Raw genomic sequence first — 137,116 nt, 5'->3', positions numbered from 1 at the left:
CATACATTTTGACATTTTATCTGATATTACTTTTTTATGACAGTTTTTCATCATGGTTTTTGGAGTTCGTCACTGTCTTTGGTGAAATAAAGGAATTTCACAAGTTTATTGAAGGAGAAAATGGCGTTTTGGCTAAGGTAAGTGAAGGCACTGTATTTGTCTTTTTAGGTTTTAATAAAAGTAGTTAGTTAGAACCCATGGCTTGGCTCAATAAAACTGATAAAGCTGCTCTTCATAATGTTTTTGTTTTAAAAATTATCCCATTGGTGTCAACTTTCTTTGTCAAGCTGAATGGATACTTTGGAAAACTGATGTTTGCAAATTGAGGAGGAGTCCTTGGACAAAAAAATTAAACATCTCTTGGTGCCCATTACACAGGTATGAAAAACTACACTCAACAAAACCTTGAATTAAAGCGTTAGTTTACCCAAAAATTAAATTTCTGTCATTACTCACCCTCATGTCGTTCCACACCGGTAAGACCTTCATTCATTTTCAGAACACAAATTAAGATATTTTTGATGAAATCTGAGGGTATCTGATCTACTCATAGGCAGCAACATCATTACACCTTTTGACGTTCAGAAATGTAGTTAAAAACATGGTTAAAATAGTCAACGTGACTGCAGTGGTTTAACCTTAATGTTATTAAGGGACGGGAATACTATTTTTGCGCAAAAACAAAAATAATGACTTTATTCAACAATTTAAACTGTTGCCATACGTAGTGAACTCACTGCAGACTGACTTGTTTATATCCGAATAACAGCTCGTTATTGGCTGACTCCTGTGTCAGCATCAAATGCACGTGTAAAGCTTCAGCCTATACTAAGTTGGCATTCGGATGTAAACAAGGATGACAGTTCCAATTGTTGAATAAAGTCATAATGTTTTTGTTTTTGACCACAAAAAGTATTCTTATCGCTTCATAACATTAAAGTTGAACCACTGCAGTCACATGGGCTACTTTAACCATATTTTTAACTAACTTTTTGGACGTCAAAAGGTGCAATGACGTTGCTGCCTTTGAGTGGATCAGATACCCTGGGATATCAGCAAAAATATAATTTGTGTTCAGAAGATGAATGAAGATCTTACTGGTGTGGAACGACATGAGGGTGAGTAATAAATGACAGAAATTTAATTTTAGGGTGAACTAACCCTTTAAAACAATATTCTCTCACTGGGGTTATGGTCATGAGCATGCATAAACAGATATAATAAGATTGTTTATTACCATGATAAATACAATAAATGCAAAGTAACTGACAGATGTTACATGTATAACACTATTGTTAATGGACAATGTTCTACAGAGTTTAGCTCTAACTTACCCTAGCGCAACTTTTAACACTTTGTCCTTATTTGAAAATTCCAAAAAACATTGATGGTTCAGGTGCATTTAATTTGGGTCGAGCTAAACTCTGCAGAACAGTCCCTCTAGGAGCAAGCTTTCACACCCCTGATGTAAAGCATGAGGAGGATGGATAACTGAAAGTGGTTGAGTATGATGGGAGCAATGGCAGGGTAATCTTATGGAAAGGTGAATTATTTTAATTTTAAAGGGTAAAGGCTATATTTGGGTAATGTTGTTGTTGTTGTTTGCATCCAGAATGGTGACACTGAACTGAAGAGAGAGTGCATAATCAAATCTCTCTGTGTCTACATGAAAGAAGGCCCTAGCAGTCTGATCTGTATATGGTGAGTATATGTGCATTTTAAAATGTTGTTTATTTTCAAGGATGCTAAATGCTTTGTTAAAGTTAAAACACAGGAATTTAAGAGTGCTGTTTTTGTTTTGTTTTTTTGTTTGTTTGTTTTTAATATCCACACTAGGACAGGACAGGAGGCGATTCAGAAGATTTCGATGGGGATTTATTTCATAAGACTGGAAGGTGCAGATATAGAAGAGAGCCTAGCAGATGTTGGAGTGGTGTTAGAGGGGCAAAAGATTCTTCAGACCTTAGCAGTGTCCCATATGCCATATACAGACATGTTGATGGGACTAATATATGGACTGAATTTGAGCTACCATCCTGGATTCGTGTATACTTTCAAAGCACTGCAAAAGTTGATGGCAACAAGTTATCCAATAAAGTGCACTGAAGAGCAAACTACCATCTGGACATTTACCATCTTGTAAATTTGTAAAAAAAAAAAAAAAAAGGAAAAATATTTAATTGTATTTATCCTTTGTTTTGTTTTTTCCAGGTTAATTTTCACTTTCTGAGTTTGCAGAAGTCTCTTGATTCTAACATTATCTAAAATTACTTTTACATCAGACTGTTAAAAGCATTTGCACAAGTTTAAAGATTCTTGAATGTAATGACTGAACAGGCTGTTTAAAACACAGTTTATTGCAACTGACAAATACAGTTTGATAACTTGTTACATATCTTGTCCCTTTTTTTGTCTCTACAAGGTAATCACACACAAATAAATGCTGCTTTGAAGGGAGTTACTTTAAATAGAAATCACTGAGTTAAAGTAAGAAAACCTAATTGGATGGAACCACTGTCCATAATTTAATTGAGTTATTTGAAACAAATCTCCTTTTGTTGGTTGAATGAAACATATTTGGCTGGTTTTAAATAAACTAAAGCATGTACACTAAACTTAACAAGTTTAAGCTACAGGGAAGCAATTGCATTGATTTGATTTGACATCAAAAAATAGATTCGTCCTCATTCAGTTGTGTTGTCACAACACAAAAATTTTACATAGATTCAAAAAATTCTATTAATGTTAATAAAAAACAATTTGCTTGTGTGGAACCGCTGTCCATAATTAAATTAAGTAGGTTTAAAGGATAATTTTTTTCGAGTGTATATGGCATGTTAGGATGCTGCAGATGACGGATCCTTTTCTCACAGCAGCTGAAATAAAACTTATTTTGATTGCGGATTGTATGGTATGACAAATGGGCAATTAAAGATTAGACTACAGAAATTAAAATCTACAGGTAACTTACACACACTAAATACACGTAGTCATGCAGTGCTGATGTTTTTAACATTAACAATTTAAGAACAAAATATAACAATAATAATCATTTGCACGGTTTGATGTAAAATGAGCTAAGCAATCATTAGATTTAATCACCATTGGTAGCGCAATTTATTGAAATGCTTTTTTTCCTCAGTTGGTCAGAACAAAAGTGACAGATTTACAAGTTACTTACTTGTTCAGATGACATCCTCTGGTGAAAATTCTTATTTTAGTCATACTTCCAAGACTACAATCTGTGATTCATTGACAGCCACACATTTTCCTCATAACATTAGATTCATCCGCGCTGAGGAGCCATGCCAATGCACAACCCATGTAAAGAACCCATGAGAGAACCCATGTAACCCATGCGTTCTCTCCACTTGTTTCCGGTGGAGAGAACGCTGGCGCATGTTGGCTGCCGCTTCTCCGTCCGTGTTTTTACTAATTACCTCATTCGTCTGTTTTAAACATTTTATTATTTAGTGTTTTCATGCTGTTTTCTGACACTGGAGTTCTACTGTGAGTTTCTCTTAGCTTTTGGGCAAAACATCGTGGGATTGCGGATCCTGCTGATTGGAAACGCTGCGGCCTGTGTGATAGCTATTTACATGCTGCGGTGTGATAACGCGTCTGGACTCTACTTCAACTGACCCAATTTGGATATTGCTCCTCATATCATGCGGATTCCTTTGCTTTGCATTATCATCATCATCATTATTTTGACCCTGTCTGGGCTTCGTGGAGAGCGGGTCCTTCAACAGTTGGATTTCATCATGACAAGGTACTCTTTCGCTGAACTTCTCTCACTGGAACACTATTTACTTCCTGACGTCTGTGTTCTAAAGACCTTGAAATCATGTCGGCTTTTACGTCGGCCGAAATATTTACACCGAGGATCACGGCGGAATGTTCATACTACTGGGACTGGCAATAAAGTTTTGTGCTCTCGATCCAATGACTCTGATATACAAAAGCGTTCTCTACGTGGTGTCTGCCATGCAAACTTGTGTTATCCGCAACTGACTCATCAGAAAATACGACTTGAAACTGCTCGATTTGCACATCTAAATGTTCGTTCACTGAATAATAAGACTGCTGTACTTCATGATATCATATTGAACAATTCTCTGGACTTCTTTTGTATGTGTGAGACTTGGCACCAGCCAAATGATTTTATTAATTTAAATATGAGTGCTCCACCGGGATACACATATATTGAGAGGCCACGTCTAAGTGGTAAAGGCGGTGGTCTCGCTGTTATCTACAGAGTTGATATATCTGTCACGAAAATGACAATTCCCTGTGTAACATCATTTGAGTGCATTGCTTTTAAAGTGAACGGTGTCTCACCTGTCCTTATTGTACTCATATATCGACCTCCAAAACCAAATCCTTTATTTTTTACTGAACTCACAGAGCTACTTACATCTCTTAGTGCTGTTTGTCCAGCAATGATTGTGACTAGTGACATTAATATCCACGTGGATAACTCTAATAGTAATTTAACAGTTGATTTCATGGATGCATTAGAATGTTTTAACATGACTCAGCATGTGAAATTTCCCACTCATAATAAAGGTCACACACTTGATCTGATATGTTCTGTTGGGGTGGACATTGATCAGCTTGATAGTAGTGACTTGTGTATCAGTGATCATAAGCTTCTCACTTTTAATTTAAATTTTCCACTTCTAAGAGGTACTCAAAAAAGGGTCATTAGTTTTAGAAATGTCAAGAATCTTAACTTTGATAATTTCTCCTGCCTGATCTTAGAGCATTCAGATGTTGAAACTGTTGATCACTACAATTCTATTTTGTCATCTGCTTTGGATGAATTAGCTCCTAGGAGAGAACGTGTTGTTTCATTTAGTAAATCTTCTCCTTGGTACACCACTGAGTTAAGGGCCATGAAGATAAAAAATAGGCAGCTTGAACGCCAATATAAGAAATCTGGATTAACTGTTCATAAGCTTATGTATGACGATCACTTGAGTCAATACGCTGAAGCACTCAAAGCAGCAAGAACAAAGTACTATTCGTCTATCATTAGTGATGGTGCTGCAAATCCTAATAAGATTTTTAAGACGATCAACAGCCTTCTTGCACCTATCAAGTCACCAATTTGTTCCTCTGTGCAGGAGTGTAACAAGTTTCTTAGTTTCTTCATGGAAAAGATTGAAAATATCTATAAGTCCATCAGTTTGGTACAATGCTCTGAAGTTCCTGTGACCTTTCCACCTAGTTTTCCTGAAAGTGCATTTTCTAGTTTTAACATAGTCACCAATGATTGTATTCTTAAACTAGTGATGGCAATGAATACAACTACATGTACTCTTGACCCAATCCCTACATCTGTTTTAAAGGGGTGTCTCTCTTCAATTAGTCCCCTCATCTTGAACATTGTGAACACCTCTCTCACTACTGGCATAGTTCCAAAAGCCCTCAAAGTTGCAGCTATTACACCAGTCCTTAAAAAGCCTGGATGTGATAAGTTAGATCTATCTAATTACAGACCTATCTCAAACTTACCCTTTCTTGCTAAAGTTCTGGAACGTGTCGTTGTGGCTCAACTCCACTCACACTTGTCTTCCAACAAGCTTTTTGAACCTTTTCAGTCTGGGTTTAGAAAGGGACACAGTACAGAGACAGCCCTGGTTCGCGTTATGAATGATCTGCTTGTCTCAGCCGACTCTGCAGCCTCTACCATCCTGGTCTTGTTAGACCTTAGTGCTGCATTTGATACAGTGTGCCATTCTATCCTGATAAATAGGCTGGAGAGATGGCTTGGTATCACTGGTACGGTGCTTAACTGGTTTAAATCCTACCTCACTGATCGTACCCAGTTTGTTGTCTTGGGAAACAACAAATCTGAACTTGGACAGGTCTGTCATGGTGTTCCTCAGGGATCTGTTATGGGTCCTTTATTGTTTAGTGTGTATATGCTTCCTCTGGGACAAATTATTAGGAAATATGGTTTCGGGTATCACTTTTACGCTGATGACACCCAAATTTACATCAGCTCCAAATCTGATCCCACTCTCACTTCAACAATTCTTTCAGAGTGTGTGCAGGAAATAAAAACATGGATGCACCATAATTTTCTAAAATTGAATTGCTCTAAAACAGAGGTCCTACTCATTGGTACACCGGCGGTTATTCAAATGGGTAGCAATCTTAATTTAATTATGGATGACAGTGTAGTACTTCCATCTGCTCAGGCTCGTAACCTTGGAGTGATTTTTGACACTCATCTGACACTAGACTCTCACATTAAGAGTATCACAAAATCTGCTTTCCATCACCTCAGAAACATTGCAAGAATTAGGCCTTTCCTCACTCCACCTGACGCTGAAAGGCTTATTCATGCATTTGTTACTTCTAGGATTGACTACTGTAATACACTATTCATTGGTTTACCTGCTAAATCAATTAAACGTCTGCAGTATATCCAAAATTCAGCAGCTCGTGTTCTCACATATACTCCATCACGTCAGCATATCACAGGTGTGCTTCATAGTCTGCATTGGCTTCCAGTACAGTCACGTATTGTTTTTAAAACTCTCACATTAACATACAAAGCTATACATGGAACAGCCCCTTCTTATATTTGTGACCTAGTGACCCGCTACATGCCTTCTCGTTCCCTTCAGTCTGCTGACTCCCTTACTCTTCAACAGCCTCCCTCTAGATTAAAATCTATGGGGGAGAGAGCTTTCTCTGTTGCTGCACCCAGGTTATGGAATGCGCTTCCCGTTGCTGTTAGAGATGCTCACACATTAGCCAGTTTTAAGAAGCTGTTAAAAACTCATCTCTTTAAAATTGCTTTTATGGACTGTAAGTAATATTCTATTGTGTTTTACTGTTGATTATTTTAGGTTTTTAGTTTCTACCTTGTATTACATTTAATGTAGTTTTGTATTTCATTTGTTTGTAGCGCTTTGGGTTCCAGAAAAGCGCATTATAAATAAAATGTATTATTATTATTATATTATTATTAAAGATGATAATTCCACAAATAACTGCAATTGCAGGTTTCAAACAGAGATGGCGACAAAGAGGCAAAACTTACAGACTGCAGATTTAAGTTTTTTGCGTTGTTTAATTATGAAATGTCAATTTAATTTAAAACAAGCTCACATCAATTGCATTATATGCAAAAATGATATAATACGGAAAGTTATTAATGTATTATTAAAATTATTTACATCTTCAGTTCTTTTAATTTAAAAATATCAGAGTATATATAGTTTTTTTTTTGTACAATGGAGTGAAAATTACAGTGAGAATCACCTATGAGAATAATGAAAGTTTTCACTCACACACACACACACACACACACACACACACACAAAAAAAATGCATAAAATCAACAATAAAACATCTAGAGGCCGTAATGAGATTTTTAAGGTAAATGTGCTTAATTGGCATGAAAATTATGTTACAATGTCAATAACCTTTAAATTTTGCATTTAAAAAATATGTATTTTATCATATTTGATAATAGAAATGAAATAATAAATAATACTATTTATAATACTTTTTTTCATTTGGTTCTGAGTTGAAATGTTTGACAGTCACTCAGGCTTTATGTCTTAAATGCAATATGTTTTCACACCAGCTTTGACTTTTCAGTTGTTTTTTTTTTTTACTTCTGACTGTATTTAGTATTGATTCCTCTTAGTTATACAGATAAAAAATTAATGAGAGGCATTCCATCAAGAAGGTTAATGTGAACGAAGGTATTTGAGTGAGTATAGCATCCGTTCATTTACACAAGTCATAATAACGTCTCGTAAAACTGAAACACAGCGGGGTATTTAGTCTCTTGTAAGCAAGTTTTGATTGTTGCATAACTCTGGTATGTTACCAAAGTGGATTTTTTGTGGCATAATGGGTGTCATCATAAGTTGTGTCTATGAACATGTTGGGTCTCGTGTGTATGAATAAACAGGACAAGCGTGAGATTAACAGGATTACTGAAGATAAACAGGATGGGGTAAATTCACTCAAACTGGGCAGCTCACATGACAGGACTTAAATTTAACCAAAGGCCTTGTGACTGTGACACTGATGGGTAGCTAGTGCTGCTCAGACAGGCATGCTGGGTCTCTCCTGGTATAGTGGACATCCTAAAGTCCCTTGTGACCTCAGATTGTACCTGAAAAATGTCAATTTCTACACATACCTCATAAAATCAAATTGAGGTTATGTGGCTTTTAGTCCATGTTTGATTAGTCCATGCTTCATTATCCCAACTGTTTCCAAGAATATTTAAATCCAGAGAAATAAGCAATTTTAACCAAGACACGGACCAAGTACGTGGGTTGCCCATTGTTAACATCATACCCACATTACCCTCGATTTCCAGTTTTATTTTGTAGGAAACACCAAAGACGCTTTAATATATTATTTGTTTTAATAGACAGGTGAGAAACTGTTTGGATACATTCAGTGAAAAAAAAAAAAAAAAAATTAATTACTTGCTTCATTACTTTTTTATATTTTATTACTTTAGTTAGTATGTATTTTATTTCAAGCAATTTTTTTTTTTAATAAACTTAATAAAATTTACAAAACTCAAAAATGTACAACAAAATTACTAAAATTAACAGAAAATATAATTCAAAATATTAACAAAAACTATAATAGTGTATCAATAATACTAAAATAATACTAAACACTGTTGTGCTCCAGTTAAGTTGACAGATTTCATGAACAATGTCTAGAAAATGTCCAAGCCACATTTCACCACAAAAACAACTATTTTAGTTTATTTATTCATTTTAGAAAACATTATTATTAGATTATTAGATCTATTTTCGGTTTTTTAAATTATGACTATTTTTATGACAAATTAAATTTAACAAATCTCACCCAATTCTTAATACAGTAATATTTCTCAGATTATCTTTTTTTATGTTCCACAGAGGAAAGAAAGTCAAATAGGTTTGAAACGACATGAGGGAGAATAAATGATGACAGAATTTTCATTTTTGGATGAACTATCACTTTTATACTATATATTTAAAACCCATGAATCTTATGGCATTATTTATGCAATTGTAACTGCAGTGTAAATGCATTCATGCCACCTCTGAGCTGCAATAAACAGTCTGATTTACCAATTCAGATGCAGTTTCTGAAAAAATATCATGGCTGTTGTAGCCTAAAGTTTAATTCTGTTGAATCAAATAAAAGATTTATTTCTCAAATTACTTTTTAGAATGTCTATTAGATGCTTTTCTCATTTAACACAATAATGATTTTATCTTTTGGGGATAAGTTCTCAGCCAAATTTGATGTGCGATTAATATGCAATTGAGGATAACGAGGGGGTAAAACGTAAAATATCCATAGCCGTAATTGTGGGGAATATGTGCTTCAAAATTGTTCAAAAAATGTACTTTTGCTTGAAGTGACAGACTTTTTACCCAATCCACTACATATAGCCTACTGAAATAAAGTTCTTTGCATACAAGAGGGTTTTCCTGTAAATGCCCCATCATCAAAGAAACAAACAACCACAGACAGCTGTTTTACTTTCAGCTTACACCACGTGACTATTTACAGTTTGCAACTGACTGTTGCATATATGGCCCAAACAAGCAACTTTTTGAAATCCGTCGGTCAGATTGAGTAATGCGAGTGTGATGGAAAAAGACCAGATTATTTGTCTTGTTTTGGGTGCGTGCAAACCTCATTTGAATGCAAGTCTGTAAAATTTTTATGATTTCTACATTTTGACACCTCTTATATCAACCCACAATGTTCACTGACACCATAAACAAAAGACTTCCTCCTTCCCATTTGATTTGATTTGTGAATGACTTTGTATGATCTGTTAGGCCTGATTCACTTCCTCGTCGACGGGCTGGTCAGGAGGTATGCAGTTCATTTGACTGGGCTAGTCAAATGATGCCGTTTGCTTTTCTTACTCACCATTTTGGTTGCTTACACAGCACAACATTACCACATATTCCCAGCAGGGATGTGATGCCTTCATCCCAGTAACCATGCATGTAACAAACCGTCAGTGAAAAGGCAGGGCAGTGCATGAATGTATTTTCATGATTTTCCCCTGGGATTAATCAGGCTGGTATCAGTCATAGAGGTAGTGATCTCATTGTCTGTACCAACGCCACAGACTGTACACATTTCATATATCAGCAGAACACAGTGTAAGAGATGACAGTCCCACCCTCTCCAAGTATGTCATTAGGAATGGAGGATGTTTGTGCACTCATTTAACGTGTTGTACACCATTGTACACCAAAATCTATCCTCTATATGACACATATGACATGAGACAGATAACCCATCAAACTTATTAAAGGAACAGCTAACCTAAAAATAAAGTTTGTCTTTATTTACTCACCCTCATGTCAATCCAAACCCGTTTGACAGTCTTTCTTCCATTGAAAGTGAATTTCTAAGAATGTTCTGCCCACATTTTTAATATAATAAATATATATTTAAAGGATTAGCTCAATTTAAAATGAAAATTACTCCAAGATTTACTCACACTCAAGCCATCCTAGGTGTATATGGACCTTCTTTCTGATGAACACAATCGGAGATATATCAATAAATATCCTGATGCATCCGAGCTATCTAATGGAAGTGAACGGGATCAACGAGTAAGCTCAAGAAAGTGCATCCATCCATCATAAGGGGGGTTAATAAAGGCCTTCCGAAGTGAATCGATGTGTTTGTGTAAGAAACATTAATATTTAAACAAGTTATAAAGTAAAATATCTTTTTTATTCAACGCCTCTCGCAGTTCAAAATACTTATGGTACGTCCTACACTTTCCCTATTCAAATTACGAAAAAAAAACATGTCAGTACAGCTCATACTCGTTGGTCCCATTCGGTGCCATTATAAATCCTGGATGCGTCAGGATATTTATTAATATAATTCCGATTGTGTTCATCAGAAAGAAGAAAGTCATATACACCTTTAATACAATAAAAGTGTGACATTTTACTATAAGGAAAATATTGACTAGAATATTCTTAGGAAACAAAGTTGTATGGGCTTGGACTGTCATGTGGGTAAATTATGGCATATTCATTCGGTGACCTATAAATCGTATAAGTTTATTTTTATGACATGAATGTTCTATATTTTATGTTAATAATGTTTTTCTTTAATATTTTGTATTTCAGTCTACTAAACAATAGACATATATATATATCTATATATATATATCTATCTATATATATATATATATATATATATATATATATATATAGATATATAGATATACATGTGTATATAAATATATGTTAATTATGTTTTTCTTTATATATTTATGTATGTGTGTGTGTGTGTGTGTGTGTGTATATATATATATATATATATATATTAGTCAAAAATTATTCAGACATTTTTTATATTTTTGATATGTATTTTTTTACTAGTGGGTGCAGGACACTATAGTTCATTTATGTAAGTGAGGATAGCAAAATAAAGTAAACTGTGAAATATTATACCAAAAAAATCTTCATACAGTGGACTACCAGTAAAATTGATCAAAATTTGGAACCAAAAATTATTCAGACACTTTGACCATATTTTGCTTAAGCGTTATATGACATAATTAAGATTCATCTTTTCTGACAGTTTAACTCTGAGATCTTGTCATATTTTATTACCATTTTTTTCAACTATAGTGATTAAACTGTATTAATGAATGAAATGTTCAAGGTGTCTGAATAAATATATGTGTGTATATATATATATATATATATATATATATATATATATATATATATATATATATATATATATATATATATATGAAATGTATATATACATATGTATACATATATATATATATATATATATATATATATATATATATATATATATATATATATATATATATATATATATATATATATATATACACACACACACACACACACATTTTAGTTTAAAAAAATGCAGTATTAAAGTTGCAAAAATTGCTGGATCAAAAATTACCTAACAATACCAGAGGGTAATAAAAAAAATGATTCTACTAGAGCACTGTAGTCTATGACAGAATGAGACAGCAGATAAGAATCTCACTTCCCTTTAACTTGCTGACACAAAAGGTCATTTCATAAGTCTTTTTGTATCTGAGCACTGGTGCGTTTCAATGAAGGATTTTACCACTTGAATTTGGAAGTGTAAGAACAAACACTATCTCTGTTGGTTTTGGTCATCTGCTCCGCACTGCCTCGGCTCATTCTGATAAAATATGTTGTCACTAATGCGTTAGGAAAGATTACAAGCACAATAACAATGTTGTCAGAGGCGGGGGAGTGTTCATTTTTGTGACTGAGTCTTTGTTTAGAGTGCGGGTGGCCCCGCTTGCTTCAGCCTCCCAAGAAATCTTGCGCACTTAATGCGGAATGAGAGTGAACGGTCAGAAGTAGTCTCCCAGTTGAATAAATATCTAACTCAAATGACCAAATGTGGGCCTATTTATTTTCAGACTTTGCTGTTTAAGTCAAACAAATGTCGGATGGAGGGCTGTGAACTGCAACACAATGAGGGGAATTTAAAACGTTGTCATTTTGTGAGCATGTTCATGAGCATTGAGTGTCAAGCTCGATTACTTTCAAAACTATTCTAAATTATGACACATTTTGAGAATTCTCTTCCAATCTTCTCCAGACTAAAAATCTAATATCTTTTTGTTATTGTTTTGTTTTTTTTGTTTGTTTTTTTGTAATAGGTGCTGAGTACACAAGGGAACACAATAAACACCACTGCATTATTTTTCAACTATAAAATAAAGATCGATTTAAACCAAAAGTTTAAAATATGGTTTTTTTTTTTGTTTGTTTGTTTTTTGTCAGGTCGGGCAAGTTGTTATGTTTTTTGTTTATACAAATAATTAACTACAATTTATGTTGGCAAAAACAATGGCAATTTTTTTTTTTAGTTTCCTTTTGTATTTTTGTTTTATTTGTGGTTTAAAGAAGATTGCTGAAAAGCCATTTGAAAACCATGTAACATATTTTAAATCAATATATATTTACCAATATAGAAGACATTACCAAAACAATTTCCAAAAAAAAAAAAAAAAAGATTTTTCTGGAAACGGCTATTTTCCTGTATTTGATCTCTTATTCTTTAAAAAACAACAACAACAATAACATAAACATTTAGGTGAATTTCATGGGTTGCCCTTCCCCCCAAAATCAATTTTTATTCAGTTGAACTGGTTATATTATGAAAGCTTGTGAACCAGGACAGATGGCTCATCTTCAACAACAAAGAAGCCTTACAGAATGAATGTGTACAGAAAATGACAGTATGACATAAACCCTGTGTCCTCTATGGCAAGCTGTTTTAATATTTATTCTTTTACATTAGAGTAGTAGGCTATCTTTTTAAATTACTATGTATCCAATAGTGAATAATATGTTTTACAGTTTTATTTTTACTAGTTTAGTTTACTCTAAAAAAAAATGCTGGGTTAAAAACAACAATTATTGGCAACCCAGCATTGAGTTAAATGTTAAATGTTTGACCCAACATGCTGGGCTGTCTTATTTAAAGAGATAGTTCACCCAAAAATGAAAATTATCCCATGATTTACTCATTCCTTGCTGCAGACAGTTTTAAAGTTCTCTTTCTCTGCTTCAACTATAGTTTTCTTAAATTTTTACTCTCATATTCCCATGAACACAGATAGGCAAAGTGGTATCGGCACATAGGATTGCACGGTATATATCGGTATTGGACAAAATACATAAATATTATATTTCAAAATGTAATATTTCTTATGGAAATATGGTAATATTTTTTAATTTTATGGGGCTTCTAATCAAAAAATGACTTTCTGTTACATAACAGGGCATCGATTTCATACATGTCCTCTGCAGTGGACACCAGTGCCCGGTTGCATAAAGCACCTTAAGTGTAATTTTCCCTTAAGATCGCCCTTATGTTTCCCTTAAACTTAAGGGTGTTGCAGAAAATAACCGTTAAGTGTTACTTAAGGGTTTCTTTAGGCGAAACGTCATAAACCCTTAAGAATTTCCCTTAAGTATATATTTTTCACTTAAGTAATGCGTAAGTGTTGCATAAAGCCCCTTAACCTTCATTTCCCTAAGTATATCGTAAGGTTCGTAAAACTTCACCTTAAGTGTTACACAGAGTGAGCAGGTTCAATCCAAGTCATATAACGTGCCACGATCGGCCGCTTTATATGATAGACAAATTGTACTTTAGCGGTTTATTCACATAAACATTGATGAAATATAACATATCTTATAACATATCTTATATGGTCAACGGAAGCGCAAACGTGCGTGCATCACACGCAAAAACAAACCTCATTTGTTCTTGCGCGCACATTTGAGCTTCCGACACATCCGTAATCATATGGATGTCTTTCAATAAATGGACATAAATGATGAGAGAATATTAAAAATATCTTTATTTGTTGTCCAAAGATGAATGAAAGTCTTATGGGTTTGGAACGACATGAGGGTTGTCAGGGTGAGTGAATGACGGCAGAAATCTCAATTTTGAGTAAACAATCAATTTGAGTTTCTCGTCTCTTTCATATTTGGTTTTCTTTTTTGTTTTCCTTATCCATATTATGTTGTTTTCTGTGAAAACTTACCACGATACGTATTAACAAATAACGTGTCCATGGCAACAGTAGAATTTTTTAACGGCAAAACCTGGGATGCTGTCGTTAAACACTTAACGGTTTCCCTTACCTAAGAGAACAGTTTAAGAGATTATATGCAACACCCTTAAGTCATTCCCTTAGTTAAGGGGAAATCACGCCTTAAGTGTCATACTTAAGGGAAAAACTTAAGGTGCTTTATGCAACCGGGCACAGGACTTAAAGTATGTTTACCAGGCATTTTGGGAGACACAACAAGTGAATAGGAAAAGAAATTATATATCAATATTCATATGAAATATTAGATATAATTATGAAAATGTTGCCAATTATTACACCCATTATTACACTCATTTTTTATAACATGTTGCCCCAAGAACAGATTATTATGCAAATTAGATACATTGTATTGAATGGAAATACCCATTTATAGCCATTTTACCCACATATTGGGTAAATGTTTTTAGTACTTTAATGGATCTTGAAAAAGGAAATGTCATTGCTGGCTGGTAATCTGATTTCAACAAAAATATCTTAATATAAGTTCCGAAGATTAACAAAGGTCTTAGTGTGGAACAGCATAAGGGTGAGTAATAAATGCCATTATTTTCATTTTTGGGTGAACTAACCCTTTAAGATCCCCATAAAATTGCAAAGATTTGAAATTTGCGTACCAACAACAATAGTTTTTTATCACTGTTGGTATAGTCAGTAGTAGCACAAGGGAATAAGTACTACCATACAATAGGCTAAATAAATAAATAAATAAAATAATTGAGCCTATTGGAGTACTAGTAGGCCTATAATTAGTGGAACTGAAAAGGTAGGCTACCATTCATGATTGAATTGCATACTAGTAATTAAAGTATTTGCAACGTAAAAATCGATAGTAGTAAGTTTTAAGAAATATTGTTAAAACGGTTTGCCATATCCTCCCTTTTCTTTTCTCCATTTTGCGCGAGAGAGGGGAAGTGCGCGCTCCCTATCAAACAGAAACGCGCATCCGTTCGCCTCCCCATTGACGTCACTCCGGTATCACATGAACGAGCCCGGACCAATCCACACACAGCCCTATCGAAGCACTCGGTTCCTCCACCGAGATAGGGAGGAAAAAAAAGACAGAAAAGGGAACCATGACTCCGAGCATCTGAAGAACAAATAAAACACGGAGAATCGAACACATTGTGGATCTAGTACCTGGTTATTGTTTCATATTTGAAGCGGGGAGACTGGAATAATATGCAGTGGAGAGAGGCGGAATGGATACGGCAATGGCCCGAACATATTGAATAGCTTGCGACGCGCAAAGGAAAGACACTATACTTTATCGAACCTTCCTCATCTTGACGGGCTTATTTAATGGCTTCAATCCTCGCCGTCACCGACCCTTGTCTTTTCCGTACCACTGCCGAGGTCGAATCACGGTGGATCGCGTGAGCCTCTATATGCCAAACACAGGGAACGACCATTATTCGGCCTCGAAATCAAAAGACAGCCACCTGATCTGATCCAACGCCGTCGATTTTCGCTGAGGGGAAACATGGATTTTAACGGGAGCGGTGGGGGAAATGAACTGCACAACAATCAGTTTTATCCGTTCGAAGAGAGCAAACCTCTACTGGGGGAAATGTCCGCGCCGCAGCCGGAGGGGAATAATAATCACAAAGCGGGGCCCTGCAGCAAGAGGAGCCTTTTACACAGCAGCAGCGGTATGAGATACAAATTGCTCCAGGAGGGAGACATCCAGGTGTGCGTGGTCAAACATCCACGGACCTTCCTCAGTAAGATCCTCACCTCCAAATTTTTACGGAGGTGGGAACCGCACCACCTCACCTTGACGGACAGCAGCCTGGTCTCTGCCACGGTAAGAACCGCTCTGCAGGGGTCGCTTTTGAATGGCCATATTTGAAACAGTTTTGTGCTGCTCGATATTTGTGTACATTTTCTATATATATATAGCTATATAGCTAAAGTTTTGAGCGCACATCAAATATTGTACTTGTATAATGGCAATTCTGAGATGAGCAGAATGCAGTTTTATAGTACAGTTTGCTACCTCAGCACAACAATACAAAAATAAAAATTCATTAAAATAAAATAAATTCCTGAATAATCCTGATGGGTTTGCTGGATTGTTTTCCCCTTCATTTAGGGATGGAAGATGTCTTTAAAAAAGAAAAAACAAGTTTTTTTTGTCTTTTATTCATTTTTGTGAATAACATGTACCCGGAACCATTATGACATTAACAAATAATTTTACTATCCAACATCATGCCAAAACAACATAGTTTCTAGAAAATGTAGATAATTCAGGGAAACTTTTACTCGAATTAATAAAACATATCCTTTGAAAAATGTATATTATTCAGCGGATGTATGTCGAAATAGAGCTGGAAACACCGTGACGTCATAATAACAACAACTTCACAGCTTCCTCTTCGTTGTTTCCCGTTTTCCGGGTTTATATTGTGATTTGTCATTTAATTCCATGACATTTGTGCCTATTTAATTTGAAAATATTGTTGTTGTTTTTTTTTTTTTAAACTAAATATCTTTCAGAAAAGTAAGTTGTGTTGCGCCACCTCAAGCTAAAGTTTTAAAATAGCCATTAAAAAAAGGTCTTGCCACTTTGTTTTTAGAAATATAAGTGTTTAGAATGAGAATTTAATCCTCCTGATGTTTCTATAGATATCAATAATCTGCTGTTTACGGTACAAAATCAGATAAAGAGATAAAACAGCACTTGTCTTACGTCATGGGAAGGATGATAAAATTATGACTGTTTGTTTATTTTAGCAATTCTACATCATTTCTTGTTGGGATGTGTTGTTGGTATCATGGTTGATGCAACTTTTTATTTCCATTCTAAGCTAAACTCTCATGTTTGCTAATATACAGAAGAAGGTGGGTTGGCTATAAAAACAAACATTCATTGTTAAAGTCATGTAAGTTTTGATTTAAGTAATGAGTTGTCATTTCCAAATATCATGATTAGAGTCCAGTGTGTTGAAGAAAAAATCATAAATAAAGGTAATTCAGATGTTCACAGTAGGTTTTCATACTTTAAAGACATAGGGAACCCCAACCAGTATCTCAGCCACCCTGACTTTTATCAGGAATATAAACTTTAATACAATATTCATGGACCTTTGATTGAAAACTCTGGAACTAGAGGAGATTTTTGATTCTTGAAGGATTTGGAGCTACTATGTCCTGTATGCAGTCATGGAGGTCTCTTTTTTTCTTTTTCTTCTTTTTTAGGTCAGCAGAGATACTAAAATAATATGCAAGCCTTTTGCAGGTGCATGATCCTCATCTGCATCGCATGAGCTGTTCAGTTTTGTCAGATAAAGAGGTGTAGGGATACTTAGATATACAGTTAGATGTGTCAGAATTGAGTTATTGCCTGTGGAGATAATGAATTGAGTGTTTGACATTTAGCTAGTCACATTTTGACTATGTATCCTGTTATTCTTGTTATTTTTCTTGCTAGTTTAGCCTATTCGCTTCTTTGCAGATTTTAAGCCTCATGATTCGATGCTCAGATATTCGAAAACATAACTGCATACATCTTAATTGCTGCTCAAGAGGCCTGTCTATGGAAAAGTAGTGTCACGGATCGGTCACAATGGATTCACCCACTTGGGAGATTTCTGGGAATCCTCTTGATGGCAGTTATTTTATTTTATTTTTTTTTAAAAAAGCAAAAACCTAAGAAATTGCACAGATAGTGACCCGTTATTAATTGATGTTAGGTTGCATGTGGAGAGGACAGTCATTTTTTACCCTTTGCCTGTTTCAGACGAGTAAATCGTATCTCGGTTGTGCCGATGAAGTCTTGTAGAGTCTCTTAGTTCAGGACATCCTGCTCATGGAGCCATCATCAAATGGCTGATTAAATTAAAGGTTTAAATTTTACAGCTATATTTCATCGTTCTGATATGAATTGAATTAGCTGTTGACTTCTTCCTGAAATGAATGCTTCAGAATGAATTAGATTGCTTGTTTAACAACGGTCTGACTGTCGGATGAAGCTCAGCCGCTGACACTGAGAGGCCCTTGGGATTTCTGAGGCTAGCTGAGATTAACCCAAGCCAAACACGGACCGTATGTTTATGTTTGCATTTTTTGCAGCTATATCATTTTGCAGAGGCTTATGTCATTTGAAAGTGCAAAAAGTCAGGATACTTTTTGTACTTTGACAGTCCTGTCACTCAAGTATTGGTTTTCTCCTAGTTTCAAGGTCTCTAATAGATGTTTAGCTAGTGACCCGTGTTCAGTTGACCGAAGCTAATGGAGGTAGTTGTCTGTGGCTAATGTTCTCTTTTGGCAAAGACTAGCCTGTTTGTGATTCTAGTGTGCATCGAACCATTGTGCTTCAGAAAGAGGTCAGTATATCAACAGAAAGGCTTTATTGTTGATGTTAAGCATATAAGTTGTCCGATGTTGATGGTTTGGTTTCCTCACCTGGTGTTTATCCTGTGCCAGGGTGCCATTTAGGTTGAAACTACACTGTCTCACTCAGATGTTCTTAAAATATTTGACCTCGCTTGCTTTGTAGATGTAACACATGACGCATGTTTGATGATAAATGCATTATTTTCCCTGAAGATGCCGGCTTTTTTTCCACGATTTTCTCATGAACTCGTGTGTTAAGCAAAGACAAAACATTTGGCATTTGATAGCTCATTTTCGATAAGTGTAGCCAGCTCTGTGGAAAATGATCTCACTAGAAGATATGAAAGATGTGACTCACCCCGTCTCTAAGCTCTCAGAGTCTAAATCATATTTGCGTAACAGCAAGCCATTATAAATACTTCCTGTCACTCATTTGTTAAAAAAACATCAAAAGCCTTGCCTCTAAAGGCACATTTACACCAATGCCCTCCAGCACACCATTTTGTTTATGTTGCAGGGTATAGTTGCTTTTCAAGTTAGATCCTGTTAATTAGATGAAGTACCAGATGAGACAACAGCCCGTATAGACCGTAACATGTCCATTGTATAAACATTGCACAGCTAGGTGAGAGCGACATGAGTGTTTTTGGGTGCTGTGTTTTGCCACATTGTGATCGGGTTAGATGCTGAACTCCTGGGTAGTACAGTACATTTAATATGATATTCTGGTTGACTTAGTTTAGCTTGAGGACATGTTAACAAACGCAACTCCGTACAGTACGATTTGCGTCTGAAGAGTCACCGCGTTTTGAGCAATGCTGATGACTAAAGCTGAATAAGTCTGGTTGTGATGAGTTCAGCTAAATATGACCAGGTCAGGGGAAAAAAACAGGTTACACTTATAACAAACCATTTCAACGGTACTGTTGGGCTTTCTGCTGTAAACAAACAGAGCTACGGTGATGACTGGGCACATAAACTATTGTGGCTCCCTGAGATCCCCTCGGCTACCATCCAAATATGCTCTGTAATTGAGATGTAGGAGCTGGCTTTGTTTTTGTAGCACAGAAAAGCCATTAGGAGGACATTTTCAAACACTGGCAGGGTTTCAGATTAATTGTTTTGCATGTACTGGGTTGTTCGTGTCTTGATATTGCAGCGATCTTTCATTATTCTTGCTGTAAGGATGGATGGATGGAACCGGTTGATGTTGTAGCATTTCATAGAGATGATTTAAAGCTATAAAATATTCAAGCGAAATACACGGTGGAGCCATGTTGATGAAATATTTGAGATATTTTCATTTGAGAGTGCCAGACGCAATGTATAGGGCTTTGTCTGTGGCCGTCCACATGATTGGCTTCGGGGCAGTTTGAAGGCATCTTGGAATGGGATTCCCAACATTTTTTAACTGTTTTTAGCTAACAGTGTCAGATTGTTTTAGTGAGTACTTGAACAACTTTGATAAAGCTTGGGTTAGTTCACCCAAAAATGAAAATTATGTCATTTATTGCTTACCCTCATGCCGTTCCACACCCGCAAGACCTTTGTTAATCTTCGAAGCGCAAATTAAGATATTTCTGTTGAAATCCGATGGCTCAGTGAGGCCTGCATAGGGAGCAATGACATTTCCTCTCTCAAGATCCATTAATGTACTAAACACATGTGAGTACAGTGTTTTAATATTAATATTAAAAAGTGACAAGAATATTTTTGGTGCGCAAAAAACCCCAAAATAATGACTTGTTTAGTGATGGCCGATTTCAAAACACTGCTTCAGGAAGCTTCGGAGCATTATGAATCAGCGTGTCTTACTGGTGTGGAACGGCATGAGGGTGAGTAATAAATGACATAATTTTCATTTTTGGGTGAACTAACCCTTTAACATACCAGTTTGGGGTTTGTAAGATTTTTTTTTTTTTTTTTTATGTTTTTGAAAAGTCTGTTTTGCTCAACAAGGCTGCATTTATTTGATCGAAAATACAGAAAAAAAAAGTTATATTGTGAAATATTATTAGAATTTATTTATTAAAGGGTTAGTTCACCCAAAAAATTGAAATTTTGTCATCAGTTACTCACCCTCATGTCGCTCCAAAGACTTTCGTTCATCTTTGGAACACAAATGAAGATATTTTTACTGAAATCTGAGAGCTTTCTGTCCCTCCATTGACAGCCTACGCAACTACCACTTTAAGCCACAGAAAGGTAGTAAGGACATCATAAAAGTAATCCATGTGACTCCAGTGGTTTAACCTCAATTTTATGAAGTTACATATAATGTATGAGTGCTTTGTGCAAAATATTACAAAATATTAATCTCCGATGCGCATTCATGCAACAACGTCTGCTCTCGCGTCAACACAACACAAATGAACTAACCCTTTCATTTTTTGCAACGTAATATATTTTACAATGCAGTTTATTTCTGTGATTCAAAGCTGAATTTTCAGAAGCCATTACTCCAGTCTTCAGTGTCACATGATCCTTCGGAAATCATTCTAATATGCTGATTTTGTTCCCAAAAAATAATTATTTTATCAATGTTAAAAACAGTTGTGCAGCTTAATATCTATGTATATTGATATATTAAAATAGAAAGCTTTTGTAAGATCCGGAACATGAATGATTGATGAATGATGTCCTTGCGTTTTTTTTAAAAACGATAAAATCGATATATTATCTGTAATATAATCTTATTATATTTGTTATAATCAGTTTTTATAAGCTTACTCAACTGATTATGGCATGTAAATAAAATAAAAAGTCAGGCACTTAATGAGCTATAAAATATTTTTTTTTGGCCATGAATCTATTTTACTGCATGAAAACATTTTAAAATGGAGATTTCACTCTGACTTCATTGGGTTTATAGGTGCAGATCCCGCAGAGACCCTCAGAGTAAACAATGGGTTTGGCTATAACTCATGTAGTGTGTAATTAGATGTATCATATGATATCAGTTCTGCCGATTATGTGAGCTTTTTTATCTGCTCAGCTGCTGGCTGTTGAGGTTTTAAAGCAGAACTGATGTTGCCACATCCGTAATGTAGACACTCGCCGCCAAATTTCCTTTTGTCGCATAAACTATCTCAGATCATCAAATTTGTGGTTAAGCTGACGCATGAATGGATGACGGTATCCTAAAATTTAGCCCACCAAAAGTTAAACTAGTTTGTCTCTACTCCCTAGATAGTTGTATGTCTGAATTACAGCCACATGAAGAATGGCCACATCATCTGAAGTTTGCTAGTTTCACTGTCTCTGATTTAGCAGTGTAATAAATAAACTCTTTTAAAATAGATATTTCACTTTAACTTTACTTTGGCTGCATTGCACTTTGCATGCCACAGTCATTTGCATCATACTGAGAATTTCTTTGGACTAGATTTCACAAGAGATGTGCTTTTGTTTTTAACCAAATGCAAGTCCAAGCACCACATGTACATACCACATATCTGAACGCAAATGTGTGCTTTAGATTCAAATGACTTTTCTGCTTTTCTGCATGTACATGGATATTTTAACAGATATATGGAGTTAATTGAAGCCAGCTGTCTGAAGGCATGCAGTCGTACCCATCTGTACAGTAACTGAGTTTCTCTTTTGCTTTTGGTGCTTTTAAATGCAGAGGAACTAGATCAAGTAAACTATTGTACAGTTGGCTTTTGGTTTGAGATTTTTTTTTTTTATTTTATTTTTTTTTCCTGGCTTGCATTTGCTTCCTCCTCTTGGCCTGCTATGGTTTGCTGTTAATATATCATGGGTGAAGAGTTTAACTGGAAGAAGCCATGTTTACTTTGGGAGAGAGCACATTGCCACAGTTTTTACATGCCCATGCACTACATTTTTGCTCTATTTACAAAAAAATGTGCATGGGCTTGAACAGCTTTGCAAAAGCATGCCAAGCTTTTATGAGGAAGAAGTTTTTACTTCTGATTTCACCTTATGATAATTTGTATTCACTTACACTATCGTTCAAAAGTTTCGACGAATAGGTTACGCAAATAGGGAAGCACCGTGTGTGTTGCACCTAGCAAGTAGCAACACATTTGGCCGTGACTGTAGTCACAACATAGCATGGTGTATTGTATTATATTGCTTAAATATATACACCAACTATTATTGTGCTTTAAATGTCTGATGCTGGTATCAATAACCAGTGAGCGAGATGTTCAAAGTATGTGATTGTGATTATAAAATAAAACTAGTTTGTCTCTACTCCCTAGATAGTTGTATGTCTAAATTACAGCCACACAAAGAATAGCCACATCATCTGAAGTTTGCTAGTTTCACTTTCTCTGATTTAGCAGTGTTATAAATAAACTCTTAAAATAGATATTTGTGAGTGAGATGTTCAAAGTATGTGATTGTGATTATAGGCTAATGTAATTAAATTAAAGACTATAAAATATACTGAATATTGACTTCATAAATACATTAAATTCAATACTAATAATATTTGAATACAGGAACTTTGCATTATCCATTGACAACACTTGGCACTCCCTCATATCAGAATCTTCTAACGATTACACATTTAGCCATTAGGAACCATTATTTGTAAGAGTGTAACATACACTCATGTCACAATTTGGTACAAATCGCGATACTGAACTTATGATACGATACTATTGCGATAGTAGGGTTAGTTAACCCAAAAATGAAAATGTCATTTATTATTATGTTTTTTTACACCTGCAAGTCCTTCAGTCATCTTCGGAACACAAAATAAGATATTTTGATTAAATCTGATGGCTCAGTGAGGCCTCTATAGACAGCAATACCATTGTAGCTCTCAAGATCCATAAAGGTCTTAAAAAGCGACGAGAATACTTTTTGTGCGGCAAAAAAACTAAATAACAACTTTTCAACAATATAGTGATGGGCCGATTTCAAAACACTGCTTCGAAGCTTTACGAATCGAATCAGTGATTCGGATCTCCTATCAAAAGGCTAAACTGCTGAAATCACATGACTTTGGCGCTCTGAATCACTGATCTGATTCGTGAAGCTCCAAAATATCTTAATTTGTGTTCCGAAGATGAACGAAGTTCTTTCGGGTGTAGAAAGACATGAGGGTGAGAATAAATGACATTATTACACAGCTTATCTTGTACATGACTGCTGCAGATTCATTTCGGCGTTGATACTGTTGACATGGAAATGCATAATTCTGAGTCTGAGGATGTGAACCACTCCGGTTAGAACATCTCTTAATTACGGTAGTTAAGGCGTCAATAGAGTATAAGCTCGTTATTTTGGAGGAACTGTAAAATGTGGCTGTTGTTTGTTTGCGGTGCTCCGTTGCCGACGTCTGTCTGTACTCTGCATAGCATGAAACACGCTGATGACGTATGTTGTCTGAGCAAACATGGTGCATGAGGGTATGTAAAAGGTAGGACATCGTATTATTTCATTCGGACTGAATATAATGATTGGATGAACATTTTATGGTCCTAAACCTTCCTTAGATTATATATATTTATAAAAATACATTTAGACCTTTTAACGTAGTGATTGCTATCAGGATATGAGAAGACTTTCAACGCGTATAACAAAAAAAAATTCTGTAGAGAATCACCTATTGCAGCTTTCATTTAGTAATGTCACTGAAACTCCGTAAACTTTCTCCTTTTTTTTAAATTTCTGCATTTACTCATTCATTTTGTTTTTGCACATCACACAAGCATTTGAACATCTGTTTTTTACAGTATGCGTGTCATTGTAAATCTTATCATATAAAGCCATCGTGTCTCTTCGGAAGACGTGAATTTGAACTTCGGTATTTTACCGATGCCTTTTTGACATCTGGATCTTTTGACATTTTAGAGGAGTGGACTTTAAATGGAGGGACAGAAATCGCTCAGGCTTCATAAATTTCTTCATTTGTGTTTGGAAGTTGAAAATCTTATAGGTTTGAAACAACATGAGGTTGAGTACATGATGACATTTTTTTGGTGAATTATGCCTTATGAATGAATGATGTAAGCTGAGCCTTTGATAAAGCTAACACTATCGCGAATCATATAGTTTACAATTATACATATCGTCGCATTTTTATATTGCAATATCTCTATAACAATGTATAGTTACACCCCTAGTTGCTGATACAATCTGACACAATTGTCTGATTTGTCTATATTATTATATTGGCCACTCGGCTCTTTATATATCAATATCAGAAGCTGAGAAATCGGTGCTTTCTCTGTGCTTCCTCATGGTTTAGTAGGTGCAGCACTGATGGGAGCTCTCCAAAATCAGTTTGTCATTTATAGAGACGCCACCTGAACACACTGATGTTTTTCTCCACATCGTTTTCCATCTGGATCTCCCTGGTAACAAAAAAAAAAAAAAAAAACATATGTCTCTATTTCATCTCTTTGTTTCCATGGCAACATAGCAATGGTGAGAGGAGAGCTATTGAAGTCCTCCTTAAAGAAGAATTGCACCATTAAAAACAGGCTGAATGAGAAGAAGGAAGAAGAATCTGAGGACTTCTTGGAACTGAGATGTGGAAAGGAGGACAGATAGCGAGAGCGAGGAAAGGACAGTGAGTGACACAAAGATAAGCAGATAGAACGTCAAACTCACCGCAAGTTCCCGTCACATCGTCATACAGGATATTGTAGATATATGACAACCTTTTGTGTGTGTGTGTGTGCGTGTGTGTGTGTTTTTATATATATATATATATATATATAAGAGTCTTGTGATTGATTTCTTGAAAAATGAGATATCGTACAAAGGATTCTTATCACACCGACTCTTTAAAAGGAAGATAAATCAGCCATCTCGATTCTGCAGCAGAGGGAGCAGGACCTCCGTTGCAGAACAGCCAGTTGCTCTATCACCTAAGAGTGGGGGATGTAAATAAGACAGGCCTGTTTTATTCGGTTATACAGGGACGAGCTGCCTGTTTGTTTGAGCGAGTGAGAGACGCAGAGAAAATGAGTCAAAGAAAGGAACAGCTTGTTTGCTCTGCTGAACTGGGTGGCTGACACAAATACAGGAACTGTGGTTTGGTTTGAGTCTAGAGGGAGAGCAGCGCAAATAAAGCAATAGCCTGTTTGTGCAAAGAAGCCGAGGGAGGGCTGCACTAATAATGGAAGAGCCTGTTGCCGGGCTGCAATGGAGGGAGGGTGGCTAATAAAGGAACAGCCGCAGTGTGCTATTGTAGAAGGAAAGAGATTGGGAACAGCCTGTTGACATTTGAGGGTCATGTGATCACCGACACTTCAGTCAGGAGTGGAACTGAGAAATGAGCTTGGCCCGTGTGTGACAAATAATGAAAATGAAGAAGCTCCATTAAAGATTGTTAAGAAGGGGAACTTTAAATTCACTGTAAATTCATGGCCCAAATGGAGAACTAGATGTATGAAGAGTTATTTGTAATCCATTGTCCACAATCTATGTCCGCTGATATAGATAAGACCACTTCTTCGAAGTTGCATGATACTTTGCGGAAAACGTCCCAATGCATTTAACTTTAAGCAACGAAACCCCAAGTTCAAACAATTTCAACTTTCTAAAAAGATCTGGTGTATAACAAGTATAAAATATGCAGTTTTGTGTATTTCTCATTTGCTCTGATTAAAATAATAATAATATAATGTGTATAGTTCTGGTACTTCCAAGCAGAAATCCATAATGTAGACTTTGCATTGTGAATACCAACACGAAACTTCAACCATGTTTGCTTCTGACCTTTGAAACAATCATTCTGTGGGTGATGCTGGCTCAAAGATTTGTACGTCAAGAGTTGTACAACGCAACTTCGAAGGCGTATCATGACATTCAGAGAGCAATCATCATATTCACATTTGATATCCTGTGCAAATTAATAAATAATGCAACCACTCGTCTATGACGATATCCGCAGAGCTTTCATTAAGGTGGTCAATGTGGTATGTGACGCTCATCCTGAGAGGTGTTAAAGCACTGAATGTTTTCTGCAAACATGAACGTGTCTCTTCCTGTCTCTGTAGCCCACAGGATACATGGAGGCCCCTCTGTCTTACAGCACTATAGAGGACCTGCAGCTGTTGTCCTGGGACAATGCCCCCAAATACTGTGTTCAGCTAAGCTTTCCTGGAGGGACGGTCCTCCTGCAGGTATCTCCAGCCCCCTCACCTCGTTTCATGACGCTCATGTTGCGATTACGCTCTGACTCATTTTGTGAATGTTTGTGTGCACTCACAGGCTGCTAACAGCTATCTGCGGGACCAGTGGTTTCACTCTATACAGTGGAAGGTAAGGTCACATGTCTAGAAGATTAGATTTGCAAAAAGTGATGGTGTAATGACATTTTGCATGGTTTTAGTGTGAGTATAATTTTATTGGAGTATGTATGTGGGGCGTTTCTTCAACTATGGAAACTTTGATGTTCCAGGGGTTGATTAAATTCATTGAAGGAACAATAAAACAGTCATGATCAATTTGAACATTATTGTCAAATGATTTATACATTTATTTTTATTTTTTTTTACACTATTTACTTTCAGTACCTCAGTTGTGACATCAATTCCGCCATAAACAATTTTCCCCCAATAAAGATTTATCAGAAGTTAATACTTGGTTACCGAGGAATCGGCCTTGTCCATGAAGAAGAGCATGATTGATATGAAATATGAAACGTAATGTGTGAAGGAAATAACAAATATCACTTAGCCTTAGCAAGACAAAGAAATCACCACAATAATTTCCACACTGAATTGTTTTTGAAAGGAAAAATGAAATAGTTATAAACCATTTGAATGTTATTGTTAGAAATTATGTATTACACACATTTTGAGATATGGTGGAAATGTTCAAGAGGTTAATTGCCTAGCTATATTGCTAGAAACCTTTGGACATTACTAGTAGAGCAATTTAACTAGTAGTGAGTGTGAAAAGTGTTTTAGAATTTTTCTAAATGCTTGTGGTTGGAAAAACATCCATGCATGATGCTAATAAAATGGAACAAAATAAGAACTTCAAACCCTAAATCCCCAAACCTGATTACCACAACTCGTTTCTGAGTAAATTCACAACATACTTTACACTGTTATATATATAACCACTGTTGCATTATGGCGGTAAAACGTGCACCATTTTCATAACTCTTGGTTGCATTGGTAAAAGGTAGGTGTGTAATCTGGGTTATCTGATTCATACGCAGAAAAAGATCTACAAGTACCGCAAGGTTCTGAATAACCCGAGCCGCTGGGATGTGGTTCTGAAGGAGATCAGGGCCCTGGTGGACATGGCCCTCACTTCACCCCTGCAGGACGAATCCATCCATCAGGCACCACTGCACATTATCTCCACCCTGCTTGCTGAGGTAAGTCACACACATTTACATGCCTATCTAACTGGAGAGGTAAGATTAGTTATAAATGTAGTTCGATATGAGTGTTGATCTTAAAGGGATAGTTCACCCAAAAATTAAAATTTTGTCATCATTTACTCCCCCTCAAGTTGTTCCAAATCTATATAAATTTTTTTGTTCTGCTGAACACAAAGGTAGATATGTGGAAGAATGTTTTTCCTTGTCTTACTATGGTAATTAATGGGGGTGGCGAGATCTGCTTGGTTACAAAAATTCTTCCAAATATCTTCCTTATATATAAATTTATACAGGTTTGGAACAACTTCATGGTGAGTAAATGATGACAGAATTTTTGGGTGAACTATCCCTTTAAGTTAAGCTCATTAACTATGCTTGCTAAGGCATGCATCACTATTATTGCTCATACTTGTATGTCTGCCCAAAACTTTGGTATGTAATGCGTGTCATGGACAATAATGCTTCAAATAATGTGTCCTTATTGATAAGTGAGCTATTCCTTTTTTAAGTGATTGTATTTACAAATTTTGTCTGATGGACAACAAAACAGATTTATATTGACAGAGGTCCTCCAATCATATCTAGGGAGCAGAATATAATAAACTATGCAGTGGGCTCTTAATTTAAGTCAATAAGTCACAAGTTGGCAACCCTAAACTCTTTAAAAAATAATAATGATAATAATAAATTAAACAAAAAAGTGTATTTATGAGTCACTTTTCTTCTTGAGGACATCAGATTTGTCTGATATGATTTTTCCTGAAATAGAATTTTATTTTTTATACTATATATTAGCAAGTTGTTTTTTTGTTTTTAGATAAATTAACTTTTTTCCTGCAAGGATGCTTTAAATTAATCAAAAGTGACATTTTCACAAACAAACAAAAACTTGTTTGACAGAGGGCTTCCAAGTTACCATATCTAGAGAACAGAATACCATAAAACTTTGCAGTTGACTCTTAATACAGTGACTAGCTAGCGACCTTAAACCATGCAAGAACTTTTTGGTGCATTAAAGTGTCACTTTTCTCTTTGAGAACATCAGATTTGTTAAATATATGATTATTCAGCCAGTTTCTCCTTAAAGTATAGCTGGCATCTTTCTTTTAGAACTCGAGCAGCATTCTGTTTTCCTTTCTGGTTATGAGTGTCATTTGTGAATTAAGGTGTGTGTGTTGTCTCATTTTGAGTTTTCAGAATGTTCAAGTTTAGAGTTACCTGTGGTTGCCCTTGTAGCTGTGGTTTAATGAGACTTTTTTTTTTCACATGGAACAAAGATCTTGCAGAAATGAAAACACTGGTTGCATCTTTACTTTGATTTGCAGATAAATATTATATCTTTTAATCTCACCTATAACAAGCTTTGGTATAAACATTTTAAAAGTTCTAAAAAACAGTTTCTCACTGGCTGTATCCCTGAGTCACACAGGCTTTCCCTAGAAGGGTTTTAACATTTTAAAAAGAAGGTTTGCTGGTTTTTGAGTCACTTAGCTGTGGCATCGCTGGCCAATGAGTTCTCAACAGTGCATTCATGTCATTTCCTTCCCAGAACACTAACCTCAGCGCTCAGGACCATGAGAACATCATTGTGGTGAGTGGGGCTGCTTCTTTACCAAGAAAATATGAAGTCACATGTTGCCTTCACACAAGAGTGTGTTAAACTCCATTGCTAACAAATGCAGGGTTACGTAATGTGTCTTAAGGCTCAGTGAAACATGCTCTAGAATAAAATTAATTTGAAAATGTAGTGTACTGCCATAGAAACAGCACATGCATGCACAGATGTGCTGGTTATACAGTTCCTGAAAATGTGGATGAAAAGCAACAAGACTCTACATGTCTGTGGGGAAGGTGACTAATGGTTAGAATCTGTCTGTAGGCCATCGCACCCCTGCTGGAGAATAACCACCCTCCTCCTGACCTGTGTGAATTCTTCTGCAAGGTAAATGTGATGATTCTGGCTATTCTTCAGGGGAACAGATGAGTTCAGTATTGTAAATTGTTTTTAATCTTTCATTTTTTTTTTTTTTAACTGTTAAAAATATTTTGGCTTGTGTTCATTGAATTTTAAATAAATGAGAAAATGGTCATTTCAGAAGTACTAGTAGTTTGAAAATTAAAAAAAATATATAAAATATTTTTATTCAGCAAGAACACATGAAAATTGATCAGAAGTGACTGTAAATACATTTAGAATATTATTAAGCAGCACAACTGTTTTCAACATTGATAGTAATAAGAAATGTTTCTTGAGCAGCAAATCAGCCAATTAGAATGATTTCTGAAGGATCATGTGACACTGAAGACTGGAGTAATGATGCTGAAAATTCAGCTTTTCTGTCACGTTAATAAATTACATTGTCAAAATAGTTATTTTTAATTGTAAATTCACAATTTTACTGTTTTACTGTATGCTTGAAAAACATAAAAAATTCTAACAACCTCAAACTTTTGAACTTATTACCTGACATCAACGCTTTACCAAGTGCCTTTTTTTTAATAAGGGGATTAATGATTCTGATGATTAATAATATATGTAATAATCAAGATTGTTTTTTGTTTTTTATTGTGTTCCTCTATGCAGCACTGTAGGGAGCGTCCTCGGTCGATGGTGGTGATTGAAGTGTTCACTCCTGTGGTTCAGAGAATCCTCAAACACAACATGGTGGGTGTGCGCACTACGCCAGATGTGCTCTCGAATTCATACGTCAACGCACCATCATTTACTGACTCTCCTGGTCTTGTCTTCTCGATCCAGGACTTTGGGAAATGCCCCAGACTCCGTCTCTTTACTCAGGAGTATATTTTGGCTCTGAATGAACTTAACGCTGGCATGGAAGTGGTCAAGAAGTTCATTCACAGGTGAGTGACGTGTTTTTCTCTTATACAAACACACATCAGTTTTCCTGTAAGCGAAACCGTAGTAATGAAAACAACGCTGTGACCTTACCCGATGCAATGCGGTAAGCGATAAAAGCTTGGAATCTCGTTTGCATCGCGTCTGGTTGGGACACAATGCTACCTCATCCTGACTCCACCTCACATACAAAGAACAGACCTTCATCTGTACACAAACTGTAACATCCTTTTATCTGTAAGACTGTGTCATTTTAATGGTCTGTTTAGGACCAAGCCCTGCCCTTACTTCCTGTTACAGCTTTGTTTTCTTTTAGCTGTCATTTTGTGTGCGTTTGGACGCAGGAGCTGTGGTAACCTGACCTTTTCTTACATGTATTGATTACAGCATGCACGGTCCCACCGGACAGTGCCCTCATCCTCGGGTTCTCCCCAATCTCGTGGCGGTGTGCCTTGCTGCCATCTACTCTTGCTACGAAGAGTTCATCAACAGGTGCGTTCGATTCACTGGTTTTCCAACCCATGAGATGTGATGTACCCCTGAGACCTGAGCTCAAAACATTTCTCTGAATCATATTTTCCATCTCCACAGCACCGTATCGTATGTGCCGGTTCTTAAATAATCTTAAAATACTGACGCTTTTATTTCCAACTGCTTTTATTGGTCTGTAATTTTTGTGACAAACAACAACGACGTGGCTGTAGTGACATTTTTGGTCTCAACTGTCCTGTTTGTGTCATCACTTTGAGCCTCTGTGCCGTGGTGCACCCACCTGAGAGGAATGAGGAACTATTTTCAAAAGTTTCCATGATTCACAACTACTCAAGGGAGTGAGACGTGTCAAGGCTCATTCCCAAGGCTTCTTTGCACTGCCTTTTTTTTTTTTTTTTTTTTGCTTTTTCTCTCATTCGTTCTCCACTGGCCTTTCAACAAATTTCCGTAACTACTGAACAGTTCATGGATGTTTTAAAGGTGCACACATTTACATGTTTTCATCCTGTTTTCCATTTATCCTCCTACTAGAATCAGATGTCCGATAGTTACTTGTTAGTCAAATAAGGTCTTCCAAATACTGTGGCTGTGTAGCAAATCAAACAGCTGGTGTTTTGTGTATGACTAAATGCAAATATGGCAATTTCCATGGAAAGAGCCTAAAACTCTATAATAATATTACATTCAAATTTATTTAAAAGTCAGGTTTTTCAACAAATGCACTCTGAAAGTGGGTGAAAATGTTGACTGTCAACCAGAGTTTTTTTAGGGAGAATTAAAGCCGCCTTTCAGAAAAATTAAAAATCTTACAAACCCCACACTTTTTAACAGGAGTGTATATAATATAATTAATATTTTCCCTAACCAAAAAAAAACTAAATAAATAACAGAATAGCACAGTGTCTTTAATTCAGGGAAAGTGGCATATGTCTTATCTTTTTCCTTCTTTTTCTGTTAGTCGCGACAACTCTCCCAGTCTCAAGGAAATCCGAAACGGTTGTCAGCAGCAAAGCGAGAGGAAACCGCCCATGCCTTTGCGGCTGCTGCGGCCCGAGCCGCCCACGCCACCCCTGACCACCACCCTGTCTCCGCCTCCGGCCCTGCCCCTCTCACCCCCACCTTCCATCGTCAATTCCAGCGAGATCCTGGTGGAGCTGGAGCGCAACAACAACACCGCTAACACACTGCGCAAGGCCCCTGCGGAGGGCGATAGCGAGCCCAACCTGATCGACTGTCTACTGGTCAGCCCCGCGCTCAACGCCCTGTCCATTCAGCTGCCTGCCCACGCCGACAGAGTGCTGGGCTGTTTCGCCCTCATCCTCAAGATGCTGTAAGTGCCGTCACTGCATCTTTGTTTTATTGTTCTGCTGGAATTGTAAATGTTTCTGTTCAGTTTTAAGATGTTCTTCTGGCTGCCAGACCTGCCAACGTTGTAGAGGTAAAAGCTGGCATCATCACAGGACCTCAAATAAATAGTGCTAAATTAATTTGATGGTATTTGATGAGCTTGCTAAAGTGCTTTCTACTGGTAATTTTATGAAGTTAAACTACCATTTTAAAAAAACCTAACAAAAAGTTACTAACAAGTAACTGACTTCATTGAAGCTTTTTGGGGCATGATCACTTTTAGATAATGATTGGATTATGTAATAGACAGATAGATATACTCACAGCAAAGTTCTTTTTCGTTTCTTTGCTCAGCAGGATACTGTTTCAACATCCCGATGCTGCCAACGCTGCTGAGAGCCCTGTTTAGATGAATCTGTAAATATGTGCTCCGCGTTTTACTCTCAATAACAAAATAAACACGCAACAAAAATGACAGCTGTGAGAAAACAGCAGTTAAGAAAGCACCAATGTGGATATGTTTGCACAAACTCTGCAATTCAACATTCCAGTCAAGACAATGTCATGTTTATTTATATACCACTTTATAAAATATATTAAATGATGAACCGCAGAGCTTTTCCACATCAAAGAAGGCGGAGCTTCTGTGCACACTACCTATTGTGTAATTGACACAAACCAATTTTAGTTCGAAGGTCTTTACCAGGCAGAGTGAACTTTTCTGGAAAGTTCGCTTTGGCAAGCTGTTTCAAACTCCAAACAAATTTCGATTTGGCCTGATTTTATTCGAAATGACATCACACCAGTTTGTTCTTTGGTTTCATTTGAAGTATATCGGGACCTTTAACTAAATCTTTATTTCACTACCAAAAAGAAAAACCACATACAGGGAATTCTGATGATGAGTCAAATTAATTGCCAGATCAAAGTGATTCGCTACAACAAACTGTACGAACCACCTGATTTGCTAAAATTAATTGGACATCCCTGCTCTATTTAAAGGTGCCATCAAACATTTTTTTTACAAGATGTAATATAAGTCTAAGGTTTCCCCTGAATGTGTCTGTGAAGTTTCAGCTCAAAATACCCCATAGATTTTTTTTTTTTTTTTTTAATGATTTTTTTAAACTGCCTATTTTGGGGCATCATTAGAATGAAGTTGTGTTTATGCATTATACAGACTGCAAGTGTTTAAAAATGAAAATAGCGACGGCTCTTGTCTCCGTGAATACAGTAAGAAACGATGGTAACTTTAACCACATTTAACAGTAGATTAGCAACATGCTAACGAAACATTTAGAAAGGCAGTTTACAAATATCACTAAAAATATCATGATATCATGGATCATGTCAGTTATTATTGCTCCATCTGCCATTTTTCGCTGTTGTTCTTGCTTGCTTAACTAGTCTGATGATTCAGCTGTGCACATCCAGACGTTAATACTGGTTGCCCTTGTGTAATGCCTTTCATAATGTTGGGAACATGGGCTGGCATATGCAAATATTGGGGGCGTAGAGATTCGCCTGTTTTTCGGAGGTCTTTTAAACAAATGAGATTTATATAAGAAGGAGGAAACCATGAAGTTTGAGACTCACTGTATGTCATTTCCATGTACTGAACTCTTGTTATTCAACTATGCTGAGGTAAATTCAATTTTCAGTTCGATGGCACCTTTAAGCAATAGAAAGAGAGGAGCATTTTAGTAGAAAGAGTAAATGCAATACAACGCTTTGTTGTGCAACACTGCTGCTTGTCTGGATAATTAGCTTACGGGAAAACCTACGCTGTTTTAAAAACAGCAGAGCTGCTTGAACTGAATAATGTAGTGTAGCAATGCTACTTTTAGCTAGTTACTCTGTAACACTGCTGATCGTCCCACATTGTGTGTAAATGATCATTTTGGTATATAAAAAAGCAGACTCAACTGTAATCACATTGAGGAGTGACCTTAAAACCTGTCTGCATATTTATAACAGATTCATTGAACTGAATCCATTTTTAGCCTTTACCACCTCCATCTGATCTTATTGTGAACCATCCGGTTGCAGATCACAGCAGAGCCAAAGAGGTTTCAGCTTTCACTGGCCAATCTTACATAAGGTTCTTATTTTCTCCAGTTCTCCCTCTTCCTGCCCCTGAATCTCTAATTCCTCCTCTGGCCTTTTCTCTCTGCAGATCGGACTACGATGACTGGAGACCAGCACTGGCCAGCCTGCTTCAACCCATCCCCTTCCCGAAAGAGTAAGGGCATTTACTCCCTTCTCATTCTGCTCACAGTTGCTTTCTTTGTAACTGCATGACGTCTGTTTTAACTCTTAACTAGGGCCACACAATTTGAATCTGAAAGTGAATTAATAATCAATTAGGATTATAGCTGCTGCAATTCAGATTAGCTCCACTCCCACTACTGAATTCGTGAATCAGATCAGAATTTGCATGTATAACCAGTCTGATGAGCAGATAATTGTTTTAGGTTTCATTTCTGCATCATCATGACACAAAAAGATGGAAAAAAAGAGATGTAGTTTGAGTCACTGGATGTCACAGCACACTCGATGCTTGATTTAGTGAATAATTTATTTGGAATTTGAATAAGATTTTTGTTTTTATTTTGCATAGCGCCTGTGCAAAATTTAAAATGCATATTACACGTCTGGTCAAAAGTTTGGTGTCAGTAAGATTTGTTTTATTATTCAACAAGGACGCATTAAATTGATCAAAAGTGACTGTAAAGACATTTGTTACAAAAAGATTTCTATCTAAATAAATGCTGTTCTTCTGAGCTTTCTATCCATCAAAGAACAAAAAATGATGAGTTCCGCAATAAGAAATCCTTCTTGAGTACCAAATCAGCATATCAGAATGATTTCTGACCGATCATGTGACACTGAAGACTGAAGTAATGGCTACTGAAAATTCAGCTTTGCCAACACAGGAATAAATATTTTAAAATGGAAAAACATTTATTTTAAATTGTAACAAAATTTCACAAAATTACTGTTTTTAATAATATAATAAAATTGATATAATACTGTTATATAATTTAAATACAAAACAGTTTGTACTGTACTGTTAGTACTGTTTGTGACTTCAAAAACAAACAAAAAAAGCCATCGTTGTAGCCTACATAACGATACCAGGGGCTCTCTGTGTACGTGCGGTGGGCTGGTCTCTCAAGGAACGGCGTGCAGGGGAGAATACTGACGTGGGCGAGCCACAGCGGGGCTCTGCAGTGGGATTGTGGGTATTGGGTGAGGCGTTTCGGGTCCTTTGTGGCTCCTGTAATTGGCCCTGCAGGACAGAACACATCATTACAGGTCTTCTGCAGAGCCCTGCGGTTGCCACAGGTGGGGGGCTCACCTGCGCTCGTACGCCACGCCGAGCTTCCAGCCTTCATTAGAAAAAGTTAACAACAGCCAGGCGCATCCCAGAGCACACATGCAAAACATTTGATGAAGTCCTCCCAGACACACATACACAACACTTTAGATGACTTGAAATTGTATCATCGTGCATGTCAAGGCAAGCACGCCTACGTATAGACTCAGAAAGCAACTTGTGTAATTATATGGAATGACGACACTCTTTTTTTTTTGTGTGTGTGTGTGTGTGTACCTGATTCAAGTCTGTTTTCTCTGTTTGCTCTCTCCTCTCCAGGGCCCTTGCACATGCCAAATTTACAAAGTAAGTTACATTATGCTACTGTACACAGAACTGTTTAGAGAGATGCTCAAATAAGGCGTCAAGATATAAAAAGTCAGTGACTAACAACCTGACTTGCGGTTGTTAAATGTTAAAGGGTGAAAAATGAATTTACTCGCCACTTATGTCGTTTCAGACCTGTATGACTTTTCTGTGGAACATAAGTTCTTCAGAATATTTTCTTTTATGTTCCACAGAAAAAAGTCATACAAGTTTGGAACGTCTTGAGGGTGAGTATATGATAAGAGAATTTTCTTTTTTGAGTGAACTATCCCTTTAAGAGTTTTAGCAAAGTTAGGCTATGTCATTATGATACTTAAAGGGATAGTTTATACAAAAATAAAAATTCATTTATCATTTTCTTAGCCTCATGTCATTTCAAACCAGTATGACTTTCTTTGTTCTGTGGATCGAGAAAGAAGATATTTTGAAGTGTTGAAAGAAGTGTCCAGTCATGTTATTAAAATGAAAGCAAATGAGGACAAGTTGTTGAGTTGTTGTCAAGCCCTAAAGACAAAAATGCACCATAAAAGTATCACAAAAGTAGTCTATACATATTGTGTGCCATATTCTCAAGTCTTCTGAATCCATACTATAGCTTTTGAGGACCACACTTTGTCAATATTTTGACATTCTCACTAGCTCTTTTTAAAATTAACCCATATTATACATTTATGGTGCTTCTGCGTCTTTTTGAAGCTTCCAGTCCTTTTTCATTGTAAGTGCATTGGGAAAGAGTAACTTATTGTTTAGAAAAAGTAATGGAAGTAAATGATGACGGGGGGGTGAATTATTACTTAAAGTGTTTAAGTCCACATGTTTTATGTCATCTAACAAATCTGTTTTTTTTTTTTTTTTTTTTTTTTTTTTTTTTTTAACAGAGAGCTGAAATATGTCATTCAGAGGTTTGCTGAAGATCCCAGACAAGAGGTGAGACAGGAAACTGTTGTTTGCAGAAAGGGAGTTGTTTAGTTTAGTTTCAGCTGAATGCTTACTTAATATTGCCTCTATAGGCTTAGTAATGGTTTGTATATGCATATGTGTGTGTCTCTCACAGGTCCACTCCTGTTTGCTCAGCGTGCGCTCTGGAAAAGACGGGTGGTTCCAGCTGTACAGTCCAGGAGGCGTAGCTTGTGATGATGACGGAGAGTTGTTTGCTAGCATGGTATGAAACTGTTTGTATGAAATACGAAATGTCTCATTTAGTTTAGTCTTTTGTCCTGCCACTATATCTACTTTTATGGTCTGATGTCGTTCGTCCTCTCAGGTCCACATCCTCATGGGCTCCTGCTACAAGACGAAGAAATTTCTACTGTCGCTGGCTGAAAATAAACTGGGACCCTGTATGCTCTTGGCCCTGCGGGGGAACCAGACCATGGTGGAGGTACAAATGACTGACTGTCTAGCATTTTTTGGCATCATTGACGGTTCAGCCCAAAGGCTTTTCAAAACGGTAGACTGCTAGCTTCTGAGACCTAAGCTGTGTTTGAAATCGCCCCCGATACCCTCATTCACTATTTCCTACATTACTCCGCTAATATAGTCCACTTGAAGGAGTGAATGAAAACGAGTGAGTGAATTCAGACACTGAGTGTGCTTGAAGGGCTGCCACTTTTGCATAGTTTGTGCTTGCTGTTTAATAATTATTTGAAACTTGGCAGCTCCAGCAGTAATGAAAATATTTATCTTGAACTCTGTCATGAAACTAGCATGTATAAATCTTAATTATACAGTTTAATAATCAATTAAAAAGGCACATTTTTACCTGTATGATTACGCTGTAGCCACTTTGGGCCAGCAGTTTGGAAAACAGATCGATGGATGATTCAACTGCAGGCGCCATCTTCTGACGAGATGCGGGAATTCATTCGGCATGACCCTCACAGTGCATTATGGGCATTCTATAGCTGTTGAGTGTAGTTGTACACTTGTTAAATGAGTGCACTCGATAACATCCACTATGGTTTTGGACACCACTCAGGCTGTCCCTTCAAATAGTGCTCTATTTAAGGGCATGTGGGCGATTTCAGACACAACCCTAGTTTTGCTAGTCTCCGCTTTTAAAGGGCATGACCAAAGATCGCCCACAGTCTGTTTACTGACCGCCTGATGAATATTTCACACACAAATGGCTAGAGCAGACTGAAAATTAGCAGGTTTTATCTGATTGGCAAACATTATGCAACTTCCTGAGAAACAAAGTTGTGTTTACAAGGTACTAATGAATGCTTCTGCGGAAGAAATAACAGCTAGGCTTAGTAAACAAGATGTCCATTTGCTGAACTGTATATTCCGCTTTAAATAATCTGTATTTTGATGCAGACAGAAATTTTTGCTTTTTTTTTTTCTCCCATTTTCTGTGGAAACTGCTCCCACAGCCATCTGTTGTTATAGTATGATAAATTTTAGTTAATTCAAATTTAGTTAAACTTGCCCCTAACAAAAAACTAAATAAATGGTAGTTGATCACTTAAGTCTTAAGTTGGCAGTTCTAGATCAGAATAAACAGCAAAGTGGACTTGATAGTCGACACTCTGACTACGTTGTGGCCAACGATGTATCCAGGAACGCAATATTGCGTGCATCATTTGTCAATTTGGCAATCCCAGAATGCACCGCAAATCTAATTTAATTGTCTGCCGATATTTTACGATTTCATCGGAAATGTGTAAGCGGTATGTTTTTGTTTATTAGAGTATCCACTTGTTAGTTTAACATTCTGACATTCGCATGTCAAATTTTGCATGAGATTTTCCGCAATAGATTTTCTTGTGTCGATTTTGCACAGCAAGTTCGCACAAATTCGTTGTGTTGTGACTTTACAACACGGTGATTCATACATTGCTACAATATTGACAATAGACAAAATACCTTTTATGCCTGCAAAAGTTTTGCTAATGCGAAAGCACCTTTTAAGGCCCCTATATACTTCAAACAAACTCATGTGACATCATTTCGAATAAAATCAGGCCAAAACGAAGTTCGTTTTGTGTTTGTTTTGGGAATTCGAAATGGCTTTCCAAAGAGAACTCTCAGGAAAAGTTTGCTCCAGCTGCAGAACACCTTCGTACTACCATTGGTCCGTGGCGATAACGTAATAGGAAGTGTGTGCGCTGAGGCTCCGCCTTCTTTCACGTGGAACTCTTCTGACTCATTTCATCCGTTTGAGTCCTTCAAGGTACAATCTCCGTGGGTGAAAACATGAACACACTGGATAGCCGCTACATTTCATTTCTGATGAAATGAGGCATATGTCAAATGTTCGATAATAGTATATCGCTGGTCACATATTTCGAACTTAGTTTTAGTTCGAACTTTGCCATGAGTATATCGGGGCATTTAGTCAAGTGCCGTTAAGGGTTGTTGCCCCTTAAAAGGATCAAATCAGTTACCCATGAGGTTCCAATTCTATGTGGATGCTGCCTAAGTAGTCAGCAAGGCAGCTCACTAAGTTATGTGTGAAGAGTTAAAGAAACTCCATTGAAACTTGTATATAGGACAAAACATTCATCCCTCTGTTTCTGCCGTGCAGATCCTGTGTTTGATGCTGGAGTATAACATCATAGAGAATAAGGACACTCAGCTACAAATCATCTCCACCCTGGAGAGCACCCAGGTTGGCCTGCGCATGTATGAGCAGCTGTGCGACAGGCAGAGAGAACTTAAAGAACTGGTGAGTGCACTAACCAGCTTAACAAATCAATTTTCACTGCCACGTGCAATTTCGATAACACAGTCGACTGGTCATTGCTGCCGTCACAGGCCGAGCTCTGACTGTTGGTTTAACGCAGTGCTCCCATTAACACAAAAAGACAGAAGTGACCCATTTACAGACTTCCTACGTATACAGAGCTGACTCTCAAGCGCCACCTGTTGTTTGGAATGAAAACTAATAACATCTTTCTCTCTGTTTAGCAAAGAAAAGGAGGACCTACTCGACTCACTCTGCCCTCTAAATCTACGGTGAGTGTGTGTTTGTGTAAATTACAATGTGTATATGTGCTTGCATCCATGCTGTTGTTTTCTTAGTGAAAGACAGAACCAAAAATTCCTTCCTCAAGCCTTTTTCCCTTCATATTTTTTGCTCTAGGATGCTGACTTGGCTCGTCTACTGAGCTCCGGTTCCTTCGGCAATCTGGAGAACCTCAGCCTGGCGTTTACCAACGTCACCAGTGCCTGCGCCGAACAGCTCATCAAACTGCCATCCCTCAAACAGCTCAACCTGTGGTCCACCCAGGTCTCCATTTACTTCTGCTTCTTCCACAGTCCCATAACTTCAATATGTATATATATATATATATATTTTTCTGATATATGCACGTGAATTTAAAAGTTGCCGAGTCATAAGCTGTGTCAGTTCAGAGGCTGCATCCTTTAAAGGTCACGCCTTCGAAGGACGTGAAGGTCAGACCGAGTATTGTTAAATGGGACGGACTTGCCTACGGAAGATTGTTCTTGTCGCCTAGCAACTAACTGTCTGAAAACAAAACCGGGTTCACAAACTGCCTAAATATATTCACCTTGGTCCATTTCTGTTTATAATAAAGAGTCTAAACTATATCAAATCACATCATAGTAAGATACAAGAATGCTTTAAGTTTTTAATATTATTATATATATATATATATATATATATATATATTATATTTTATATTATATTTTATATTATATTTTATTATATAAAATGATTAATATTATAATAATTTTTTGTATTTGTATCAGTAGATATTTGAGTAAGTTGGAACCCAATACTTGCATTTAAAAGTGTAATCCAGCAATTTCTCTAAAAAAAAAAAGAAAAAAAAAAGCAATGAATTCTGGGTTCAGCTAAGATGCTAAGGATCCATCTGTTGTATCCTTCATTGCCCGGGAAATGAAGAACACATTTCGAGGCCGCATTTGAAGGAGCCTTCAAATTAGGACAGCCTTTATCGTGGCTGTTACTGTGTCCCAATCGGCCTTCGAATAATGCAGCCTCTGAATTGAGATGTCTTAATATGGGATGTCTCTGAATTGTACTTAAATAGCCTGTGAGAAGCACTTTGTCTTTAATAACATGAGATTTTGGCCAGATTCTAGAAAACACTGAGCTACCACATAGCTATAGTAAACTTTATAACCTGTAAGTTGATGTATGGATGTGATGCATTATATGTCACAATATGAGGTAAATCCGAACCCGACTGTTATTATGTTTCAAATTATAAATATTATAATCAGTATTATAATACTGTATCCTTTGTTCCATTTATTGCATCCTTGCTGAATTATTTATTTATTTTTAACTTTCTCAATCTTTATTTTTATTGACTTGGTTTGTGTTTTCTCTTTTTCAGTTTGGAGATGCAGGGCTCCGTCTGCTATCAGAGCATCTGGCCTGTCTGCAGGTTTTGAACTTGTGTGAGACTCCAGTCACAGATGCTGGTCTGCTCTCCCTCAGCTGTAAGAGCGCATTACACACATATTACAGACAGCTACCTTCATTCTGAACTGTTAAAAACAGCTGCTGCTGAATTTAAGAGTCCAAAAGTCATTGTTAAGGTGTCCAAAATCCAAAATCATCCAAAAATGAAAATTCTGTCATGATTTACTCATCCTCATGTCATTCCAGACCAGTATGACTTATTTCTTCTGTGGAGCACAAAAGAACACATTGTCCAAGCTTCTGTTTTTCATTTACAGATACAAAAGTGGATGGTGATTTATACCTTCAAGCTTCAAAGTATCATAAAATGTGACTCATGCACTATAAACCAAGTCTTCTGAAAACCACAGTCATCGTTCGCAGATAATTTTCGTCGCTGTCGTAGATCTCAAATATCATTTGCAGTTGTGTTTTTAATCTTGCCACGTCACAATAACACGTCACGTAACACACAAAAACCAGTGGGTTTTGCCATCAGTGAAATCAGATGTGCTGTTATGCATTGCCACAATTTTTTTTATTGAACGCAACAAGTACAAATGAGATTTAGTAGCTTTCAAATTTCAGTCGGGTCCTTACACTTTACCCAAACTTTTATGATGCTTTGTTTTTGGAGCTTAGACCCATACAACAAGAATAGATGATGGCTAAGCAGCCGAGTAAATGATGACAGAATTTACATTATTTTTGCCGAACTATCCATTTAACAAATGAGTTTAACAAAAAAAAGTTATTTATTTTGCTTGTAAAGAGCCTTTTAGTGTATGCCCTGACTCCTGACACATTTGTGGGTTTTTTTTTAGTTAACATATAGGACAACTAACTTGTTGCAACTTATCCTTGCAGCTATGAAAAGCCTGTGCAGCCTGAATATGAACAGTACTAAACTCACAGCGGACACCTATGAGGACCTGAAGGTAAGAGAATGATCACACCAGCAGACTCTCAGACTGTGCAAGAATTGAAACTTAAATTTAAAGGTGAAATGTGTCAGTTTTTTAGATGTTAAAGCTCCTATCCCAGTTTAAAGGCACAATATGTAATTCTTCACCGCTAGAGGTCACTTATTCAAAACAAAGGCATAGTGTTGTCTTCACCTCTACATCCCGTGGAAAAGAATTCGACGGGACTTGGGCGGAAATCCTGTTCACGGATGAGCTAATGTGTTAAAGATTTATTAACATTACTGTAGTATGGAGCAGGGTGTGGGTATAAGCCGTTGGAGCTGATCGAGGCCGATTGAGCGATTGCTAATGAGAGACGAGCGCGACACGCGGCTCGAGAGCAGTGGAGTTTTTTTTTATTATGCCGCATACGAGTGTTTCCACTTCTTCCGGTCAAGCGTATGTGGGGTAACACAGTGTGTTTTATCATATTAGATATATTGTTGAAAGTTGTTATATTTGTTGCACACTGCAGTAAGCTAGATCAATATTAGTCATGGTAAAACTTGGTACTCACGGAAATCAAGAAAACGAGATTTAAACGATAAGACTTAATGTGCTGAGCTATATAACATGATTAGTTTTCTGTCAATGAATGTATCAAAATAGTTTCTCACCTGTCTAGTAAAACGTAATATATTATAGCATCTTTGGTGTTTCCATGGTTTCTACATATCCGGAAATCGAGGGTAACACGGGTATGATGTCAATGATAGGCAAAAATTGCTTATTTCTCTAGATTAAACATTCTTGGAAACATTTGGGATAATGTAAGTACACAAGTCAACAAAATATAAAACACTGTTCTAGTGTTTTTTGGATATTTTCATCCAAAATTCTTACAAATTGTGCCTTTTAATATACAGTAGCTACTAAAAGTACATAATTTAAAAGACCTTTTAATTGTTCCAAATTAGATTTTAACTTTCTATTCATAAAAAAAAGCTGTTTTCAAAATTGATTTATTTTTTTATTTTTTAAAAGAGAGAGAATGTTTCTTAAGCAGCAAATCAGGGCTGTGTTCAGCCCCGACAAAACGTTGCAAAACGTTTTTTAAACGGAAACGGTAGTGCGTTGAACACCCTGTTCTGATGACGCAAGAGTTGCAACTATGGCAGCTGAGAAGGACATTCTTTGTGTTCTTTTTGAAGAATTTTCGGAGCCTGATGAAGTTGGTATAGGTGTTTAATGCTGCAAAATACACTCAATGTTACAGTCACTTTCCTTGCCGTTCACAATAAAATAGAACATCCCAATGTTCTCCTAATTATTGTGATACAACACTTGCCTTGCATTTCAGGATGAAAAGACAAAAATTTCAGGTGAAGGATAATCCACTTCTTACCTTTTAAGACTGTGTTATGATCTATATTATTTTCATTGTTTGTATTAATTAGTCTTATCATTATTACTGATCACTGTTGTTGTGCTTTGATATTGTAATATTTACCATTATATAATCAGAGGAGTATAGAAAAGTTTAAAGTGTCACTTCTCAATACAACAGCGAAATATATAAGTATAGTATTTTTATATTACATTAATACTCATTGTGCGAGCTGTTTCTTTAATACCGCGTGGTTTATATACATCTTGCTGCTGATTGGGCTGACATTTCTGACACGCCCACCAAACAAGAGAAAACGTATCTCAAACCCATTGCACACCGTTTCCAGGAAACATGTCGTTCAACCCGGAAAACGTAGCAAAATGTTGGGCACCGGTTTGAGCTTGAACGTGCCCCAGCATATTAGAATGATTTCTGAAGGATCATGTGACACCGAAGACTGAGTAATGATGCTGAAAATTCAGCTTTGCCATCACAGGAATAAACTACATTTTAAAATGTAATAATTTTTCACAAAATAACTTTTTACTGTGTTTTTGATCAAATAAATGCAGCCTTGGTGAGCATTAGAGTCTTCTTTCAAATATGTTATAAAATCTTTCCGATCCTAAAATTTTAATCAGTAGTGTTCATGGGTTTATTTCCTCCCCCAAAAATAAAAATACTTATCTGGTATTTTATATTCAAAACCTCAGTGTGTTGAATCAGTCTGAGCATTACAACCGGCACAAAACAGCAATTTTGACTTGGTATGAATTTGGGGCCGTTGTTATGCATTTGGTTGGCCAATAGCAAATGGGGGAGTGTTGAGAAAACAAGTTTGAACAGTCACTACTTTCCCAATTCCATTTGGTGACTAATGGTGCAGAAATGACACATTCACCTTTAAATCTTATCATGCAGATTTTATTGCATATGTGATTTACACAAGTAGGACATGTTCCTGGTTCAACAATAGATCAATCATTCGTACCCTTGACCCTAAAATCTGAGAATGAAGGGCCATTAAGAACGTTGAACCAGGAACATGTCGCATTTAAGCATCTCAATATCTAAACCTCTCTCTCCGTTCCTACCCACAGGCCAAACTACCCAATCTAAAGGAAGTAGACGTTCGCTACACGGAGGCGTGGTGAACGCAATGCTCGAGGAGATTTATAGACGCAGGAAATGGCTGACACATCATCCGAACACAACATAATCAAGAAACGAGGACTGTATTTATAGGAACTGTCATTCAAACGACAAGGACCTTCTGAAAATATCATAAACGTTTAAGAATCGTCTAGTGTCTCATCTGAATACAAGGACGCTCTTTGCAGCGGCATCAAAATGCAAGAATATGTCCCATGACATCATCAGACAGCACAGGAACCTTTCTAATGACATCACCTGGGGACTTTTTCTCTTTCTCGCCTTTATCTGAAACCCCCTCAGAGGAACCGTGTCCCTCGTTTTAACCTGTAACTGGCGTCCCTTTTTTGTTTTTTTTGTCCCCATAGAAGACAAAGACAGTTGATTTCTCCCTTTCTCCTTGAACCACCTGGAGCCAATTCCCATGTGGTACCAGCGTCTGGTGAAGGCCTGAATATTCAGAGCCACATTCCAGTACAGTTTTGATATCACCTCCTGTGTGGAAAGCCATTTTCCACATCGTTTTTGTTTTTTCTGTTCTTGTTACATGTGTGCTTGGTCCTCTCGGTTCAGAGTCTGTCATTTTTTCATCCTCACAGAGATTTCTTGTGTAAAATGTGTCTGTTAACAATGTTCACTTCTTGACATGTTCATCTCTATATCTCTATCGCTCTGAAAATCATTTTTTATCAACTTGAATAAGCATATTTTTCCATACACTGCTTTCATATATATGTGTGTTTGTAAAGAAAATCGACGTATCCCCATTTTTAATGCAAACATTTCAGGGGCTTCGCTCAAAAAAAGACAAAAAGAAAAAGACATTTTCGTTTGTCATTTCCTTTTTCTTCTCTCTTCTTTTTTAGCCACATTGTGTACAGTGTAATTTTAATTTCACACCCATATTTAAGAGAACGTCGTCCAGGAAGTAGTCTGGGACTACTTTGTATTTATGAGCCCCCCTTTCTGGTCCTTTTTCTTTTATTAAGTACTTTTGTCAAACATACTGAACCAAGATGGTGCCTAAAACATTTTCTGTAAAAGATTGCGTCACCTAGCAACTCTGAGGAAAGTCAGCTAAGTTGTACATAGATACATTATGGACTTTTAAACTGATTAATAGGCTTTATTATTCTCTGTAAACTTTGCCTCTATTGGTCGATAGGAGTCTACCAAGAGTGTCCTGCCACAACGGTTGACCATGTTCCTCATATTTATATCAAATCGAGCCAAGATTTGTGCGACGTTATGCAGTTTAACCTTTTTATATTTCGTTTTCTCGCTTTTTTTTTAATCGTCTCTCTGAACGTATAGTTTATGACCACTGTAATGTTACAGTCAATATCTTGACTTGTAGAGAAATGAGACAGATCTTGTAGAAAAAAAAAATCTCATTAAGACGGTCAGAAATAAAACAATCAATTTGCCGTCTTATCTTAAATCGAGTTTTTCTTATGTTTACAAAGGTGTATCTGTCTCTACTCCCACTTTAAACTACAATTAGATAGAATCGCTGCCCCGTCCATGTGGCCGGTCTTGAAAGTAGCAGTTTTTTATAGGTCCAGCTTGTGTGTGTGCATTCGATTTCACACAGATGTAGATGCCGTCCAGATGGGGGGCGTTCAGTACTGGGTGCCATAACTGGGCACCTGCCATCTTGCATAGTTGCATACTGTATAATGTACATATGAGTGTATATAATTTCCCATTTCTCTTTCTCTCATGTTTTTGGGAGACTCTTTGTTGCCTTCACTTTTTGAGATGCGTGCATACGGTCACCCAATTTTGTTCCCCTCCCCCCCAGACCAAATGCACTGTCATTGTGTTCAGGTCTTCTTTTGTTTGTTTGTTTTTTGACTGTATAAGTTTAATCCATTTTTGTTGCCTGTTTTGTATCTTTTTTGTTTAATTCTCTTTTTGCATGTTGCATTTTGATCATACAGATTTAAATATAAAGGGTAAAAGCACTAGCCCCCTTCAACCACTTACCATATGGATCAATACTTGTTTCTAAAAGTGAAAGATGGACAGAGTTTTCGTGCATGGAGTAAACCGATGGATTATATTGGGAATGTGTGTTATTAAGGTGCGTTCGTGAGTGGCTAGAAACTGTGCCATTCTGTACACTGGTGAAACTCAAGCCGTGGTAATGTGACTGACACTTTGTAATGGTCTTCAGTCCTAACCATTTTTCTCTGTGCGGGGAAGGATTTAAGGGGGCTGGGTTTCCCCCAGCCTTCATTTTGTTAAAAAATTATTTAAAAAGAAAAAAAAGCCATCACTTCGAAACGATGGCTCATCTATTGGGGTGGAAATCCAGTTTATACTTCAGTCAACTGTTTCCTGATTAATTTGTAATATCCTGTGGAGCTCACTGTGCTATTTGTGTTTCCAATGTCTCCTTATCAACATATAATGTAATTAATTTCAGCTTTTTTTTTCTTTTCGTTTTCTTTGAAAAGCGCTTTTTGCTATGTTGAATTGAGACTGAGTCTTAATATGATGTGGGTGGGGTCCCTGCAGCACAGGCGTGTACATACAGAATGAACTACATTACCCATGACTCCTGGAGTTTTTGCAGATAGAACTGCTGCCCTTATTTCTTTCTTCTGTGTTTTTCTGCTTCTATCTACAGCTGGGTTGCTGCTGCTGCTGCTGCTGCTGCTCTGTGGCTGTTGTAATGAAAACACACAATCTTCAACAGGAAAATAAGCCTAATATGTGAACCAGTTTCAATCAAAATAAACTGTCTGTGAATATGTTTCAAATAGAAAGCTTTCAAAGCTTTTTTTTATTAATGCATTTCTAGTACATTCACTAGTTTAGCCATTTGTTATAAAACATATGCACTCATTTGATGCTTTTTTTGAGATTTAATGATGTACAATAATTGGTATTGGCAGATTAAAAGCAAATTTTCACACTATCGGTCGACAGTTTAAATACAGCCGATATATCCTGTCAATTAAAAGAGGGCAGGAAAATACACTGCATTTAGGCTTTGTACAAAAAAAAAAAATAGCTAAGAAACTAGTTTGATGTTCAATATTAATAGTAAATATGAATTAATATTCAAAAAATTAAGAAATATTAATTTAATCTTCAGAATTTAGTTATTGTGTGTTAATATTAATTTGAGTAATGCGTTTGTTTATAAATGATACCAGATACTCTGAATCAAGTTGATAAAGAGTTATTTGCATTTCTTTCAAAATATAATTAAAAACAATGATTAAATATGAATTATATTGAAATTATCATTAATTAAAAACCACGTATAAAAAGCCGAACCCCCAAACTATCTATCACAGCAGAATAATCGGTATCGGTGCATCTCTAATATATACTGTTTATTTAGATTTTATCACCACAGTAAAATGTATTTCTGCAATGATCCAGGATCTGGAACATATCCTCCAAAGCAGAAGTCCATATTCACATTGACAGGTCTGCTAGTTCCTGGTGGTTAAGACTTGCTGTTTACCTCACACCTGTTGACAAAACAGACTTTTCATTACTGACTGGAACGAGAAAGTTGTAATATTGTAGGTTGGACTGGTGTTACTGCTTTCAGCAGTCTCAATGTTCATTAATCAAAAAAAAAAAAAAACCTTCTTCCAAAATCCAAAATGTCTTTACTGAATCCAAGGTTCTAGTAATAAAGCTCATTCCAAAAATATTTTGATTTTTAACATAATCGTAAATACTTTAACACGACTGCTCACATTTATATGGTCATCCTGTAATGCAGTAAATGTATTCCAGGTCTTATATAACTGATGGTAAAAGTAGGCAGAGTGACTTCTGCTCTATTTTCTAAGTCATGGAAGCTGTATCTTTGTCTTTTTGGAGTCATTTTTGGTGCAGTACACGTCGCTGTTCACATACACTAAATGGAAAACTGACATTATTCAAAATCTTATGTGTTCAACACAAGGCAGCCATGTAGGTTTGGAACAACATGAGGGTGAGTATAAGATTTATTATCCATTAACATGTTGTTAGTGACATCTTTAGGACTAAGATATCAGATTGTGTTGTTTCTCACCTCTAACTGCTCTGTATGCACCAGAAGAGATGCAAGTTCCAGGTTTTCACTAAATATGTTCTTCAGCGGGACAGACCGATACCCTAATAAAAAAAAATACCAGATGAGAAATGCAACAGCTCAGAGACTTTTTTAGACTTTAAATAAAGATTGACTAAATCAATATTATGAAAGAAAGGTAATAAAATGAATGCTCCTAGTTCAGTGTTCCCAAAACTGGGGTTTACAATCTCCTGAAGGGTCATAAACCATGTACAATTAAAATAATAAAGAAAGATCAAAATAAAACACAAAAAATATTTATTTGTTTACCTGCATGAGTGACCAATAAGTAACTTTTTTTAAATGATATTAAAATCTCAAAAGATTTTTTTCCATGTACAGTAAATAAGTTTCATCTGACCAAACGTTTGGGAATCCCTGTTCTAGTTGATTTTGAAGCCTGGAAATTAAATGCTTGAGTATATACACCGATCAGGCATAACATTATGACCACTGACAGTTGAAGTGAATAACACGGATTATCTCTTCATCACGGCACCTGTTTGTTAGTGGGTGGGATATATTAGGCAGCAAGTGAACATTTTGTCCTCAAAGTTGATGTGTTGGAAGCAGGAAAAATGGGCAAGCGTAAGGATTTGAGTGAGTTTGACAAAGGGCCAAATTGTGATGGCTTGACGACTGGGTCAGAGCATCTCCAAAACTGCAGCTCTTGTGGGGTGTTCCCGGTCTGAAGTGGTCAGTATCTATTAAAAGTGGTCCAAGGAAGGAACAGTGGTGAACCGGCGACAGGGTCATGGGCGGCCAACGCTCATCGATGCACGTGAGGAGTGAAGGCTGGCCTGTGTGGTCCGATCCAACAGCTGTAGCTCAAATTGATCAAGAAGTTAATGCTGGTTCTGATAGAAAGGTGTCAGAATACACTGTGCATCACAGTTTGTTGCATCACAGACCAGTCAGGGTGTCCATGCTATCCACCAGAACTGGACCACAGAGCAATGGAATGGTCCTTCCTTCAGTGTGGATGTTACTTTGACACGTACCACCTACCTAAGCATTGTTGCAGACCATGTACACCCTTTCGTGGAAACAGTATTCCCTGGTGGCTGTGGCCTCTTTCAGCAGGATAAAGCACCCTGCCACAAAGCAAAAATGGTTCAGGAGTGGTTTGAGGAGCCCAACAATGAGTTTGAGGTGTTGACTTGGCCTCCAAATTCCCCAGATCTCAATCCAATCGAGCATCTGTGGGATGTGCTGAACAAACAAGTCCGATCCATAGAGGCTCCACCTCGTAACTTACAGGACTTAAAGGATCTGCTGCTAACATCTTGATGCCAGATACCACAGCACACCTTCAGGGGTGTAGTGGAGTCCATGCCTCGAGGGGTCAGGGCTGTTTTGGCAGCAAAAGGGGGACCAACACAATATTAGGAAGGTGGTCATAATGTTACGCCTGATCAGTGTATATAGTCAGTTCACTAAAAGAATTAAATATTTACAAGGCATATTGGTAGCTCAAATCCAATGGATGGATTTACCTGAGCGAATACCCCTGACAGGAAAAGTGGCCTGTGCAAGAAGCTTAGCATCAGAAAATGTGTCCTCCTCAGAAACCTCAAAGCGCAGGAAGGCCAGGTCTGGTTCGTCTACTTCAAAGCATTTTGGTTGATTCCCTTGGCCCAGCCACACTGGATTTAGTCCATTATCATCTGTGAAGGTACAGTACCAACATTGAACACTACTGTAATCTAAAACAAATTTTTCTCTCTTAATAACTCTCTTTCCACTTTCTTACTTAAGAGAGTAGTCTTGAAACTGTAGTCATCTACTTCATCTCCTGTGTAGGGCAACAGCTCAACCTTCACAAAAGGACTGACGATGTGGTCTGGATTGGGCAGATGCCTGGCTGCTATCACCTGAAGGGAACCATAGAAAATTGCTCACCCTGATGTCATTCAAAACCCTTAGAAATATTACTTTCTTCCGTGGAACACAAAAGGAAATCTTTCCCATTAAATCAAATTGAATGTGGACAGTCGGGCTACAAAATGACAGTTTCTCCTATGAGAGTCTACAAAAGAAAGTCATTTGGAAAGGTTTGGAACGACATGAAGGTGAGCAAATTATGACGTCATTACTATTACTTTAAAGCAGAGGTCTCCATACTCGGTCCTGGAGGGCTGCTGTCCTGCTAAGTTTAGCTCTAACTCCAATTAAACACACCTAAAGCAGCTAATCATGGTCTCACTAGGCCAGGCCTGGGCAAACTCGGTCCTGGAGGGCCACTGTCCTGCAGAGTTTAGCTCCAATCCTAATCAAACACACCAGAACCAGCTAATCAATGCCTTTGGGATTACTAGAAGGCTACAGACAGGTGAGTTTAATCTGGGTTGGAGCTAAACTCTGCAGGGCAGTGGCCCTCCAGGACCAAGTTTTGGAGACCTATGCTTCAAAGCAGGGGTTCCCAAACACATTCCTGCAGCCCCCACAACACCACACATTTTGTATGTCTCTTTGGTTTAACACATCCATTACAAGTCTTGGAGCAGGGGTGTCCAACCCTGCTCCTGGAGAGCTACCGTCTGCTTATCAAGCAACCCTGAACACCTTAATTAGCTAGGTCAGGTGTGTTTGATTGGGGTCGGAGTTGAAATCTGCAGGATGGTAGCTCTCCAGGAGCAGGGATGGACACTCCTGTCTTGGGCTGCGTTCCAGTTTTTTTCTTAAATGCCCTTCCCTCGCTAACTTCCCTCAGTCTCGTTGACTCGGATGTACGTCATTGCTTACGTTGCATGAGTGCCCACTGGCGGAACCTTTGCAATGGGCTGAACTAGAACGTCCTAAGCGCTTGATCACTTGGAATCTGCTATGGAGTTGATTTATTATTTATTTTTTCCCCTTACAAAAATTGTTTAATGCAGCATTCTACATGTATATATGTGTTTTAAATATTTAAAAAAAATAATTGATATATCATAGAGGTGTTTGTGTGGGTAAGTTATACACTATATGCGGTGACGTCATGATCGTGTTGCATTGTGGGTTATGGAGCTGCCTGAAGTGTACATATGAAGTAGACTTGCTCCATCTGTCCATATAAACTTCCCTCATCCACTTCACAAAGTGGAACGCACTTCAAAATGGTGGCAGGGATTCCCCCAAAGGGAAAAGCTTAGGGAAGTTTGCGAGTGCTTGTCTAAAACTGGATTGGAACGCAGCCCCGGAGTCTTGACTAATGAGCTGATGATCTGAATCAAGTGTGATTAAGGAGACATAGAAAACATGAAGTGTTGGGAATGCTCCAGGAATGTGTTTGGGAATCCCTGCTTTAAAGGGTTAGTTCAACCAAAAATGAAAATTCTGTCACCAATTACTCACCCAAATGTTGTTCCAAAACCATTTTTGTTCATCATCGAAACACAAATGAAGATATGATTGAATATGAACCAAAGTCTTATGGGTTTGGAAGAATTTTCTTTTTTGTTGTAACTAACATTGCATGGTATCAGTCATCATTCTAGAAAACATCAAACTGAATTAACATTATTATTTACCCTGATTCGGATGTTTTGTTTAGAAGGCTTCTTCTTGGTTGGATCTCGCATCCACTCTGGTTTAAGCACGTAACCTGTGCCTCCATTCAGACTGAAGAGCGCATTGTTCAGCTGCATAAACTTATCTGAAGAGAGATGCCATTGAGGTCAATATTTATTAGATGCATTTAGAGGAGACCGTTCTAAAGATCAACAATCATGCAATAGGGATACTATACAGCAGACATTAGTGTAAGCTATTCTTCTAATGTCAAGTACATGGTGGAGCAATAACTTAACAAGAATCTTACAGGAAAGTCAAGATGTTTATAGCTAGCTGAATATTGAGTAATAATAGTACATGTGGGTTAATGGCACAGAGATCTGAATGTATTGAGGGTATTTATCCTTCATGTGTTTTTTTTTTTTTGATCGGATGGCTATATCTGGCCATGAAAATGTCCTCTAGGACGCATTCAAAATGGAGAGCTATCCTGTCATTGATGCATACTTGACACAAAGGCCAAAAGCATCTAGTTTTCAAGGCCACATGCACAAACTTCTTTCCTTCCAAACAGAACTGTTAACAAAGCCCTCTATCGCCCCCTTGAGTACTGAGGTTTGTTACTCCAACAGTGTATGAACTTTAGAATACTGTGCAGGATTCATTTGAACTACTTGAATTACTTTAATTGTTTTTGTATTTTTGGAGATTGAGAGCTTCTATACCCATAAACTTTCATTGTATCCAGCTTATTTTTTTGTGTTTAGTAACTTCTGATTCATTTGCCACTATGGGTAATAAATGGAAGAAAACAACAAAATGCTGTAGAGGTTAAAATAATTTGCGCTACAAACCAGTGTGTTTATGATTATTATAATACATTAAAATAATATCATAACAAGTAGCTGTTTGCAGTATCAAGCAGCTTAACTTTTTTGTACAGCTAAAATAATTGGAAGCAGATGAGACAAACCACACACACACATATATATATATATATATTAAATAAATGCTGTGCTTTCTATTCAAAGAATCCTGAAAAAATACACATACATCACAGTTTCAAATATTAGCAGCACAACTGTTTTCAACCTTGATAATAATTTCTTCAGCACCAAATCAGCATATTAGAATGATTTCTGAAGGATCACGTGACACTGAAAACTGAAGAAAGGGCAGCTAAAAATTTAGCTTTGCCATCACAGGAATAAATTACTTTTTTAAAAAATACATTAAAATAGAACAGTTATTATAAACGGTAATAATTATTTCACAATATTACTGTTTTACTGTATTTTTTGTTAAATAAGAGACTTCTTTTAAAAACAGTAAAAGAAATCAACGTTTTTTTTTTCACTCTCTTCTTTCACGTACCAGCAGTTTGGAAGTTGAGAGCCACCATTTGGCAGCCTAATTTCCATGAAGGACAAGGGTCAAAGTTGGAAGAATCAACTCGCCCTCCGCTGGGAAACACACGGCTGAGAGCTGTGCAGTTATACTCCAGAAAGCAGTCTGGTTTCACCACGGTTTCATTCCCCTTTTTTGTAATCTCGTCATCCTTAAAGGAGCGAACCTCTTTGTAGTTGTAATTTTCTGAGAGGTCATAAAAGTGCAGAATGGAATAATAAATGAAATGAAATGTCCGGTTCAGTCACCTCAAAACATGTCTGGAATGTTTTAAACGAGGCCTTAAAATTGTTTTGCTTAATGTTGATGTGTTTGATACAGAACAGCTGCTTTTCATTTTTGTTTTTTTGTTTTTTTGCAATGTTCTGGAAATTACATACCAAAAGTCTTTTTCAAAGTCTTTTTGATAGATTGGCAGTACACCACCATGTTTGACATCTCAACAGCTATTTTGGTTTTGGACTCCATTTTTTCTATTCTCTATTTTGAGAAGCGAGGGAGATATTGTCAATGCACAGATATTCACAGGAATTATCAGTCATCAAAAATATATATAGAAAGGTAAAGTACAATATATATTCATAATCAAGCACAGTATCAGAAATTGAATGTGAGTTTGTGTAGCATCTATTGGGAAAGAGAGATATACTCCACACTTTGGATGATGTTGAGAACTGCCTTGTACCATTCCTCCACCTGCTCCAAGATCTCACTCGTGAACTCAATTAGTTTCAAATTCTCCTTATTCAACAGGGTCACCACGAGGGGTCTGCCATGTTTGGCATTGCGTGCTGAGGAGAGCCCATTAAAATCAACAAAGAATAGGGTATTAAAGTCTTATATTTTATTAACCATGAGGAGCTTTTTGAATGAAATAAAAAAGTTTTTTTTGTTTTTTAATGCAAGTCACAACTCTTTCTCTAAGCATAATGTGTATGTATGCAATAAGAAGAACTTACCAACAGTACACTTCAAGATATCCACCACACCTTTACATTGGTGACCTAAGGGATTGTCTTTAGGGACCTGAAACAATCACTGAGTTCAATTCACTCTCTGTATACAGAGTACATATGCATACATTTGCATTTGTATACGTTTTTAAATAAATATAATATTTTATACAAGTATATAAGTATACTAGTATATAATATTAGATAGATAACTTTATATTCTGTATATATATTGACTTTATTAAATATATGCAATGACTTTTAATCCATTATTTGAATTAATTATTTTTAGTAAACACATGTCAGATGCCTAATAAAATTTAAAAAATATATATTATTTAAATAATTGATTAAGTATTTAATATTTCACACACACACACACACACACACACACACACACACACACACACACACACACACACACACATGTTTGTTTTTGTGAATTGTGGGGACTTTCCATAGACTTCAATGCATTTTACACTGAACAAACTGTACATTCTATCCCCCTACCCTGCCCCTACCCCTAAACCTAACCCTCACAGGAAACTGTGCAAACTTTTACTTTTTCACAAAAACTCATTCTATATGATTTATAAACCCATTTACATTGTGGGGACCGCTGGCTGGTCCCCACGATGTAGGTGAACTCAGGTTTATATTACATCATGGGGACATTTGGTCCCCACAATGTAATATAAACAAAAGCACACACACACACACACACACACACACACACACACACACACACACACACACACACGCACACACACACACACACACACACACACACATATATATAAAACATTTGGAAACATTACAATTTTTTATTGTTTTGGAAAGAAGTCCCTTTTGCTCACCTTGGCTGTATTTATTTAATCAAAAATATGGTAAAAAACAGTAATATTACAAGTTAAAAGAACTGTTTTAAAATGTAATTTTATTTCTGTGATGGTAAAGCTGAATTTTCAGCATCATTACTCCAGTCTTCAGTGTCACATGATCCTTCAGAAATCATTCTAATATGCTGATTTGATCATTTCTTATTATTATCAATGTTAAAAACTGCTTCATTTCTTTTTTGTGTAAATGTTGATACTTTTTTCAGGCATCTTTGATAAATAGGAAGCTCAACGAACAGCATTTATTTGCATTTATTACATTTATTTATTACATATATTAAAGCATTTACTAAATAGAAATCTTTTTTAACATATAAACATCTTCACTCTTCATTGTCACTTTCGATCAATTTAATGTATCTCTGATGAATAAAAGTATTCATTTCTCTTTTTTTAATCTTACCACAAATGTTTGAATGGTATCATTGTTTCCACAAAAATGTTAAGCAGCAAAAACTGTTTTCAACATTGATAATTATAATAATAATAATAATAATAATAATAAATGCTTGAGCACAAATCAGCATATTAGAATGATTTCTGAAGGATCGTGCGTGTCTGAAGACTGCTGAAATGATGTTGAAATTCAGTTTTGTCATCACAGGAAAAAATTACATTTTTAAATCTATTAAAAACAATTATTTTAGATTGTAATAATATTTCACAATATTGCTGTTTTTACTGTATTTTTTTATTAAATAAATGCAGCCTTGGTGAGCATAAGAGACTTCTTTCAAAAACATTAAAAAACTAATGTTTCTTATATATATTATTATGTGTATGTGTGTCTATTATGTGTATATATACACAGCGTGCTGTTATACAGCCATATCGCACGGCCACTCGTGTGATATTGCGTTTATACAACAGTTCGACGGCACAAGTGTATAAACAAATAAAAACAACAACGGAGTGTCTTTAAAACCCTCTTTTGTGCAGCACTACTTCCTTCCGCCAAGATTATATTATTATCATGTAACTGTTCAGGACAAACAAGGGACTCATGATCATCTAGGTAACCACACACAGTATTAAGAATCAGTGGTTCACAAACTTTTGAACGGGGCCAATTTTAATAAATTCAGCTATTTTTTTTTTTTCTTGTGGACTTTATATAAACATCTTTTATGTAAAATATCTTACTCAGGACAGTACTAAACAAAAAATAACATGCTTTTTGTATGATCTCTCTTATTTTATTAAAATTATTCAACATTTTTTCAAAAACAGATTCTCCAAGTGGTTCATATACTTTTTCTTGCAACTGTACATAAATGTATGTAAAAAACTTTAGTATAAGTTTATACTACCCTACATTTTAAGACACTCTTAAAAGGATATTATAAACATAGTAATTTTCCAAATACTTTTTAGGGCCATTATATATATAAAACAAGTCCCACCACACATACCTCACTGTACAGCTCACTATCACATGTTGAAAGATCCTCCTGCAAAGGAAAAAGTTATCAACTACAGTTTGTATAGTCACAATTGTTGTATCTCCTTTAGGAATAATTGAAGTGGCTCTATGGCTAATTTCTTGCAATCTTTCACTCTCTCTTCTCTCACCATACAGAAGCGTTCCAATAATTGTGGTGTTACAGGGTAGCGCAGTTTTATCTTGCCGTTGAAAAGCTGCTCACGGAAACAGCTGACCATGTCTTCAAGGCTAAAAAACTCGTAGATGTCTGGCAGCACATACTTGCTGTTGTATCGGCATATCAGATAATGCTCAACAACCCCTTCAACTCTGTGTAACAAATAAGCAAATAAAGATACATGCAGAGATGAAACTGACTGTGAGGACAGTAAGGAAATGAAATGGGAAAAAAGCTAAGCAACCTGACTGAAAGTGCAAAGGTGTAAGGCTCTTCTTTCTGTCTGATGAGGAACGCTCCATCTCGAGGGATCCTTAGAAGATACTCTTCTGCTTTGGCTTGGCTCAGGTTACTGTAAAACCACCTAAAGATGACAACACAACTTTGTCTCCAGATGTTTCTGTATGTGTATGAATGAGAGTTTATTTTATATATTATATATTTATTATATATTATATATATTATTTATTTATTAAATATATATTATATATATTTTATTTTTCTTCTTACCCCATTTGGTGGTGAGACACAAAATTGAGCCGAGGCAGGAAACTCTTGAGATGTAAGTTGAATCCATCATACTCAATCAAATTTTGTCTATAATGCTCAATCAAGGCACACATACTTGGAAAGCACTGCTTGCTTGTCAAGAAGAAGGACGAGTGACCATTTTCTGAGGACCAGAAAATTCTGTAGTGCTGAACCCTCCTTCTGGTCCTACAGAGAGCACACAGACTATTATTTCAACATTTTCTATTTGCATTATTATTTTTTGTAAATAATATTGCAAATAGAAAATGATAAAATAGATACCCACATAAGCTAGGTACTAATCTGTGGTTTAATGCTATGTAAACATTGTAAAATAAAATTAAAAGTTGGTACTCTACCAATCAAAGAGTAGGAAAATGAACATTTATATTTTACATATACATATATATAGGCTACACAGTTTTTATGTTTGTGTGTGTGTGTGTGTACACAGTTGAAATGTTTCTTAAGTCCGGGATACACTGCACGATTTTAGCAATCCTATAAGATATCTGTCACGATCACCATCTGCCCCTGTCACGGCCTGGACTACATCTCCCACGATCCTCTCTGCCAGTCACATGTTCTCTCCTCGTTAATCACCACACCCAGCTGCAGCTCATTACACGGACTATAAAGGACTCATCCACACATCACCTCACCGCTAGGTCTTGTTTTCCCTGTGATACATTTCCAAGCTTTTATATCTTGTCTGCCTGTCTGTTTCCCATCTACGATCCTGTGCCGCCTGTCCTGACCTTTGCTTTGTATACTGACCTGTGATTGATATCTGCCAGCCCTGACCCACTGCTTGTTCCTGACTACGATTCTGCCTGTTCCTTGCTGTACCTGTTTGCTGTTATCTGACCCCTGCCTGTACGACCACGCTCACCTTTTAATAAAGCTGCATTTGGATCTTACTCTGAGTCCCGCCTTCGTTACAATATCGTAGGCTACAATGAATGTTTCTGTAGAAGAATAAAACATCATCAGTATGTGCTAGTGGTAAACAAAACACCATGTTGAATCACACATTGACAGTTTTTGACAGTTTTTATGTGTGCTGAAAAAAAGGAAGTGGCGAAAGAAGGAAAAGAGCTTGAGCTAAGCAGTTTTAAGTTTTAGCGCCATGGCGCGTTGAATTCATGTGGCATTTTTATTGGCTGGTCTGACCAGCCTGGTCAGTATGTTGGTTGTAGCAGCAAACACACGTTGCGTTGCGTTGCGTTGCGTTGATCATGCTGAATTTCTGACACTATCAGAAAATTATTGTATTCTCTCTTTGGTCGCAAGACTGGGAAAACGTCCATCTTTGAACCTCTCTTACTGTACAGCATAGCCCCACCAATTAAGAGCCACAATCACAGAAATCGGCACGATTGTTTCACAATCTTTCGTCTAGGACAGCAAAAAATCGTGCAGTGAATCCTGGGCTTTAGACTGATCATTTTATATATATATATACAGTATATTATATATGCTATATGGCCAAAAATGTTTCTGGAGCCTCCCCAACACTGCACATTTTGCATGTCTCCTTTGTCTGACACACCCATTTGAGGTCTTGGAGTCTCAATTAATGAGCTGATGATCTGAATCAGGTGTATTTGAGACATGGAAAAGATGCAGTGTTGGGGAGACTCCAGTAATGTGTTTGTGAATCCCTGCTATATGGTATATATACACGGAAACAGCTAGATAACCGATACAAATGCCTTTGTTGGACCACATAATGTAAGATAAAAAGAAATTAAAAAGGCATAAGAGTAATGAAAGGTTATGCAGAGTACCAGAGGGAGATACTGTAGTTTCTGATGAACTTGTCACTCTCTCGCACCAGAAAGGTTCCATCTTTTCCATCCTTCCCTTTGCAGAAATCATGCAGCAGTTTTTCAGCGGTTATTCTGCCCTCAGCCATCCGTCCATGAAACCAGGGCTCTGACAGGTGCAGGTCTGAACCGTCCTGAATGTTTCAGGAAAAAAAAAAAGAGAGAGAGAGATCATGAGCGAACAATCTCTCAAAGTGGCTTGTTTTCACAGGAGTTGAACTGACTGTTTTTTAAAAAGAGAATGATTGTAATCTTCTTCACTTACCATCGGACTGTCTTCCTCCTTCTCTTCAGAATAGTACAGCTTATTATCTGATATAATGCAGTCGTGCTTGTAAAACCTCTACATTAAAAAAAAAAAACATATTATAAATTATCTGAATATGAATATTGGGGAAAAACAGATTTTTCGTTTTAATTAAAATTTATTTAAAACTCACCATATCTATTGGATCCCAGATGCAAAGCTCTCCTTCCTTCTCCAATACCTTGTTTTCTTTTGCCTTTCTTATCTGCTTTAAAATATGAAAAATCATAAATTTTGGAAATGAAAATATGAAAAAATGTCTTTTAAAACTTCACTGAGATCCTTTGACACATTTAGCAAACGTATTTTAAAATTGTTTAATGGAAAATAAAAATTGCACCTTCTCCCTGCAAGCGTTTCCGATTTTCCTGAAGCTGTCTAATTTACTTCTCGCTACCCTGTTTCCATTTTCTTCCTCCATCTGTTAAGATCAAATAAAAAATTACATGACATATGATCAAAAATTACAGAAAAAAAACCTCATGTGCATAAATGTGCATTTATTCAATTAGATATTATGCTAAAATGAGGACAGTCATTAAGTGAGATCCATTCTAAAGTGTTATCATTAGTTTGATCTTTCCATTTTTCTGTCACACATCAGTGTTCACACAAGAATATTGCAAAACACCAAGGTGACTAGGATTGTTTAATTACATTCGCACTGAATAACAGCTTTGAAAAACAAATCAGATCTGGATTTAGTGTGAACAACCTAAATTCCCCAATGCACTACTTAATGGAATTTAATTAACATAAGAATCTAAGATAGTGATATTAGAATTAAACATAGAGCTAGGGTGGTTTGTTACATAAATGAGATAAGCAACAGCTTTCATTTTGAACTCTATATGTGGAGGGTGTCATGTTTTGTGGATACCTTATCGGTGTGATCGCTCTCGTTTATTTTTTGGTGCTGTTGAAGAGAATAAGTAGATAATCATGCATCTGACAATGATGAAACTACAAAAATGTATATTCTCAGGCTGCCACATCATGACACTGAAATTGTCATCTAAATTGGAGACTGAAGAAATAGGAGGATTTCTGCAGTTTTTCCTTCTAAAGTTGGTTCAACCACATAAACTGACAAATTTGAAGGTTTTTTCTACCTTAATGATTATCTTGCCCTTCAGCTGGTTTGGTGAGGGTAAATGTTCTGCTTCTGGATCCAGTGGCTCGGTCAGGAGCTTGTCCTGGAAAACATCTTTTAGCATCTGAGCCATCACTTTCTGTTGCTTAGGTTCACAGTGTTCTTCTATGGACAGCACTACAGGATACCTGCCAAAAGGAATTAAAATGAGTGCTGAATGTTACATTTACAATGCACAGTGATAATGTCATTGAATGTGTATTGTTGTTGATGATGACTTACTCAGATGTTATAAAAGCATGATCATTGATGGCCTTCACCACATCCTTAAACTTTATCTTGGAGGTCATGGTGCGACCATGGAATATGACAGGTTCATCTGGACCATCCCAGCAGTCCACTGCATTAAACACAAAAGAAAACATAAAATAAGGCATGATAACAAATACTATTAATTATAACCAGTTTTGGGGGTAATGCATTACAAGTAACATGCATTACATAATAAGATTACTTTTTTTGATGTAACAAGTAAAGTAACGCATTACTTTATATATTTAAACATTAATATTTGAGTTACTTTCTTTAGAAAAATAATGCATGCTACTTTTCAGTTTAATTAATTTGCTTAATTTTTTTTTAACTACTGAATTAAAATAGCATTAAAATCCATAATGTAGTCACAGACAAATACGCACAGGTAATATAACCCTTAATGTTATCTTTTGTGAGATCTTTTGTATGGCATACATAGTTCTGGGGGCCAGGAAATATTCAGAAAATAACAATATTCTAAATGTGTTTTTAAAAGGAAATTAAAATGTATGTAATATAGGCTTTGTTTACTGTGTTTAACACTTGCAAAAAAGAACTTCTCAGTAAAAAAAAAAAACACCTGCAAGGCCAGGAATTGAGCAAGCCTCAGCCTGATGAAAAAAAAAAGTAACGTAATGCATGACTTTCCATAAAAAGTAAATAAGTAACGTAATTAGTTACTTTTTAGTGGTAGTCAAATATTGATACATTACTTTCAAAAGTAACTTTCCCTAACACTGATTATAACCACACAATATTAAAGTTTCCAAAAAAGAAAAATGTTGGTACCACTAAAATATAATTATTCAACATGAATCCTTACATGTATATGAAGAAAAACTGGACTAAAAATTTTAAATGTAGTAGAAAATGTCTGAGAAACACACTGACACTCCACACAGCGGCAGCCCAGCCTCAGGCAGCGCACATAAGCTTCTGTTGAGGACACACTGCGCACTTGATCTCCAGTCAAATATCTGTGAAAAAAGCAAAACATGTGAAGTAACACAGGAAGTTCATCATGAAGAGGAGGAGCTGCATGTGTGTCACGAGCATGAAGAACAGCAGCACTGACGTGTTGTGAGAAGAGTTGATCCAGTAGTGAGACAGAGGATTGTTCATGTCCAATGGGCAAATCTCTGAGAACTTCTCATCCCAAATTGAGTTTTCTTTTGAGAAGAGAAAACAGAGGAACTACAAAGACAGAAAGAATTTGTTTACATGCAGAACAAGATTAATTTGGTGTGATGACATCAAACTAAACAGGTCTCTAGCCTGTACCTCTCCAGCAGTAAACTTTGGATAATCAGTCTTCCTCATGGTGTCATCGATGAAGATGGTCATCAACTCTTGTATCTTATTAAGATTTTCGGCCCAGGTTTCCTACAGACAGAAAACAAATGTACGGCTCATTTTAATAAAATATTAATTTTCAACATCAGCATATTAGAATGATTTCTGAAGGATCATGTGACACTAGACTGGAGTAATGATGCTGAAAATTCAACCTTGCCATTACAGGAATAAATTACATTTTAAAATATGTAAAATAGAAAACAGTTATTTTTTAAATCGTAACATTTAATATTTCACAGTATTCACAATATCAAATAAATACAGCCTTGGTGAGCACAAGTGACTTAAATACATTAAAAAAATCTTTCTGAACTCAACATTTTGAAAAGTAAGCTAGATGAACATGATAAAAGATAAGATAATATACTTTGGTCTTACCTTCTGTCTACTTAAAAGAAAGTTTTGAAAATCAGAGATGGGAAGTACAGAAGATTCAGGCCTATCAGTATTACTGCAGAAAAATACATAGAAAAATAAATATGGTTTTCAAGGTACAGTTACAATTAACTTAATTTCAAAAAAACAAGTAAACTTCAATTTCTTATAATATGGCTCATTTTAAGCACGAAATTGAACTAAAACAACAGACATTTTTTACCTCATTGTGAAAGCTGCAGGCCCCTTTTCAAACTCTTCTAGCAACTAATAAAATGATTAAAATGATAATAATATAAATTAGGCTTGATGTTATACAATTCCCTTAAATATTTATATCATATTTAAAGTGCCCCTATTATGTCTTTTTTAAGGTTTCTAATATTGTTTTGGGAGTCTCCTACAACAGGTTTACATGCATGCAACGTCAAAAAATACCTTTGTTTTCTCATAATATACATTTAAAGCTGCAGTCCCTAACTTTTTTTGGTTAAAAATGATCCAAAATAAATTTTTGAGCAAGTACATAACCAGCCAGTGTTCAAAACTGTCTCATTATCTTAGCTCGATTCACAACGGTAAACTTGTAATAATGTTTTATAATAAGAGCGACATGGTGGATTTCCGCGGGAAATTTGAGCATGCAGCAGTTCGTCTGTGCGTCATTACGTCACGTCCGTAAATAGAAAGGAAGGAGTCCAGGCAAGTCGGTTTTATCACGTGACGACGCTGCTTGTAGCGGATCATTTATACCCTTTTCTCACAGCAGCCGAAATAATTAAACTTTTCATTTTGATGGTGGATTGTAATCCAGAAAGGTCCAGATGACAATCATCAGTGACAACTGGAGATTCACCCGTAGTCAAAAAGCAAAAGACTTTGGATTGTTGAGTGGCTACAGAAATTGAAATCTACAGGTAACGCTAATATACACATAGTCATAGTAATGCTGATGTTGTTAACATTAACGATTTGAGAACAACATTTTTTTCCTCAATAAAAAATATTTATTGTAGGTCTAATGCTTTTTTCCTCAGTTGGTCAGAACAAAAGTGGCAGCCATGTTACTTACTTGTTCAGATGACATTTTCCGGTGAAAATTCTTATATTGGTCATACTTTCAAGATGTAGAAATTGTGATTCTGAAGTTCAGTATCCACACCGATGCGGTGACTGACAGCAAGCATTAGATTCATCCACGCTGACGAGCTGTGCCGAGGCACAACGCACGTACAGATATCTGTTCCGCATATGACTGCAATTGCAGGTTTCAATCAAGAGATGGCGACAAAGAGGAAAAATCACGGACTGCAGCTTTAATTTCACCTCAGTTCTCAAACGATTCGTTAGAAGCAGTTCAAAGAATCAGTCTATCTAAACCCCTCCTTTCCGTGAGCCTACACTGCTCTGATTGGTCAGATGGCCCAATCCTTTGAGATTAGTCTACTGCTTGTACCGTGCACCCATTGCCATAACTGAATGACAGCTATTAATTCGCAAGACACAATGTATGGACAGAAAAGACAGCATGGATTTTACCGTATCAATTCAAGCCAGAGTCCGACGATGAAACGTGTGAAGTAGTCGATCAACCAGAAACTGATTCACAATCACGACTGGAGTAGGACATTTCTCTATGGTGTCACCTTAGTTTGCGTTATGTATAAGACGACGTGATAGCAGTGTAACTGTTATACTTTAAGTAAGTGTATCTGTGGGAACTGTATCAGAATGCCTAGAGAAGCTGAAAACCTCTAACATAAGATAAACATTTAGGCCAGATGTGTACACAGACTTTTTCATTATAACTTTTAACAAAATAAAAATGGCTATATCATTGTTTGACATTACAATGTTTACAGAGAGAATACTTCAACTAGTTATCGTGGACTAGCATCTTAACATCCTGTTACAATACAGATAGAGCTCCACTCTACTGTAATAATAAAAACGCAAAGGAAAAAAACAGTTTGTTTTGTATGTTGTAAACTTTGCAGGATGTTTTCATTCACTTTGTGCTATGTTACACACTACATGAAAGATAATTTTCAAAAATCCATAACAGGGGCACTTTAAACAAGTGAATCTTAGATTCAATATCACAAATAACATTCATATATAATGGAAATGATACTCAAATAAGAATTTAATAAAATGAAACATAAAAACTTAATTGCACACTCACCACTTTCTGGTTTTCAAATATTAAAAGATTGTAGAATTTGTGAAACTGCTGAAAATCCAGGACATAATCTTTTGCTCCCACCTCCTGAAAATGAAACAATCAGACTTGTAATAAATGTTAATGTGTTCTTAAGCAAATAATTTATTTTTTAATTATATAAAATGTACATCTTGAGTTGCTTTGTATAAAATCATCTGTCAAATGTAATTAATGTAAATGTAGAATTTAGTGAAATGCTTTATTATTTGTACCACAAATCTTTCCTCCAGAAAACGTCCACCTGGTACAGTGATGTTCATTTCTGGCAAGAGAGACTTAAGCTCTTTCAGGGTGATGCTGTAAGAAAAAGAAACAGATGACTACAGTGAGACTGAATTAGAAGCTACAATGAGACTGGATGAGAAGCAAATGAAAGAGAAAGAGGAGAACCTATTTTTCTTTGTCTTATCAACCGAGTACATCTGCTTCCACAGCCAACTACAGTAGAGGGAAAAACAGAATGAAATTTATATATGATTTGTGTTACGGTTTATGTGTGTGTGTGTGTGTGTGTGTGTGTGTGTGTGTGTGTGTGTGCTTTTGTTTATATTACATTGTGGGGACCAAATGTCCCCATGATGTAATATAAACCTGAGTTCACCTACATCGTGGGGACCAGCCAGCGGTCCCCACAATGTAAATGGGTTTATAAATCATATAGAATGAGTTTTTGTGAAAAAGTAAAAGTTTGCACAGTTTCCTGTGAGGGTTAGGTTTAGGGGTAGGGGCAGGGTAGGGGGATAGAATGTACAGTTTGTTCAGTGTAAAATGCATTGAAGTCTATGGAAAGTCCCCACAATTCACAAAAACAAACATGTGTGTGTGTGTGTGTGTGTGTGTGTGTGTGTACCTCTCTATAATCTCTGGTGTGTGAGCCGCCAGTGTCTCCTGTCTGAGTAACTCCAGTCCTGTCAGCCATTTTTCTGCATCGTCCACTGAATCAGCTGTGGAACAGCAAACACCCAGCTAACAAATAACTAATAAGTAATAAAAACGTGATTTCTGAATGTACAAAACGTCCAGATTTTTAAATGTCTTAAAAATATTGTTGGTTATGCGAACATTCCATTTGATCATTTTGCAAACATAATGGGAACATTACTTTTGAATGTTCTCTGAACGTTCTGAAACAAGTAATAACATTTAAAAACCGTTTGACGGACATCCAACTGAACGTTTCGGGTAAAAATGTTATATGAGGGATTTATAAATGATGTTTTTGTGCAAACTTTTTGAGAACATTATTAAAGACCAGATAATTTTGAACAATTTTTTTTAACATTACTGGAAGAACGTTTGTTTATAACTTTGAGAGAAACTTACCACAATTCTAGCGGAAGTTTTAAGAACGTTCCCTGTTAGCTGGTTATCATCACAGAATAAACACAACACTATCATAATGACTTAATGAAGTAATGACACCATAGACATTATGTCTATGGGTGAGACGGTCATGATCGTTCACCACAGTACACTTGAGGACGTCACCTCAGGGTGGCTCCAAGGAGACCATTCCGGTAAGTGTGCTATTGCTAGCATAGCTGTTTACCAGCATGTTTTAGATGGTGGTGATGATAGTGTACTGCTATTCTCATCAGGATTTTTAACTAGCTTAACCAGCTAGTCTTTGGTCAACCAAAAAGACCAACATTAGCTACATTTTGCTGGTGAAAAATATCCGTATGCTGTTCCTAAGGTAAATAGCTTAAACTAGCTTGGACCAGCACAGTTCAAAAGTTTGGACAATAAGATTTTTTTAATGTTTATGAAAAAACACTCACCAAGGCTGTAATTATTTGATCAAAAATACAGTAGCAGTAATGTTGTAAAATATTATTACAATTTAGAATAACTATATAGTTTTAAAATGTATTTATTTCTGTGATGCAAAGTCTTCAGTGTCACATCATTTTTCAGAAATCATTCTAATATTCCAATTTGCTGCTCAAGAAATATTTCTTATTATTATCAATGCTGAAAACAGTGTTGCTTAATGTGTATATATATTTTGGATTCTTTTATGAACACAAAGTTAATAAGAACAGCATTTATTTTAAAATATATATTTTTTGTAACATAAATGTATTTACTGTCACTTTTGATCAATTTAATGCATCCTTGCTGAATAGAAGTGTTTTTTTTAAAGAGTGGTAGTGTAAACATCCTATCTTTGCTATGCATGTACAATGTGTGAGGAACATTTGCATACCGTTTAGACTCAGTGACTTTAAAATAAACTCAGATCCATAGAAGATGGTGAAACATGTTTTGCTGTCCCGCTGAACCTCTTTTTCAGACTGGCAAAAGATTCTTCTAAATTTACTCCCCCTGCTCTCGTTAAATTGCTGGAAATCCTTGAATGTCGCCCACTGACGAACCTCCTTGAGCTGAAAAATGTCCACTGCAAATATACAAACACACATAGTAAAATGAAATTATACAGAGAATTATATCATCAGTATAATTATTCCTTTGAATAACTAAATACCAGTGCTTGCATAAGCAAATGTTGAAGATCAAATAATAAGGTTTCTGAAAAAATTAGGTCAGAATTAGAGCTTAAGTATAGACCAAACACTTTATTAGTAATTATTATACAATAATAAAGCTGCTATTTTAAAAAGTATTGCTCTTATTCAATTCTAAGTCTAATTTGTTTTAATCATTTAGCTTGAACACTGTATTGTCAGGAAGTAACTTACACACTTTGACTATCCTGTCTCTGGAGCGTATCAAGGCCACCTGCATGGTTTCCATAAGGACCTGGACAGTGAATCTCTCAGGCCTCTGCTGATATACCATCATTTCAGTACCCGTCTGCAGATGCTCAATAATCCGACTCCTCTCATCCTCTATCAGCTCACGCCGCTCACTGCCAGCCACCATCACTGTATCTGACACACACATACACACACACACACGTTTGTTTTTGTAAATTGTGGGGGCTCTCCATAGGCCGCAATGCATTTTATACTGTACAAACCGTACTTTCTATCCCCCTACCCTACCCCTAACCCTAAACCTAACCATCACATGAAACTGTGCACACCTTTATTTTCTCACAAAAACATCATTTAGTATATTTTTATTAATTAATTTACATTGTGGGGACCGGTAGCTGGTCCCCACGATGTAGGTGAACTCAGGTTTATATTACATCGTGGGGACATTTGGTCCCCACAATGTAATATAAACAAAAGCACACACACACACACACACACAATTACAGGCACTTACAGTAAAGAGGCAGTGCTTTTGCATCATTCTCTACACAGGCTGCTTAAAAATAAATGTTCCAAATGGGGGGGTTTAAAAATGTATGTTATATTTATTAAAGCAATAACTGTGTTAAAAGTTAGATTATTCAAATAATGTATATGCAGACACACTTACCTTCCAGTTTCGGTGCGCAAATCATATTGAGAAATAACAAGATGGTGTCTAGTGGTTATTCTCCAGACCAGGTCTTGAGAAAAATCACATCCTGTGGCATAAAAAGCTTTCTAATTTCCTATGATGAAAAGCAAGCATTTCCAGAGGACAAGAGAGAGAAAAAAAAAATCACCAAAATCATCTTCACGGAGTTACCTGTGAATTGAAAATATTAAGTAAATACCTGTATTTATGATGCCACAGACCTCCAAACCAATATTTAGAAAGCTCAATCTTAGGTATAAGAATTCTTTCAAGCAGAAACTGAGAATCATGTAAGATAGACAGTGGCACGGACACTGTTTTAAAACAAGGGGTGGAGAAAAATATGAAGAATTGGTGAAAAGAAGAGGATTTTACTGGAAGGGAGATTGTGTGAGAGATATGTCTGATGTGCAATTTTCTCAGCTTAACAGTTTTCACGAAATACCCTTAATAGGTCTTTAGGTTTCTAGATCTTGAGAATTTGTTTTTGCTGCACCAGAAAATAAAACATTATGGGCCAGTTTCACAGACAGTGCTTAGGCTAAGCCAGGATTAAGCCTTATTTCAATAGGGTATTTAAGTAGCTTTTATAAACATACCCTAGAAAAAAACATTACCTGTGTGCATCTTGAGACAAAAAAAATGGCACTGGCATATTTTAAGATATGTGTTTCAGTTAAAACAGCTCAAACATGCATTTTAGTCTAGGACTAGCTTAAGCCTTGTCTGTGAAACAAGGGGTATTTTTTAAGTTACAAGTTACAGAAACTTAGTTATAATAATCATACTTTATTTGCTCATGTATTAAAAGCATCCATTTAAATTGTTTTATTAAAGATGTTAAAGAATTACATAAAACAATTTTAATTTACTATCATTGACATCATTTTCATTTTAGTTAATGTTTTTGTCATTTTTGTTAGGTTTTCTATATAGTTATGAATTTTTATTTCAGTTGTAGTTATTTTAGTACATCAATTAAGTGAGAAATTAAATGAGAAATAAAATAAACTAGCTGAAATAAAACAAAGGTTTTCAGTTACATTTTGTTATTTATTTATATATACTTTATATAAATATTTATTTATATATACTTTATATACTTATATATTATATTAATATTTTATATACTTTATATATATATATATATATATATATATATATATTAATATATATATATTAGGGCTGTCAAAATAACGCGTTAATTTCGATTAATTAATCTGAGAAAAAATAATGCGTTAAAAAATTAACGCTGATTAATCTATTCCTATTTTCTATGGGGGTTTGTACGGCACTATGTGGTACTATACAAATAAATTAAAATTGCAATTTTTTTATATATATATATATATATATTTTTTTTTTTTAATTCTTTATCTTGATCAACCTTATCCCTCCCCAGACAAACACTATTTTCAGTACTGTACTGTTCTGATTGGACCATTCAAACTCAATGGATGACTAGAGCAAAGCTGTCTAGGAAATTGCATAATGTAAATGTTGGTTAAACGGTCTGCTCAGTTGCAGAAATAAATGCTTGCATGACATTATGAAAGTTAGATATATGCCAAGCACTTTGTTTCGAGTAAGTCACCATCTGAAGTAGCAGACTGCAGCATCAAATCACCGCATGATTACTAAAATACCCCGTTAAAATCGACAAGGTTAAGCAGGCTTCTTACATCTTTGTAACACTGTGTAGGTGACGCACCATCACCATTCTCTTCATAAACTACTGAAATTAACTTTTACATTAAGATTGTGGATTTCATTTTCAACTGAAGTCTGTGGGGTAGCACTTTTACTACCAGTTTCATAGATTTAAAGGTGCTACAGAGGATCTTTTCGTCGACTGAGAAATCAAAGACTGTTAGTGAGTTTTTGAAATGAGCGCATGCGTAAGAACAGCCCCCCTCCTTCACAGCTCATTTCGAGGGAACGCCTCCCAAAACTCATGCACGAGTATTGGAACACGAGTGTTTACCACCGGCATTCGCTGTGTTGTGTTATTGGATTCATTATGTCGGACTCACCGCAGGTAACCAAAGTCCCTTTAAGACGAGTCATTTCACTCGGTGGCCATCTTTGAAACGCCTCTCGGGCATCCTGGGCATCATGCAGCTCCTATCTCTTTGAATGGGGAAACATCAGATTCTCCAAAACTGTTCGTCAACCTTACGATTACATTTGATATTTGATCACCAATGAAATCTAACAACAACCGACTCATATATTTAGTTTCTAAATGCTCGAATCATGAAAAAAAAATATTTTTTTCAGGCTGGATCAAGCTAATGCGCATGCGCAGACCTTAATGCGCGTCTCTTCGGAGTGACGCGATGACTTTACCAGTCGCGATTGGCTCTTGGCTTTAGAAGGCGGGACTTATTCCGCCATATTGCGCGTTACACTTATTCCCATTCAAAACAATACGAGTGACACGTCTTGTGTTATTCTATAGTCTTTGAGGTAACTCATAATCTGCAGTTGTTACTCCTGTCTCCTGAGTGTGGAAAGTTACTGGAGCGTGCAGCCACGCACGTCTCGCACAAGGAAAGTCATTGCAGTGATTGACAAGCCAGAGGGCCAATCGTTTACGTGATTGGCTGATGTTTTTAAGGCCCTACCTCATGCACAGATGATGTATATTAATTTTATTCCTTTCAGTGCACCTAATAAATAGTCTTTTATCAGTTAGTAAAGACAGTTTATTGCAAAAATGTATAAAACAAAACATCCTCTTTAGCACCTTTAATACATGGCTCTATGGAATACCTGGTACTTGATACTTTCTACCAAAGTCCCTTTAAGACAAGTCATTGTAGCTTAGGATAATCTGAGCACTGCCTATAACTTTTATTATGAGCACGTCTATTTGCCTCGTCATGACGACTCGCTTGTTGTAGTCCTCACTTTTAAGTCGCTTTGGATAAAAGCATCTGCCAAATGAATAAATGTAAATGTATTTCACTCGGCGGCCATCTTTGAAACACCTCTCTGGCATCCTGGGCATCATGCAATCTCTTTGAATGAGGAAACATCAAATTCTCCAAAACTGTTTGCCAACCTTACGATTAAATTTCATATTTGAAATCACCAATGAAATTTAACAACAACTGGCTCATAAATTTAGTTTCTAAACACTCGAATCATGACAAAAAAAAAAACTATTTTTCAGGCTGGATCAAGCTAACGGCTGCTAAAGTGACGCGATGACAGACTATAGAATAACACAAGACGTGTCACTCGTATTGTTTTGAATGGGAGAAAGTGTAACGCGCAATATGGCGGAATAAGTCCCGCCTTCTAAAGCCAAGAGCCAATCGCCGACTGGTAAAGTCATTGCGTCACTTCAGCGGCCGTTAGAATCACCGGTTTCTATAGAAACAGTCAGACGCGCGCCTCCGAAGAGACGCGCATTTAGGTCTGCGCATGCGCATTAGCTTGATCCAGCCTGAAAAAAATATTTTTTTTTGTCATGATTCGTGCGTTTAGAAACTAAATTTATGAGTCGGTTGTTGTTAGATTTCATTGGTGATTTCAAATATCAAATTTAATCGTAAGGTTGACGAACAGTTTTGGAGAATCTGATGTTTCCCCATTCAAAGAGATAGGAGCTGCATGATGCCCAGAATGCCCGAGAGGCGTTTCAAAGATGGCCGCCAAGTGAAATTAATTGTCTTAAAGGGACTTTGGATTGGCTCTTATTTAGAAGGCGGGACTTATTCCGCCATATTGCGCGTTACACTTTCTCCCATTCAAAACAATACGAGTGACACGTCTTGTGTTATTCTGTGGTCTTTGTTTCTACTTCCTATACTGACACTGTCCGTGTAGTGAGAATCACTTCAAAGACTTCTTGTTTTAACATTATTGTAATATTATTGTAGAGTTTGTCTTGTTAATAACAGGCCGAATGTTTTGTAAATTGTACATTTTATACAGATAAAAGAATTTTAAAAAGTCAAAACAATATTTTATGTCCACATATTTATTTATTTGGTGAGTAGCTGTGTAATAACTTGGATAATGTACAGTTAAACGTATTACATATATTTCAATAACAAATGTCTGACTGTACATTATCCCTTAATGCCAAATCACACTGAACCAGCAGACAGTGACCAACGGCAACAGACACTTCTACAGGATTTGTCGGTTGGCATCTTTATTAGTAGGCACTTGTTTTCACAGATTTCATGTTCAATCCCTGTTTGTCAGGTCATGGAATGTCTGCGAAGTGACATACTGTGTTGTGGTCTTGTGATTTTCTGCATTGGTCGGTGTCTGTCAGTGCAGTGTGAAATGGGCTTTACATATCCATCCAAGCAAACATGATAAAACCTCCTCTACCAACATGCATATTAAAAAAGAAACCAAATAAATAACATGTCTTGTTATTTCAATTTTTAAGACAATAAAGAAGAGTTTAATACAGCTACAAATGAAATGTTACAGACCGATTAAGAAAGTACATGAACAGTTTCACATTTACCACAAAAAAAAAATAAAATCTTCATGCAGTTTTCATGCCCACAATATAAAGAGTTTTACAGCTTCTGGGTTCTGGTCAAACATCTAGCTGACCATTTGCACCTTCCAAAAAGAATTCAAAGATGAGTATTGCTCAAATTCTCTTTCTGATTGATTCCAGTGTGACATTAAAAGTGAGATGGCTGCAAGTTCCTGTCTTTGCAGCCCAATTAGGTAACCAGTAGTAATAGAGCAGCAGAATCGAGAGGAAAAGACCCTTAAGAACATTAGAACCAGGCTGGGAGGGAACTAGACTTCTTGTTTTCCTCAAGAGTAGAACTTGCTGTTGTTTATTTTTTGCTGTTGTTTATTTATCCTGTATGGACAAAGAGAGACAGATATGAATATCCTCACTGAGGGAGTGATGTGTCTTTAAATTCAATCACGCAACTTCATACACTCACTTTTTTTCTGAGTAAGTGAACTCCTGCGAGACGTCCTCACGGCGTTGAGGGGCAGCACGCTGCAGGTTGGAGTGAGTATCGTAGAGGCAGAACTCATTGCTTAACTCTGCCTGCTTCTTTTGCAACTGTTTTGAGGAGGAGTAGAGTTCTTCCTGTGCTTTCTGAAGAAACAAGTCAGAAATGACAGGGGATTTCCATTAAACTAACAGTATTCTCAAAAGCAAAATTAGATATTCTATAATTAATATCATCAACAAAAGTGACTTTTTCAATACCGTGTAAAAATTTTGTTAAAAAAGTTTCTTACCTCCACCTGCTGTGTATCGACATACACCAGTAGAGATGCCAGCTCCAGGTTTTCACTAAATCCATTCTTTAAAGGGACTGATCTGTACCCTGTGAAATCATCAAGCTCCGTTTTTAGACTCAAACTTAAATCTGCATTCATTTACACAATGTTTCACGAAAAACTAATTTGGCAATGTTGAGGCTGACAGACTTACCTGAGCGAACACCTTTCACAGGGAACGTAGCCTGGGCCAGGAAATTGGGGTCAGAGAACATGTCCTCCTCAAAGACCACAAAACGTAGAAAAGTGAGGTCTGGTTCATACACGTTGAAAGTAAATGCCTCCGAAGGCTGAAAGTTCGGCCCAAGCCATATAGGGTTTAGTCCATTATCATCTGTGGACATATTTACTTATTTTTTAAATCTCTATATGGAAAATAAATACTTTTGGTAAAAGTAATTAAATAAACACACACACACACATATTAGCAGGTAAGCAGTTCACATAGATTCCAATTAGGAAATCTGTAAGAATAAGTATGAAAAGTATTTAAAAAAAGTAGTGCTGTCAAATCAATTAATCACAATTAATCACATCTAACATAAATGTTTATATATATGTATGTATGTATGTGTATATATATATATAAACCTTTATGTTAGGTACGATTAATCACGATTAATTAATTGACAGCACTACTATAGACAGAATATTTCAAACAAAAACTAATACAGGCGACAAAAACATAAAACAAAATTACTAAAACTTTACCTAAATCTAAAATGCAAATGTAAAACTATTCAAAATATTAATTAAAGACTATAATATAAGGATGTAACGATATCAAAATCTCATGATACGATAATACCTCGATATAAAGTCCACGATACAATATTTATTGCGATATTTAAAAAAAAGACAAAAAAGACAAAAAAGACAAATGAAGACTTGGAAAAAATTATTTTTTCTAACATTCTCAAGAGTTGTATTTGTTAACATTAGTTAATGCACTGTGAAGTAAAATGAACAAACTGTGAACAGCTGTATTTTTATTAACTAACATTAACAAAGATGAACAAATACAGTAACAAATATGTTGCTCATGGTTTTCATGTTTGTTAATACATTAACTAATGTTAAATGAACATTATTGTAAAGAAAAAAAAAAACGACACTTTTTGCTACGTATCGTTTCATACAGTCATGTGACCACGATAATATCGAGACAATTTTGCTATCGCGATACCAGGATATTGATATTACCGTTACATCCCTACTATAATAGCGTCCCAGTGACATTAAAACAACACTGCTTCTTACGGCAAACGGTAGTCTTGAATTTGTTGTCCTCTGTTTGGCCACACAGTTCGATCTCCACAAAGGGACTGGCAATGCTTCGCCCTGGTTTGGGAAGATGCCGTGCTCCTATCACCTTAGCATCAAAAAAAAACATCAAGAATCTTTTCTTTCTTTTTTTTAATTCTTTTATTAAAATGAAACAATTCTTGTTCAGTTTTCCAACTTGGACTTAATTAATTTTAGTCTGTTTGAATGAAGATCATGTCTTACCCTAATGGTGATAGTATTTTTGACATTCTTCTTCTCCTGATGAGGGTCATACAAATCTCTGCGCATCAGCTCAGGTTGCAGAACATATCCTGTGCCTCCATTCAGACTGAAGAGGGCGCTGTTCAGCTGAGTGTACTTATCTGAGGAGAGAAGAAAACGCTGTTTTATATACTGAATAAATGCTATGCTCTTTATTTATTGCCTGACTGAAAAAGGTTGTATTTTCTCTGTAAATGCATTCTTGTGCTCACACTCACAGTTTGAGCCCATGTTGTTTCCTTTATTTCATATTTTTATCTTTAAATAATGGGTAACATTTTAAAGTCCCCATGAAATCAAAAATGGAAGTATTTCGCTTTTAATGTGAATATGTTAGCCTTACTGTTTTGTATAAGCTAGTGTGCACAAAAAAATGACAAAATTAGTATTTAAAAGACATAAGAATCCAAAATCAACAAGTTTGATGAGCTCACCCTGCACTTCAGTTTCTCATCAGATTTTCTGTCCAATTAAATGCTTTCTAGAATCTAAAGCATCCCGCCCGCTACACTATAAATAGACACTGAAGCTGCATTTACTATTTTCTACATGGTGAATGGCACATATTTGGGGAATATATAGGCACTATATAGGGAATAGGGAACATTTACTAACACATTTTTCAAATTAACATTTAACATTTGTTAATGCACTGTGAACTAACATGAACAATTCTTTACAAAATATATTGCTCATTGTTAGTTCATGTTAAAGGGTTAGTTCACCCAAAAATGAAAATAATGTAATTTATTACTCACCCTCATGTCTACACCTGTAAGACCTTCATTCATCTTCAGAACACAAATTAAGATATTTTTGATGAAATCTGATGGCTCGGTGAGGCCTCTATTGGCAGCAATGTCACCAAACCTCTCAAGATCCATAAAGGTACTCAAAACATTTAAAACAGTTCATGTGAGTACAGTGGTTCTACCTTAATATTATAAAGTGACGAGAATATTTTTTGTGCACCAAAAACAAAACAAAATAAGGACTTTTCAACAATATCTAGTGATAGCCGATTTCAAAACACTTTGAATGCTTCGAAGCTTAACGAATCTTTTGTTTCGAATCAGTGTTTCGGATCGCGTATCAAACTGCTGAAATCACGTGACTTTGGCGCTCCGAACAACTGATTCAAAACAAATGATTCATTAAGCTTCAATAAGCAGTGTTTTTGGAGCACAAAAAGTATTCTCGTCGCTTCATAATATTAAGGTAGAACTACTGAACTCGCATGAACTGTTTTAAATATGTAACTTTCTGGGCATTTTTAAGTGTAAATGAACTTGCTGGCATAGAGGCCTCACTGAGCCATCGGATTTCATCAAAAATATCTTAATTTGTGCTCAGAGATGAACAAAGGTCTTACAGGTGTAGAACAGCATGAGGGTGAGTAATAAATGACATTATTTTCAGTTTTGGGTGAACTAACCCTTTAACTAATGCATTAACTAATGTCAACAAATGAGGCCTTATTGTAAAGCGCTACCAAATAATGTCGTATTTTACTTTACATTTTTTGGCATGTGTCTTCTGTCTAATACTCTACCCATTTATGCAAATATTCATTAAAACTTTAACTAGTATTTCAATAAAACCTTTCACTGTGTAATTTCCTCTTTTCCTTGTTTACTATTTTACACAGGAGGTCAAGGTTTGACTGATTTGTGTGGTGTAGTTTGCTTGCCCCTGCTGGTACTGTAGATAACATTATGCTGCCAAAAATCACTGACAAAGGAATACATTTAATGTGATAGGCTCAAAAAGTTCTTTATGCCCATAAGCAAAAATGGCTGGTCACAGGTCGTATATTTCCAGTGAGGTCATACATTAGCCAAACTGCTGCCATTGAGTTGAGTTGGAATGTTAACAGATAGAGTTCTCCATGAATTACAGTCCTGCTCCAAATTACACTTCATCTTACCTGCAGTTTGGAAGTTGAGTGCCACCATGTGACAGCCGCACATCCACAGAGGATATGGATCATAGTTGGAGGAATCCACCCTCTGGCCCTTAGGGTAGATGCGGCTCAGCGCCTTGCGGTTATACATCATAAATTGAGTCGACTTGTTTCTGGAGGGTATCTTAGTTTCTACAAAGGAGCGGACCTCTTTGTAGGTATAATTATCTGATAGGAAAAGAGAATTGCATTGTTAATCAACAGTTAAAGGGATAGTTCACCCCAAAAATGAAAATTCTGTCATCATTTACTCAACCTCAAGTAGTTCCAAACCTGTATGAATTTCTTTGTTCTGCTGAACATAAAGGAAGATATTTGGAAGAATGTCAGTAACCAAACAGATCTTGCCAACCATTGACTACCATAGTACTTATTTTTCCTACTGGCATTCTTCCAAATATCTTCCTAAGAAAAATGTGAAAGCTAAAAAAACAGCTAGATACAAATCTTTTGTAACATTATAAATGCCTTTACAGTGACTTTTTTTATTAATTTAATGAATACTTGCTGAATTAAAAGAGTTTATTTCTTTAAAAAAAAAAAAGATACCGACCCCAAACATTTGAACGGTAGTGTATATGTATTCATATATTTATATATAAACACATATTTATTTAATTAGCTGTACCAAAGCGGTCCTTGTCTTTACTGCGAGGCTGGCAGTAAACAACCAGTTCAGACATCTCGCCGGCCACCTCTTCTCTGGACTCGACCTCCTCCTTTTTTATTTTCTGCAATGGGAAGTTATTGTAAACATTTATAAACCCTAGCCCAACATTATGCTTTAAATATTTGACCAGGGACGTGCACAGGGGGGTTGCTCAGGTTGCCCGGGCAACTGCCCATATGCCCTTCTCGACTCACGTTGCCCTTCCGAGGTGGAAAAAAATAAATAAAAAAATCGTACAATGGATGCAGAATTTCACGTAGGACTAGATAAAAAAAAAAAAAAATAATAATAATCGCAAAGCCTCATTCACTTTTATATTCGGGCACCCGTCCGAAAGTGAAAGTCAGTAGGGGAAGGGCAAACTCTTTACGTGGCTACAGCGCTGCACGCCACCAGCACCTGAGCTGAGCCTGCATGAGCGGCACTAGAAGGAGATTGTCGCGGTTGTCGGGTGAGACGACTTAACGTTGTCGGAAAGGTGAGTAAGGTTATAATCGTTAACGACAACGAACGAAAAAACAAAAACTAGGTGGGAAAAACATCATCGTTAACTGAAATAAAAATAAAAACGAGGCATTACAAAAAACCCGATAACTAACTAAAACTGTAATGTGTGTTTGGCAAAACTAACTAAAATAAAATAAAATTAGAGATTGAATGTCCTTAGTTTTCGTCTTTGTCAATGTCTTTCATAGAGCAAACGTTCAGCTGTATTTCATTTCCCTGCGTCTCTCACTCACGCGTCTCTCTCACATACTCGCGCGCGCACAGCCCCTCCGTGCACACCGCGCCTCCATGAGAACGCGTGTTGGAAGCAAGTTCACGAAAGGTTGGTATCTCGTGAAAACCTTTACACAAGCACACATTAAAAAGTGTTATAAAAATATTTTTAATTCTGAATATAATTTTGTCAGTGTGTTAATGTCGACCCGAGAAGCGATTGCTACTTTAGAAAGTTAACTAGACGCAAGTTTGAGGTAAAATGCACTTGGGTTGTCGATGTCAAAACACTATTTAAGCTGTGATTCAAGTAAGGAATAATTGACAACGGGCCGTTGAATTATTAGAAAAATAATGCACACCTGAGGTCGTGATTCGGTCAATTCAGTCAATTATTCCGCTTATACCATGGTTATTCACAGTCCTTCATATAGCCCGTGAGTTTTTTTTTTTTTTTCCTTTTTTTGGGGGGGGTGGGGCTGGGAGAAACAGTGCCCTTTTTTTAGGTCAGAGCAACTGCCCCTCAAAATTCCTGTGCACGTCCCTGTATTTGACTATTATATACTTAGAATGCCAGTGGTTAAATGTTCTCTCTAGGGCTACACCTAGCATTTAAACACCCCCTGAATCTGTCTTGCTTCAACATAACAATCCTATATTTACAGAGTGAGTGACTCAAAACCTTGTGACAGCTTCCCCATGTGACAACTAGCCCCGATTTGCCCTATTTAGGACACATACTAAGGTCCAAACGTGAGTCTTAGCGTGTGAGACATACCTCAAACACTAATTTTTCCTCTCTCTGAGTGATGTCCCAGGCCACCTGATACCACTCGTACAGCTCCTCGGTGGTCTCGGTGGCCAAATCAAATGGAATATCTTTATTTTCCTTATCCTGAAATGTCACCACCACAGGCTTGCCGTGTTTGGCTGAGCGAACTGGAAATGAGTGTAAAGTAAATGTGAGCATTACAAAGCCACATGCAGTACAGGTGTTAAATGGCCTGAAGATAAATCATCTTACCAACAGTACACTTTGAGATGTCCACTATCCCTTTACATAAGTCACCTAATGGATTTTCCTCCTCAGGCTGAAAGAGTAATGTTGATGTTCAGTTTTTTAAATGTAGATGTTCTCTATGTATGTAAGCAAATAAGCATGCAAAATACGGTACTAACTAGCACCAAAGGCCATATCTGTTTTGTTAAATATCCAAATTTTTAATATGCCTTACCTGGTAATTGGCCTCAGATGTATTGGCCACTTCCTCTACATAATTTGAAGGGAAATAGTGCTGTAGTTTTCCACCATAATCTCCTTTCCACCTGTAGGGATCAGCAGATAAACAGGGAAACTAAATGTTGATGATCAAAATTTAAGGAATGTAAATCACCCTGTGGTTTTTGAAATACAATTTACCACGGTAATGCCATGATAGCCATGTTTTTTTAAATATGAACCATGGTAAAATGATCTTTGATGTACACTTCAATTCAAAAGTTAAGATGAAGTTAAGTGAAGATTGTAAGAATGTAATACTTTCATTCAGCAAAGATAAAAAGTGACAGTAAAGACATTTATAATGTTACAAAGAAATCTTTATATTCATAAATTATATTCACAAGAATCCTAAAAAAAGTTTTATAGCTTACCCAAAAGTACTATATTAAGCAGCACAACTGTTTTTTTTACAAAATATATTGCTAATTGTTAGTTCACGTTAACTAATGCATTAACAAATGTTAACGCAATGGTAAAGTGTTACCAAATAATGTCTTATTTTACTCTTTCAACATTATTTGGCATGTTACTTCCGTGTAATACTCTACCCATTTATGCAAGCATTCATTAAAACTTTAACTAATATTTCAATAAAACCTTGCATTGTGTAATTTCCTGTCTTCCTTGTTCACTATTTTAAACAGGAGGTCAAAGATGATTTGTGTGGTGTAGTTTTCAACATTTATCAGCATATTAGAACGATTTCTAAAGGATCATGTGACACTGAAGACTGGAGTAATGATGCTGAAAATTCAGCTTTATCATCACAGGAATAAATTACATTTTAAAATAAAATAATATAAAAATAGAAAACAATATTTCCTTTTCTACTGTACTTTTGATCAATAAATGCAGTTTTTGTTGAGCTTTAGAGACTTCTTTCAAACACATTAAAAAATCTTACCATCACCAATCTTTCAAACAGACATTGGAGTACTGTGTAAATTCTGTGGTACATGTGGTAGTCATTCAGTACCATGGTTTTTATCAAATTAGCAAGGTATTATTATTAGATACTGTATCATGGCACTGCCACAGCTTTTTGCAATGCTAAATAGTGCATTTACTGCTTTTATCTACATAATTTGCAAATAATTTCACCATCCATTTGCCTCCTTGGTCACATTATGGATCAAAGCACCCTTGAAAAAGCTGAGTTCATCTGTCCGCATGGCCCTGTAGTCATAGAGGGCCTTCACTGTGCTCTGGGGCTGCAACACAATAAAATAAGTTAAATCTTCCTACACAAATCTGCAAATGCACTGAGGTAACCCACACAACCCCTCAGTGGTTCAAAGAGTGTTAAGGCTAAAATAAATTCTCTTTAAATGGAATTTGTGAATTAAGTTGAGCTAGAAAAATGAAGTATACATGGCTAAACATGACATCGCTGTTTTAGCCAGTCTGCATTTCCTCTTTTGAGACGATCAGTTTCCTATGTGAGAGAAAGAGATAGCCAGCGCCACCACTTCCTCCCCAGCCCACAGGAGATGACCTCTTGTGCATGCTAACATGCAGGAGCTGTGTTTGCTCTTCAAAGTGCTTACCAGAGATGGCTCTATCTCGTTGGCCTCCACATACTGTTTAGAATCATAAAGTGAAGCAGATACAGTTATCTGAAAAGAAAGACATAAAACATTTCTTAGACTTTTCGCCCTGCACATAAGACTTAAACCAAGCAAAATCTATAATCTATACATTTTATATAATCTGATTAGTCTGTGTTCTAGATCATTGGTTCGCAACTGGTTTTGCTTCAGGACCTGTACTGGAAAACAAGTGGTGACTCAAAAGGTTATTGAAACATTTATTTTAATACATAATTATTAAATCTATTAATTGGTTTAAAAATGCAATTTGAATTTTAATATAAAATTATATACAGTTTTTATTGTATTTTTAATCAAATAAATGCAGCCTTGGTGAGCATAACACACATCTTTCCAAATTAGGGGTGTAGAATTAATTTAATTAGAATTATTAACCATAAGAGAGATTTTTGTGATTGATCACAATCATGTTCTCCGACATCAAGGGCTTTGTTCAGGTTTGGTTGCTCTTTCTAATTGTGACATCAGGAAAGATGTGCTTTGCGGTGTGGTGATGGTGGTGGTGGTGGGGGGGGGGGTGCACAAATATTAGTAGCCTCGGGAAGTGAAAAAAGAGACATGTTTTAATCTTGTATGTCTCCCTGAACATTTATACAAAACAATGACAACTTAGTGCATATACTTGTTCAACTAAATCAGAACCTTTGGTCTGAACTTTGATTGGAAAAAGGAGAAGAGACCAAAAGAGCTACTAGAGATGAAAGCATGCAAGTGTAACATGCAAACTGTGGCCTTAGCAAAGGAAGACGTGCACATGCCCTTGTTCACGTTGAAGAGTGTATGCAGACAATGCACGCAAAGGAAAAATGGTGTACAATCACTGCACAGTGTTCAGTACAGTCCACAATATGGGGCTGTACTGTATAAAAAGTGGGTAACACTTTATTTTACAGTGTCCTCGTTACAAGTTACACGTAGTTACTATAGTAGTAACTATAAATTATGCATAATTACATGCAAATAACCCTAATCCACAGCCTAATCCGTGAGTACATGTAGTTAATTATTAGTACTCAGTAATTAAATGTATAATTACATTGTAACACAGTCACCTTAAAATAAAATGCAGCCAAAAAGTATTTTCTATTCCAGTAGAGACAATAGTTTTTCTTATTACACTGTTTTATAGTTTTTTCTTACCGAACTGAAGCGCTCAACAAGTTCTGGTGTAACCGGGTAGCGGAGTTTGATCTTCCGATACAATGGTTTCTTTCGGAAATAGTCCACCAATTCCATCAGGCTCTCAAATTCACTAGAGGTGCCCAGCACATACAAAGATCCTTCTTTGTGTATCCGGCAGTGCTTCACCATCCCTTCACCTCTGTTGCAGCAAATGAAACTCACAATGATTTACAATAATTACACAAATCTCCCATTAAAAATACACATACACAAATATTATATATATATTTGTTTTTTGTTTTTTTAAATGATTTGAGTTGTTTTTAAATAACGTATTTAAATCAATAATTGTATTTAAATCAGTAATAAATCAATAATTAATTAATATATTATATATATATATATATATATATATATATATATATATATATATATATACACAGTATTGGGGGTAACGCATTACAAGTAACTTGAGTTATGTAATCAGATTACTTTTTCAAGTAACTAGTAAAGTAACACATTGCTTTTCCAATTTACAACAAAATATCTAAGTTACTTTTTCACATTTATTGACTGACAGCTCTCCTGTCTCCATGTTGAGAGAAATAAAGTGCAGAAGTGTTTGTGTGCGCTGTGTGAACATGGTGGTTTTTGTAGATCTAGACTAAATGTGAACATGTGTTTACTCATCTCACTTGAACGAAAACATTCAGTATTCCTCAAAATAAATAAAAACAGTGAAATGCAATCTCAGAATTTTACGCAAAACCTGTAATAATTAATTATATTAAATTACACAAATATACTTTATGTATTTAACCTCATTTTATTAACCAATGTCTTTGCTGCTGATCAATTATCTAATTCAACCATACTAATAAGCAAAAATTACTTTCGATTAGAGTAGAAATAAGAAAACTTCCTCCTCCTGTATCCTATTTTCTTTAATCCAGAAAGGTTTGTAACGCATTACTTTTCATAAAAAGTAACTAACGAAATTTGTTCCTTTTTTAGGGAGCAATGCAATATTGTAATGCATTTTCACCCAACACATAATATATATATACAAACCCGATTCCAAAAAAGTTGGGACACTGTACAAATTGTGAATAAAAACAGAATGCAATGATGTGGAAGTTTCAAATTTCAATATTTTATTGAGAATACAACATAGATGACATATCAAATGTTTAAACTGAGAAAATGTATTGTTTTAAGGGAAAAATAAGTTGATTTTAATTTTCATTGCATCAACACATCTCAAAAAAGTTGGGACAAGGTCATGTTTACCACTGTGTGGCCTCCCCTCTTCTTTTTATAACAGTCTGCAAACGTCTGGGGATTGAGGAGACACGTTACTCAAGTTTAGGAATAGGAATGTTGTCACATTCTTGTCTAATACAGGCTTCTAGTTGCTCAACTGTCATAGGTCGTCTTTGTCGCATCTTACTCTTTATGATACGCCAAATGTTTTCTATGGGTGAAAGATCTGGACTGCAGGCTAGCCATTTCAGTACCCAGATCCTTCTTCTACGCAGCCATGATGTTATAATTGATGCAGTGTGTGGTCTGGCATTGTCATGTTGGAAATTACAAGGTATTCCCTGAAAGAGACGACGTCTGGATGGGAGCATATGCTGTTCTAGAACTTGGATATACCTTTCAGCATTGATGGTTCCTTTCCAGATGTGTAAGCTGCCCATGCCACATGCACTCATGCAACCCCATACCATCAGAGATGCAGGCTTCTGAACTGAGCGCTGATAACAACTTGGGTTGTCCTTGTCCTCTTTAGTCCGGATGACATGGCACCCCAGTTTTCCAAAAAGAACTTCAAATTTTGATTCGTCTGACCACAGAACAGTTTTCCACTTTGCCACAGTCCATTTTAAATGAGCCTTGGCCCAGAGAAAACGCCTGCGCTTCTGGATCATGTTTAGATATGGCTTCTTTTTTGACCTATAGATTTTTAGCCGGCAACAGCGAATGGCACGGTGGATTATGTTCACCGACAATGTTTTCTGGAAGTATTCCTGAGCCCATGTTGTGATTTACATTACAGTAGCATTCCTGTATGTGATGCAGTAACATTATGGGCCCGAAGATCACGGCATCCAGTATGGTTTTCCGGCCTTGACCCTTACGCACAGAGATTGTCCCAGATTCTCTGAATCTTTGGATGATATTATGCACAGTAGATGATGATAACTTCAAACTCTTTGAAATTTTTCTCTGAGAAACTCCTTTCTGATATTGCTCCACTATTTTTCATCACAGCATTGGGGGAATTGGTGATCCTCTGCCCATCTTGACTTCTGAGAGACACTGCCACTCTGAGAGGCTCTTTTTATACCCAATCATGTTGCCAATTGACCTAATAAGTCGCAAATTGGTCCTCCAGCTGTTCCTTATATGTACATTTAACTTTTCCGGCCTCTTATTGCTACCTGTCCCAACTTTTTTGGAATGTGTAACTCTCATGAAATCTGAGCCAATATTTGGCATGAAATTTCAAAATGTCTCACTTTCAACATTTGATATGTTATCTATATTCTATTGTGAATACAATATAAGTTTATGAGATTTGTAAATTATTGCATTCCTTTTTTATTCACAATTTGTACAGTGTCCCAACTTTTTTGGAATTGGGTTTGTGTATATATATATATATATATATATATATATATATATTATAATATATATTAGTGTTGGGGAAAATGCACACACACACACACACACACACACACACACATCTCTCCACAGTCCACATGATTCACAGTATGGATGTAGATGGGTGGACAACTTACTTATTTGAGTGTGATACTAGGGGTTACTGAGAATTAGACAATCTGCTAATGAAGAGATGGAAAACAGAGCAGCACCTGAAGGTGATGGCGTACGAGTCTGAATCTTCTCTCTGTCTGATGAGGAAGGCTCCATCTCGAGGGATCCTCATGAGATAGTCCTCAGCCTCACCCCGACTCAAGTTACTGTAAAACCACCTAAAGACAAAACAACCACAGCTTCACATCTACGGTGTGTCTGCAGTTTCTAGTGAGCGCTAGAAGAAGCTGCAAACTTGACCACGTGGTCTTCTACAGCCCTGCTGGCTGGGATGTGGTAAACACCATGAAGTTGTTTGTGTGCATCAAGTATCGACTAACCCTTCATGCAGGTGCTGGTCTGGTCGAGGCATAGGTTCGGTGAGGCGCAGGTTGAAATCTTGACAGCGTAGCAGGTTTTCCCTGTAATACTGGATGAGCGCATACACACTGGGGAAGTGTAGGTTGTCTGTGAGGAAATAGACCGTGTGACCTTCTTCTACGCAGGAACGGATTCGACAATGCTGGACTCGTCCACCGCGCCTGCAAAGACCACACAGTAAATTTATTTAGCAAAATGTGCATTTCTGTGTAATTAAGGCCTGAGGCCCGATGGTGCGAGGACCCTATTTGAATTGCTCTGTTTCTTATTATTCTTTTCTGAAATTTTTGAGGGCCTACACATGCTCAAAAGCTCATGAAACTTTGCACATGCGTCAGAAGTGGCGACAATTTACATCTGATGTTGGTTTCAGAATTAGGTGTGGCAAAATGGCTCGATAGCACCACCTATAAAATTGTTAACGTAGTGCCTCTCGCATTATGTTTCACATACAGGTATGAAATTCGGTAGACACATGTAACAGCCCAATAACTACAAAAAAGTCTCCTGAAACAAAACAGTAAGTCAGATATTTTTGGAATTTTGTTTGCAAAATTTGTGCAGTTTTTGCTATTTCCAGATGTTATACTTTAACGAAAATCCTCCTAGAGCTTTAATCGGATCAACATCATATGTGGTCAGTCTAATCTAAAGGCCTTTACGACGTTAAATTGCGAAGTTCTTGAGTTTTCGCTGAAGGGCGTGTCTGTTGCGGCCTGACAAAGTTTGATGTTTCACCATGAAACAGGAAGTTGTTGTAACTCGGGCATACAATGTTGGATCTGCCCCAAACTTCACATTTCATGTTTTATTAGAGTCCTGGCCTGAAGACATCTATATGCCAATATTCAGTTAGTCATAGTGCCACCTGGTGGCAACAGGAAATGACATGCTTTGCACTGTAATTCACTCCCAGAAACACATTTAAATATGTCATTAAGTTCCAAACATGTTAGAAACACAATAAATCATGCAACTCTTGACTAAATGCTAAAGTATGTGAATAACGCCACGAAAAAGGAAGTTGTTGTAACTCAGGCATACAATGTCCAATCTGTCCCAAACTTCACGTTTTATTAGAGTCCTGGCCTGAACACATCTACATGCCAATATTCAGTCAAAGCACCACCTGCTGCCAGCAGGAAGTGTGGCATATCAAAATGACTTTGCCATATTTCTCCTATATTTAACCACTTAAATGCATGTCGCCTACTGTCCATCAGTCAGTGAGGCACTGAGAGTCACTTCTTGGAGGATGATGTCATTATGAAAAGCTTTACGCCACCGGGACATGCTTAAACTAAAGTAGTAAAATTAATACAATACAAATACAAATGTCTGTATTATTACAGTGTTATTGTAATATTAAATAGGTATTGAAAGTTAGCTAACAAGGTGTCAACTTAAAGTTAATTGTGACATTTTTATCTATCTTTGTAATTATGATACTATCATACTGATTTCTGTAATTTTATCAAATAGCATAAATCAAAAATCAAATTCAATGCTAAAACCTAATTAAAGCAATAAGCCCCAAGAAGCCGTGGTTTACAGTGAATTTATAACAGCTAATGGAAGTTGTTAGGCACAGCGCGGAAGTATCATGAAGTAAAATCATTAAAAGCCTTCCTTTTGCTGGAAAAAATAGTACCTTACAGTGAACAGCAACAGAAGTTACTTTTATTATGGCATTAGATGGCAGCAAAGGTTGTCTTTATGAGCAAGTCACTCAGTCGCAAAGACTTATATTGAAACTGTTTGTGAAAACGGAACAAGATGCAAATTTCAAGTGCTTTGACTAGTACTGTCAGTGTCAGCAGGGCACAGAAAACCCATTAAATGTTAAAAGGACAGGATTGCAGCAGACATTCAAACAGATTTTTTATTTTTATTATACATAGGACTGTCAGAAAAAGAACAAACATATGTTTACGTTGCTAAGAGTGGTTGCTAAGACAACACATTCAGTGGTGCAGCGATATTTATGTAATGCGGTCAGCTGTATGTTTTCAGGATTTTTACAACGGCTTAGAACGCAGTTCAACCAATCAGAATCAAGGGCCGGAACTATCCGTTTTATAAGAAATATTATGTCACTTCCTGGAGGATGATGTCATTAATAAAAACTTTTTACCACAGGGACATGCTCAAACTAAAGTATAAAAAATGAATACAGTGGAAATTACTGTAAGACATAAATTTGCATAAATTAAATAATTTAATTCTGACATTTTTATCCATCTTTGAAATGTTTTATATTATCATACTGATTTCTGTCAGTTTAATCAAATAGGATGGAATCTTAAAAACAAAAATAAAAAATAAAACATTAAAGATCATTAAAATCAAATCCATTGCTAAAAATTGCTAAAATTTGTGTTGTTGTTTTGCTCCAGCAAATGTTAGGTCACTTCCTATGTGATAATGTCATGATAATGCCACAGAGACATGCTCAAACAATCAAAATTAAAATGATTTAAAATTCACCCCATGTTCACTTTTTACAAATGTGAAATTGTGCTAAAAGAAAAGTTACTAACATCATTTGGATTTCAATCTTAAACAATTGCCAGATTAATATTATACCTAGTATAATAAAACAGTATGATGGGACATGGAAATGTACCGCATTGTAGGAATGACCCATGCCTTTCTTTTCCCTATTTCTTCCATTTGAAAAGACTAAATTAAAGACAATAAATAAAATAAAGAGAAAATAGGTAATGAAAAACTATCCCGCCTCCCTTTTTGAAGAGTATAAGAGCAGGCCTACATTACCAGAATGACAGGGTGCAATCATTGACGAAGGTGTCGCTCTCTCGCACCAGAAATGTTCCGTCAACTCCACCTGAATCTGCGCAATATTCTTGCAGAAGTCTCTCGGCTGTCTGTCTGCCCTCTGACATCCGCCCGTGAAACCAGGGCTCGGCCTGATGAAGCTCTGTACCTCCCTGGAGCAACTGAGGAGAGGTAATACGTTTGAATTACACAGTATATTCCCTTAATTTGAGGCATTTTAAAGTGAATCTCATTCTGATATGGAGTCTCAGTGATTCACCTTTCCAGCGTCCTCCTCTAGTTCATTCTCCTCAGCATAATACAAAGTCTTATTCTCAATCACACAGTAGTGCTTGTACCATTTCTAAACACAGACACAGTCACACAGAAATTACACTCATAATCAGTTAAGGCAACTGCAATACGATGAAGCAATCACACAAGTCCATGATGATGTTAACTGGATTTTGGCACCTCATCTATTGGATCCCAGATGTAGAGCTCTCCCTGCTTATCTCCTTTCCGTAGGTCCTTTTTGCCAAAATTCTCATCTATATTTAGTTTCTTGTGCTGTATGAAAAAGTTAGTTGCAAAACATAGATTACATGGCTTGGTACTGCATTGTAAACTGAAAATATTGCAGGATTTTCCAGTGAAGCTTTTTTTACCTTGATGATGATCTTGCCCTTCAGCTGGGTTGGTGATGGCAGTTGTTCTGCTTCTGGTTCCAGTGGCTCCATCAGAAGCTTGTCCTGGAAAACATCTTTGAACACCTGAGCCATAAATTTCTGTTGCTTGATATCACAGTGTTCTTCTATGGACAGCACTACAGGATACCTGCGAACAGTAGACACATTCATAAACATTCTTCATAAAGGTAACACTTTACTATAAGGTTTCATTTGTTAACACTAGTTAACTACATGAGATAAAACTAACTAACAGTAAGTGTATCTGATAACGAGAATAACATTGATGCACATTTATTTTAAGGATATTTTGGGATATTTTGGGATAGGATATTTTGTTCCTTCTTAGTTCATGTTAGTTATTGCATTAACTAATGTTAACAAATGAGACTTTATTGTAAAGTGTTACCTTTCTGCATTTTCAGAAACACACTGTATGTAGTATAAAATAAAAAATTATAAAAGTATAAAAGTATAAAATAAAAAGTAGATGAAAAAATGTACAGGTCACATTTAATCTAATATATATATATATATATATATATATATATATATATATATATATATATATATATATATATATATATATACATTTTGCATAAAGGCCATGAAAACAAATTTTTGTGCATTTTGCAGTATTCTCGTGCTAAACAGGCACATCTTCCAAATATTCTCAATGGTAATATCATCAGATTCCTATAATGGAGTAAAAATTTAGATTAGCAAAAATTAAAGGTAGTACAACAAATACTACCCATGCTGTATAACACCTTACATTTACAATAATATATCATAATTATTTTTTCATGTACTGTAGCAGTAATGCAAATTTAGGGGGAAAGTTTGTTTTATTGTCAAACAAACAATGTCACAATGCAAAGAATACATAAAAAAGGGCTTAATTTTCTTTATGTGAAGTATAACTGCTTATTTGTTTTAATTTGGGCATGTACTTTAAAGGATTAGTTAAAATTTCCTGATAATTTACTCACCCCCATGTCATTCAAGTTGTTTATGTCTTTCTTTCTTCAGTCGAAAAGAAATTAAGGTTTTTGAGGAAAACATTCCAGGATTTTTCTCCATATAGTGGACTTCAGTGGGGTACAACAGGTTGAAGGTCCAAACTGCAGTTTCAATATAGCTTCAAAGAGTTCTACAGGATCCCAGCCGAAGAATTAGGGTCTTAACTAGCGAAACGATCATAGAATTAAAAATTATATACCTTTTTAACCACAAATGCTCATCTTGCACTAGCTCTGCGATGCGTCACGCATTACATAATCCTGTTGGAAAGGTCACGTGTGACGTAGGCAGAAGTAACGCTGTAGGAAAACTCATCATCTCATTTTCTCCTCCAATCATTGTTGTTTTACCTGTTTTTGTAAAGGCCATTTGACTTTGCATGTTTGCTTTGTAGACACTGGATCAATACTTCTGCCTACATCACGCGTGACCTTACCAACGTGATTATGTAATGTGTGGCGCATCGCAGAGCTAGTGCAAGACAAGCATTTGTGGTTAAAAAGTATATATAAAGTAAATTATATTTTAGAAAATGACCAATAGTTTTGCTAGACAAGACCTTTATTCCTTGTCTGGGCACTTTTTGAAGCTGCACTGAAACTGTAATTTAGACCTCACTGAAGTTCACTATATGGAGAAAATCCTGTAATGTTTTCCTCAAAAGCCTTAATTTCTTTTCGACTGAAGAAAGAGAGACATAAACATCTTGGATGACATGGGGGTCAGTAAATTATCAGGAAATTTTAATTCTGAAGTGAACTAATCCTTTAAAGGTTTTGTTAAATTCACCCATTTCCCCCTAACAGAGAGAACGTCACCAAATAAATGTGCAAATGTGTGTGTTGTTGATGACTAACTCAGATGTTGCGAAAGCATGATCATTGATGGCCTTAACCACATCCTTAAACTTTATCTTGGAGGTTCTGGTCCATCCATGGTATATAATAGGTTCATCAGGACCATTCCAGCAGTCCACTGTATTAGGAAAAAAAACAATACAATCAGACTGACTCCCACTGATTTCAGATTTCATTGTATTATTATCAATGCATACTGGAATAATGAAGCACAAAAGGACCAGAATTGGCTTAGCAGAGAATTAAAGAATATTTATGAAAAATTAGGGTATGGTTCACTGACACTCCACACAGCGGCAGCCCAGCCTCAGGCAGCGCACATAAGCTTCTGTTGAGGACTCACTGCGCAGCTGATCTCCAGTCAAATATCTGTGAAAAAAGCAAAACACATGAAGTAACACAGGAAGTTCATCATGAAGAGGAGGAGCTGCATGTGTGTCACGAGCATGAAGAACAGCAGCACTGACGTGTTGTGAGAAGAGTTGATCCAGTAGTGAGACAGAGGATTGTTCATGTCCAATGGGCAAATCTCTGAGAACTTCTCATCCCAAATTGAGTTTTCTTTTGAGAAGAGAAAACAGAGGAACTACAAAGACAGAGAGAAAAGCTCTATAAACACATCACCTGCAAATATAAATAAACATAAAGTAAACAGATTGCTATAAGCTGTACCTCTTCAACAGTAAAGGCTGGATCATTAGTCTTCCTCATGGTGTCATCGATAAAGATAGTCATCAGCTCTCGTACTTGATTCAGATTGTTGGCCCAAGTCTCCTACAAAATAAATTCACAGGTTTTTTTAACAAAACAGAGTGTTTGAAATACAAAGTTCTGTCATGAAACTCTAGTGGGTCCTTTAACTCAACCTGCTCATAATCACATCATTATCTATAGGACACAGCTGATTGGTTCCTGCTGTATTAGTAGCCAATGAGCTTGTGTGCTCAATCTTCAATACATGAGTTAGCATTTGCCTTAGCGATGCAGCGCACTTTCAGAAACCCTCCACTTTCCCCAGGTCCACCTGTATAGATCTGTTACAGGTAATTCATGTGCGCTATATTGTACAGCAGCAGCATGTCTTACTTGCTCACAGCACTGTGTCGTGAATGTATTGGCAGTAGTAAGTCCCGTACTTGATCTGCAGCAGCAGCAGCAATAAAGCAGCAGCTGCGTAGCAGATCTATTCTGCCAAGGCCTAACATATCAACATTGTCATATCCATTACCATGCCAAACACTCCGAGAGTTATCATGACAGAAATAGCATTTGAATGAAATATACTGTATATAGATGACAGGTATAGACAGTATATATGTGGCTAGATGAATGCATGGATGGATGAGCAGGAAGTATACAAATACTTACTTTTTGATGATATAATAGGAATCTTTGAAAATCGCAGAGTTGAAGAGGCTGGTCGTTGTTACTGGAGAGAAAAAAAACCCCAAAATAATAAGAATGAGAACATTAGCATGACCTTATGACACACATTTGAAGAACTGATTCAACGAAAACAATAGACAGTTTCTTACCCCATGATGAAAGCACAGGACTCCTTTTTAAACTCATCTAGAATCTAACAAAATGACAAGCAACATACAACAATTTATATATATATATATATATATATATATATATATATATATATATATATATATATATATATATATATATATATATATATATATATATGTGTGTGTTTTTATGACATATCAGGACACAAATTTGTATAATGACATGGGTATGACATAGGTATTACAAGGAAAGGGTGACTTATGAGGACATTAACCTATGTCCCCATTTTTCAAAAGCCTTATAAATCATACAGAATGAGTTTTTGAATGTGCACAGTTTCCTGTGATGGGTAGGTTTAGGTGTAGGTACAGTAGGTGTTTACTGGTGTAGTAGGGTGATAGAAAATACAGTTTGTACAGTATAAAAATGGTTATAGTTAAAAGGGATAGTTAAGGGTCTGTAATTTTTCCCCAAAGAAATTAATCAATTTATTCAGTAATTGATCAAAAGTGAAAGAAGACATTTATAATGTAACAAAAGATTTCCATTTCAAATAAATGAAAATATATGTATCACGGTTATAATGGCATCTGCCAATCTCAAAAATATTACGCAGCACAACTGCTTTCAAAATTGATAATAATAAGAAATGTTTCAAATTAGTATATTAGAATAATTTCTGAAGGATCATGTGACACTGAAGACTGGAGTAATGACTGCTGAAAATTCAGCTTTACCATCACAGGAAAAAAATTTACAATATATTTAAACATAAAACAGTTATCTGAAATTGTAATAACACTTCAAAATATTGCTGTTTTTACTGTATTTTGATCAAATAAATGCAGCCTTGGTGAGCAGAAGAGTCTTTTTATATAATCTTACCAACCCCAAACTTTTGAACAATAGTGTGTGTATATACAAATTACACCCAAAGCACATTTTATTATTTACAAAACTAAACTGCACTCTTACCATCTTTTGGTTTTCGAATATCAAAAGATTGTAGAATTTGTGAAACTGCTCAAAATCCAGAACATCTTTTTTCGCTCCCACCACCTGAAATTATAAAGCTGACACTTTTAGTGCAAAGCCATTAACTAAAAACAGTAAAAAAAATAAACTTGTAGATAAACACAGATCATCATTGGCAAAACATCAGGAGAGGAAATTCAGTTGCCATAAAGTTTTCCATATGATGCAAAGCGTACACTTCCATCAAGATGATATGTATACAATGCATCATTCATACCGAAATTCTGTCCTTCAAAAAACGTCCACCTGGTACTTTAAAGTTCATTTGTGGCAAAAGAGACTTGAGCTCTTTCAGGGTGATGCTGTGAGAGAGATGAAAGAGCATTAATGAAGAGGAGTAATGAAGTGAGACAAAACTGCAATTCAACTGGTTGAGAAACAGGTGAAAGAGAAAGAGGATAACCTATTTTTCTTTGTCTTATCAACCGAGTACATCTGCTTCCTCAGCCAACTACAGTAGAGGGAAAAACAGAAAATTAAACAAATATATGATTTGTGTTACGGTTTATACACAAGGTACACTATCTCTGTGTGTGTACCTCTCTATAATCTCTGGTGTGTGAGCCACCAGTGTCTCCTGTCTGAGTAACTCCAGTCCTGTCAGCCATTTTTCTGCATCGTCCACTGAATCAGCTGTGGAACAGCAAATACTATCAGTGCTAAAAACAATGCAACTATCTTTTCCACAGATAATTTCAGGATCACATCATGTTCTTCCTTTAACAGTCATTTCTAAACCAGCCAAATAGAATATCCATTAACACAGGTAAACAAAATGCATTTTCCTGCAGTCTATAAATATCAAAATATCAAATAAATCTAAAATGTATACTGAAAGAAAGGAAGTGGCTCACTCAAGAGTCTCACACCAAACTCGGGCTAGTCACATGCTACAGTATAATTACCTGCTATGCACATCTCACACACTATATATACATTACACTGTATATATTTGTATCTCATAATGAAAGTTATGCTAGCTGTGCCTACTGAATTGTATATATTGTTTATTGGTACATTGTGCACATTGCATATCACACTCGGGCATGTAATGGAGTGACAATAAAGTGATTTGATTGGATTTAAATGGTTTTTTAACTTAGAATATGTAATATTTATAAGAAAACAAACATACCACCCAGACTGAGAGTGTTGAGAACAAACTGAGAGCCGTAGAATATAGTAAAGCATGTGTTGGGGTCTGTATTTTTATCCTTGCTGTCCTTGAATCGATCAAATTCTTTGGAGTTTTTTCCTGGTCGTACTTCCCGGATCTCAAATATGTCCACTGCAAAAATAAGATCGCAACATAAACATAAACATGTATACTGAAAGTATTTAGATCAACAGACAGCAATCATTGTGTTGTTATTTTTAACTCCTGTAAAAGTAAAAAGACTATTAAAAATTATTTCTGTTTCTTGAAATAAAGCTGAAATAAAATGTAATATAAATATTAGATGTAAAACATGATACTTTTTTTTTAAATGTTGGCAACTACATATTAAATAAAAATAAATTAAAGCTAAATAGAAATATTAAAAATACTAATAATAAATTTATTAAAACTTTAACTAAAATTGAAATTAAAACTGAAAATATACAAATAAAAACACTATAATAGTGTATAAATAATACTAAAATAACACTGAACCAGATCTATTAAATTAATAAATAAACTAATAAATAAAGATAATTCCAGTGGGGAAGTGTTTTGAACTAAATATAAATGTATGTTTTTTAATATACTGATATATGAATTTATATAAATATCAGAAGCGCCATGATAAGGCGCATGACATGTTATGTCATAACCAACAAAAACAAGACTATGCACATTATAAAACACACTAGGAGTCATGTACAAAAGAAACTGTAGAAAGATTAGTTGGTGAGGAAAAGAAAAAGTGGCACTTCAGAGGGTGAGAAAAATGGGTGTGATGGCACTACAGATTCTCATAATTACTGGAAACAGATATTCAGTTCACTGGTCACACCCCAAGAATTGTCCTCCTACAAGATCATGGTGCCATATGGGTTTAGATTGTTGCTGCCCATGCCCACTTGGTTTTGAGACACAGCCTATGACTACTGTATGAAATCAGCTCTCTATTATTGAACAGATCAACCTGGAATGTTAAAAGTTGACCATCAGTTCATCTCACTATTCATTTTATCTGTATCTATTTTTTTAAGAAATTTATACTTTTATTTAGCGAGGACAATAAAGACTTTTACACTGTAACAAAAGATTTCACTTTATTTTAGGGTATTTTAACTAGTTGCTTATTAGCTTGCATATTACTAGAATATTGGCTGTTTATTAAGCACATATTAATGCCTTATTCTACCTGACCTTATTCTACTTTCTTAATACTACCCAATACCTAAAATTAACAATTACGTTATTGACTATTAATGAGCAGTAAATTAGGAATTTATTGAGGGAAAAGTCGTAATTAATGGTGAATATGTGTTCCCTATAATAAAGTGCTACCGAGATTTCTATTTTAAATAAATACTGTTCTTTTTAAATTTCTATTTATCAAAGAATTCTGAAAAAGATTCTGAAAAAAAGTGTATCATGGTTTTCCACAAAAATTTAAATTGTAATAAAATTTCACAATATTACTGTTTTTACTGTATTTTCATCAAATAAATGCAGCCTTGATGAGCATAAGAGACTTTTTTTAAATAAATAAAAAATATTACAAAACTTTACCAACACCAAACTTTTGAATAGTAGTGTAATTAATTTAAATTTCTGTAAAACAGTAACTAAAAAAACAAATAATTGGTAACACTTTACAATATTGTTCATTAGTTAACATTAGTTAACTACATTAGTTAACATGAACTAATAATGACTGCACTTCTACAACATTTATTAATCTTTGTTAATGTTAATTTCAAACAAAACAAGAGTTGTATTTGTTAACATTAATTAATGCACTGTGAACTAACATGAACAAACAACAAACTGCTATATTTTTATTACCTAACGTTAACAAAGATTAACAAATACAGTAACAAATGTATTGCTCATGGTTAGTTAATATATATTTTAACATACGTACATAAGGCCACATATTTGTAATATCCAAAGACACAATACATTTTAAGTAATTAAAGTATTGGTTTTAATTGTCTAATAAATAGTACTGTTAAATCGATTATCACGATTAATCACATCTAACATATATATATATATACACACACACACACATATTTACAAACTTTTATGTTAGATGCGATCAATTGTGATTATTTAATTTGACAGCACTACTAATAAACTTTTATCATAAAGTTCCTGTAACTTAAATGGTAAAATATGCAGCACCAACATCAGGGGTTTGCTTCACACGTACAGTTTAAATCCAAATGTAAGAGAAAAAAGAAGAAATTAGCCTGAGGCAAGGCACTCACACACTCCCTCTGTCTTGTCGGCGGTGCGCGTCCAGGCGACCTGTCGCGTCTCCATGATGACCTGCACGGTAAGCCTCTCAGTCCTCTGTCTGTACACTGTCATCACTATCCCCATCTCCAAGTCCCGCTTAATGAGACTCTTCTTGTACTCGGTCAGGTCTCCCTGAGTGCGGCCTGCCATCTCTGCCTGTGGCCACACACTGGAAAAAACAAAGAGCCAAAGTGGTCACTTATTGCAATCTGTGTGGCAGCAGGTAGCCTACACATGTAGTCTCATGATGCATATGTAGACAATTGGCAGGTTTGCTTTCTGTACTCAATGATATAGCAAAAAATGTCAGTACTTTGAATATCAAAACACAACAGACTATTTGATATTCAAATATTTCAAGATACTGCATTGAACAAATCAAACATTAAATAGTTCACCTAAAAATGTAAATTCGGTCATAATTTACTGACTCTCATGTTGTTTCAAAACCTGTATGAACTTCTTTCTTCTCTGGAACACAAAAGAAGATATTTTGGAAAATGTCTTTCATTGCCCATTCAATGGTAACTTTCATTATTTGGACAAAAAAAGGTTGAAACCTTCTTCAAAATATTGTTGTTGTGTTCTGCAGATGAAAGAAATTCTTTTGGGTTTTGAAACAGGTTTGGAACGACACAAGGATGAGTGATTAATGACAGAATTTTCATATTTGGGGGAACTATTTATTAGTTTGTTTGTATATTAGGTTTGATCCATGCAGTATCTTGAAATAGGCCAACTTGAAAATGAAATAATCCACTGTGTTGTAAACTTGCATGGAAGTTATGAAATAGATTATACAGTAACTGTTTCTATAGACAGCACAGCAGCAAATACATTCACTGAAGTTGTTAACTGAAACAAGTGCTAATTAAACAGAATTTGCCAGAACAATTGATTCCTCTTTACATGAGTTTTGGGTTTAAAGAAGTACAATTTGTGAGGAAGAAAATGTTAATACTGTAATTTCACAATCACGCATGTCAGCTCTGATAATAGAAATGATCACAAACTAAAGAGGAATGTCACCATCAGTTATCTGTGACTAAACAGTGCACCTTTCAGAGACAAGTCAGTTTTCCAAATTGTTGAACCATGGCAAGCAAAATAGATGTTTCATGTCTCGTTCCCCACAGAAGCTCATATTTGCATTGCAAATGATTAGCTGGGTACTGTGGAAGTGTCCCAAAGCAACTCCCTCTTTGAAAGTAAATCATTAACCCAGTAAACTCCATGTGGTTTCCATTCAGAAACCTTTGTACATTGGCCTCACACCCTCAATTCTTCCGTTTTGAGCTTTTTGTGTGAAAGAGAGAAAGAAACTATCTTTCCTAACATTTAGAAACAAGCACTTAGATAAAAACAACCAACTAACAAACCAAAATATTTGACACAAATGAAGACAAGATATGCATAAGGGAAGATCTGTTGCTCTACAGTGTAAGAAAATGAAGATGTCACATCTGAGTGTGTCTTTACTGTAAGTACAATACATAATTGTTATCACTCAAAACAAAAGGCAGGGGAGGCACACCTCCTTTTGCAGAATTTGCTTTTTTTTATAGACCACGAAAATTTATAGAACAATTTTGTGCATTACTTATTGTGTATTTTGTTGCAAATGTAATTTTCAAGTAACAGTTTTCCCATTGACGATGAATAAAGGAGCTTCAACTCATATTTAGTTCATGAAACTCCTTAAACTTTAGCAGTGTATTTTTAATGAAAAAGTAGGCCTTTAAATCAAAAGTATACATACATAAACAGCTACTGTAATACCCCGTGATGTAAACATCCAAATAATAATAATAATAAAAATACTTACCCAAGTTTAGAGAAGAAAATCAATGACCACTTCGAAAACCACCTGCTGTAACCTAGCTAATTCTCATTTTTAAAAATAAAAAATAGTCTAATGCAGTATTGAAAACCCTCTATGATCAGTCTAGTCACAATGTGGTCAGTTCCTCTATTCGCTAAACACAAGGAAGTGAAGAGAACATTAAGAGAATAAAAAAAAACCGGAAGCAAAATTATCTATGCAAAATCCCCAGGGAACACAGGGCGATGTGTGTACCACTCTGTTTGTGCCTTTGTGTCAGTTTAAAATACGCCTAAAATCGTGATATCTGATCTGAATACAGGAGAAGTGTTTATTTCAGTGTAGTCAGGCTGTTTAAAGTCGCATGTTGCCAGTGTTGACGTCATCGTGACATCACGACGTTCTTCTCATTTAGTGTTTTATGTTTTTTAACAGAACCGATTAATGACTGTTAAACTAAATGTATGACTCTAAATGCAGACGGAAGGCTTTAAAGCAAAGTATAAACATGTAAGCAAGCTTTCTAAGTAACGTTAAACTATGAGGAGGTGATACGAAAATGAAAGCACCTGTTGTTGGCAGCTGGGCGCTGGCTGTCAAGAGGAAATTTGGTCGTTCAAAATGGTGTTAATGTTTCAGCAATGAATGTTTTTTTCTTATTCGCATGTTTCTTTAAACAAGCGAATAAAAAAAGCCTCGGTCGACCAGAATGTTAAACGTCGTGTTTAAGTCGCGGTCTTTTCTTATCTAGCTCACTTTCCAGCGCATTCCACTGTTCATTTGCATTCAAAATGCATGAAAAATTCACAGACGAGGAGAGGTTGTTTGGTTACATGTGTGTCACACAAAGAATTACCATGCTAACTCTTGAAAAAAAAGTTTAATTTCTACCTAAAAAGTGGTTCATTTATTTCATCTCCATGTTGTATAGTAGATTAGGAATGTTCATTGTTTAATATGTATAACTGTGATTGACAGCAAAAGAACCATTACTAAAAGCAGCAAACAATACAGTAATCTGCATATTTTATTAATACAGTGATGCATGCTGGGAACTCAAGTAGGCCTACTACAGCATCTATCAATGTTACAGTTTACAGTTTGTTTATTATTACACTGAATTCAACCACTCTGAATTGACATGTGAGTAATGAAAAAGACTGAAAAATCAAATAGAAATTCCAAATTATTGTCGAAATAAAATGTCGTATTTTTTATTACATTACAGATAAACAAGCCATACCTCTTTTTTACATTTTAATTCTGAGAATATTTATGAATTTTGCAGGTGCTTTCTGGGATCAGACAAAAAAAAAAAAAAAAAAAGTTATTTAAATTTTCCATTTAAAGGGATAGTTCATCCAAAAATTCTGTTATCCCTCATGTTGTTCCAAACCTATAAAATGTCTTTGTTCTGCTGAACACAAAGGAAGATATTTGGAAAAAAGTTTGTAACCAAGCAGATCTAGCTCCCCCATTGACTACCATAGTAGGAAAAAAAAATACTATGGTAGTCAATGGGGGTTGAGATGACAGAATTTTCATTTTTGGGTGAACTATCCCAAAATGTTTCAGTTTACAGACACTAAATTTTATCAGTCAAGACAAAAAGACAAAATGCAATCATATAACATCCAGATATTTGATGAGAAATGCAGAATTCAGTCACACAGTTTTTGTGTCTTTGTCATTTTAATACTTCACAGAAAGCAGGAAACCCGTTCCTTGATTTTGCATATCCACATTTAAGCTACGGTGTTAAAACACCTTAATAAGTGGTTCATGACAGTGTGGTTTCTTCTTCAATTATATTAGTGTAAAAACACACACCAAACCAAACACTAAAAAAGAAACACTGCTGGTTTGATCTCCACGTTGTCTTCATATTTTCCCCTTCCTCACTATCCCTCATTCTCCTCAGGTTCTCGGAGACCTTGGCTGTGCAGTGTCTTCCCTGTCATTTCCATCATGGCCTGTACTTCAGGATCTGCATCTAGAATGCTTTTCTTCTTCTCATCCTGAACGGCAAAATTAGGAACAAACATTTCAGTTTTGCATGATTACATTTATCCTTTTTTTGTTTCAAAAATGTAAAGCATATTAGAACAGACCTGTTCTTGTTCTTCAGGTAGCTGCCCAACACTCCACACCTCCACAGTGTCCAGTTTGAAGTCCTCGTCTCCTGAGAGCTGAGGACTTCCATATGTGGTGCACCGTGGTCGAGCCCTACTGTGGCCATTTCCAAAATCACAGTCCAACCACAAGCCGAAATAGCCATGCTGACCACCCATACCCTACAAAGAGAAGTAACTATGTAGTTTTGTTTTGCTCTATGGTGTTGTAAAGCCTTGAGCACTGTTTAACATTGATCTCACCAAGCCATTTGGCATGGTCTGCTGGCCCTGGTTCAAGTACATGTAATGATTGTTATAGCCTGTGCAGGTGAACACTCGCATGTAGGGAGAAACGGAGAAGAGGAAGCACCTGGAATCACCTAGTGCAAAAAGAAGAAAAAAAACATTGATTGTAATGTATAAAGGTGTGTTCACACCATGTCGGAATTACATAATTATGAGATTCTTAGAAAAAAAGGTTCCATTTATAAACCTTAAAGGGTTCTGTCAGGCGCTCTATATATTTTATATTTTTTTTAGGGGTTCCGATCATGGGATCATTTTATATATATTTTTTTTATTTTGCATAAATTCAACAGCTCGTAAACATACATTTTTACTAGAAAAATTCAACATTAATTTATTTTGTAATCACATTTCTCCTTATAGAATTTATCCTTATTCATATAGAACCCTTTTTGGTTTAGATAATTGGTCTCGGCCGATTCGTTAAAAAAATTTGTCATCGTTTAAAAACAGCCAATGATCAGGGCTGATTATATCCTGTCAATCAAAAGGGGGCGGAAAATGTGTTCAGACTGTAAGTCATACAGTAAACACTGACATATCTCGCCCCCCATTTACTACCATAGTAGGAAAAATAAAAACTATGGTAGTCAATGGGGGGCAAGATCTGCTTGGTTACTGATATTCTTCCAAATATCTTTCGTTGTGTTCAGCAGAACAAAGAAATTTATAAAGGTTTGGAACTACTTGTAAATGATGATAGAATTTTCATTTTTAGGTGAACTGTCCCTTTAAGAAAATCAAACGGCAGTATCATTCTGAATAATCAGCTCTCGGTATCAGCTGAGAAATTTAGTATCGGTGCCTCTCTTTAAAATTGGGTTCTATACAGAAACCCACTAAACCTTTGTTCTAAGAGTGTACCATGTGATCAATAGAGACAGAGCGACACGCGTCATAATCTGAAGACCACGCCCAACAGGGGGGAAAACAATCCAACCCTCTCCATTGACTTTGTATTGCGTGAGGCTGCCTCTTTGTCTTTTCTGACTTATTACAAAAAACAGAACAATGTCTAAAAGCTGCTGTGTGACAAGGTGCACAGCTAACAAGCTAAAAAACCCAGAAATAAGTTTTTATAAGCTGTCGATCCCAAAAAATTAATGTTTAAGGACATAAAAGTGGATACAGGCAGTGAAACAGAGCGCAAATGGTCATAATTACTTTAAGAAATACACTGGAGGGGGTCGTAATCGGCTACAACATATGCTAAACAAACCAACAAAAACAAACCATTCATTATTTTTTACCATGTCAAAGAATTATTTCACCTGTCGCCGATTACGTTCCCCTCCAGTGCATTTCTTATAGTAATATGACCCGTTGCTCTCTGTCTCACTGCCTGTATCCACTTTTATGTCCTTAAACATTCGTTTTTGGGGGTCGAAAGCTTATAAAAATGTATTTCTGGGTTTTTTAAGTTTGTTAGCTGTTTTTTGTAATAAGTCAGAAAAGACAAGGAGGCAGCCTCACGCAATACAAACTCAATGGAGACGGTTGATAGTGTTGCCACAGAAACACATAATTCCGAGTACGACGACGTGAACGGCTCCTATTCAATCTTGTAATTATGGTAATTACGACATTGCGTGAACACAACATAACATTGTACATGTTTTATTCCTTCCGAACTCACCCTGGAACTGAGGTTTGACCTCCCAGCTTTGAGATGCGAAGCCCCCAAAGATATGGCCTTTAGTGTCTTTTACCAACATGACAGTGGGACCCCGACTTTTGCAGTTGGCCACCAATCGGGTGAAGCTTTCCCCGTGTATGTTTGTGGAGAATAACAACCTCCAGGGGGCGGTGAGTCCCGCGGGCAGCTGAGGGGACAGGAACATCAGAAGTGGTAGATTCAAGAGACATCGGAGGTCACTCCAGGGAGCGTACCGACACGGGGGCAACAGAGTTGGGGGAGGACGAGAGGGCAACCCAACTCCTAGCCCCTCACCAATCAGGAGCTCCAAAAACATGGCCATTGCTGGGATCCGGAAAAGCCAGTCTTCCAGACATGGAATGTCACACGTATTCTGATCTATTGAAGCGATAAGGATTAATTATATTAAATAATCCTCTTGCTGTGCACTGTATCTGTATTGTTAACTAAAACTGAATAGTAATATTAAATAAAAACAAGGTAACATCTTACAATAAGGTCCTGTTAATTAAGTTAGTTAGTTAATGTTAGCTAATGCATTAATTTTAGTTAAAGGTGCAGTATGTAATATTGACAGCTAGTGGTTGAAACGGGTACTGCAATCTAAATTCAAAATATTGCTCCTTCACTGCTCACACGGGTTGCCAGATTGAGGACACGCAACAGGAACAAGCGCAACTGACAATGGAAGGCAACGAACCTTACGCTGTAAGTTGATGAGTTGATTTATCTGTGTTTTAATGTGCCTCTGGACATAGATCTTCTTTAATGGATGCCAAGGCTTTTTAGGTCAGGAAGAATCTTCGATCTCTGACCTAATTTGTTTGCTGGCTTCCATGCCAAATGGCAGCATAGAGTGTTGAAATACTATTGGGTAAATTGGCAGTGGGCGGGATCATATGTATACGATATGTATATTTATCTATAATCACACAGACCTAAACAAAAACAGACATTATGACACAGAATACACATTTCAAAGTAGAATGACTGGCTGTAGCATTGTTTTTCAGAGAAACAAGTGAACCTAGCATGTTTCCTAAATCTCTGCAAACATATTATGGTATTTTTGTGCTTTAGTACAGGCAAAAAAAAAAAAAATTACATAGAGCACCTTTAATAAAACTACAGCTGTTCATTGTTAGTTCATGTTAGCTCAGGTCCATTAAATGATGTTAAGAGATGAAACTTTCGATGTTGAAATTAACTAAAATAAATGCTTTAGAATTATTTTTCACTGTTAGTTCATGTATATGTGTATATATATATATATATACATACTAATGTTGTTAACTTTTGTGAACAAATGGAATTATTGTAAAATAAATGACAAAAGCACAAATCATAAAATATAAAGATGTAAAAATAAAAGCTAATTCAAAATATTAATTAATACTATAATAGTATATAATAATACTAAAAGCACACCTTTTTTAAAAGCAGATTTATCCAAATTATTCACATTATTCAAAAATGCACTTTATTCATTTTCATTTTAATTTAATCTAAAACAGCTTACTATGATACTGATACAAACCTGAAGATTTTAATTCAGAGGTCAAATGTTCTGCCAGCAGTTTAACTCCTTGATGGCCATCAGCCATGCAATCTGGTTGCCAACCTCGCAGATGCCCCCTGTGGGCTAGAGTCTGCACTGCAGCTGAAACCAGGTCTTCCACAAACTATTTAATAAACATAAAATAACCACAATAAGATCTCAAGAATGATTTGGAAATTGAACTGATGATTCATTGTTAAATTGACTCTATGGGTTTAAATAGTTATTCACATATAAACATTGATCAGTGAACATAAACAGAAACTCAACCGAGCCAGCTTGACACGCAAGAACAAACCTCTTGCGGAAACTCAAACGTGCTCCGTAACACAAGAACTAACCTCATTGGTTCTCTCATGTGTCAAGCAAACATGCTTGAGGTTTTGTTTACCACAACTGATGAGTGAGTTTATCAATGTTTATATGTGTTCATCTGTTCATCATATAAAGCGATCGTGTCTCTTCAGAAAATGCGGACTAAACTGCTAATTTTATAGGATTTGTTCAGTGATCTCTTTGTTAATTATTTGAAGTGTCAAAGTGTCAGTTGTGTTGCTGTCTATGGAGAAAATCATTTGTGAAAGATCTTGCCAATCAAAAGTTATGGCAAAAATTATGGTATTTTTATACTTTAGTACAGTCAAAAAATTACATACAGCACCTTTAATACTGAAACACTATATAATGAGATGGTGATACTTACACCTCTGATCTGCTCAGGTGTGGTAGCAGTTGCCTTTGCACCCTCTGCCATTGCCAAGACCAAAGGTGCACGTTCCTCTGCAGTTCCTCTAAGAATATCAGCCAGGAAAATAACCAACTGCTCGCAACTGACCCCATCACCAGGGGGCAGTGGTACTTCTGGATCAATGCTGTGTATGCCATGGAATACTCTCTTTATCATTGATTCTGAAGCCATCTTTCCCATTGTCATCTGAAACAAATAAAAAGAATATGACCAGTCCATATTAATGTAGTGTTTGCACATTTTATTTTAAGGATGAAAATATTTTTAGTTAACAATAATAATCAGTTTTTCACACACATCGGAACACAAAATCATTAAGGATAGTGTCATGCATCCTTCCCTATATATCTATATATCTATATATATATATATATATATATATATATATATATACATATACACACACAGTTGCAAGAAAAAGTATGTGAACCACTTGCTGAATCTGTGAAAATGTTAATAATTTTAACAAAATAAGAGAGATCATACAAAATGCATGTTATTTTTTATTTAGTGCTGTCCTGAGTAAGATATTTTACATAAAAGATGTTTACATATAATCCACAAGACAAAAAAAATAGCTGAATTTATTAAAATAACCCCATTCATAAGTATGTGAACCATTGATTCTTAATACTGTGTGTGGTTACCTGATGATCTACGACTGTTTGTTTTTGTGATTGTTCATGAGTCTCTTGTTTGTTCTGAGCAGTTAAACTGAGCTCTGTTCTTCAGAAAAATCCTCAGGGTCCTGCGGATTCTTCAGTTTTCAAGCATCTTTGGCATATTTGAACCCTTTACAGCAGTGACTGTAGGATTTTGAGATCCATTTTTTCACATTGAGGGCAATTTATGGACTCGAACATAACTATTAAAAAAGTTTTAAACATTCACTGATGCTCCAGAAAAAAACATGATGCATTAATAGATGGAGGGTGAAAACATTTGGAATTTGAAGATCAAGGTAAATTTAATCTTTCTTCCGGGAAACATGCAAGTATCTTCTGTTGCTTCCGAAGGGCAGTACTAAATTAAAAAAAATGATATTCAAGCAAAAGAAGAAAAAATTGGACCTCTTCATCCTGTTCAAAAGTTTTCACACCCAGACTCTTAATGCATCGTGTTTCCTTCTGGAGCACCAGTGAATGTTTGAACCTTTTTTAATAGTTGTGTTTGAGTCCCTCAGTTGTCCTCAGTGTGAAAAGACAGATCTCAAAATCATTCAGTCACTGCTGGAAAGGATTCAAATATGCAAAAGTTGCTGGAAAACTGATGAATCTCGAGGAGCTGGAGATATTTTCTGAAGAACAGAGCTCAGTTTAACTGCTCAGGACAAACAAGAGACTCATGAACAATCATCACAAAAAAAAAAACAAAAAAAAAGTAGATCATCCAGGTAACCACACACAGTATTAAGTGGTTCACATACTTTTGAACGGGGCCATTTGAATAAATTATTTTTTTTTTGTCTTGTGGATTATATGTAAACATCTTTTATGTAAAATATCTTACTCAGGACAGTACTTAATAAAAAATAACATTCATTTTATATGATCTCTTTTATTTTGTTAAAATTTTTCACATTTTCAAAGATTCTGCAAGTGGTTCACATACTTTTTCTTGCAACTGTGTATATATACAGTACAGTCCAAAAGTTTGGAACCACTAAGATTTTTAATGTTTTTAAAAGAAGTTTCGTCTGCTCACCAAGGCTACATTTATTTAATTAAAAATACAGTAAAAACAGTAATATTGTGAAATCTTATTACAATTTAAAATAACTGTTTTCTATTTATTTATTCCTGTGATGCAAAGCTGAATTTTCAGCATCATTACTCCAGTCTTCAGTGTCACATGATCCTTCAGAAATCATTCTAATATGCTAATCTGCTGCTCAAGAAACATTTAATGTGTACAATTGTACAAAATATTTGTGTACAATATTTTTTTCAGGATTATTTGATGAATAGAAAGTTCAAAAGAACAGTGTTTATCTGAAATCTAATCTTTTGTAACATTATAAATGTCTTTACTGCCACTTTTGATTGATTTAATGCATCCTTGCTGAATAAAAGTATTAATTTCTTTAATTTCTTTTCAAAAAAATAAAAATAAAAAATCTTACTGACCCCAGACTTTTGAACGGTAGTGTATAATGCTACAGAAGCTTTGTATTTCAGATAAATGCTGTTCTTTTGAACTTTCTATTCATCAAGGAATCCTGAAAAAAAAGTACACAACTGTTTTCAACATTGAAAATAATCATAAATGTTTATTGAGCAGCAAATCAGCATATTAGAATGATTTCTGAAGGATCATGTGACACTGAAGACTGGAGTAACGATGCTGAAAATTCAGCTTTGTCATCACAGGAATAAATTACTTTGTCAAATATATTAAAATAGAAAACAGTTATTTTAAATTGTAATAATATTTTAAAATATTAGTGTTTTTACTGTATTTTTAATTAAATAAATGTAGCCTTGGTGAGCAGACGAAACTTCTTTTAAAAACATTAAAAAATCTTAGTGGTTCCAAACTTTTGGACTGAACTGTATATATATATATATATATATATATATATATATATATATATATATATATATATATATATATATACACTATATATACACACACACACACACACACACACACACACTACAGATCTTTGCCTTACCTTAAACAAGTCTAGGGATAAAACTTTCCCCGTTTTTCCAGATGAAGCAGAGGAGCCAGCTCCATGAAGCCTGTCAAATGTCCCCTCTATAACAGGTCTTTCATCCGGACGAAAACGAGCCAGTCGTTTCTGCGCTACAACACTGTCGGTGTTCCCCATCACCCTGGAGGGAAAACACGAATTAATGTAAAAATAAATGAATTAATTCATGGAATTTGGTCTTACTGTCATGGTCAAAAATGAATTCATAAAATACATGCTTAGTTTCATCTCCTGACTGAAACAAGTGCTAATAAGAAACTCAATGCAATACAATGCACACTTGAATTCTGAAAAACTGAAGTGAGATTTTCAGACCTGGTCAGCGGCTCAATTTGACATTTCGACTCACGATGTAAACACACACACGCAAACTATTTCCTGGTTCTGCGCTACATCACGCGCTGAGGACCAATGAATGGAAAGAAATTTCAAACCGCGCTGTGATTGGCTGGATCAGAGTTGCGTCATCCGCAGAGTGCTAGTGGCTTTCCCGGAGGCAAATTAGTTGGAATTTGTGTCAAAAAATAATAAGAACGAAGGATACTATTACATCTACCATTTACTTCCTAAAACGCCAGATTGTTTGATCTAGATGTAGCTACTTTTACCTTACTTTTGTAGATTAATATTATATTTTATTAACATTATTTACAATTACGTACTGTAAGTAGCCTATTTGTGTAATATTTACTTTATGCTAATTACAACTGGAGTCTGATTATATAGAAAAGTATTTGCATTAGGGTTTTTTAGGACCACACTGAGAACAAAGTATACATTGCCGTTAAATGTTCTAAATCAGGGGACCCCCAAGGGGCCGCAAGGGAGTCCTATGGGGTCTGTGGAAAAGTGTAATAATAATAATAATAATAAATAAGATTAAACTAACCAAATAAATAATAAATGCATTAAATGAAATAAATAACACTTGATTTAAATGCATCTAAATAAACAATATATCTACAGTACCTCACAGTAATATATCATAATAACATAACAGAAAATAAATATTTTCCAAATCCTATTTTAAGCATATTTTTAATATTATTTTTTTCCAGTATAAATGTGTGTTTTTTTTTTTTTTTGTTTTTTTTTTAAATACATGAAAATATATAGCTGCCTTTTAAATTTTAGGATGGGGCACCAGGATGATATTTGGGGATCCATGAGAGATTGAAAGACCCCTGAACTAAATTATTACATGTTTCTCTGCTTATCTAAAGATAAAACAGCAAGTAGGTTAGATATATATAAATATAGGTTATATAATATAATTAGTTTGAATTAGTTTATAATTAGCCTAGTTTTTACAGGTTGGCTCAGCGAACTAATTTGTCTGTCATTGGGAAGAGTATGCAGTACCTCTTGTTGACCGTAAGAGGTCAGACTAATACAGCTATTTAAAGCAGCAGCTTTGTCTTTTCCGTGGAGCTTTACAGATCTTTCTCAACAGGCGATGAAAAACGCCTTTTAAGGGCATGAGATTCATGCGAGATCTGGGCGTGATGCCCGCTGACGCGTTGACGTTCAGCAGTCTTAACCAGAAGTTTTAAAAGAAGCCGTTTAAGGACATTTCCGTATCTTAAGTGTTAGTAAAACTGGAAATGGTCAAATCAGTCGACCTGCAGGAAGGGATAGTATTCAATTCGATGCTACGGAAACAGAAAAATAAGCTATCATATGTAATGAATGAATCGCAAAACCTCAAGGCAGATAAAAAATGAATGTACTGCGCATGCTCATCAATCATCCGCCCAGCATGGAGGCTTGTTGAACTCTGTGCCAGTGCTCAGGGCTGAGATTTTCTACTGCCATGTGTAGCCGTTCTCTCGAGTCAAATGCACATACACAGGTTTGTTGTATTACCATGTATATAACCTTTTTATTAACTTCTGTTTTTATACTGAGCTATTTCACTATTCCTTCCCTAAATCTAGCCCTCACAAACCATTTCATTTCATTAAGACATCATTTAGTATGCTTTTTAAGCCATGTTTTTTGTTACTGGCCCCAACAATGTATATGATGCTCTTATGGGGACATCTTGTATCCACAATGAAGCCAAAACTGATCCACAAACACACCTTAGAAGTTTTATTTAGGGCCTTTAATTGATGCAGTCATTTTCATGCCTAGTGATAGGCTATTTATTACATCTTAAACTTAAATCTAACACTCAAACTGGTTGACAATGTTAGAGTTAAGTCACCATGAAATCAAAATGGACAATTCTTATGTTTTTATGGAGTATTGTGTTATTTATTATAAATCTATCCGTACGCATTATTATTATTTTATTTAATGTGCCCTTGTAATCTTTAATCAAATAACCCTCTGCTTGGAGCGAAATTTCTTCTCTTTGCTGATCGCATTTACAAGCGTAAAGGCGGGATAACCTGTCACTCACATGAGATCACAGCCCCAGATCAATTCCTGATGGACAAAATCAAGTCCACCATGATTTTCTCATTCGAGAATATGCTCTCACAACTTTCACGCCAAACATTATGATTAATGAGCTTTTGAAACTTCTTCTTTTTTTAAAAAAAATCTTTAGACCTACTTCATGAGAGTTATCTCATGTTATCAAGGTTTGTATATATTACATATATGCTTAAAGGTTATAGAACATGTGAACAACAGGCTTTTACAACTTAATTGTACATGGTCACTGTGTACAGTAGTCTCTAATGAGCAGGTGTAAACTTCAACAATGCTGCTATTGTGCTGCAGACCAACATGCTCACAGCATGTTCATGCATAGGCCTGGCCTTTCTCAGTTTTGGAAGTTTTATGCCCAACACTGAACTGACTTCAGGTGAACAAAAGCCCAAATACACTATTTTCCTGTTATCACTGTAAAGCTGCTCTGAAACAATCTGTGTTGTGTAAAGCATATACATTTTAGGTGACTTGATATTTAATGAAGCATACTGTGCTGCTGAGTTATTTATATACTGCAATATTTGAATATGCTGCATCTGTTTGTATTGTTTGGTTTCCTTTTCTAGCCTTTCATGAATCACCACCCTTCTACACTGAAAAAAATTATTTTCATGATTTGTTATCACAACATTTTTTCTTCTGTCAAATCAACTTCAGCAATTAGTGTGGTTCAGATAACATAATATTTTAAGTTTCTGTTGATTAAACCAATCATCTTCACTGTATTCATTTCAATGAACTCAAAATTTTAAGGCAACCAGTTAACATCATTTTTTAGTTAACCCCTACAATTATTTTTACAGTGTAGTTTAAATATGAGTATTGCTTTAATATGTGCAGTCACATATCAACATTTCCATATTTCACATTATTATAAATTTTTTGTCTCTTGATATTGATTTATTTCTTTATAATCTGATAAATTCTCCATATTTTGATCTTTATCATGTATAATACAACCACAGATTTGCTTATTATAATATTGCATTTGTACTTTTACTATTACTATTTAATTAATTGTATTCAATCTATAATCATTTTAAATGTGCAATCATATTCTAAACAACAGCAACTATTTGCAATGAAAGGTCATACTTTGTAGCTATCATGTTTCTAACAGGCACAGATACTTTTTAAATTGAAACAGTGAAAAGGTTTCTATGGTGGTAAACTAACCATAGTCACTGTCTGTGGCACCTCCAATCTGCAAGTTGAGGCATGAGGTTTCTCTTTTTCTTGTCGAGAGCGTCTTTCTCCTTCCTTTATCTGCCACTGTCGTTCCACAGCCCTATATGGTAAAAGTCTGTATCACACTCAGTATACAGGAAATGGTGAAAACTTTAGCACCCACGCTCATAGAAGTGCATGCAAACACTGTTCTTTCTCTGTGGTACTCATTTGTGTTTAGTAACCACATTACTGTTATCAATAAGACTCGTTGTGTAATAAGGAACTAACAATTCTCTCAAAAGTCTTTGCTTCTTTCTTGCTATTGTCTATTTTTCTATCTTTCCTGCCTTCATTTGCATATCATCAAAGTCACATTAACCGATGTCAAGAGTGCTACAAATTCTCAAGTGCCTTCAAGTTTGACTGATGCATGGCACTGATATCTGGCTAAGAATATCAAGGGATTTGTGTTTTAAAAAAAAATGTTTTTCTTATCCCTAAACTCATTTTGGTTTGCTTTGTAGTATAGCTACTAAAAATAAAAATAATACATTTATTTTCCAGTACACCTCTTCATGAAATATGAGGTCAGATTGGGTATTTTATTATAGGGGGTGTACTTGAGATATTTTAATAAGATCATAATTAAACAGCTGAATTTATTTGAGACTATAAAAGCTGACCTTTTCTTTTGATCTTTGCGCTTGACCTTTTATCACATTGTTTGTGTCTCTGCATTGGTTTGCAAGAAGTGGGTCTAATCAATAACTTTGTTATCCAGCTCACTGACCCATATGCTAAAGAGCTATAGCCCAATTAAATGGGAATTACTAGTCAGCTAACTGTTCAGGGAGATTGATAGATTTGTTTTGGAGTAATTAAACTGAGGCAGATTCAGACAAGTTTTCTGGTAAGGGTACTTCCTGTTTCAGTACTGGAAAATGATGTTGGTTCCTGGTTAATGTTTATAGTTGCATTTATGAAGCCTTGCCTGTGCTGTGTTCTCATGTGCATGTTAGCTTCCTTGATCATTACCATTCAAAAATTTGGGGTCAGTAAGATTTTTTTTTTATTTTTTTTTAAAGAAAGAAAGAAAATAATACTTTTATTCAGAAGGAAGCGTTAATTTAATCAGAAGTGACAGGAAAATACTTTTACATTGTTACAAAATAATATATATTTCAAATAAATGCTATTCTTTTGAACTTTATATTCATCAAAGAATTTTCAACATTGATGATAATGTTTCTGTTTCAAGAAATGGTTCTTGAGCACCAAATCAGCATATTAGAATGATTGAATTAAAGGGTTAGTTCACCCAAAAATTCCTGGTCACCCAAAATTTTCTTTCTGGTCATTTGAAAGTGTTAATTATCTTGCTTTCAATGCAGGTCTCACCCTTTATATATGACACTGAAATAGTGGAATATGGAAATGGTGGAGGGAGGGACTGGAGACCCTGGAATAATCTGTTTGAACATTTGTTATATATTAATATATTTTAAAATAGAAAAGTTATATATTGTTTTTTACTGTTTTTCTTCTTTTAAAAATATTAAAACATCTTACATCTTTTTTTTCTTTTTTTTTTTACAAACAGTTTTTTGACACAGATATATATATATATATGAAGTCAGTTAAATTGGCAGGTCAAGTAAACATTTTTATTTTTGATTTTGCAGGTTAATTTCTACCCTGAACCTAAGGTGTTTTCCAGACTTCCGATTTGCATTTCTACAAAAAACAAACCTTCATAAAGCTCGAGCACATTCAAGAGGGGGCTGAATCCAACCCACAACTGAACATAAGGCCAGTGAATGATGGGAGGCTCTTGTTCTAAAGAAGAGTGAATTATGTTAAAAATATGTAAAAATATTGCTGTTTTCAAATAGCTCCAGGACTTTCAACATTCAAATGAGAACTTTGCAAGTTGGATTGTTGGGAAGAGTGTTGGTAATGGCGACCCTACTATTGGCCAGCAGGTTAGTGACAATTGGACCACTGAGCCAGGTTTGGCTGGTTGGAGTGCATCTTGTTAGCTCATAACAATGGCAGTACTGTGCCAGAGCCTGAATGGTTCACAGGAACATTGCGAAGTGAACCATTCACTCACTCTCAATGGGCACCCCTTTCTCGCCCCAGTAAAATCCAATCTTCCTCTTCCCCCAATGTTTGACTCATCCGAACAAGTTCCTGTAAACCATGCTCTCAAACCATCTTCATGTCATTGTCGCTTGATTTTCTGTACTCTTAGTCCCATAAAATGTAAATAAAGTTTTTTTGTATTTAAACAAATTTCACAAATTTCCCTTTGTCAACACCTCTGAAGCGTCAGAAAGCAAGCAATAAGGCAAAACTGCAGAACTTTGTGTAAACCCTCCTCCTATTTGGGTTCTTCCAGGAGGGAGCCATGAAAGGTTAACAGCAGACTGTGTTTGTTCTCATCAGACTCCTCCTACACAACTTGCTTGATGTACAATAATTGGCTATCAAAATATATTTAAAGCCGCTAACAAATTTATTATGTAATGTACATGACTGACTAAGATTCAGTCAGAAAGATTTGTTTTAAGAAATTAATACTTAAAGGTGCCATAGAATTGAAAATTGAATTTACCTTGGCATAGTTGAATAACAAGAGTTCAGTACATGGAAATGACATACAGTGAGTCTCAAACTCCATTGTTTCCTCCTTCTTATGTAAATCTCATTTGTTTAAAAGACCTCAGAAGAGCAGGCGAATCTCAACATAACACAGACTGTGACGCAACAGTCGGGATCATTAATATGTACGCCCCCAATATTTGCATATGCCAGCTCATGTTCAAGGTATTAGACAAGGGCAGCCAGTATTAACGTCTGGATCTGTGCACAGCTGAATCATCAGACTAGGTAAGCAAGCGAGAACAACAGCGAAAAATGGCAGATGGAGCAATAATAACTGACATGATTCATGATAACATGATATTTTTAGTGATATTTGTAAATTGTCTTTCTAAATGTTTTGTTAGCATTTTGCTAATGTACTGTTAAATGTGGTTAAAGTTACCATCGTTTCTTACTGTATTCACAGAGACGAGCCGTCGTTATTTTCATTATTAAACACTTGCAGTCTGTTTAATTAATAAACACACCTTCATTCTTTATAAATCTCTCCAACAGTGTGTAATGTTAGCTTTAGCCGTTAGCCACGGAGCAGCATCAAACTCATTCAGAATCAAATGTAAACATCCAAATAAATACCATACTTACATAATCGGGTATGCTGCATGACGAACACTTTGTGAAGATCCATTTTGAAGGTTATATTAGCTGTGTGAACTTTGTTTATGCAATGTATTATAGAGTCACAAGCTCGGGGGCGGGGAGTGCGAGCATTTAAAGGGGAAGCACGCTGAATCGGCACATATTTAATGATGCCCCAAAATAGGCAGTTAAAAAAATGAATTAAAAAAAATCCATGGGGTATTTTGAGCTGAAAATTCACAGACACATTCAGGGGACACCTTAGACTTATATTACATCTTGTGAAAAAGCATTCTATGGCACCTTTAATACTAAAGATACTGAAGACTTAATACTAAAGACTTAATAATAAAGCAAAGATGCATGTTGATAAAAAGTGACAGTAAAGACTTTTATATTGTAAAAAATATATATATATATTTCAAATAGATGCTGTTCTTTTGAACTTTCAATTCAGAAGCACAATTGAGTAGAAAGTTCTTGAGCAACAAACAGTGTATTAGAAGGATTTCTGACCCAGACCCTTCTGTATTCAACTTGAGAAAAAAGCACAACTGACTTGTTTTGTAAGCTGAATACGGAAGGCGTATACATGTTTTGAACTGCGAGAAGCGTTACACTTTCTTCATAAGTTGAATATGGAAGGCGGTCTGGCAGAAGCTAGTTATTTTATAATTTACAGTTATAACTTGTTAAATATGAATATTTTTCTTACACAAACACATCGCTTTGCTTCAGAAGGCCTTTATTTACCCCCTGTAGCAGCTTGGAGAATGTTTATGATGGATGGATGCACTTTTTTTTCGAGCTTCATACAGGTGGTTTCTGTTCACTGCCATTATAAAGCTTTGGAGCATCAGGGTGATTATTAATATAACTCCCGATTGTATTGGTCTGAAAGAAGAAAGTCATATACACCTAGGATGGCTTGAGGGTGAGTAAATCATGGGGTAATTGTCATTTTAAAGTGAACTAATCCTTTAACTTTATAATGATACATATGTACATTTCTCTTTTGTAATATTTATCCAAAAACAATCATCACATGACTTCAGTAATGTGTGTGGGGTATGAAATACGCTTGAACTGGGAGGCCTCTGGAATGCAGGAAGGATCCGAGCAGAATAGCTGGCAGTGACTTCCTTGTGAACAAGATGCCAAAGAATCTTCAGAAACATGTCTACACACACGCACACATTCTTTCTCTCAAACACACGTTCTGTATGAGAGCGAGCTGCACAAATGCAAGAAAGTGACGCTGGAGTATGTCAGAACACGTATGCAACTTAACAGGCAGGGAGATAAAGATAAGGACTAGCCTGTCTGACTGAGTGTTTGTGTGGCTTAAACATGAAATTCTTGTTGACAAGATCAATACAATGCCGGTTTCCCTGTGTCAGGAGAGACTAATTAACATTCGCATGTAATTTATCTCATTAGTCGTCCCCAAAGTCACTCAGCAACACCTGCTCAAGCTATTCAAGCGAAGTGTTACAAACACACAGCTCATCATCCAGCTACTAATGTTTAACATGTTTTTTTAGCATGTTGGCCCAAGTCAAAAAAGCCCACTCACAACTATGAATGCACTTTTATGAATAGATATTAAAATTCTATACTATTTTATCAAAATTAATTAAATATAAAACACTAAAAATAACCCCACGGTCTCACAGACAAGGTCTAAGCCTAGTCCCAGACTAAAATGCATTTTTGAGCTGTTTGAACTGAAAGCAACTTGCACTGACATATCTTAAAATATGTCAGTGCCATCATTTTGTCTCAAGATGCACACCAGAAATGTTTTTTTTTTTTTTTTTTCTTCCAAGGCATGTTTATAAAAGCTACTTAAATATCCTAATTGAACTAAAGCCTAATCCTGGTTTAGTCTAAGCCCTATTTGTGAAACCAGGCCTAAATGTTTTAAATGTTAAAAGTGAATTTAGGGACCACAATATTATAATGTGCAGCACAACAATTTTGAGATTTGATAAAGATTCAAGATAACAGTGTTAAATTATTATTGTTTAAAAAGATTTTAAGTGACAGTTTGACCGCAAATATACACTAGTTCACAATTTTGGGGTCAGTCAGTTTTTTTTTTTATGTTTTTGAAAGAAGCCAGCTCACCAAGGCTGTATTTATTTGATCAAAATACAGTAAAAGTAATATTGTTAAATATTATTACAAAAATTTAAAATAACATTTTCTATGTTAATATGTTTTAAAATGTAATTTCCTGCAATGGCAAAGCTGAATTTAATGCATCCTTGAATAAAAATATTCATTTAAGGTATGCAATATGATATCAATGAGGAAAAAAATATTTGTGTTGTTTTTCCTGCTTAAAATTGGACACTTTAACAATATCAATAAACATTTTCATACATTTTTTATTTTATTATAAGTTTGTTGCCTCGAGGCAACATTGTGCCACAATGGAAAAATTTAAACATTTGGCATTTTCATGTAGAAAAAAGAAATATATATATTGAAACATCAATTTCTTTAACTGGACACTTGAACAAACTAATTTATCCAGTTTTTTATGTATAAAAAGTTTCATATTTAATAAAAATTAACATTTTATATCCAGCTGGTGCCCTCAGGCAACACTTTACCATAGTAGAACACAAGTAGTACCAAACCATATTATTATGTTATTATATCAAGTTATCATATCCATCTTCATCCTCATCTCCATCTTCTCTCTCACCCTCTCTCTCTCCCTGAAGGATTGTCACTATGATTTCATCTTCCTCATGACAGTATGACCCCTCATCCTCACCCTCATCAACTGCCAGTGCTACCTGTGTTTTATACCTTTTTGAAGTGCTATAGAAAATGTGCAGATCATAATATATGCAGATATAGTATGTTTATAGTATGCATTACAAAATCATGTGAAAATGCAAATATATTTAGAAATTCTAACTCATTTCCTTACAAATACATTTGTATTCAAACCTATTATGGCCTTATGCAATTCCATTATGGTACAATGTTGCCTTGAGGCAACACAGTTTTTGTTATTTTCTCTAAAACATTTGATGATATATAATGTAAAGTTCTTGAAAATACGTCTTTGTCAGTGAATGTGACTCGTATTTTTTGTGTGTGATTGAATTGATACAAACAAGTGAAAAAAGCACTTTTCATTGGAGAAAATATGGAGCCATGTGACACGTGCTGAAACGGGACACAAAATTGACCCCTGTTGGTCATGTTTTGGTCTTTTTTTTGCACTTAGTATTTGAGTAATTCTGTCCTGATATACATTTGGTCAATCAATTGACCCTTAACAAAGATCCGAGCCCCCTTAGTTACTGTTGCGTTGTCCGACAAGCCATGGCGCTGTCACGCCACACGCAGTGAAAAATACATCGACACTGACAACACGTCGACAGACAAGACAGAGCAGGTTACTTATGATATTAAACAAAGTCCCAGCTTTCAAATTGTGTCATTTTTTTAAGGAATTCAAACAATAAAAACCGTTTTGTGGCTCTTTAATGTGTCATGACAGATTGTTGTAGCGCCTCAGCTCAAGCAGCTCGTGAACAGATCATCTCTTCCTACTAGTTAATTTATAGCCTCAAATAAACATGAATGAACATGAGAAGGAATGTCGTTTAAAACGCGGAAAGAAAGAAATACACACCATTTTTTAAGTTCGAGTCCACCGAGGTTAATCTTCTAACTCCTGACTGCTTTGTCGGACAAAATGGAGGATTCGGCGTTCTGATTGGTTAGATCGCTTGTCAATCAAACTCCCTGCGAAGTGTCATGTTGCCTGGAGGCAACACCGTACCATAGAGGGTAAAAAAAAAAAAAAAACCCTTTTGAACGGCAGTGTAATTGAAATAAAGAAAAAATGGTAACACTTTAGTTTAGGGTCCAATTCTCACTATTAACTAGTTGCTTATTAGCATGTATATTACTTGGATATTCGCTGTTTATTAGTAGGTCTACATGTAAAGCACATATTAATGCCTTATTCTGCATGACCGTATTCTACATCCCTTAAATATACATTATAAACAATGCCAAAGTATTTAAAAAAAAAAAAAAAATCTCTCCTATGTTCATGTCTATAGCACAAACAGTACATGCCAAACTTGGGCTTAGCAATACTTAGGTATATTGACCCAATTTAACTAACTACTAACACAACACAAGCACGCAGCTCTTCCACAGGCCCTAATTTCAGCATCTACATTCCTGCCTCACGTCTCTCTTTGCTACCAAAACTCAGCGTCATAAAAGCAGCCTGGAAGAAGCTTATAGATTATGGATTAAGCAATTATGCAGTTGGGCTCACATCTGTTGGACTAAACGCAAGGCAGGGAGAGTAAGAAAAAAGATTGGAGGGGTGGAAGTTAAAACAGAGGGGAAAGGGGGGTGGGTAGTGTTTTTTGGGGGAGAGGAGAGACCATTATTGACAGGCTTTGGAGCAGAGCAGCTTGGCGTGAGGCAGCCTGACCGCAGTGGTGGCCATGACAACCCCTGGGACTCCCCCATAAGCCCCCTTGGGATTGTTAGCATTTGTGCGGAGGAGCAGTGCCGTGCCAAGCAGATTGCATTACCTAAGCGGGGCAGAGGCCAACCCACAATGCGATAATGTCAAAGAGCATCGCAAACAAAGCAAAATATAATACACAAGGACAAGACGTCTTGAAAAAACAACAATTTTATTCTGACATGATTGCTTTTGTGACCATCTTATTGGCTCGGGAGGCATTTTTTTATTGTAAAGAAAGAACCACAGATTGTATTTTTAATGTAAATAAAACCTACTTAAAAAAAAAAAAAGTGACATTTTTGGGTATTATAATTTAATCCAAAATGAAGGCTACACTAGAGAAATGGCTGCTCCTTGGTTAGGTGGAGAGAAACAGCCAATCAGGGCTACAGGATCCTTTAAGGCTCCACCCCCTGCATGCAAGTTAAGTTAGCCAGTCACAGTGCAGTGTCTGCAAACACACATACACAAATGCACACATTCCATGATGTCTTCCTCTCCATGGGAGATTGAGACAGTAAACACAGTGGTCTGTATTAGAGGAGTCAGCGGGGAGATGAAAATTCATAATGAACCCAATGCCGGACTCGTATGCTCTCCATTGATTATGGAAGCGTATCACAGTGATGACAACTCTGAGCCAAGGGAGCATCTTCAGAAACTCTGATTAGTTACAAAAATGCCCCGGAAAAGAAAAAAAAAAAAAAAGAACCTCATAGCAGTAGCAGAGATGACATTGAGATGATACACAATACAGTAGATAATTCAACCATGGCCAGACTGGAAATAGGGGTGAGGTATGTATATTTTCATTTGTCTGTGTGTGTGGGTGTATATGTTTGTGTGTGCATGTGTGCAAGATAAGGTTTTCCCCTTCCTTCTCATCCAACCCTATGGAAACCCCTCCCCAAGTTCTATTCGGCCTGGGCATCGTAGTTGGCCCCGCCGGCCTTCTTGAGCTCATTGCGGAGGTAGTCTTCCTCCAGCTCCCGGGGATCGCTGATCATAAACTCCTTGGCAAAGTTCTGCATGGAAAAAGGAGAGCAAACAAACTATGAGTGAAGGAGGGACAGGACGAGAGATTGTTTGCATGAATGCACCGATTTGTTTACAGTGAAAATGAACATTGCGTGTCTGGGTGTGTCAAATTTTGTAAATCTGAGTCGGAAAAGTTTGCATACGGCACGAGTGATGGAATTAGGAAACGCAAAACCCACCTGCACAATGTCTTTTACCAGTGTCTTGTCGGTGCTAATCTTGGCTCTTTGCAGTCCGCTGACGTTCTCGCCGATCCAGGTGATGAGGGTGAACTTGGCACGCTTGCTCATGGCGTCGCCCGTCGTGATCCTCACAAAACCGAAGAGACGAGCGTCATCTGAGAGTAAAAGAGAAAGCAAGGAGGAACCTTAACAAGGAGGATGCATGTTCCATTTTCTTGAATATTGTTTTCTTTTAGGACTGTCGATTAAAAATGTTAAAAAAAATAATTAAATTTATCACATATCAAAATTTGTAGAGAAAAGCCTCTAAATTAAGATAAATCAGACTTTACACTGGCAGACTAGAATATCATTGAATTTACAAACAAAAAGTGCTTTTAGAACTCAATAATGTTTTTTTTTTTATTATTATTTCTTTTTTTCTTTTTTTATTTGTTTTGAGGTTTATGCCACTGAATACTACTACTACTACTACTACTACTACTACTACTACTACTACTACTACTACTACTACTACTACTACTACTACTACTACTACTAATAATAAAAAAAGATAATTGCAACTTTTTATCTCACAATTCAATTTACACTCAGACTATTCTTCTAGTTGATCCGATTCTGAGAAAAAAAAAAGAATTGCGAGATTAAAAGTCACAATTATCTTTTAAAATTGTTTCTTCCGTAGCGGAAACAAACCATAGATAAGGAACCTTTTTGCCACAAATTAAAATTCCGCAAGATTATTTCCCCAACTAAAAAGCACGGCAATAAAGAAAAATTCCAACAGAATGACATATATAAAAAACAAAAACAAAAAATTGTACATTTAAATAGATAATAAATAAAAGAAATGAACCTATAGTCCACTGAGATCCACTTTGCATCTGATTTTGTCAATCTTTCATTTATCTCTGTATGCCTTGGGTCCTATTTTTTAAACTCAACTTATTATATTTTTGTAATCGGACATTTTCTAGTGAAACAGTATTCAATGAGAAAAAAAGTGAAAAGTAAGGGGTGGAGCCATAGTGCTTGGAGGGGGTGGGGTTAAATAAGTAGGAGGGATTTGTGATGTCAAAAGAATAAGAAAGGCAGAGTAGATTATTAACATTTTGATAAAAGATTTTTTTTTCTATTTGGAATAAAATGCATCAACAAATTATGCACAATAAAACCAGGAATGTGAGTGAAAGTATATAGGATTGAGTTAGATTTCATGTTGACTTTAATATGAAAATCACATTAATGTGCTTCATTATTGTCTCTCTAGTTTAGCTAAACATTGTCTGTTGTTAAATAACAAGGAAGAGCTTGGATTCAAATGAACACTGTACCCATTGTAGCGAGTGTTTTGAATCTACACTATTGCATTGTTTTCTTTTCCAGAGAAAGAAGGCATGACATAAAATGTAATCTGAGAGCATCACGTGCGAGCGGCAGACAAGGCTGAGAAATTTAAGCTCAATGACATCATATGACATGAAAATCAAGGAACAGAGAAAGTGGGTGAGCAAAGGAGGTGATCTAGTTAACCGACTCTATTGATATAAGGGTGTAATATTTTATCTGTAACACTCCCAGTCTCTTGCAGCTTAACAGCCGGCCACTTCCTCCCAAATATGCTACAACTGCATTGCAGTGGCACTGGGACAAGATTCAAAGATAACATCAATTGCACCTAACTCTGGCGTGCTTCTGTTTAGACACTGACAGTATCAGAGATAGTATTATGCGGAAGATAGCTCTTACTAAACCAATCATTCACATATTAGTTATACACACCTTTGCACTTTGATCTTTTAGGATCTGTGAATATAGTTCTGCTGAAACTTCTGCATATCTCTAATAATTACAGCATTAAATGTACACACACATATATATATATATAAGTTTATCAAAATATTAGTTTATCAAAAGGGTTTTTCCCATTGTTTTAATTTTAGTTTTAGTATAACATAATACCATGCATATTTTTACTTTGCTTATTTAAAAAAGAAACCAAGCCAAGTTAACATTTGAGGCTTAATGCTAATAGAATTTTTTTTTTCAGGAAGAGTGTTTTCAGCTTGTTTATTTTCATATAATAGATGGCATGCAGTTACTTTAAATTATGTTCTGAATAGCTTTATACCATTGTTTGATGTAAATTGTGATAATCATAATTAATAAATCACAATTACAATATTCAAGGGAATAATCAACCATTTTGATTTTTGTCATCATGCATTATATATATATATATATATAAAACAAATAAATACACACACATATATATCTCAGACAGACAGACAGACCGATCTTAGTAGGACTTTCCTGGAAAACAAATGCCCAAGTGAATTCCCTTGGTACTACTTGAGACTGATAATATCTGGTTTTCTGTTGTTGATTAACTGGGCTTAAGGTTTAAGAAGCTAAGTCAGGGAACCATGGGTAATACTGTCAGTTGTATTTGGCACATTGGCTGTTAAAGTTTCAAGAGCAAAGTGGATGAATCTAAGTCACATTATAGAGACCTCTGCTGTATTTCAATAGAACTGAAACCTCCAACAAACCACATTTAGGAAGTGAGCAGAGCTTGTCATGAGTCAACATACCAACAGTCAACAGTGGGAAAGCATGGACTCTAATAAAAAAATAAAAAATAAAAGAGTTGCGCTGTCTTATTTTACGATTGCGTGAAAACACAACTATACATCAGCACTTTCAAAATGTGACAATGATTCCACGCACTTTTACTTCCTCGTGTGTATGCAGCACATTTCTGAAAAACTCACTTCCAGAAAGTCAGTATATTTGTGCTGACTACATGTGTACTCTGTACTTCCGGGTTGCCAGGCTGATGCTGATGCTTTAGATCATATGAAAAAAAAATATTATTTTATTAATGTGACCCGCTCTATAAATTTTAGTCACTCTGACCCAAAAACCCATTTTGAGTTTAACATGAAAAATGAAGCAGAACACAAATGTAAGCAATGATAATTCATACTCTTCACCCAGAGATTCTATATAACATAAAACCACATAATAAAGTTATGAGACCTCTTTATAAAGCAGCCCTTTTGCTGTTCTATTTTCATTTTGTTCCGTCTAATACAGCTTTTTAGAGGGGAATGCAATGCTCATATACATAGAAGATTCGGCAACTACTCAAGAACCTACAAAAATATATATTTATTGCTAGATAAAACAGTTTATGGGCAGCTACAGCACAAATCACTTTTCTGTTTAGATTTAAAATAAGTATTTCATAAGTAAACTTCATGATTAAAGTTGTCAAAAAGTATTCTCCAGCAATAAAAGAACTTATTGTAACATGATACAGCTCCATAAAGGAAGGCATCCTTGATCATCTGTCAAAGCGCAATAGCGGAAGCCAAGGTATTGCAACACTTGTACAAGTTTACATCTGCTAGTGGCAACACAATCTACTCATGGAGATTGAACAGAGCACCACGCCCAAATCTCTGTTCGTTTAGGATGACAGAAAGAGAGGCAAGAAATGACATCATTTTATTCTCTCACTGGAGCTAGACAGTTATTCACAGTTATAAAATATACTGCATACAGTATAGTATAGTATTTCACTGTAGTTCATTAGATCCTCAAAACAACATTAAATTAGCTATCAAGTTGAATCTAACGAGTTCTGTTGATTACCTGATTACTAATACAAATGTGCTTGTATTTAGTAAAAGCCTCTCATTAAACATCTCACCAGTTGCTTACCCTCTAGTCATGTCATCTAGAACAAGTATGAAACCATATTTGGTATGGTCTACCTTGGAAAATGAATTACTTCCTATCATGTGAGATGTAGAACTTAAAGTGACAGAGCACCACAAAACTAAACTTCTGTCATCATTTCCTTTTCTTTTTTTTTTTTCAAAACCTGTATGAGTTTTTTTTTATTATTCTGTGGAACTCAAAAGGGAAGGGTAGAGACTCAGTCACCATTCACTTTCATTCATTGCATCTTTTTTTTTTTATTATAAGTGAATGGTGACTGAGTCAGTTCCTAACAAGGAAGAAAGGAAGACATACAGGTTTGGAACAACATGTGGTAAAAATATAAATTATACTTTATTAAACTTTAATATTTGGGTGAACTATCCCTTTAACAAGTGATTTAGTAATTAATTGCAACTGCTTGCAAAAAAATAAAATAAAATAAATACATTAAAGTCCACCCAACATAAAGCAGGTAAATAGAAGAAAATTAACTCACCTGTACACTGGCTCTTGAATTCTTCGTAGTCGGACCCGTGACCAGCTGGTACAATAGTTGATCCGTCATACTTAAAAGATGCCCTGCAAACAGCAAAATTGACATTTTAACTGTTGCCAAAACGCTGGATGCGTCTCAAAATTTAACAAGCAGCCTACCTAGACATTTTTGGGGAAAATGCTGCAAATTAGATTTTGCCCCTGGGTTAAAAGACCCATCCCTACATGTTGCATCACAGACATTCGTGTCGTTGAATTAAAAAAACTGCGTTAAGAGGGAGCCTCTCATTTGAAAGATTCTAATTGTTGAAACAATGTAACGAGTTCCGCCACCACGCGCCAAACAGCATATCTGGATATGCAGCAAAAATCAAGGCTTCACTCACCAGCATATATCTGAGCTGTCGTCTCGCACCAGATTGTATGCGTCCCTGCAAGCCTCTTTGTCAATTCGCGTTGCCATTTCGACGATGCAGAGGGAGATAATGTAACTAAATGCAAAACAAAGCCGGGGGAATGAGAGAAAACGCAGATAAATCCCAAAGTGCGCAGAGGGGCTGCTGGTGCGGCAGGGAGGTCTCTTCTCTCAGTGGGATGGAGAGGCAACTAATTTCACGACTCGATTCATTTCCTATTGCCTCTTAATGGGCGTTAGTGATATTTGTCTGTCAGGTTGCTGTTCTAGTGAATCAGAGAGCTTTTCACCTCCTCCTAATGGCCAACCTGGGTATTGAGCTACATTAAATCCAACCAGTTCTGTTCTGTCATAACATTTGCTCTGAGTTACTCTGCCATCTTGTGGACCTGGGTCATCCTGTTGTTCTTTTCGGTTTGGGATTACAGCGAGAATTGCGATACATTATATATATATATATATATATATATATATATATATATATATATATATATATATATATATATATATATATATATATATATATATATATATATAGAAAATGAAGGAATATTTGAATATTTCTAGGACCACTATAATTATTTGAATGGTTACAGGAAGCACACCCCTTCCCTTGAAATTCTCATTCAGAGTAAAATAAATTAATTTAATAATTTCAAAATAACAACATATTATCATGTAGATAGATAGATAGATAGATAGATAGATAGATAGATAGATAGATAGATAGATAGATAGATAGATAGATAGATAGATAGATAGTTAGATAGATAGATAGATAGATAGATAGATAGATAGATAGATAGATAGATAGATAGATAGATAGATAGATAGATAGATAGATAGATAGGCCTAATTGAATAGATAGCTAGATATAATTGAGGCTATTGCTGCCTTCACGTGTTCTCGGAATTACGAGTTTCCTAGGTAAAAATTGCACACGAACGCCCTCCCATTTCGAAACTTGAATGGGATGAGCTCGTAATCACAACTTCAGAAGTGGGAATTATCAAATTTCCGATAGCACGTGAAGACAGCATTAAAAGGCTTCTTTGTGTTTACCTTTGAATTTTTGACAGTTGAAGTTTGTTTTGGCTCATTCGAGCATTTCATCAAGTCTATGGGATTTTTGGGAGTTTTGATCGTCGGTTTAAGGAAAACCGTAAGTCGGACCAGTCAGAAAAGATAGCTATCTTTGCCGAGTTTGTTGGTCATAGCTTGTCGAGTTAGTTATAGAAATCTGGTCCTAGAAAAATGATCGTAATAATCGTAGTAGATCAGTATGTTGGTTTTGCCACACCATATTGTAACCACATTTCAATATGCTCCTACTATTTTTGGTAACGTTTAATATAGAGGAGGTGATCAGTGAGCCAAGAAGCCCCTTTCATGTACCGTATTATTATTATTATACTTAGTACAGTCTGCATTTTTTTCAGGGTGAACTTGAGCACAAAAAGTGACTTTTATTTTGAAGTAAAGGTCAACACGGAAGTGAGAACTCAGCTTCACTGTGCCACGGCCAAAATAACTTGTTTATAGTCACGTACGGGCTTTTCACTAGTACTTAATACGGACAAGCAATGGGAAAATGGTAAAATAATATCCGTATTTTACTATACGGTTGTTGTCATAGCTGTATCGTTCAAATATGTCCAATTAAATTGAATATCAGTGAAATGTAGTCTCGAGTTATTGTCTAAATGCCCCTTTCCTTTTGCATTCAGCCTTTGTCTTTCTAAAATGCATGTTCCTGTTTTGAACGTTATTTAATTGTATATTATATATGGTTACTTTTAATTACTCCCGATAATTAATATTGATTACGATATTTTTGCAGATAGTCTTATGGCAGGTGACACAATGGACATTGGGAAGCAATCTCGTCTTTCACGTCCTCACAGAATAAGTGAATCTTCAAAGGTATGCATTACATTGTTGTTATTGTTAACTAAAACTTTTAAAAATAATTTTCGATAACTGAAATAAATCTGCAATAAAATATAAATCATATGAAAAACTAAATCTAAACAGAAACATTAAAAAAATTATGACAAAATTTCTAAAACAAACTAAGATTAAAACTGAAAATATAAAAATAAAAGCTAATTAAAAATATTAATAAATTCTATATTAGTATAGAAGTAGTTGTAAAATAACACTGATGTATAACCCTGTCAAATTCTTTTAATAAATACGTTTTTCAATAATAAATAAAATTCATAATGTGATATAAACATTGATACTCTTGAATAATTGCATTTTTAATAAAAGCAATATTTTTATTTTATAGTAAGTTAAAGGCACACTCACGCTACTAATTAAAAAAAGTTTCCACATCATTAAATTAACATAACTTAAAAAAAATATATAAAAATAAAAAATCAGATCGTCTACACTCACATGAGATGAAGACTCCAGTTATATCAGTCTGCTAGAAATCTTTTTTTTTCTTCATGGAGTGGGCCTTCTTATGAGTGGCACCATGTTGACATCACATGACTAGCTAACAAACTTTATGCACTCAGGTATAAAGTCTTAAACCACTGGGATAATAAGAATTGGGATGATAAGAAAAACTGCATATTTAATATTTATTGTAAAACTTTAAAAAAAAAAGTCTGTTTCGAGTGTCTTGAAACTATCATCCACTAACTAACTCTCATGTACAACAGGTGTATCGATGGGCAGACCAGGCCACCTACCTCCTTCAAGGTTTAAATGAGCAAAGACAGCATGGCCAGCTGTGTGATGTCGTTCTGGTGGCCGATGACCAGCGGATCCCTGCACATCGGGCTTTGCTTGCCGTGTCCAGTCCCTACTTCCAGGCGATGTTTACCTTGGGCATGCGAGAGGAACATGAGGCAGAGGTAGAGCTGGTGGGAGCCTCATACGTTGGTGTTAAAGCAGTTGTGGACTTCCTGTACAGCGGAGAGTTACCACTCGATGGTGGAAACATCGACTATGTCCTGGAAACTGCGCACTTGCTGCAGGTGTGGCGAGCTGTAGATTTCTGTTGCCAATATCTGGAGAAAGAAGTACGTGAGGACAACTACTTGTACCTTCAGGAGCTTGCCTTCCTTTATAGCCTAGACCGGCTGGATGCCTTCATAGACCACTTTATTCTGGAGCATTTCACCACGCTTTCCATCACATCCGAGTTCCTCCAAGATGTGCGGCTGCCCAAGCTTTGTGCTTACCTCGCCGATGAGCAGGTGCAGCACGAGAATGAGCAAGCTCTTCTGCAGGTCGCCTTGCAGTGGTTGAGTCAAAGACCCGAACGCCTTGCGTTCGCCCAGCAGCTTCTCTCCAACATTCGTTTCGCTCTCATCCCGCCGGATGACCTCATAGGGCGCATATTGCCGACCATACGTTCCCTGCTGCCTCCGGACGCAGGCTGTGAGGCGTTAGTGGAGGAAGCAGTGGGCTACCACACGAGACTGAGCGCACAACCTATACTCCAGACAACACGTACAGGCCTTCGAGGAGGTGTGGAGCGTCTGCTGTTAGTGGGAGGGGAGGTGTCTGAACGTGGAGAGGAGTTGAGCGCTGAGGTGTGCTGGCTGGATGAAGAAGCAGGAAAATGGGTTGTCGAGACACAGCTGCCAGCTCAGAGGAGTCACCACTGTGTTGCAGTTTTGGGAGGATTTATCTTCACTGCAGGTGGGAGCTCCTCGCGGGACAATGGGGGAGATTCTGCAAGCAACTTATTGTATCGATATGACCCCCGAAGCAACTTGTGGGTTAAGGTAACGTGCTTCACACCTGACAGTGTAAAAAGCCAGCTACGTTTAAGTTTCAACAGAAGCGCTTCAGACTAAAGCCGCGCACACACTTAACAATTGTAAGGCCGATTATGAATGTAAATTGATAATTATGACTGATCGCGCTCAAACGCGTCCAGTCAGAGCCAGTTGCGTTCAGTCTGCGATTACAGTCGGTGTTCAGATTCCATGTGTGAGTATATAAATTGGCTCCCGTCGAAGGAAACAATCGGTATGTGTGTTCAGTTCAGTCTTCGAATGTTTTAGCTAATCGTTAGGTGTGTCCCCGGCTTAAATGATTGCATCTGATCACTTTTTATTTTATTTTATTTATGTATTTGTTTATTTTTATTACTACATTTATTACTTTTTGTTTAGTACTACATCCAAACCCAAGAGCAATGCTTTACTGTCAAATGTGCACATATATGGGATAAAATGAAACATGATTTGTAATGTTGCAATACATTTGCTGAAATGCTGAGGAGAACTCTTTGTGTGTGTCTGTGTGTAAGTGCATTTGTTTAAGGGTGTGGGGTGGTTAAGTGCTTGTGAAAGAGGTGTGTCTTCAGCTGCTTCTTGAAAAATTTGATGGTTGCAGTGGTTCGGGTGGAAGTTGGCAGCTCACCAGAGAGGAAGAGAGAGGGTGAAAGTTTTAAAGAGTTATTTTGCCTCATTGTAAAGGATCAAGAAGCTTTGCTCATTCAGTTTCCTTAGCTGGTGGGAGAGAGTATAAACTTGTAAGAGAAAACTGAGGTAGGGATGTGCTGTTCCAGTGGTAGTTCTGAAAGCCTGTGTTAAAGCCTTACATTTGATTCTGGCTGCAACAGAGCCAGTGGAATGAGATGAGGAGTGGTGTGATATGGGTTCTCTTATGCAGCAGCTGGATTTATGACTTATGATGCTTTTCCACTGCATGCTATGGCTTGCTTAAATAGTACCACCTCGGTTGAGGTTCCAAGCGTGCCGTACCGATACCAAAATGTGATGTATAAACACTGCAGATCACTGATTGGTCAGAGAAAATCGTCACTACCAGTGTCATTGGATTTGAAACGCAAGACACCAAGCCCGCTAGATTTAAATAGTCAGTAACAGCCACCAAAGTATCATGTGCTCGCAAGAATTGTTAAATGACTTCTTTTAAAGGTGCCCTAGAACCTTTTTTCACAAGTGTAATATAAGTCTAAGATGTCCCCTGAATGCGTCTATGAAGTTTCAGCTCAAAATACCCCATAGATTTTTAATTATTCAATTTTTTAACTGCCTATTTTGGGGCATCATTAAAAATGTGCCGATTCTGTGCATGTCCCCTTTAAATGCTCCCTCCCCCAAGCTCGCAACTCTATAATACATTGCATAAACAAAGTTCACACAGCTAATATAACCCTCAAAATGGATCTTTACAAAGTGTTCATGATGCAGCATATCAGATCATGTAAGTATGGTATTTATTTGGATGTTTTACATTTGATTCTGAATGAGTTTGATAGTATGTTGCGGCTAACGGGGCTAAAGCTAACATTACACATATTTAACAGTACATTAGCAACATGCTAACAAAACATTTAGAAAGACAATTTACAAATATCACTAAAAATATCATGGATCATGTCAGTTATTATCGCTCCATCTGACATTTTTCGCCAATGTCCTTGCTTGCTTACCTGCATAAAGTCTATTGATTTGACTGTGCTGCTCCAGACGTTAATACTGGCTTGTCTAATGCCTTGAGGCTGGCATATGTAAAATTTGGGGGTGTAAATATTAATGATCCCGACTGTTGCGTCACAGTTAGTGTTATGTTGCGATTCGCCTGTTCTTCAGAGGTCTTTTGCACAAATCAAATTTACATGAGAAGGAGAAAACAATGGTGTTTGAGACTCACTGTATGTCATTTCCATGTACAGAACTCGAATTATTTAACTATGCCAAGGTAAATTCAATTTTCAATTCTAGGGCACCTTAAAAGAACTGTTGCACCCAACTTGAAAAAGAAATGGATGTATCGTGGTCGGTAGACAAATCCATGGCAGTAGTGTCGCCGCAACTATAACGAGTCTATAATCCTACCCATTTTGAAGCAGTACAAAACTGCAGTGGAAAAGCAAACCAAAGGTAAAGCGAGCCGAGCTGTGCCGTGCCAAGTTATGTCACACAGTGGAAAAGCGCCATTAGTTGCACTGACTGGAGTCTAGTCATTGAGAGGACAAGAGCTTGGACAAGAAGTTGTGTAGCATACTCTGACAGGAAGGGTCTGATTTTGTGAAGAGCAAACCTCCGTCATTTCAACCATCAGGTTGAAATGACAGATACAGCTGTATTGCATTGGTAGAAGAATCCATGTGACTCAGATACCCCTCCTCTCCATGAAAACTTTGAAAGACCGGCCTTTGAGACAAGACTGAAGTATAGCACCTGTGATGCCCAAGTCAGAAAGGGTGGATAGGAGGATCGGGTGGCTTACAATGTCAAAGGCAGCTGGAATTGAAAGGCATTCAGGTCTAGTATAATAAGGACAGATCTCCTCTTAGCAGCTCTGAGCTTGGTTTGATGGTCACAGAGAACATCTGTGATCCAGGGGCTGGAGGGTGTCACATGTGGCTTAGAGATGAGAGGACAGATTTAATCCAGATGTTATCATGTTAAAGTGGAACATAGAGTGTCTGTTGTTTCATTGACGTCCAGAGAAGAGAAGTAGTTAGTGGAAGGGAGGGATGCAGAGACCAGTGAGGAAAAGTGTGTAGGAGCAAGAACGGAGGTTACAGCGAAAGGTGACCAGAGGTTGGACGAAGGGTGTGGGAGAAAGTGATGTTGGTGGAGGAGAGTAAAGTCACATTACTTTATAAAGTTATTACTGGACCTTTAATTTTATAGACATAATAATATTGATGAAGATATAAAATTGAGTGTTAATAAAAAATATATATAATTATAATAATTAGCAAGCAAATTCCCAAGCATGTGACAAGTAGAGAATTGTGCTGGAATTTGAATGTTAATCCAAGTGATCTGCTGATCTGCAGGGTGCCCCTATGAACCAGCGGCGTGTGGATTTCTTTCTGGGAACCATGGGAGACTGTCTTATAGCCGTTGGGGGACGCAATGATAGCGGTGCTTTATCTTCTGTTGAAGTGTACCATCCTGCTGAGGACTACTGGGCCTATGTTGCAGGATTGCCCAGGTTGGTTATTTGTTTTTGATAATTTTTTTCATAAGGTGACACCTGTTTATGTGGATATGTACTGTATTTTGATTTCACTTTGTGCACTACTGTTCAAAAGTTTAGGGTCAGCAAGGTTATATAAGGAAATTAATAATTTATTTGACTTTTCTATTCAACAAAGAATTTTGATAAAAATTTAACAACTATTAATCAGCACAACTATTTTCATCTTTGATAATAATGCATGTTTTTTTGAGCACCAGATCAGCATATTAGAGTGATTTCTGATGGATCATGTGACACTGAAGACTGGAGTAATGATGCTGAAAATTCAGCTTTGCCATCACAGGAATAAATTACTTTTTAAAGTATATTAAAATAGAAAACTGCTATTTTAAATTGGAATAATATTTCATAATTTTACAGTTTTTGCTGTATTTTTTTTATCAAATAAATGCAGACTTGGTAAGACAGTTCTTTCAAAAACATTAAATCATGCCGACACCAAATGTTTGAATGTTAGTGTACTTCTGTCACAAATTATTAGCATTACACTCACATTCATGTCATTTAATCACATAGGTCTTTCTTTCCACTGTGGAACATAAAGATAATTTACTGGTGCTGACAAAGTACAAAACAAAAATATTCACAAAAAAAAAAAAAAACACCTTAAAAGTTGCTAAAATCTCATCCTTTCTCACGTTCAATTAAAAGTGTTGAATATTATTATTAAAACATATCTTACAAACAACGCTAAAACTTTTTTTAAAATCTCTTTTCATAGATTCACATATGGTCATGCAGGGACTATTCACAATGGCATTGTCTATATCTCTGGGGGTCATGATTACCAGATCGGCCCGTACAGACGTGACATGCTAAGTTATGACCCTAAAACTGCAGACACATGGACAGAACGACAGGCCATGATCTTGGCACGAGGCTGGCACTCTATGGCATCTCTGGAGGACAGAATCTATGTCATTGGGGGCAGTGATGACCATGAGGACAGCATGGAGCGTTTCGACGTGTTGGGAGTGGAGGCCTTTGACCCGCAGACCGATCAATGGACCAAGGTAGCCCCTCTCAGGTACCCTAACAGTGAGGCAGGGGTGGCAGTCTTGGATGGAAAGATCTACGTGCTGGGAGGGTACACCTGGGAGGCCATGGACTTTTCTCAGGGCACTCAAGTGTTTGTTCCAGACAAGGGCCAGTGGGTTTTGGGTCCAAATCTACCGAAGCACATTGCTGGAGCTTCGGCGTGTGTGTGCCTTGTCAGACCCCAGCAAACCAACAGTATAGAGGGTCATACCTCAGAGAGAGACAAACAGAATTCCAGCCAAGAGCAACACAGGTGATTGTCTGGGGCAGCTTATTGGATTCAAAAAGTGATCTGAAGAACACTTTTATGAGAGAATTGACTTTCTGAATGTAGGTTGTCAGAAGCCTGATGCCATTGGCTGCTTCTCAGATCCTTTTAAAAAGAGGTCAGCAGGAGATACTGTGATATGTTAGACTATGAATTGAAGTTGAAAAGCACAAACTAATATTGTAGTTTTTGTTACAAACTTTTTTTGGAGTTCTCAATTCTTTTGAGTTACAATTAAAACAACCTGAAGTGACCATTTTACATGCCTGTTTCGTCTGTCTTTTTCCTTATCATTCAAATGTTTGGGGTCAGTAAGATAAAAAAAAAAAAATATATATATATATACTTTTATTCAGCAAGGAAACAAAGTGACTAAAAAGACATTTATAATGTTACAAAAGATATGTTTCAAATAAATGCTGTTCTTTTGAAATTTCTACTCATCAAAGAATCTTGAAAAAATGTATCTTGATTTCTGCAAAAAGTATTAAGCAGCACTGTTTTCAACATTGTTAATAATAAGAAATGATCCCCAAATCAGCATATAAGAATGTTTTCTGAAGTATCATATGGCCCTGAAGACTGGAGTAATGATGCTGAAATTGCATGAATAAATTACATTTTAGAATATATAAAAATGGAAAACTGTTATTGTCACTGTAATAATCACAGTATTGCTGTTTTTACAGTATTTTAGATCAAATACATGCTGCTTTGATGAGCAAAAGATAAAAATATTAAAAATCTTACTGACCCCAAACTTTTAAACCAGTGTGAATGCTTTATTTTAACTTACTGAAGTTACAGTAATGACATCTGTCAATGTTTTCAAAAACATTTTATTCCAGTGCCTTAAAATGTGGTAGTTTATCTATACACATATGAATACCTGAACTTAATGAAAAAAAACAGTATCTTCTTTACTCCATCCTCCAGTAGTGCTTGATGATCATCTTTTCTAGTTAGTCATCCAGGATTTCACTTGAAGGGGTAGAAGGGATGTGATTCCAATCTGAGGAGCAACAACACCATCAGTTAACTGCTCGCTAGCTATTTGTTTCTATAGTATTTAGCAAGTATACAGTTCACATTTTGTGAATTCTCAGTATGAACAAAATACCAGCATTATCTACTATTTGCCAAAATGCAGTATGCTACGGTAACTGCATGCCATATTGTATCCCACAATGCAATGCATTTTAATGTGACCTTCCATTTTTGATTGGAAGGAATATCAGTTGCGCTTTGATTTCCCAAGTTAAGACATTTTTAAATAGTTTAAATGCAAAATAAAAGTTTTTATTTTTGAAACTATAAACATGCAACACTACTGTGTATCAACTGTTTGAAGTGTTTACAGTTGCATATTGCACACTGTTTTACAAACTATTTTTTTTTTTTTTAAAGAGAAAACCATATTCTCTTACTGTGTAATGACGCACGCCCTCCAGCCTCGATTCAGAGACCTTAGAGCATTCATATCCTCTTCATCCAGAGTGAAATCAAAGATCTGCACACACACATTATAGGGATAATAGTTATAATAATTTTAAAGTATCTAAAATACACCCTCATTCTGATTAAAATGTGACTGGAAAATGTAAAATTACAAGAAATGTTTATTATTCCTACTGTTTGTCACTTAATATTTTGCTTGAATGAAAGTTCAAGGTAACAACTGACATCATCAGGAGAAATAATATTATGTAATATTGGGATATATGGAATATTCAGTAGTTTACCTTTGTGTTCTCCAAAATGTGGTGGGATTTCATGCTCTTTGGGATCACTACAATGCTCTGCTGAACGTGATACCTCAACAGAACCTGCATGACAATTCAATCCAACATTATAACCCAAAAAGAGAAAAGTGGATGACGATACTTGTTTTGAGAAAGGTTTGACCTGTGCAGGGGTCCGTCTGTGCTTCTTGGCAATATCCCCGACAACAGGATCCTCCAGTAATGTCATGGGATCCGTATCTCCTCTTTGGCTGCAGAGGTAAGGAAATGTTTAGGTTATAATCTTTGATAAATGTTTTTAGTGAACTCATCTGACATTCTCAACCTCCTCATTCACTTTGATAAGATTTAGAGCTGATTTGTGATGCAAATGTCTTTGTACTCTTACATAGGATAGTTTAAACTTACTATTCTGAAGGTCTTCCAGGTGAGCCAAATGGACTGTAGGCTGTTAAAGCAATGTTCTTGGACTTACAGTAGTCAATCAAATCAGACTGAACCAGGTAAGGATGGAGCTCCACCTGTAGATACATAAATAGCTAGGCTATTTGCATTGTTTTTAACATCAGTTATCGTTTCTAGACTGATATCATTAATATTTTTCATGCTAATATTATTTATTGAGTCCTTATTTAAAGATGAGTTCATGC

The 137,116-nt window shown here is 36.1% G+C and overlaps 7 protein-coding genes across 14 annotated transcripts in view; 2 read left to right on the top strand and 5 right to left on the bottom strand.

Annotated features, from left to right (window-relative positions):
* The first annotated feature begins 15,666 nt into the window (after positions 1-15,666).
* Positions 15,667-48,329, top strand: cmip (c-Maf inducing protein). The gene is made up of 21 exons (XM_067390156.1): positions 15,667-16,493; positions 27,013-27,138; positions 27,227-27,277; positions 28,185-28,346; positions 29,902-29,943; positions 30,232-30,294; positions 30,937-31,017; positions 31,111-31,214; positions 31,597-31,701; positions 32,660-33,031; positions 35,225-35,290; positions 36,707-36,733; positions 37,633-37,681; positions 37,809-37,916; positions 38,019-38,135; positions 40,284-40,424; positions 40,667-40,714; positions 40,842-40,988; positions 42,088-42,193; positions 43,023-43,093; positions 45,551-48,329. Exons 1-21 carry the CDS (start codon positions 16,170-16,172, stop codon positions 45,602-45,604), a joined length of 2,364 nt encoding a protein of 787 aa, XP_067246257.1. The 5' UTR covers positions 15,667-16,169; the 3' UTR covers positions 45,605-48,329.
* Positions 48,330-48,528: 199 nt separating this feature from the next.
* On the bottom strand, positions 48,529-69,903 carry si:ch211-260p9.3 (1-phosphatidylinositol 4,5-bisphosphate phosphodiesterase gamma-2). Of its 4 annotated transcripts, XM_067390153.1 has the most exons (33): positions 69,694-69,899; positions 69,471-69,588; positions 68,780-68,971; positions 68,287-68,478; positions 66,928-67,021; positions 66,468-66,515; positions 66,290-66,374; positions 66,039-66,122; positions 64,077-64,120; positions 63,857-63,929; positions 63,404-63,505; positions 63,198-63,316; positions 63,014-63,099; positions 62,090-62,207; positions 61,827-61,995; positions 61,595-61,630; positions 61,055-61,135; positions 60,848-60,922; positions 60,673-60,750; positions 60,369-60,541; positions 58,558-58,764; positions 58,292-58,411; positions 58,019-58,199; positions 57,859-57,897; positions 55,554-55,620; positions 55,249-55,385; positions 54,975-55,074; positions 54,562-54,780; positions 53,205-53,329; positions 51,446-51,566; positions 51,189-51,359; positions 49,651-49,733; positions 48,529-49,093 (listed from the first exon to the last, which is right to left on the bottom strand). In XM_067390153.1, the coding sequence occupies exons 2-33, from the start codon at positions 69,493-69,495 to the stop codon at positions 49,088-49,090; spliced, it is 3,450 nt and encodes a 1,149-aa protein (XP_067246254.1). In that variant the 5' UTR covers positions 69,496-69,588; positions 69,694-69,899; the 3' UTR covers positions 48,529-49,087. The 4 variants fall into 4 exon arrangements, with proteins under 4 accessions (XP_067246254.1, XP_067246255.1, XP_067246252.1 ...); XM_067390151.1 differs by lacking the exons at positions 48,529-49,093; positions 49,651-49,733 and adding an exon at positions 49,786-51,043 and having other exon boundaries at positions 69,694-69,901; XM_067390152.1 differs by lacking the exons at positions 48,529-49,093; positions 49,651-49,733 and adding an exon at positions 49,787-51,043 and having other exon boundaries at positions 60,848-60,919; positions 69,694-69,900.
* A 3,350-nt stretch (positions 69,904-73,253) lies between these two features.
* On the bottom strand, positions 73,254-100,531 carry plcg2 (phospholipase C, gamma 2). Its single transcript, XM_067390147.1, has 33 exons — positions 100,082-100,531; positions 98,226-98,425; positions 95,935-96,087; positions 95,339-95,432; positions 95,203-95,250; positions 95,017-95,101; positions 94,740-94,823; positions 93,782-93,825; positions 93,615-93,675; positions 92,919-93,020; positions 92,714-92,832; positions 92,530-92,615; positions 92,247-92,364; positions 90,346-90,514; positions 90,152-90,247; positions 89,958-90,041; positions 89,678-89,859; positions 86,860-87,060; positions 86,578-86,697; positions 83,714-83,894; positions 82,511-82,579; positions 82,065-82,174; positions 80,917-81,007; positions 80,706-80,772; positions 80,460-80,620; positions 78,920-79,022; positions 78,256-78,459; positions 76,290-76,429; positions 76,041-76,152; positions 74,935-75,114; positions 74,739-74,827; positions 74,432-74,592; positions 73,254-74,343 (listed from the first exon to the last, which is right to left on the bottom strand). Exons 2-33 carry the CDS (start codon positions 98,404-98,406, stop codon positions 74,295-74,297), a joined length of 3,744 nt encoding a protein of 1,247 aa, XP_067246248.1. The 5' UTR covers positions 98,407-98,425; positions 100,082-100,531; the 3' UTR covers positions 73,254-74,294.
* Positions 100,532-100,632: 101 nt separating this feature from the next.
* Positions 100,633-112,911, bottom strand: meak7 (MTOR associated protein, eak-7 homolog). 3 transcript variants are annotated; one of them, XM_067390149.1, is made up of 8 exons: positions 112,799-112,911; positions 109,136-109,298; positions 106,417-106,647; positions 105,693-105,837; positions 104,135-104,533; positions 102,454-102,572; positions 102,190-102,372; positions 100,635-102,096 (listed from the first exon to the last, which is right to left on the bottom strand). In XM_067390149.1, the coding sequence occupies exons 2-8, from the start codon at positions 109,292-109,294 to the stop codon at positions 101,980-101,982; spliced, it is 1,353 nt and encodes a 450-aa protein (XP_067246250.1). In that variant the 5' UTR covers positions 109,295-109,298; positions 112,799-112,911; the 3' UTR covers positions 100,635-101,979. The 3 variants fall into 3 exon arrangements, with proteins under 3 accessions (XP_067246251.1, XP_067246250.1, XP_067246249.1); XM_067390148.1 differs by lacking the exon at positions 112,799-112,911 and adding an exon at positions 109,493-109,548 and having other exon boundaries at positions 100,636-102,096; XM_067390150.1 differs by lacking the exon at positions 112,799-112,911 and having other exon boundaries at positions 100,633-102,096; positions 106,419-106,647; positions 109,136-109,274.
* An 8,320-nt stretch (positions 112,912-121,231) lies between these two features.
* cotl1 (coactosin-like F-actin binding protein 1) lies at positions 121,232-126,648 on the bottom strand. Its single transcript, XM_067390146.1, has 4 exons — positions 126,394-126,648; positions 126,009-126,091; positions 121,778-121,935; positions 121,232-121,585 (listed from the first exon to the last, which is right to left on the bottom strand). Exons 1-4 carry the CDS (start codon positions 126,468-126,470, stop codon positions 121,475-121,477), a joined length of 429 nt encoding a protein of 142 aa, XP_067246247.1. The 5' UTR covers positions 126,471-126,648; the 3' UTR covers positions 121,232-121,474.
* A 782-nt stretch (positions 126,649-127,430) lies between these two features.
* On the top strand, positions 127,431-134,718 carry klhl36 (kelch-like family member 36). Of its 3 annotated transcripts, none has more exons than XM_067390143.1 (5): positions 127,431-127,584; positions 128,267-128,345; positions 129,098-130,171; positions 133,213-133,370; positions 134,140-134,718. In XM_067390143.1, exons 2-5 carry the CDS (start codon positions 128,271-128,273, stop codon positions 134,711-134,713), a joined length of 1,881 nt encoding a protein of 626 aa, XP_067246244.1. In that variant the 5' UTR covers positions 127,431-127,584; positions 128,267-128,270; the 3' UTR covers positions 134,714-134,718. The 3 variants fall into 3 exon arrangements, with proteins under 3 accessions (XP_067246244.1, XP_067246243.1, XP_067246242.1); XM_067390142.1 differs by having other exon boundaries at positions 128,263-128,345; XM_067390141.1 differs by lacking the exon at positions 127,431-127,584 and adding an exon at positions 127,911-128,016 and having other exon boundaries at positions 128,263-128,345.
* An 879-nt stretch (positions 134,719-135,597) lies between these two features.
* zgc:56622 (uncharacterized protein LOC326033 homolog) overlaps positions 135,598-137,116 on the bottom strand; it is a 4,333-nt gene continuing 2,814 nt past the window's right edge. Inside the window, exons 6-10 of the mRNA XM_067390144.1 lie at positions 136,875-136,987; positions 136,630-136,717; positions 136,467-136,550; positions 136,152-136,234; positions 135,598-135,736 (exon numbers count right to left, since the gene is read on the bottom strand). Of these exons, the coding sequence (XP_067246245.1) occupies positions 135,703-135,736; positions 136,152-136,234; positions 136,467-136,550; positions 136,630-136,717; positions 136,875-136,987 (402 nt within the window). The 3' untranslated portion in view covers positions 135,598-135,702. The remainder of the gene's footprint in view (positions 135,737-136,151; positions 136,235-136,466; positions 136,551-136,629; positions 136,718-136,874; positions 136,988-137,116) is intronic.

The sequence above is a fragment of the Chanodichthys erythropterus genome, chromosome 7 (assembly GCF_024489055.1).
Source record: "Chanodichthys erythropterus isolate Z2021 chromosome 7, ASM2448905v1, whole genome shotgun sequence".
NCBI lineage: Eukaryota > Metazoa > Chordata > Actinopteri > Cypriniformes > Xenocyprididae > Chanodichthys > Chanodichthys erythropterus.
The sequence above is the reverse complement of the archived record's forward strand: the minus strand, read 5'-3'. Positions and strand labels throughout refer to the sequence as shown.

Bases quoted from the DNA above. Each gene is read 5' to 3' on its own strand.
- klhl36 (XM_067390143.1), top strand. From the start codon at position 128,271: ATGGCAGGTGACACAATGGACATTGGGAAGCAATCTCGTCTTTCACGT. The intron at 128,346-129,097 runs GTATGCATTACA...CATGTACAACAG, and splicing joins GAATAAGTGAATCTTCAAAG to GTGTATCGATGGGCAGACCA. The intron at 133,371-134,139 runs GTTGGTTATTTG...CTCTTTTCATAG, and splicing joins TATGTTGCAGGATTGCCCAG to ATTCACATATGGTCATGCAG.
- si:ch211-260p9.3 (XM_067390151.1), bottom strand. From the start codon at position 69,495: ATGATTTGCGCACCGAAACTGGAAG. The intron at 64,121-66,038 runs GTGAGTGTGCAA...TCATTTTATTAG, and splicing joins TATTTGAAAACCAGAAAGTG to TTGCTAGAAGAGTTTGAAAA. The intron at 61,996-62,089 runs GTAAGTCATCAT...TCCTTTTGGCAG, and splicing joins CATGCTTTTATAACATCTGA to GTATCCTGTAGTGCTGTCCA.
- cotl1 (XM_067390146.1), bottom strand. From the start codon at position 126,470: ATGGCAACGCGAATTGACAAAGAGGCTTGCAGGGACGCATACAATCTG. The intron at 121,936-126,008 runs GTGAGTTAATTT...TTTTACTCTCAG, and splicing joins ATTCAAGAGCCAGTGTACAG to ATGACGCTCGTCTCTTCGGT. The intron at 121,586-121,777 runs GTGGGTTTTGCG...TTTTCCATGCAG, and splicing joins TGGTAAAAGACATTGTGCAG to AACTTTGCCAAGGAGTTTAT.
- cmip (XM_067390156.1), top strand. From the start codon at position 16,170: ATGGATTTTAACGGGAGCGGTGGGGGAAATGAACTGCACAACAATCAG. The intron at 36,734-37,632 runs GTAAGTTACATT...TTTTTTTAACAG, and splicing joins GCACATGCCAAATTTACAAA to AGAGCTGAAATATGTCATTC. The intron at 40,425-40,666 runs GTGAGTGCACTA...CTCTCTGTTTAG, and splicing joins AGAGAGAACTTAAAGAACTG to CAAAGAAAAGGAGGACCTAC.
- meak7 (XM_067390149.1), bottom strand. From the start codon at position 109,294: ATGGGGAACACCGACAGTGTTGTAGCGCAGAAACGACTGGCTCGTTTT. The intron at 102,573-104,134 runs GTGAGTTCGGAA...TTTTTGCACTAG, and splicing joins GGTCAAACCTCAGTTCCAGG to GTGATTCCAGGTGCTTCCTC. The intron at 102,097-102,189 runs GTCTGTTCTAAT...TTTGCCGTTCAG, and splicing joins TACCTGAAGAACAAGAACAG to GATGAGAAGAAGAAAAGCAT.
- plcg2 (XM_067390147.1), bottom strand. From the start codon at position 98,406: ATGGCAGGCCGCACTCAGGGAGACCTGACCGAGTACAAGAAGAGTCTC. The intron at 96,088-98,225 runs GTGAGTGCCTTG...TTATTTTTGCAG, and splicing joins CGACAAGACAGAGGGAGTGT to TGGACATATTTGAGATCCGG. The intron at 87,061-89,677 runs GTAATGTAGGCC...TGGTCTTTGCAG, and splicing joins GATTGCACCCTGTCATTCTG to GCGCGGTGGACGAGTCCAGC.